This window comes from Chrysemys picta, chromosome 3 (genome assembly GCF_011386835.1).
Source record: "Chrysemys picta bellii isolate R12L10 chromosome 3, ASM1138683v2, whole genome shotgun sequence".
NCBI lineage: Eukaryota > Metazoa > Chordata > Testudines > Emydidae > Chrysemys > Chrysemys picta.
In genome coordinates, this window is record NC_088793.1 from 175,979,795 (window position 1) to 176,123,973 (window position 144,179).

Sequence of the window (144,179 nt, forward strand, 5' to 3'; positions counted from 1 at the left end):
TGATTAGGGCTTCTAGGCTGTACTGTAATACCATTAATACTCCTTAAAAATGGAGTTTGCCATACATTATTGCTGCAGAAAAGTCCATATAGTTTTGGGCTGCATACTCAGAAGCATCACATCACAGAGCTGGAAGGTAATAAGCACTCTGCACTGTGATGTCATCACACCTGGAGCAGTGCATTCAATGCTGGGCACCTCACTACTAGAAGCATTTTGACAAGTCAAGGGAATCCAGCAATTCGAATGTTCAGGGGCTAAAGGGACTACCTTATGATAAATGTTAAAGGAGAAACTGTCCCTCCTGTAGTTTAGCTAAGCCATGAGTAAAGTGTGGACCTGAGAACCAGAGCTATGTGGAGGATAGAAATTCCATTTCATTAAGGATTTCAATGTTTGTCTTCATTCTGATTAGGAACAAAACATGTATGTGACGTTGTACTCTATATGATTTTATGAAAGTATGCTGATGGGTGTGAATATAATGTGACTAAAATATGCAAAAGGTCTCTTGTAAAGTGTCATTACAAAGTTTATAATCTACTGAGTGTGGTCATCCTATTTGTATAAATGTATCACTCTTGTATCTGAAACTAGAAATATGAAACTCTGAGGTCCTATTGTAGTTATGCAAAGTGTGGGCCATTAATGGTGGTTTGGAACCTTAATGGCTCCCATTAGCCAGGATGATTGACTATAGATGGCTCTGTTTTACTTGTAAGTCTTCCTGTATACCTGTGTGTTGGCAAGTGGGTAATGAAGTCTTACAGTGACATGTGATCATGTCACCTGAACGGGAATCCATCTTTAACCTGGTGTTTTTCCTTGAGAAGAAGGGGTGGGAACCCAGAGGGACAAAGGATTCCCGCCTTATGCAAAAGATAAATAAGTGGGTGGAAAAGAACAAAGGGAAGAGCCATCATGAGAAATCCCCCAGCTACCACTTGAGCTGGAACAAGGGCTGTACCAGGGGAAAGGATTGTGCCCAGACTAGGAAGGCGTCCAGTCTATGAAAGAAACTTATTGGAACATCTCTGAGGGTGAGATTTTATCTGTATTCAGTTTTATTACTGTACTAGGCTTAGATTTGCGTGTTTTATTTTATTTTGCTTGGTAATTCACTTTGTTCTGTCTGCTGTTACTTGGAACCACTTAAATCCTACTTTCTGTATTTAATAAAATCACTTTTTACTTATTAATTAACCCAGAGTATGTATAAATACCTGGGGAATGCAAACAGCTGTGCATACCTCTCTATCAGTATTATAGAGGGCAAAAAAATTATGAGTTTACGCTGTATAAGCTTTATACAGGGTAAAACGGATTTATTTGGGGTTTGGACCCCATTGAGAGTTGGGCATCTGAGTGTTAAAGACAGGAACACTTCTTAAGTTGCTTTCAGTTAAGTCTGCAGCTTTGGGGCATGTGGTTCAGATCCTGAGTCTGTGTTGGAGCAGACTGGCGTGTCTGGCTCAGCAAGACAGGGTGCTGGAGTCCCAAGCTGGCAGGGAAAGCAGGGGCAGAAGTAGTCTCGGCACATCAGTTGGCAGCCCCAAGGGGGTTTCTGTGATCCAACCCGTCACAATGTAAATTTCCAAAATTCTCCACAAAAGAAAGTTCTGGGTGGTGGAATCATTTTGGGTTGATTGAAATGTTTCATTTTTGGAAAATCAAGATGTTTCATTTTGATTTCTCATTTTTAATTTTATATTATTTTATAAATGATTTAAAATGAAATGTCATTTCAAAATGAAAAATTGAAGCATTTCATTCCAGAAAATTCAAAACAGAGCATTTCAACATTGTCAATATTTTTGCTCTCAGTTTTCCACCAAAATTAAAATTTGGCAAAATTGACACCAAGCATTTTGACTTCAGTAGAACTCCATTGTCTAACAGAAAATGGTTCCATAAAGATTTTCCACCCAGCTCTACAATTATTAAATCTCACAGGAGTGGATCCAAAGCCCATTAAAGTCAATGGAAAGACTCCCACTGACTTTAGATCAGGACCATCAATCAGCACCAAGGAGGGAAAGGAAATTATTTAGGGTGGTAAATAGGGTATCACTAGAAGTAATGGGATAAAATTAATAAAGAGAAAATTTAAGATGGGTATCAGGAAGCCTTCCTCACACTGCACCCTTCTGGTTGTGAAATAGTCATCCCTGAGGAGTGAAAGCCCCATTGCTTGGAACCTTCAAAGTAGAGTGGAAAGAGAACTAGAAACAACACCGTCAAGACCAAGCATGCTCTGGCAGTGTGATGGCTTCCGTAAATGACCTAATATGTTTCATCATCTCTGAACCTGATTTTAGGTATCCTAGGTATTTAAACAGAAACTGTTACTATGGTGTGCCGTGATACTGAAGTATGCTATGAAAACATAGTTGGCGCAGCAAACACAGTCCAAAGCATATAAACGGTGAGAGAACTGGTTCTTCTAAATAGTGGAAAACATATTGGGATGGAGTAGATTTTAATATCCAAAAAAATCACTTCTGCAGCTATTTTATGGTCTGAACATCTCTGCACATTAGCAGTACATCAATATTTCCTTTATATTTAGCAAGAAATTAAAATAATTTTCTGAATTACGCAATCTTGGTCAGAATAACAGGATGGTAATTGTCTGATTCCTAATTTGTAATTCGTAAATACAAACAGTTTTTGCACCATTTATGACAATAGGAAATCCTTCTGATTGAATTCTAGACCTGTGTTTGGTCCAGAGCTTGTAATTACCGTACTGCCTTCTGGCATTTGCACAAGGCAAGGAGGGCTTTGTTTGACTGTAGGAGGTTCATTTGACTGTGAGGAAAACTATAATATGTTCTAAACATTCTACATGGACAATACTGCTTTTTTGATTGCTTGATTCATAAATGATGTAACTCCTTTTGCAAGCTTAAGTGTGCTTTAGCGAATAATAAACTATGGCCCAAATCCTGCGAACACATGCATGTGCTTAACTTTAAGCAGGTTAGTAGTTCAAATGACTAAAATGGGAATTACTCCTGTGAACAAAATTAAGCACACACACAAGCTTTTGCAGGATCAGGATCAGGATTGGTATACACATATAAGGCAGTACCTGAGCCTGCATTCCTCAAATACACCTCTACCCCGATATAACGCGACCCGATATAACATGAATTTGGATATAACGCGGTAAAGCACCACTCTGGGGGGGGGGGGGGGGGAGGGGAGGGCTGCGCACTTTGGTAGATCAAAGCAAGTTCAATATAACACGGTTTCACCTATAATGCAGTAAGATTTTTTGGCTCCCGAGGACAGCGTTATATCGGGGTAGAGGTGTATTCAGGATATGTAACCCAAATGAGACTGAAGCAATGCTTACAGAGTAGGGGAAGCAACTGTCAGAAATTATGACAATTACACAAAGCACCCTAGGCTGATGGCATATATGTAGGCCATTTGTTACTCAGGTTCAAAACCTGGGGTCTGGTTGAAATGCCCAGCTCCTCCTGGATATCTAGCTAATAGCTGTTGCTAAGTGCACTTTCTTTTTTTTTTTTTTGGCACGCTCAATAAAAAAGTTATGGGCTTTTCTCTTGGATTTGAACCCCACCATGATCACCCAGGTCATTGTCACACCTAATCTAATCTATCTAGGAACTATCACTATGAAGTGCGTGGTGCTTCTCAAAAGTTAAAAGTTACAAGGTCAGTTTACTACAATGTACGACACATGGAGTGACTTCCAGAATTCATCCTGGAACTTTGGCTAGTGTGCAATGCGACTGCCCACTTATTATACAACACTTCCCTGAAGGAGAAGATTGTACCTGTGCTTTGAGATCTGCAGTGGTTACCAAATGAATTCTGGGTAAAGTTTAAGGGGTTGGCTTTGACTTTCAAAGGCCTAAACAATATGGGTTCAAGTTACCTGAGGAACCATCTCTTTCCCTACGTGAGTGACACTATGGCAGGTTCTGTCAGCTCAGACATTCAAGATGACAGTCCCGGGTTGAAAAAGGGTGGGAATGGTAACAGACTGCTCTAGAATATGCTTCCATACTTCTGGGTCTGCCAAAGCCTGGATTTAATTCCTTCAGAATGTGCTGTGAGGCTCATTTGCTATCCTAGGCTAGGTCTACACTACCCGCCTGAATCGGTGGGTAGAAATCGATCTCTCGGGGATCGAATTATCGCGTCTCGTCGGGACGCGACAATCGATCCCCGAATCAACGCGCTTACTCCACCAGCGGAGGTAGGAGTAAGCGCCGTCGACGGGAAGCCGCGGAGGTCGATTTTGCCGCCGTCCTCACAGCGGGGTAACTCGGCTCTGATACGTCTAATTCAGCTATGCTATTCGCATAGCTGAATTTGCGTATCTTAAATCAACCCCCTCCCCCCCGTAGTGAAGACCTGCCCTTAGTCTCTTTTATCGGGGGGGATGGGGCTGACATAAGGATGGGGTGGAGAGCAGGTAGTTTTGGATGATAAGGCAGGCTATTTGTGCTTTGTGATACAATAAGTGGTATGTTTTATCATGATTGTGTGGTGCTCAGGGATTTGGGAATAAGTCTTAAAATAAATAAATAAAATAAAAAGTAGACTTAGAAGGACTATATTTCTTATCAGTAAATGTTGATTTCACTGTACACACACAAACCAGCAAAAAAATATTTCCTTCGATAATAATTGAAATTTACACATAGGCAAAGTAAGAAAAATGCTACTTGAGTACTTCTTAGAGTTTGATGAAGGATATTTAGTGTGTATACTTTGACATGTGACACTAACAATTTGTGGTTTAATAGTTATAAAGCTTTAACTTTTTGAATCTCAACATCTGCTGTCATTAAATAATGATTGTCTAACCCCCACATAATTTCCTTCAACTGTGAAAATTTAAACTAATAAAAAAAGAAAAAAAAATTAAACCTTATAATTTTGCACAATTGTGAAAATATAATTTGATAAAAATTGAAAAAATGCTTAAAAATAAACATTGATATCAATTGAAATTATTAAAAAATAAAAATTGATTCTGCCAAGCCTAAATAAAAGGTAACTGAGTTTCACTATCACTGAATTCACTATCAGTGTGGTCTCCTGCATTTAAGGAATCTGCAGTTTAAAAAATTGAGTAGGGGGTGAACTCTGAGCACCAATGGGAGTTTTGTGGCACCTTTAAGACTAACAGAAGTATTGGAGCATAAGCTTTCGTGGGTGAATGCCCACTTCATCAGACGCAAGTGATGAAGTGGGCATTCACCCACGAAAGCTTATGCTCCAATACTTCTGTTAGTCTTAAAGGTGCCACAGGACCCGCTGTTGCTTTTTACAGATTCAGACTAACATGGCTACCCCTCTGATACTTGACACAATGGGAGTTTTGTCATTGACTTTAATGGAGCCAGGGTTTCACCCATAATCTCTTATACCAGGGGTCGGCAACCTTTGGCACATGGCTCGCCAGGGTAAGCACCCTGCCGGGCCTGGCCGGTTTGTTTACCTGCTGCATCCGCAGGTTGGGCAGGATCGTGGCTCCCACTGCCCGCAGTTCGCCGCTCCAGGCCAATGAGGGCTGCGGGAAGCGGCACGGGCCGAGGGATGTGCTGGCCGCGGCTTCCCACGGTCCCCATTGGTCAGGAACGGCGAACCGCGGCCAGTGGGAGCCACGATCTGCCCAACCTGCAGACGCAGCAGGTAAACAAACTGGCCAGGCCCGCCAGGGTGCTTACCCTGGTGAGCCGCATGCCAAAGGTTGCCGACCCTGTCTTATACAATATATTTTATCATTAGTTCTTGCCAAGCTAATGTGAGGGTGTTGGCCAACAAGATACTACCTGGGAACTCAATAAATCCCAGGGCCCTGCTAAGTATTAAGTACTTGGCAGCTCAGCACTGCATCCAGACTTCTCAATGATGGTTTAAAACTTGAGGCAAAGTTAGCAGCACCCCCTAGCTTGGATGGCATTGCTTGTTGTTTGAAGACCCAACATGTGTGGTTGTTTGGATATATGGATTATTGTGGTTTAATTTAATAGCTATGAAAGGCCTGGTTTCTTCAGCACTGGATATATATTAGAGATGGGTTCATACAGAGGCAAATCTGTATTTAGGACTGAATTTCATGACTCAGACATATACACATGTCCCGAATGTATGCACATGACGCAGTCATGAAATTCAGACCCAAGAACAGATTTGCTTCTGTTCGAGGACATCTCTAATATATATCCAGTGCTGAAAAAAACATTCCTTTTCTGACTGATTCTTTTCACAGTGGTGTTCGCAGGTCAGCCCCATTTCAACCTGACACCATTTTGTTTTTAAAAGTTTTCTTCTTATCCATAGAGGATAAGTTTTCATTTTGTGGAGGGAAGGGAGAAAAGATCCCAACAACTCTTCACAACAGGAAAATTAATTGGTGTTAATTTCTAACCTGTCAAAAACACACTCACTGGGAAGGAGGCTCTCTCAATACGAAAGTAATTTTTCAAAATCTACCCCTTTCGGATAAAGGATGAAGGATTTTGCTTTCTGTGTGTGTGTGTGGCGGGAAAGAGAGAAAATGAGACATTATAATCTCATGTTCTATAGAGATGAAGTTTTAATGTGCTTGTTTGATATAGGTGCATGTATATGTATGTACATCATCATCTCTATCCATCTGGCTAATCCATCTAGTTTAAAACTCCCTCTTTCAGACAGACAGCTCATCTACGAGACGATCAGCTCCCAAATCAGCGGGCATGTGACGATGGTTTTATTGGAGGAAGGGATTCCCCTTTTTCTTTTCCTTTCCAGAAGGAAGCCCTGGGCGCACTTGCAAAGCCCTGAACGTTTCTAAGAGCTGCTGGCTCTTTGGAGAGGAGCCCTGAGTTGCTCTTTAGCAATTTGGCTTCGCTCCTCCTTTCCCCTCCGAATCAAGCTAGTCTGAGATTGCAGGGTTTCCGAAGTGGTGGCTGAAGCCGGGACAAGTTGGGGGAGGGGGCGGGAAGGAAAGTGGCCGAACACTTGCTTTGGGGAGCTCTGTCCTGGCCCCTCTCTCGGGGGCGTTTGTCCTTGCAGCCTGGGGGCGAGCTCGCACCTGGGTGGCCGCCTGGGCTAGAGGAGAAAAGTGCCGTGCTTTGTACTGGTTTTCCTGCTCAAAGTTCCTGTTTTCTCAGAGCTGCAAGTCTTATGATCCATTGTGTCATCGCGCTCAGCTGGCAGGGGCGAGAGGAAGGAAAATCCCTCCGAGCCAAATTTGGCCCTGCCCGGGGGAGAAATGCCATCTCCGGCGAGCTGCGGCGCCTGCTAAGCGACCCGCAGCCGGGGGCGGCGAAGATGCGGAATCGCCCTTCGGAGCTCAGCTGAACCCTTGACAATGACGACTGGCCCCGAACCATGGCCAATGGGACCGGGACGGTCATGCTGAAATGCGTGGTGGTGGGGGACGGGGCCGTGGGCAAAACTTGCCTGCTGATGAGCTACGCCAACGACGCGTTTCCAGAGGAGTATGTGCCCACCGTGTTTGACCACTATGCAGGTGAGGGGCGCTCGGGATCGGTAGTAAACGTGGGGGCTTAGAAGTGCTGAGTAAGAGGCTTCTCCTCTGCAACAGAAGAACTTTAGCGGAACTTTGCCATTTTCCAACACTGAGCCTCCTGCCTTGACCTTCTTCACAGAGTCTGGTTTTAACCCTTCTGTGCCGGTCCTGCCTGCCTGCCCACTTCCATCTCCCCTTGGAAAGGATCCTCCAGATGAAAGTACATACAAAGGAGCCTGGCCCAGTATGCTTTAACTGCTGGGGGGCGGTGCCGGCGCATAGAAATGTCTGAACAAGACCAAAAAATTAAAAAGTGCCTGGAAAGGTTTTAAACAGGACTGCCACTGGCTCTGGGTGCTTGACATGAAACGACATAAATATTAAACCCATTCTTTCTGCATCTCCAAGTGCATTGCAGATGTGTTCTTGTACTAGCTTTTTTTTAGACCTCTTTTTTTTTTAATGTTGAGTTTGTTTGTATAACTGAAAACACTTTTCTGCCTTTGTGTCAGAAGGTTGCTTTGTATGCCCCTTAGCAACATGATTAGCGACATCTTTATTTTTTCCTCTTTTACAGTCACTGTTACGGTTGGGGGGAAGCAGTATCTGCTGGGGCTGTATGACACTGCAGGACAGGTGAGTACTTTCAGATCCAGCCAAAACGCTAATCCAACACCTGGAGGTTTTTTATTATTCCAGCCTGAAGTGTTTTCCAAAGCTTAGTTATTTTCATGGTTGTGTACACATTGATTAATTCAGGGGTGTTTGTTTATGTTGGACTGTCTCGCTACACTGATTTGTAATAATCACCTGCTTCCATCAAGTTCCATGTGTTGCCATGTTTTTAAAACCAATGATAAAAACAGGATGTTGGGTTTAAAAAAAATAATTAATCAAACTCTTATTCCAGTCAGCTGTGATAGACTTTATTTTTAGTTTTAAATGGCCAGGTCCTCTTGAGTTCTCTGTCTAGTCCCTTATTGGTGACTGAAGTACATGACTGTAGGGTTCTGATTGGTGGCTAATGGCATCATCTAATATTATGGGAAGGCATTTTGTCTGGTTCGGTTTGTTACAGGATTGCAACACGTCACTTGAATTCCTGAAATCATCATTCTGAGTCCAAACAATTGCAATGACTTTTGTAGCCTGTCTAGATTTGAAACCCTCTTTTGATTAATATTCTGAATGGCTTTATGCAGTGTGAGATCTGTTTCTCTTCCTTTTCAAGCACACCTCATCTGACAGAAACCCAGATTATTGCAGTCTCTCTTGATCATGCTTAATTAGGAAAATTTAAATAACTAAAAGTTTTTTGCAATTTATAAAAAAGACTGCCTCATTTTAAGTGTTCTCACTCTCCGCTACCTCCATTTGTAATTATTTGGTGCCCAAACAGCACAAACTGAATAATTTGTGCTAGCAAGCCTCCAAATACAAATCCTATGGTGAAAGATGCTTTGTCCATCTTTAGATTTTAAAACTGCTTACAGCAAACAAAACCTGCTTGAAGTGCAGGGGATCCCTGGTATTATTGTATTGATATTTGTGGCATCTGTTAAGATGTCAAGAAAAGATTTCAATAACTATTGAGTTTACATTAAAAACACCTACTTTCTCCAAATCTGCAGACGAAGAAACTGTTACAAGTTAAATGACATGGAGCTGCTTGGGGGGCTTATCTAAACAAAATAATTCATAAAGGTTGACATTGCAATGTCTTGAGCCTCTCACAAGGAGGCACTCTGCATACTGCAGGATTGAGGCCAAATTTCTTTTTTAAATGGTCCAAAATTCCCAACCGTAAGGGACATGACGACTGTGGTTTTTCATTCAAATATATGTAAGGTTTTTTTTTCCCTGTTAAGATAATCTAGTCTGATCTGCATAGTACAGACCATAGACTTCATCCTGTGATTTCTATATATAGCCCAACAACTAGTGTTTGAACTAGAGTCTATGTTTCAGACAGACATCCATCTTAAGCAAAGTAAACAACATTCAAAGTAAACAAGCAAAGTAATGGGCAGCAGGTTTAAAACAAATAAAAGGAAATTCTTCTTCACACAGCGCACAGTCAACCTGTGGAACTCCTTGCCTGAGGAGGTTGTGAAGGCTAGGACTATAACAGGGTTTAAAAGAGAACCTCCATGAATTTATCTAGTTAAGTCCATTAATGGCTATTAGCCAGGATGGGTAAGGAATGGTGTCCCTAGCCTCTGTTTGTCAGAGGGTGAAGATGGATGTCAGGAGAGAGATCACTTGATCATTGCCTGTTAGGTTCACTCCCTCTGGGGCACCTGGCATTGGCTACTGTCGGGAGACAGGATACTGGGTGGATGGACCTTTGGTCTGACCCAGTATGACCATTCTTATGTTCTTATTCACCCAGTTATATATAATATGCTTTAAATGGGCATGAAATGAATTGCAAAATTCCTACTAGCAGAGGCAACAGAAATAAGTATTTGAACTGGCCTCATTTCCAGCTAGGCAAAAGTCATATCTATATCTGAAGGATGTTTGGTTGGTTGGTTTGTTTTTAAACCAGAAAGTCATGTTTCATGACTAGGGCCCTACCAAATTCATGGCCATGAAAAATGCCTCACAGACTGTGAAATCTGGTCTTTTGTGTGGCTTTAACCTATACTATACAGACCAGTCCTGACCCAAAAGGGAGTTGCAGGGTTGTTGCAAGGTTATTTTAGGGGGGTGGGGTTTGATGGTATTGCCACCCTTACTTCTGCCCTGCCTTCAGAGCTGGGTAGCCGGAGAGTGGCAGCTGTTGGCCAGGTGCCCAGCTCTGAAGGCAGCGCCCCACCAGCAGCCGTGCAGAAATAAGGGTGGCAATATCATACCGTGTCACCCTTACTTCTGTGCTGCTGCTTTCAGAGCTGGGTGGCTGGACAGTGGCGGCTGCTGACTTAGGACCCAGCTCTGCAGGCAGCAGTGCAGAAGTAAGCATTGCAATACCGTACCATGCCATCTTAACTTCTGCGCTGCTGCTGGTGACAGCTCTGTCTTCAGAGCTGGGCTCCCGGCCATCAGCCACCACTCTGTGGCTGCCCAGCTCTGAAGGCAGCACCGCTGCCAGCAGCAACACAAAAGTAAGGGCAGCAGTACCGCAACCCTACCTACAAGTACTTTGCAGGCCCTCCCCCCCACAACTCCTTTTTGGGTCAGGGCCCCTACAATTACACTGTGAAATTTCAGATTTAAATATCTGAAATCATGAAATTTATTATTTTTAAAATCCTATGACCATGAAATTGACCAAAATGGACTGTGAATTTGGTAGGGCCCTATTCGTGACTATGATGTCATTGATGTAAATACAGGCAAGTAGTGCACAAATAAGAGTCATTTAATGTTTCCTCTATCATAGTCCTATTATCCAACATTCAACTGTTCTGTAAATGTTTTGTTGTCAGACTGGAATTAGGCCTCTCCTATAATGCCAAAACTCTAATATATGAAACATTTAAAAAATACGTTCAAGAAAATAGGGCATTTGATTTAATAAAACATTTATTAACATTCTAAAACCTATTTAAAGTACAGTACAGAAAATGTAGGACTACTGGTTTTAAACAGAACTTAGTGTTAGGTGGCATCTGAAATCACTCTGTCTCAGTTTGTTACTGTTTTGGGGGGTTAACAGAGTGCATACAGCTTTGTCTCAGTCTTGCAGTATTCTGTATGTTTATGTATTGCAAGCATACCAGTATAGAAGCTGGGCACCCTATGTTCTCCTGTGTAACTAGTGGGATGCACCAGTTAATACATAGCAGTCAGATAAACTCAGTTACTCCTGATTTATCTCAGGAAAAGCTGGTTAGTGTTAGGTGTCCAGACCTTGGAGTATTAAGTCAAAGAAACTCTGTTAAGATTTTTAGTCCTCAAAATTTAAACTTTAAAACTGTTATTATCTGATGGACCAGATCCTGCAGCCTTTACTCAAGCACGGTTACTCACTTGATTTAAGGTCAGTGAATCTGGCCCTAGCTTTTTAAGTGTACCAGCCCATTTAAAAAAAGTAGTGTCTGCAGTATCTTTGTAAGGTGTCTAACAATGGGTGAAAAGAGGAAATTGTGTTTGGTTCCCCTCCCTTACCAGATCACATGCAGCTCCCCCCTCCCCCATCTCCCCTTTGTGATGAGAGCTCAGCTGCCTTTATATCCCTACCCCCCACGCTCTTGTTCCTCCACTTCCATGGAATGTGCCCACCAGGTCCAGGATCCGCACAAGGGAGGGGAAGAAGAGAAAGTGGGCTGGGGACAGGGATGTGTCCTCCCGCTGCTCCTCTGAAGATTGTGAGGAAATGGTCATAAAGCCTAGGTGTGTGAGATCCTTTCTGCAGGGTCCCCTGTGTGGTTGGGCGTCCCCTTTAAAGGGTTGGAGAGGGATCCCCAGGGGCAGTTATAACTAGGGGGAGTACCTGATAGCTGTGCTAGGAGGTGCTGGTGGCCAGGCCTACAGCATTACCAGGGATCTCTGCATGGGTAGTAGCCCTGGCCTCCTATGGCTTCCCCAAGGACACTTGAATGGGTTTCTGTGATTTTTTTTTTTTTTTTCAAGGGTGGGGTGGTAGGAAGAGCAGCAAATCCTTCCTCCATCAGAAAAAATCAGAGAGGAACTGCATGAGGGGAACTTTGTAGAGGCTTCTCCTCCTCTGTGCTCCCCTCCCAGTCAACCCAGCCTGGTGTGTTTATACTGTCTGCTGGCTCATCAGAAGCAGTTATCTGGCAAGCCCTTCTTCCCAGAGTTATGATGTCATCTGGGATTATGCTGGTGCATGAAGATACAGATGCTTTGCTACAATGAGTTGCTGTATAAAGTGGAGGTTTTTAAGCCAAAATAGTCATTTTTATTTCAATTCCTTGAAAACAGTAGTGGCAGTGTGACGAGGTCAGTGTTTGCCAAATGGAACAAGAGAAATGGGGTAGGGCAGCAGTTCTCAACCAGGGGTATGGGGCCCCTTGTGGGGCTGTGAGCAGGTTTCAGGGGGTCCACCAAAATAAAGCAGAGAGCAGGGCCAAAATTAGACTCACTGGGGCCTAGGGCAGAAAGCCAAAGCCTAAACCCCCCCTTCCTGGGCTGAAGCCAAAGTAGGGTGTTTAATCACACAAACCCAAACACCCTTGCCCTGCCCCTTCCCTGAGGCCCCACCCTGCTCACTCCATTCCCCCTCCCTCTGTCACTTGCTTTCTCCCACCCTCACTCACTTTCACTGGGATAGGGCAGCGGGTTGGGGTGCGGGAGGGGGTGTGGGACCGAGTGGTTCGGAGTGTGGGTGGGGACTCCGGGCTGAACCTGGGGCAGGGGGTTGGGGTGCAAGCTGTGGGAGGGAGTTTGGGTGCAGGATGGGGCTCTGGGCTGGGGCAGGGGGTTGGGGTGCAGGCTCTGGCCGTGAGGCGCTTACCTCGGGCGGCTCCTGGTCGGCGGTGCAGCAGGGCTAAGGCAGGCTGCCTGCTCTGGCCCCAGGGTGCTCCCAGAAGCGGCTGGCATGTCCCTGTGGCCCTTGGGGGGAGCAGGGGACTCCACGCACTACCTGTGCCCACAAGCGCTGCCACTGCAGCTCCCATTGGCTGCAGTTCCCAGAAGCCTGAGCAACTTAGCTTTGCAGGGCCCCTTGTGGTGTGGCTCTTGGCAACTGCTCTGTTGCTACGCCCTAACACCAGGCCTGGCTTTTAATCTACTGAAAAATAGTTGTTGTGGCATGTGTGGGCTGTGGAATGTTTATAGCATGGTGGGGTGTGGGGGCGGCGCTCAGAAGGAAAAGTTAAGAACCTCTGGAGTAGGGGGACAGAAACGCTTCTAAAACAATATTCTTAAAATAGAAAATAAAAATATTTAAAGCATTATAGATACTGCTTCTGGGTGTCTCCTCCACGTCAGTGTAATAGCAGGCGGCTTCCTAAATACGTCTGCTGCTGACTGCTAATTTAACAATATACTTCACAGCCCGATCCTCAGTGGCTGTACATAAGAGTAGCTCCATTGAAGCTTTGCTGATTTACACCAGCAGAGGATCGACCCTTACATTCTGACTTAGTGATGCAGGTGATTTCCTCACCCTCCCCCTCCAAATTGGTTCGCTATGAAATACCGTGTCAGCCCTATAACACCTATCGTCTCAGAGCTTTGTCACGTACGTGGCCCTCCCTTTACCATAGTAGTTATCCATATAACACCCCTGTAGATGGGGATTTAGTATTTACCTATTATACAGATGGGATACTGGGGCACAGAGAGACTAGGTGACTTGCCCAAAGAAGTCTGTGGCAGATCAAGGAACTGAACTGGGGTCTCTTGTTAGTGCCCTAACCACTGGGCCCTCCTCCCTTTCCTGATGTCCTCACTCTCTGTAGGCCTGAAATTCTGACCTCTCTTGTCACCCAAGTGTCTCTTTACTTATTCCCACACTTATCCACCTGTGAGAGGCTTTTGTTCAGTGGAAGGTTCGGTACGCTTCCAAGTTATTGAGTGTGCTGTGAAGAAGCCAGTTGGAAACAAATAATAGGTTTCTTAATCACCACAAACTACTACAGATCACTTAATCCCTCAGACCTAGGTTGAAGTAAAATGGTTTGAAAGACTAATTCTGATATCTTCATAAAAATATGAGAGGATAAAAGTTACGTTGGTCCGAGATTGTGAATATACAGAACAAAAAGACTGGTTAGGATCTCACACACACAAACTTCTTTCTATACACAGACAGACATTTCTCTGTAGGTGATGCGTGCACCCACCCACCCATCAGGCTTTCCTCTGACTGAAAATATTTAGGGCCTAGTTCAGCAGAAAATAGCCAGTACAGCTGCTGGACAGTAGAAGCTCTAGTAGCCTGTTTAGTTCTGCAGCTGTTCTAGCTCCTAGGCCAGGAGGAGAGTGATAACTATGCCTCTCCAGTGGCCATGCCATGCCAGATAAGGCATTCCACAGCCAGTTCCTCTCAGAGGCGCAGTCTGTTGCTCCACCCAGCCCTGTTGCTGTGTATAGGAATTCAATGAAGCTGAGGAGAATTATTTTTGACCGTCTGAGTTTCCTATCAGGCCCTCAGGATTTGTAGCAATGTCACCCATTTTTAAGTTGCCTAGATTTCCTCCCTCATCTTTATTTTCCCTCGCTTTCTAGCAACCTCTCCCTTTGAGAGGATATGCCAGTGTACAATGGACAAGTAACAGTGTGCTGCAGTGGTGGTTATTAGGGGACCACTGTTTTTCAGGGTGGCTGGATTTCATCTAGAGCAGGGGTCGGCAACCTTTCAGAAGTGGTGTGCTGAGTTTTCATTTATTCACTCTAATTTAAGGTTTCGCGTGCCAGTAATACATTTTAATGTTTTTAGAAGGTCTCTTTCTATAAGTCTATAATATATAACTAAACTAGTGTTGTATGTAAAGTAAATAAGGTTTTTAAAATGTTTAAGAAGCTTCATTTAAGATTAAATTAAAATGCAGAGCCCCCCGGACCGGTGGCCAGGGCCCGGGCAATGTGAGTGCCACTGAAAATCAGCTCGCGTGCTGCCTTCGGCACAAGTGCCATAGGTTAGGGTTACTATATTTCCACAATCAAAAAAGAGGACACTGGGGGGGGGGGGGGGGGAGGGGGCAGGGAAGCCCCCCCCACCACCACCCTGTCCCCATCCACTCCCTCCCACTTCCTACCCCCTGACTGCCCCCCTCAGAATCCCCCCCGCTTCTTGTCCCCTGACTGCCCCCTGCTGAGAACCCCCCACCCCTAGGACCCTACCTGTCCCCTGACTGCCCCGACCCTTATCCACTCGCATGGGTGGCAGGGTTGTAGACATTTTGTTGGTGCCCAGAACACCCCCCCCCCCACCTGCCTAAGGCTCTGGGAGGGAGATTGGGTGGGGGGAGGAGGTCTGGGGTGCAGGTCCTGGGCTGGGGATTAGGGTGCAGGAGGGGTGCAGGCTCCGGGCTGGGGCAGGGGGTGGGTGTGCAGGAGGGGGCGAGGGGTGCAGGCTCTGGGATGGAGTTTGGGGGTGGGAGGCAGTGCAAAGGGAGGGGGTGCAGGCTTTGGGAGGGAGCTTGAGGGCAGGAGGGGGTGTGTAGGAAGGGGGAGGGGGTTTGGGAGGGAGTTTGGGGATAGGAGGGGATGCAGGGGTGGGGGCTGTGGGTCTGAGGATGAGGGGTTCATGATGCAGGAGGAGGCTCAGGGCTGGGGCAGAGGATTAGGGGGCTGGGGCTGAGGGGTTTGGGGCGTTGGGGCTCAGGGCTAGGGTGGAAGGGCAGAGTAAGGGCAGCCTGTCTTCCCATTAGTGGATGGGGGATGCTAGGACCCGGGGGCAGCAGACAGCAGTTGCTGTTGGCTCTGGCAGTACAAGCAGGCGGGGGAAGGGGTGGAGGGGGGGTGGCAGGTGGAGGCCGGGGACCCATACAAAACTCCCCCGCTCCCTGACTGCTCCCCCCCTCCCGACTCCCCTTACCATTCTGGCTCCACGTGTTTGCAAAACACGCTGCCCAGTGGGTCGGTTTGTGTGTTACACAGGGCTGCAGACAGAGGGAGGGGGGGAGCAGGGGAGGGCTCTGGCTGCTGGAGGCCAATGGGAGTGGGTCAATCGGCCCAGCTGCCCAATCAGCAGCCGCACTCTGCATGGAAGGGAGGGAGGGAGGCGAGGGAGAAAAAAAACCCGGACATTTTAACCTTGTTACCAATTCCTCACGGACGGCTATTTAGAGATGCAAAAGCCGGACATGTCCGGGGAAATACGGACGTATGGTAACCCTACCATAGGTTGACTATGAGGTTAATGTTACTGCCTAGGGTTACCATTCGTCCGGATTCCCCCGGACATGTCCGGCTTTTTGAGCTAAAAATAGCATCCGGGGGGAATTTGTAAATGTCCGGACCCCCCCCACACACACACACCCACCCCCCATGCAGAGCGCGCGCGGCTAACAGGGCAGCCGGCCGGATGGTGCCACTTGCATGGGGCTCCGACAGCCAGAGAGAGCCCATCCTCCGCCTCCCCTGCTGCAGAAATCCCTCCCTCCCTCCCTCCCTGCATTCGCAGATCGCCTCCGGCAGTCTGGAGCTCCTTCCCCGCTCCTCAGCGTGCCGGGACCAACGGCTCCGGCTGTTCCTGAGCAAGCTCACAGAGACACTAGGCGAAGGCCAACAACAAGAGAGCCAGGTGGTCGGAGAAGGGGCAGAGAGGTTTTGGAGGGGGCAGTCAAGAGACGGGGGGGGGGGGGGGGGTCGGGAGTTCAGGGGGAGGGCTTTCTGGGGGTGGGGGTGTGGATAAGGTTTTGGGCAGTCAGGGTACAGGTAGGGGGTAGGGTCCTGGGGGGCAGTTGGGGGGGATCTTAGGAGGGGGCAGTTAGGGGACAAGGAACAGGGAGGCTTAGGTAGGGGGTGGGGTTCTGGAGGGCAGTTAGGAGCAGGGGTCCCAGGAGGGGGCAGTCAGGGGACAAGGAGAGGGGGGGGGTGTTTGGGAGTTCTGGGGGGGAGCTGTCAGGGGGCAGGAGTGGGGAGAGGGATCGGAGCAGTCAGGGGACAGGGAGCAGAGGGGTTTAGATGGGTTGGGAGTTCTGGGGGGGGCTGTCAGGGGGTGGAGAGTGGTTGGATGGGGCGTGGGAGTCCCAGGGGTCTGTCTGCGGGTGAGGGTGTAGATAAGGGTTGGGGCAGTCAGGGTACAGGTAGGGGGTAGAGTCCTAGGGGGCCAGTTAGGATGGGGGGAGGGTCTCAGGAGGGGGCAGTCAGGGGACAAGGAGCGGGGGGAGGGTTGGAGGTTCTGAGGGGGAAAGTGGGAGGGGCAGGGGCGGGGCTCCTCCCGTCCTCTTTTTTGCTTGCTGAAATATGGTAACCCTATTACTGCCTCCACGTTTCCTTGCTGAGACTCAGCCTCTTTTCAGAACACAGGCTGCCCCTTCCTTTTGAGTAAGGACCATGTTGTGAGTCCAAGGCTGTAAAGCTCTGAGCTCCTCTTCAGCTCCCACTGAAACCGACAGAAGTTGAAGGTATTGAGCACTTCGTTTACCCAGTTTAGATAATGATGGGGATTTGTATTCCAGTAGCACCCAGCAGCCTCAGTCAGGATCTGAGCACTATTGGACTAGCTAATACTTAAGTGCATACTTAAATCTGGGTATTCTCACTCAAAGGCACTTATATTTTGTCTTAATGTAGGCCCTGATATTGGAAATCCTTTTCTTTCTTGAGGTCAATTTAACTAAGGTGCTAAAAGTTAAGCACGTGTATAAGTGTTTGCAAGACTGGGGCCTAAATTAAGACCAGGCACAAAAACAAGTGAGTAACTAAGAAGCTGGGGGCATGCATGAGGGAGAATGAGGGTGACGGAAAGGCATGGTTACATTGACAAGCTGCATACACAATTTGCAGAATGAGATTTGTTGTTGTTGCTATATATAAACTGAGAGATAGTAGTGATATCTGTAATCCCTGCTGGCCACCTCTCTAGCCATTATCTGATGATCCAGTTCAGCCATCTTTTCTCTTTTCACCATGGTACTGACTTGATTACGCAACACATCTTTTCTGGCTAGTTACAGGGATGTGTGTTGAGATATGGCTTTCCTCCCTTACAGCCCATTTACTCTTAGTTGGCCCTGAAATGGCGTCTTGGGTCAAATGCAGCCCTGGAGCATGCAAGTGCAAATCCATCGAACACTGGGCCCATAACAGTTAACAGCTTGCATCTCAATTACTGTAAAACTTGAAAAAACTGGCTATTTTAGTAGATAAAAAATAAATTATAGCAATTATCACTTCTCCCTTTCTAGTTAGGCTAGTTGCAGCTGGGAAGTTACGTGCCCACTGTTGGGTGCCCACTGCCCCATGTGTATTTCAGCACCTCAGTCTGTGTAGAGTCCAGGACATGCTCCCTTGAGCGGTTGGTGTATGCCTGGGGATTATGTCCCTAGCCAGAACGTATGGAGCTCTCCAGCAGCAACTAGCCTGTGGAAATGGGTGTGTGCAGATGACATTAAAATGAAAATGTTCCTAATATGCTGTGTGCAATTTAAGCCATACAGTATCTACAGGGCAACAGACGAATGTCAAACATAATTTTGTTAATTCTTTTATCAGACTGAGAATTATAGGGAAGAGTTGTTAATGCAAACCAGATTTCCTCAGTAACAGTAAAGGGAACACTTAAAAACTACGGGTTGATTTTTAAAAATGTTTTTTGAAGAATAATTCTTGTGCAGCGCTTTCCATTTAATCAGTTCAAAAGGATTCATAAACATCAATTAAACAAGTTTCCCAGCACCCTTGTGAGGTAGAGAAGTATCACTATCCCCAGTATATAGATGGGGGGGGGGGGGGGGGGGAAACTGAGGATCAGAGATACTAACGCCTACATTTTCAAAAGTGCCTATTAAACTTGGGTGGTAAATTTGAGACACCTAAAGCATTTCCCACCCCCCAGTTTATGTTAAGAGGTAACAGTTCCTTTTGAAAATCAGGCCCTGGGTACCTTAAATTGGGTACCAAAAGGTAATGGATGCTTTTGGAAGCTACAGACCTAAGTGATTTGACCAAAGTCACAAAGTCAGTGGCAGATCTTAGTAAAGACCTCAGAGCCAATTAACCCAGTGTGAGAGGCCCTTCTGTAAAATCTCTTAACACTAAAGAATACAGATGAAATGTTTGAAACATATTTCTGGAATCTCTACTGATTGAGAGACCCTACTACTAAACAGACTATAGTTAGTGTGAAATACAGTAAAAAAATCCACATTTTAGATTACTAGTAACTAGGTGTCCTTGAATTTGAGACCAACATCCATATGAACTCCATTCTTTATTATCACATCTAGGTTTTTGTGACACCTATCTAATATTCTGTGCACCTCTCATAAATTAAAGAGACAATATTGAAAATAAACAGTAATTATTGATCTGCCAATAAAACATTTCCACCTGTTTGGTTTTTTTTTGTTTTTCTGCATTGATTTTAACTTGTCACATCTGCACTCATTCGATAAAGGAAAATATCAAATAGAGGGGCCAATCTCATCCCTCTTTCCTCTTTGAGTTAAGGTGATTTAATTAAGTCTAGAAATTCTGATAGAGATTATACCAAACTTTGAGAATTTCAGGCAGGTTTGACTCTCCTGATCTGAATCTATGCTTACTTTGGTTCTAAAATAAGAAGGGACCCATTTTCTGGAGCCAACTTTGAACCCCAGCCTAAACCTAATCTGGACCTGAATACATCTTTTTCAGTTTGTCTACTTTCCATAGTTAAATACCTTAGATCACATTACTTGTCTTCTTAGTATCTATATTAGGGGCTAACCCAAAACTATTTGATGTTAATAGGAGTCTTTCCATTGACTTCTATGGCCTTTCCATCAGGTCCTATATCAAGAGCATACTAACAAAATGACGGTCAATTTAATTTGACAAAATATTAATTTCCAATCCTAAACATTCAAAAATCATGAGTCAGTTCCACCCCTCCCCCAATCCATGACACTTTTGGGGGGAAAAATCCACTCTGAAGTTCTTTTCATTTGTCTTCTGATTTGAGTCTTTTGGGTTAATGTTTTCAAGTTTTTCTTCACACCCATAAGGGCTAGAAACTCACCTTCTCCTTTAAATTAAAGCTGTGATTCTTATGTAATCACAGGCCCAGCTGCTGGGGCTTTAAGAAAAACACTAGGTTTCATGAGACTCGCAATAAAAATCACAGGAGTTAGCAACACATATGAATATTACCATTCCTAGAATACATGCTTTTGAACAGAGCCTCCAGACTTATTTTTTCTAACTAAAAAACCAAACCCACCATCACCGCTTCTTTTTATAATCTTATTGAGAAACTGGAAAGAATGGGAGAGCAGTAAAAAGAAAAGTCCATTTCATATTAGTTTGGAATTGAATAACCTGTTTATGAAAAATGCTTTTGAATACCAAAGTAACACTTATAAAAGAGTTATGGAAAGATTGTCATTTGACTCATGTAGCTACTACAGTAATAATTCTTCTTTAATGTTCTATACTGCATCATTCTGTGGCAGTAAATGCAGTAATTCCTCTTGCAATAGCCAGCACTTGGTGGTTTGCATATAACAAAACACTATTTATTCTCCAGAGCAAAGGCACATTTATCAGCATCATAGGTGAACATAGTGCTTTATAGACAAAACAAAGACAGAATCCTGCCTCAAGCAGCTTGCAATCTAAATTAGACATAGCAAGGGCCAGAGATAAGAGTGAATGCTGAGTGATCATCAGTGTTGCTGAGTGTTAAGTATGCATCTTGCTAGTTCCTCTTGGGTATTGCTTTTCATTGAAATTTGGATACAATGTCTGGAGTGAATGCTTGGGTGGAGCTCAGAGGTGACACAGGCTGCCTTTATTAGTAATTTAACACAGAGGTAGAGACTGTGCATAAACAGTGAGAGATTTGCTAACAGAATAGTGGAAACCCGGGATAGGATTTTCAGATGTACTCAATGTTAAGCTAGTTCTGCTTCTACTGAAGTCCATGAACTCTTGAAGGTAGGCTGATGCTGAACACGCTTGAGAAACCACACCCTCCAGCACATTGTGCAGAAGAATTCCAGAAAACACATCCCCTTTAATTCATGAAAGTTTTTCATAGTGATGTATTCTAAAATGTGCATGAGGTCACATCAGTGCTTCAGAGGTGCCAGGGCTCAGCTGCATCAGTTCTGAATGTTTAAAAAAAAAAAAATTGCTTGCTCCCCGGCACATCTTTCATTACAAATAAAACACTGGGTGGCACTGGTCTCTTACAACTTTAGTGTCATTCTAGATCTGCTGATGCGCAACTATGACAGGAATGAATCGTAAGAAGTCTGTATAAAGACTTAGGTCCATTTACCTTATAAGAACAGTTTTTAAATTACTTAGTGTTGGAACAATCACTTTTGTCTTTATTTGTAATAGGTCCTTTCCCTGTTAAGGTCTATTAGATCATTGAGTCCATTGTCCGGCATGTGTAGGATATAGTACCCAAACAGAGGACGTGTCCAATATTAGACAATACACTACCCCAGCACACTTCCCCCCCCCCCCATTCCCTCTAGAAAAGGCTACTTGCCTCCAGGCCCTACTACAAATTGTAACGAGTGCTGGTACAGTAGAAGGAGTTGTCAGAGTTGTCTGCAGTGCACCCAATCTCCCAGGAGAAAACAACTGAGCTGAAAGTTAGCATCCTGTTATTCTCAGAGTGTAGCATTTTTGCCATATTGTTGAACTACTGGGTGAATGTCAAGTATTTAAATTTAAGTCCAAGGGAGTAATGGTTGCTAGTGTGAGGTTCTTACAGGGGGATGTCACAGAACTCAGTGGGATCCTACTGCTTTTCCTTTCTTGAAAAAAAATCTTTGCTTGGTTGTTGAATGAATTTATCTAGCATTAACCTAGAGTTACCAAGTTTGGTTGGATGTATTCCTAGAGGTTTCATCACATGACTGTCTTTCTTTAATTAAAGATTACTCTTTGATTCCTGGAGACTCCTGGACAATCCTGGAGGGTTGGCAACCCTGCATTGACCCAATGCATGCTTCCCCCTCCCCCAGCTTGTCTCAGGTTGGTGCCAGTCTTGTTAGGCTGCAGGCTCAAACATAACATGTGAACCACTGAGGCTAACAGCTTGTTTTAGGAAGCTGCAGACTAATTCACTCTGTGCTGGTGTAAATTGTCCCCCACCATCATAGTACTGGAGAGTCTTAGTATACGTTTGACACTTAGAAGTAGTCCCACACATGAAGTACTTGCTTGGTGTTAGCCAGCCATGATGTAGAACATCTATAGAAGCATTAAACTGATCTCCTCTCTTAGCTGTCCACTTTAGGTTGAACAGTATCATTAAGATTTGCTCCATCATTTCCAGCTCTCAAATAATATAGAGCTATTTGCATGAGTCTCGATCCTCAAGTGGTGAGTATGGCCATAGCTCTTCTGGGCCAGATCCTCATGGATTTCACTTTGGTCTTGCATTGTGTTACAGGCTACAACACAACATTTAAAAAAAAAAATCTGTCACTGTGGATTTTTATGATTCTGTTGTTAGTGACTGTCTATAATTAACACTGGTGGAAATACATGCCATATAAGTGACATTCACATGAAATTGTATATTAAGGACCAAATCCCGAGTCCAGCACCAGTCAGGCTGGGCAGAAGTAATCCTCCCTCATGCTCTGACAGCAGTGCTGTAGATGCTCTATGAAAGCTGCTTCACACCAAAGTAGACTTTGGTGGCCCTTCTGTGTCTCCCCACATGAGGAAGGACTGGAAAATCCATGCAGGAACAGAATGTCTGGCTCCCTCCACCCCCACTGAGAAGGAAGCTCAGGCAGAGTGGAGGTCTATGCCATTCATAGAGGGCAAGCCTCCACCCCAGCATTCATTTCCCCTCCTTGCCCAGGAGAGTCACACCAGTTTCACTGCCAGGGGACCTCCTCTGTAGTCAGGAAGGTGGCTGGACTTGACCCAAAAGCTTAAATTTACCTCCCGCAACAATCTTTCATTCTATTCACAGTCCAAATAAACAAGGTTTGTTCTGGGGACTATCATGGAGGTTGGGAATAGAATCCACTTCTGAACATGAGGGTTAGGGTAGGGGCAGTTCTGCAAACCACTCTAACAACCTATAGACTGGTATAGCAGTCAGGGCCGGCTCCAGGCACCAGCCCACCAAGCTTGTGCTTGGGGCGGCACCTGGAGGGGGACGGTGCGGCGCTCCGGCCCCCGGGGAGAGCGGGGCCACAGCCGGGCTCGCCGCCCTCCCCCCGGCGCTCTGGCCACCCTCCCCCCCGGCTGCCGCCCTCCTCCCAGGGCTCCGGCCACCCTCCTCCCCCGCGCCCTCCCCCCGGCCGCCGGGGGGAGAGCAGAACCCCCACCGGGGCTCACTGCCCTCCTCCCAGGGCTCCAGCCGCCCTCCCCCCGGGGGGGGGGGGGGGGGGGGCTTTTTTGCCTGGGGCGGCAAAAAAGCCAGAGCCGGCCCTGATAGCAGCTGTGACCCTTGCCTTTGTGGAGATGTGTGGTTACTGGGGCTGCATAATGGTGAATGCAGGGAGCAGCCCCCATCCCTGCAGCCCATCCCAGTTCTTTTTGTGGTGAGCCATGCACAGCAGCTGCAGAGGTCAGCCACACCCCATATAGAGGGGAGCAAAGTGTTCCTGGGTTCCTGATTCATGGCCATCCCACCCACTCATATGCTATGCAGCACCATGGCTCTTCCACTGCACTGGGGAGTCTTCTGTTGTCACTGGTGGTGATGGGTAAATTTCACCCAATGTGATTATTATAAATGCCATTGGTCTCTTCCAGTTGTTAAATACATTGAAACTAAGCTTAACAGGCTTCTGTATAAAGGACAAATATCCAGCTGGAAAAAGCAGCTACTCAGGCATGTAAGCAATCCCACTCTTACAGATGCTTCAGAATAAAATTGTATCAAAAATCATAATTCAACTAGGCTTTTTCAATGTATAATTCATACCTGCTCTGAACAATTCTGCTCATCCCACTTTGGAGGTGGATTTGGGTATACTTATTTCCTTCTATAATACAGTAAGAGAGCACTTCTCTTGTGCTCTCAGTGTCTTTGCCATAAATTAAAAATACATGACTGCCATAAATTGGCAGCCTCTCGCCTTCCCTGTGAATCTAATATTAACAGACCACAATCTGGGCAAACAGATCACTTGCTCCATAAACGCAACCAGAAACCTGTGAAAATAGATGGGATTTGCTGTGTGCTCTTTTCCCCAAACACTTGTCGTGGGTCAACAGAACTTGTTTTGCCTGTATAGAAAATAAAGTTTGAAGATTTCAGGAAGTAGGAAAACTAAATGCAGCAGCCAGCACCATGGGGCCATGTGCCAAATTGGTGCCTCTGAACACGGCTATAATAGGAATAACACAGGCTATCGTCAGGGCAAATTCTGCTTTTATTTAGGGCCAGATTGGGACCTGCCTAGTTAGTTCAATATTTGGCTGCTCTCCCTCTGGCAGTGCCTCCTGTGGCAGCGTCTCCCCATTCCACACAGGTGGGTGCGGGAGTAGGTAGAGCCAAGGCTGAACAAGATCAGATGAGCCTATGCACCTGGTCAAGTAATTTGTGCTAGGTATAGAGCTATCACAGACTACTTCCCCCTCCTCTCCAGAACAAGTGGGGAACTAGAAACCAGATTGTGACTGGCTGAAACACAGTCTTGTTCACACTGATCCTTGTTCAGAGTTTGTAGCAAAACTGCAATTTAGCCCTTAATTCTGGGTAACTAGGTTTGAAGCCAGTGGAACTATCCTGGTGTAACTCTCAGTCCAATTTAGCTGTCAGGTGTGCACAACAGACACTAGAGATAGTACAGTCCACTTGCTTATTGTTGAACAGATCTAAAAATATCACACCAGCCCTTTTTAAATGGAAATACTCTTATCCAGGAAGAAAACTATCGGTGGTGTAATCTTTCCTTAACTCTTCAAGGATAGCTTTGAAACGAACTCTGAAATGATAAAAGTAAAGCAAAGTGACTCAGACCAAGTGAGGATTTATAGACTGTCATTACCAGGTACTACTAGAGAAATGGATTATAATTTAGATTTGTAGCAGGGACTTCTCTTCAGAAGCCAGCTCTTGCAAGTGTGCGTGCTTCACTGATACCCTTTGAGCAGCAGTAACAGTTACCCTTCACTGGATGAAGGTTGGATTCCTCCAGCAGCTTTGCCTGATATCTATTTTTGGTTTGCCTTCTAAAAACAGATGGTTCTGATTGAGCCTCCTCTTATGATAGCTGTTATAAGCCATGAAAGCAACAGATGATTACTAACAGATCACAAAACCAGAGTTGTCAAGTTGAAATTTTTTTCCACAGTGATGCAAGTTTTACGCTCTTAGAAAACTTCTATTCCACATTTTACATATTCCCGTGGTATAAGAAGTAGTCAAAGTAGACCCTGCATTAATGTTATATAATATATGATAGGAGATATTAGATTCCTCCCCTAGACTGCAATACAGTCAGGCCTCGATTTACACTGTGGTTATGTTCTTTAAAAACCACCATGCAAATAGAAATCATGTAAAAAGATACCACGAGTCTATGGGAAATAAGGTTTTAGGTTCTAGGCTCACAAAATGACTTCCCTAATTTACACAATACAGTACTACAGGTTTTATTAAATTTTTTTAATGAAATTTAAATTTACTACAGTACAGGTACTAATCTTTACTGATGTTGAGGATGAACTTGATACAGTATCAGCATTATCATCATATTGTTGAAGTCAGAACTCTGCGTGTTCATCTGGGAGGTCCGGGGAGTGTGGAGCAGTGGGGTGGGCCCTGACTTCAGGTGGATGGGCAATGATGGGGGAGGGGAAGCAGGAAGGATCAGGGCCTCCTCCAGCCAGCCTTGCGAGGGGCCATGGACACTCTGGCAAGGGGTTGGAGCGCGGAGGCTTGCACCACTCCGCCCACCCCCCAATGCTTCTGCCAGAAAGTGGGGTCGGGGACTTGCCCCACTCTGCCTGGCGTTCCTGCCAGGGAGTGGGGTTGGGGCGCGGAGGCTGGCCCACTCCCCAGCAGGAGCGCTGGGCAGGCAGAGTGGGGCAAGTCCCCCTGCCCCAGTCCCACTTCCTGGCAGGAGCGCTGGGTGTGGCAAGCCCCCGTGCCTGGGGCTGGGAGGCCACTTGCCGGAGTTTCTGTGGCCCCCGGCAAGGCCGGCTGGAGGGGGTGAGGGGACGCACCCCATCCCTCCTGCCCCATCCTTCCTGCCTTCCCTCCCCTCCCCCACCCCCATCGTTGCTCACCCACCCACCTGAAGTCGGGGCCCGCCCAAGTGTTGGGTCCTGGCTATGCCACTGATTTGTGCATCTTGGTGACGGCGCTGCACCGTGTAAAAGTGAATCCCTACCATGTACAAAAATAAAGGGTTATAATTAATTGACCATGCGTAACTGAAACTGTGCAAAAATACCCATGTAACTTCAGGCCTGACTGTATAGGGGAAGTGTAAGGGTGCGCACTCACCTCTCCTGAGCACCTCCTGTCAGGTGAATGCAAACCTGCTGTCTCTCTCTCTGCTCATGGCGCCCCCTGTTGGCAGCTGCCCTCGTCATATGGATCATCCGTGGCGCAGCCTTCCAGCTAAGTCATACATATCCCAAACACATGCAGGAACCCCTTCTGGGGTAAAAGGATCAACAGGGCCTTTCCCTGTGCCCTTGGTAATGTCTGCAGCCCTGTCTCTGGGCTCAGTTCTCAGCCCCTTCTGGGCTTGCTTAAAGTCCATGTTTGCCTTTGTATAGCACACTCCCCCCGGGGCTTCCTCTCTGGAGACTCTTTAAGTCCTGCCCTTCACTTGGGCCTCTAAATAAGCCTAATCCCCTTCTTGGGGCTTAGGCCACTCCCCCAGTGGCCAGTGGGGGGGAGGGAAGGGAGAGGATCTAGCTCCACCCACTACTCTGGGTCCTAACCCAGGGACCCTATAAATAGCAGCCACATGCTGCTTTCTTTAATAATTATGGCTGCTATTCCCTGGGCCGCTTCCCATGTAGCCCCTTTCTCCTTGCCTTTACCTCAGGGCTGAAGTTCTTCCTGTTCAGGCCCAGCAGCGCCTTTTAACTGAGCCTGCTGTGCTCTGATTGGCTGCTTCCCTGTGACCTGTCTAGGCAGGCCTGGAGGACCCACCTTTACTGCTCCTTTTCTGGGGTGGGGTATGGTAGGACTGCAAGACCTCCAGCAGGGGTACTCAAAGGGCCTGGTACATCCTGTCACAGGAAGGTATTAGCTTTTTATTTTCAGTGCCAAAAGAGATGCAGTAGATTGGATTAAGCCATAATCGCTATTAGGCCTGTGCCTAAGGTCCTAGTTTCTGGAGTCATGTGATTACATCAGAATGTCAGCTTTCATTTAAAGTAAAGTTTCTATCCCTCATCGTTGTGAAGAAAAGCTTGAAAAAGTGACCTAAATATAATCAGCTCAGTGACATCTGAGGGTAGGTCTACGCTTACCTCCGGGTCCGGCGGTAAGCAATTGATCTTCTGGGATCGATCCCGGAAGTGCTCGCCATCTACGCCGGTACTCCAGCTCGGCGAGAGGAGTACGCGGCATCGACGGGGGAGCCTGCCTGCCGCGTCTGGACCCGCGGTAAGTTCGAACTAAGGTACTTCGAATTCTGAATCTGCAGACAGCCTGAGACAGTAGCTCTGAGAGGTGTGAACTATTCCATGCATCTCAGTGGAGGTGTTAAGTGCAAGACTGCTAAAGCAGAGCAATCTGCATGGGACATAAGGAGATGAGTGCAGCAGGCCAGACTCACCTGCTAAGCAGATAAACCCTGGTTGTTGGGGAAAAGTACTGGGGGATGGGGCTTCCGGGGACTGCTGCTAACACCTCTTCTGGTCACAAAGGGAGGGGGACCTCTGATGGCACACCTGAGGAGAAGTGGGCATTGTTCCCTTGCCTCTTTAGAAGGAGAGTGGGGCCCATTGCCACCACCACTCCAAGTTGAGGGCTGGGGCCATGGCACAGGGGGAGCCATAGGGGCCCAATGTCTTGGTGTGCCTCAGGCCCCAGATTCTCAGTCCAGCCATGTAGCAGGTACTAGGAAACACAATTTACTGCAGTCTTAGAGGGCTGTCCAGAGGTCCAGGGCTGTTAGAGGTTTTAATTTGTCTAATAAAAAAACTTCCATTAAGTATAACCTGATGTTAAAGAAAATGTGTACTTCTATTGCTCCTTTTTTCAAAGGACCTCCGAGCATTTCACAAACCCTGATGCATTAAGCCTTACAACCCTCCCTGAGGCATCCTAATTTTACAGGTGGACAAATTGAAATACAGAGTGGATAGTAACTTGCTCCAAGTTGCACAGCGAGTTGGTGACAGAGGTGGAACAGAACTTGCATTTCCTGACTCTGTCCTCTTGTTTTAACCCACAGAGCACCCGTCCCATCTCACATCTGTCGAGTCAGGCAAAATCTCAATTTAAAATCAACTTTACACAGTGTTAACAGAACTCCCCTGAAATCAAGCACTGCAGTCTATGATTAGTCTGAGCTGACACTTGAAATATACTACTCTGCTGCAGAATTGCAAGCCAATCCCTCACATTAAAAGCTTTTGGATAATAAAGGGAAGGGCAAGCTGTAGACTGGAGAAATAATCAAGTTTTGGATGAGTTAAAACAAATTCATCCAAAATGTGAATGCAGCGACACTCTGCTTCAGTGCTCCACCACAGGGGGGCACACAATGTCAGATGTGCAGGTAGAGTAATTGCCAGCTACCATAAAGAAAAGGAGACCAGACCAAAAGAAGAGCTACCCCATACAGCAGCAGAGAAAATGAACTACTTCAAGTAATGGTCCCTATTGTATTCCACTGTGGGCTTACACATGCACCCGGAGTCAAAGAATTTGAAAGTCGTGTCCATTGGTCTGCGCATGTGCCCTGGATCACCTCATGTCTCTGACTGAAGTGATAAAGGGTGGGGTGGACCGACCATGTCTTCAGTTCCTTCTCACCCCGCATGGGTTGGGTCAGAATCTTTAGCATCCTCAGGTCTCATGTCATTCTGCAAAACCATATTAATCCAGTTGCAAATAGTTCATAATTTTAATAGGATACGTCCCTGCTAGGTTGAGCGCTTATATGGGCAACTGCACGGCACAAGGAACGTGGTCATCTCGAGAGTCTAGAATGCATATCAATATACTGGAATTATGTGCCGTAAGAAAGGTATGTGAATCTTTTCTTCCATTCATCTGCTCTCACCATGTCCTGATACAGTCAGACAACTACAACTGTCTTCTACACCAAGAAGCAAGGGGGAGTGAGGTCTGCCTCCCTGTGTGCAGAGGCAGTCACACCAGTTCCAGAGACTGTCAGCAGTCAGATCACCCTATCTGCAGCCTACCTTCCAGGGACGCAGAATGTGCTCGAATACTTCTGCAGACACTTCACGACTGACCACAAGTGGGAAGCTCACAACACGATGCTGCATGACATTTTCACACAGTGGGGAACCCCAACCAGAGAGCTCTTCGCTTCCTAGGCCAACAAGAAGTGCACAACATATTGCTCCAGAGGAGCCTTATATTACTGCTCCCAGGGCAACGCTCTCCTTCTTTCCCGGCCAGACCAGTTCAACTTCCCTCCACTGCTGCTACTACCACAAGTTCTATGCAAAATATGGCAGGACAGGGCTACAATCATCCTGATCTTCCCTTTGTGGCCCAGACAGTTCTGGTTCCCCAACCTCCTGTGCGTGTCACCTTGGCCATTGATTACCCTCCCAATTGATTACCCTCCCAATATTTCCTGAGCTCTTGGTCCCGTGCAACAGCAGCATCAAACACCCCAAATCCATGACCGCTCTACCTCGGGGTGTGGTATTTGGATGGGCGGCATCCCTAGAACGTGCATGCTCCTCAGCTGTATGAGACAGCCCCTCTAAGAGCAGAAAGGACTCAACTAGAAAAAGTTACCTAGCTAAAGGAAAACGCTTCTCATCCTGGGCACAACAAAGAGGAGTTCTACCAGAAAGTACAGCTATCCTGGAAGACATCGGGTCTATCCCTCTGGCCCTTTGCGAGTCCACTTAGTGACAGTCAGTGCATTCCATCCACCTCCTCTGGGCTACTCCATCTTCACACACCCACTAACCAATTGATTCTGGTATAAGACTCAGCTGCTGATGCCTCCTTTGGGAGGGTAGTTCTCCGCTCAACCCTACTGTCCTCATCCTTGCACCCTCCTCCTACTTAGGTACTGTTTGTCAATCACCCACAGTAGAATACAGTAGAGACCATCACTCAAAGAAGAAGTTACTTATCTATAACTGCAGTTTCTTCAAGATATGTGGTCTTTGCCTGATTCTACTACCTGCCTGTCTTCCCTTCTGCTTTGGATATTCTCTGATTGGCAGTGGAGAAGGAATTGCAGAGGTGGTTGGTCCGCCCCACCCTTTATCACCTTGGTCGTAGGCATGAGGCGAGCCAGGGCGCATACGTGGACCAACGGGGGAAGGGATAGCTCAGTGGTTTGAGCATTGGCCTGCTAAACCCAGGGTTGTGAGTTCAGTCCTTGAGGGGGCCACTTAGGGATCTGGGGCAAAATCAGTACTTGGTCCTGCTAGTGAAGGTAGGGGGCTGGATTCGATGACCTTTCGGGGTCCCTTCCAGTTCTATGATAAGTATATCTCCATATACACCTCTACCCCGATATAAGGCGACCCGATATAACACGAATTCGGCTATAACGTGGTAAAGCAGTGCTCCGGGGGCGGGGCTGCGCACTCAGCAGCTCAAAGCAAGTTTGATGTAGCGCAGTTTCACCTATAACATGGTATGGTTTTTTGGCTCCCGAGGACAGCGTTATATCGGGGTAGAGGTGTATATAGACACTACTTTCAAATTCTCCAACTCCAGGCACAGGGTGTGCATGCGTAATTCCACAGTGGAATACAGATAGGGACCGCACATCTCAAAGAACCTCCAGTTACAGGTAAATAACCTCCTCTTTCCTGGAATGCATTTAAAAACAACTGCAGGGGTATTTTGAATAAAGAACTATGCATACACAAATCTGTCAGCATCAATAAACATGTCTATAGTTGAGTTGCTGAGACAGACTATTAGCAACAGTTCCTTATATCCTTGTCTTTTTATTCCTTTCACTTCCTATTGGCAGCCACTTTCTTTGGTTACCAGAGTGACACCCAGCAAGTGATGGTCAGTGTCTTCCTGCAATTAACAACATAAAATACTTTGTACTAATCTAGTGTCTTCCACTGGAGGCGTTCAAAGCACTTTGCAGACATTAAACAAATACGATGCAATGGTATTGGCTTAGTTTAAAATAATTATTATTCTTATTTTCTTATCCTGTTTCTCCATTTGTATTTGGCTGCTTTGGCAGATGACAAATAGATTTTTTTTTTTTTTTTAAAGCTCATAATACAACTCTCTCCACTTTGAATGTTAGGCAATTGTACTGCACCATGTTGGTCCTTGGTCACCTTCTTTCTCCTCGTATCTTTGTTTCTTAAAATATTCCAGTCAAATTCTTCAAATGTTTTTAATGCCTAAATCTACCCACTGCCTCCCCCAAATTAGAATGAAAGTTTTAATTGAGAGAGTGTGAGTGCATGCACTCTAACTGGAATTTATGTTGACTTCTGACTAGTATAGTTAGATTTTGCCATTGCACTTAATTTTGGAATAAAGTTAATTTCTCTCCTGTACACTGATGAATTCAAGTAATAAAAATATACTGTGGCACACTGATTTTTTCCATGATTCTCAAATGGTCAGTGTTTAGAGTGACAGTATTTCTAGCTGATCCCATGGAATTCAGCCATTATTTAGGCCCGAATACAGGAATTTTCTCCCCCAGATTTCCCACCGTTGCTGACATGGGTTTAGCTCAGTCGGTGCTAGCAATGTTGGGGATCATAGTGTAGATGGGAACCTGGCTGCTGACAACATTTTAAGCACCATGTCATCTTACCTTGCTTAGAGCTGGTCTAATTGACAAAGTGTTGAAACTGGTGGAAGCAGCTGGCCATCTGTTTCCATTTGGGCTACCCATGTTGCTAATACTGGTGGAGCTGAACCAGTGTTAGCAACAGTGGGATATTTTTGAAGAATTTCCATAGCATAGACAAGGCTCTAATATGAGAGACATGACAACATTATGACTGTTTCAAGTGGAATATGGTGTGTGTGTATATATAGACTCAAATTCCCTGCTGATGTAAGTGGGCAGAACTTCATTGAAGTCAATGGAGCTGATACTATGTACTTTAGCAGGCAATTTGATTGTGATGCATAAAATATCCAAACAAATGGTATTTGTCTTTAGTTTAACACCTTAATTATACAGGATGGACTGAGACACGTAGGCCTCACTGTTGTAGAAGAAGCAGAGTATAAAGTTATATAAATGGATGCAGAGAGCAGAAAGGAGAAGTTTGTCTGCATAGGTACCAAAGGAACAGTAGTAGTGCTCATTTCTAAAACAACTGCTAGCCAGCTTTTCAGAAGGAATGCAAGGTACCAAGATGTATCTAACTGTAAAAGGAATAGTGTCTAAGACAAAAAAAAGTTAGTCTAAACTTTCATGCACACTGCAAGTTTTCCAACAAAGTATGCAAATGTAAGACAACTTTGCAACTGGAAAATAATTAGTGTTCATTGTTTGGAAGTAGATCTCTAGAATTTAGACTGATTGAGAGGCACTTTAAGGTCATTGAACTAATTTAATTTTTTTTGAGTGATGGTGTGTGTTTATCATGCTAACAGCTAATGAAATATTTTATTGCCCTTTGTTTAAGATACATTCTCATGTGTTAATGTTAGGTTGAGCCGGAGTAAAGTGACTTCTTGCTGACAGAAGAAGGTGACTGATTTGTAATTTAAAAAAAACAATTTTTTACAGGTTTTCAGTAGTCTGATTTTCTTATGTACTAGCTTGAAGATCCTACACTCCAGGGACCAGTCTAATTTGTAGTTGTGAAGTTTCTTTTTAGGATTTTGATCTCCACCCAGTAAATGTGGTTGCTTCCCTGAATAGGCTCTGACTGCATATAGTAGTAGAGGTAGAGAGGTAAAATGTATGCTTATAAGGAAATGGGAGATTGTAAAAAAGGGACATTAACTTCAGTTACATCTCTCCCTCAAAATTTTGTATCTACTAAAGTTACAAGTAAATTACTAGAACTGAAAGAAGTGTATTAGGAAGAATATTATCTATATTTTCATTTTGTTTAATCCCTACATTTGGCAACATTTTGGGCACAGTCAGTTTACATGCATGGAAATAGTGGGAGTTAGTTTCTCTTCTGCCCTTATAATCAAACATCAAGAGGGGAGAGAAATATCCCTTATACACCTTTCATGTATAAGGAGGGGAGGGTGGAAAGTGTATCAGGGCATTCTGTTTAAAGTGGGCTCTATCAGAAACTGAAGGAGGTTTTACATAATTCATGGTAACAGTGCCTTTTTATTCTCTGTTCCTAGTAATTTCAAATATTTGGGGCTTGATTTTTCATAGACTGTGGCCTGAGAGCTGCATCTATTTTTGTACACATGTGCATGTTTTCTATTGCACATTCATTTACTGCAGTTGTGTACTGCAGTGGGAGAGATTGGCATGCTCACAAAAAGTCCCTGACTTGAAAATGCATTGGCCCACCAACCAGGGGCATAGGAGAGGTTCGGGGTGTGGGCTCCGGCCCGGCACAGCTTACCTTGAGCAGCTCTCATTGCCTTGAGCAGCTTCCGTTCCCAGCCAATGGGAGCTTTGGTGGAGGTACCTGCGGGGGAGGGGGCAGCGAACACAGCCCTCTGTCTCCCCTTCCCCATGGGCTGCAGGGACATGGTGGCGGCCGCTTCCAGGAGCAGCGCTGGGCCAGGGCAGGCAGGGAGCCTGCCTTAGTCCTGCAGTGCCACAGGGGTGGCAATCCCGCAGGCCGTAGTTTGCCCGCCCCTGCCTTTAGCTGTTCATTTCCAGACTTCTGAGGGAGACAGGGTTGGTAGAACTATTCTGTGGAAATTCTCACATTCTCTGGGATTCCATTGACACGCTTTCAATTGTAACTATTTGCTAATTAAGTTTTGCATTTACACGTAAATATGTACAATCTGGCAGTTACGGTTGCCAGGGAAAAAACTATAGCTGAATTTCCCAAAGTGTAGATAGTGTTGAATTACATCAGGCTGTTTTTATTTAATGAATAAACCGATCTAATATTTGTGGGATGTAATTCAGATGGGAATTTGTATCAAGAAGCTTGCAGCAGACTGGTTAGCCCTGCCTTGGTGCTCACTGTAGAGGGGAGGGGACCAAAATCCTTCCCTGTGCAATGTGGGCATAATGCCAGTCCTCGGTGCAAAGGCTCTGAGGCTAGTGATATACATTAAACTCTCTAAAATAGGAATGGCACCAGCATAGCCTGCTCTCTTCAATGCCATCCAGCAGAACAAGCCTAGTGTGCCTGTGCACCTTCCCAATATGGCCAAGTGGCTTTGATGCTGTGGCTCCAAAAAACTAACACCTCAGTGATTTGTCCATCCACCCTGAGAATTCCTTCGAAGGAGCATCAGTGCTTTTGGGTGGTCTTTTCCTTTAGAAAATGTCAGTACTCTTCAATGCCAAATCTTCCCTGGTGTTTGGTGGGTGCACTGGGCTAAAGGAGAGTGTGGATAAAGGAGCTCTGATCCCACTCTGTCCCCCAGGACAAGATCATCAGTAATAGGACACAATTTCCTGCTGCCACTTTAAAATGCTAGGAGAGGGCTCAGGTACCATTCACACCTGAGATCCAAGAGGGAGTGGTTTCTTGGTTAGGTGGATAGTCAGAAGCAGCACTATGGATTTCTCTGATTTGCCTCACCCATTTTGTTTTGTATAGGCAGAATGGTTGTGGAATCAGCATGTGTCTGCTTATTTCCCCTCAGCATGCCAGGGCAAAAGCTAGTTCTTAGGTTGCAGATAGGCAAAGAACGTTGCTTTAAAGAAGTTTAGCTTTCCATAATTATCATATTGCATAGGTAACAGTGTAACTACTGGTAGCAACATTGCCAGGGTTTTCACGTGCTTTCATGTATATGTTTACGTCCTGTGTGTGGATTTTAATCTAAAACCACGTTAATTGACTGGGGGTACCACTAAAACAGCCAAGTAAACTGAGCCTGTTTAAATGAGTTTTGAGATATTTGAGCACGGTCCCTGAATGTAACTGTTACAATGAACAAAATATGAGCTTCAGTTCAGGATTGCCGATAACAACATTTTTCTTCCTCAGGAAGACTACGATCGTCTGAGACCGTTATCTTATCCTATGACAGATGTCTTCCTTATCTGCTTCTCAGTGGTAAATCCAGCCTCATTTCAAAATGTGAAGGAGGAATGGGTACCAGAGCTAAAGGAATATGCACCTAATGTACCCTTTTTATTAGTAGGAACCCAGGTATGTCTGGTTTTATTTTGCTTGTTTTATTTAAATAATCCAGATCATCTAACGTGTGTGCTTTCTTTGGGCCCAAGGCCCCTGCAGCAGGATCCAAATAACTCCTTCTCTGACTTCAACTGGAAGAGTTAGACCTAGCCTACACCTATAACTTAAGTAGACCTAGCTACGTTACTCAGGGCTGTGAAATATTTCATGCCCTGAGCACTGTAATTAAGACATAAGTACATGAGAATGGTCTGACCCAGTTTGGCCAATGGTGGTCCTAGCCCAGTATCCTGTCTTTTGACAGTGGCTGGTATCAGATGCTCCAGAAGGAATGAACAGCACAGGGCAAGTATTGAGTGATTCATCCCATTATCCAGTTCCAGCTTCTGGCAGTCAGAAGTTTGGGGATACCCAGAGCATCGGGTTGCGTCCCTGACGGTCTTGGCTAATAGCCATTGATGGACCTATCCCTCCATGAACTTATCTATCGTATATGCTCGTTCATAAGCTGAATTTTTTTAGTAAAAAAGGGAAGCACCAGAGACGGGGGTTGGCTTATGAACGGGTGTAGCGAGGGAGAGGTGGGACACAGCCCCTCCCCCCAACAGAAGGAGCAAGGAGAGGCAGCACAGCCAGGAGAGACAGAAGGGAAGAGGTGGGGCCAGAGTCTCTCCGCTTCTGGCCACGCTGCTCTCCCCCCAGCCTCCAAAGCAGCTGCCGCTCTGGGGCTGGCAGGCTGCAACCGTGCCGCTCAGCCCCGCCCCCCAGAGCAGGCTGCGGCCGTGCCGCTTGGGCGCCTGAGCACGCTGCGGCCGTGCCGCCCGGCCCAGCCCGCTGGAACATGCTGCGGCTGCACCACCCCGTCTGGCCCGCTGGAACATGCTCCGACTGCGCTGCCCAGCCTGCTGGAGCAGCTCCAGCCAGGTTACAGACATCCTCTCCTGGCCCTCCCCAGATAAGGTGGGAAGGGGAGAGTGTGGGGGTCCCGGGCTAGGGGTGGGGTCATGTGGGGGGTGGTCATAGGGGTTACTCCGACTCCCAGCTTCTCCTCTCCCACCCCCCAAATTTCCCCACCAGTTGCTGTCCCGGCCTGTCAGGGTAAGAGGCTGGAGCGCCAGGACACTTTGTTTACTTAGCTTTACCTCCGTGCCTGCGGACACTCGATGTAAACAAACCATCTCGGCCCACCAGCGGCTTATCCTGATGGTCTGGGAGCCAAAGTTTGCTGATCCCTGAATTATAGGGTCGGCTTATGAACGGGTTATAAACATTTTCCATTTTTACTTACCCACCCTGGGGGGGGGTCAGCTTATAAACGAAATGGCTTATGATCCAGTATATATGGTAATTCTTTTTTGAACCCAGTATTACTTTTGACCTTCACAACATCCCCTGGTAATGAGTTCCACAGGTTGACTGTGCATTGTGTGAAGTAGTAGTTTTGTTAATTTTATAGGGTGACCCCTGGTTTTCGTATTATGTGAAGGAATAAATAACACTTTTCTATTCACCTTTTTTATCCACACCATTCATGATTTTATAGACCTCTATCATATCCCCCTTAGTTGTCTCTTTTCGAAGCTGAACAGTCTTATGGAAGATGTTTCATACCCTGAATCAGTTTTGTTGTCCTTCTGTCCTTTTTCAAATTCTAGTACTGTATATCATTTTTGAGATGGGGTGACCAGAACTCCACCCAGTATTCAAGGTGTGGTTGTAGATTTATGTAGTGGCATTATGCTATTTTCTTTCAGACCTTCCCTCTTATTAGGCAACCTAACCCCCAATGTAGATGCAGGTAAGTTCAATGGAAAGATTCTCCCACTGACCTAGGTACTGCCTTTCAGAGAGGTGGATTAATTACGTCAATGATGTAGGAAGCATCTATACTATGCTGCTGTAGTGTAGACATGATCTTGCTCATATCCAATAGTAGAATACAAGTGACCCTGTTTTCCTAAGTATTCCTGAGTGAATAACTGATTCTTCAGTTTGTTGGCCATACTGAAAAAATTAAAACTACATTTTGGGTAGACCTAAAATGAATTTTTTTCTAAATTTTTGGTGAACTGAAGAGTCAAAGAAAATTGTTTCAAGGTCATACAAAATGTTTAGTTTGAGATTTTAAAATCTTTAAAAAAATAAATCAAGTAAATTTCAAAACAAATTTGTTTAGATTGTATACACCTCATTTAGAAAATGTCAAAACAAAATGTTTCAAATTTATGGGAATATTTTTAGGTCCCCCCCCCCCCCCCCCATTAAATCAATATGGTGAATTCCCCATGAATTTGCAAAATGTTTCCATCAACCTACATCTGCATTTTTCAGTGAAAAGTTTTGGCCAAAAAGTGTGTCACAGCTCCAGCGTTACCTTCATTCTATTAAAACAAAATGCATCATGTTACACAAGCAGTTGAGGCTATTGAGCAGGGATCTGGGTTTACAAGCATTACTCTTCCAGGTAATTCACTGAAATCAATAGGATTACTAGTCCCAGAATGCACTGCAGGATTGGGCCCCACATTAGTAGCATAAGCCTGTGCCACAACTAATAGTCCTATCCAGTACCCATTGAAACAAATGGAGAGACTTTTCTCTTGATTTCAACGGACATTGGATTTATAGGGAACCAGGGCATAGGCAGTCTGGCTTAGCGGTCATGGCTGTGCTGGTGTCCACATATCAAGGATGGCCATGAGGCAGTAGTTAGAGAACAAGGATCAGCGTAGTCACTAGACCTGGTATCAACAGGCAGGAGTCAGGCTCAGAGTCAGGCTGGGGTTGGAGGCCAGAGATCAGAAAACAAGGTGAGGTCTGGAGTCACAGCATGCCAGAAGTCTGCATGATTATCTAGACAACTTCTTGGGGCACCCTCCAGGGTTAAATAGTGAGCAAGAACCAATCAGAAGGCCACAGTGTGCTGTCACTCTGGACCCTGTGGGCAGTACTTCCTGAGGTGCCTAATCGCCATAGTGCCCCTTGGATATGGCACTGCATGGTCTCTCAGTAGACTGTCAGATGACCTAGGGTCCACAGTCCCAGGTTCTAGTCCCATGGATTGTGGTCTAAGCAGAAGCAGCTCAAGTTTTCCCCAGTGTGTACTGGATTAATCCTGCCCCTCCTGTGTTCATTGGTGATTCTGGAGTGTCACACTGAAGTTAAGGAAAAAGAGCTGAGAATAAATAACCCACCTACCCTTCCTTTGGATACGCAGATATTGGGGACCTGATCTACATCTTCATGTGGTTTTTGGATCAGGCCCTAGAACTGAGGACGTGTTATGGCTCAATGATTTCTATTTGACATGTGTGTAATCATCATGCAATATTATTACCATCTTTCCGACTAGATTGATCTTCGTGATGATCCAAAAACTTTAGCAAGATTGAATGATCTGAAGGAGAAGCCTATATCTATGGAGCAGGGACAGAAGTTAGCAAAAGAGGTAAATCAGACACTCAGGGGGAAATAAACCTGCTCCTACCCAACTTATTCTTGATTGCATTCTTTTCTCCTTATGTGCTATTTTCATACTTATTTCACCAGTCTAGATAACCAGCCTCACTTAGATGTTTCCCTTTTAATAACAGTGTAAATCTTTTCAATACAGAAGTCAATAATGATTGAGTCTGATAATTAATTCAAATGGGGGATGTACCTGTAGGCTGTTAATCATTACAAAACAAACTTTTTTTAAAATGTCAGGAAGATGCTAGGCATTTTTATTTATAGCCCATTTTCAGAAACGAATCTACAAGTTGGCAACAATTTTTTTTTCTTCCTGTTCTTTAGCTGAAGGGTTTAGGACTGTACAGTCAACCCAAAACAAGCTGCTTGTAACATGCTTTCTTCAGAAGCAGAATCTAAAGAAATTAATTCCAAAACTATCATCAAAAGACAAAGAAAAGGAATAATTTGCTTTACAGGACATGGAACATATTGGGATGATTTTTCTAGGTTAAACAAGACTTTGGGGTGTTTCTATAAAAACAAAAAAACCTCAAGAGCTAACGAATAGATCTGAATATATACCTATGTAGCTATTAAATTTTTTTTTTTTTTTTTTTTGACAGATAGGAGCCTGCTGCTATGTGGAGTGTTCAGCTTTAACACAGAAAGGACTGAAGACTGTTTTTGACGAAGCTATAATAGCCATTTTAACTCCAAAGAAACACACAGTGAAAAAAAGAATAGGATCAAGATGCATAAACTGCTGTTTGATCACGTGAGATACATTTGACAATGGCCAGGCCTACTGTGAATTTCTATCAAACGTAAATGATACAGTTCATAAGTACACAGAACTTGTTATAGATCATAGAAGTTTGTAAGCTAAACTTAGGAATCTAACCTCTGAAATCAGTGAAATTCAGAGGAACAAAACCAAGCAAATCAACAAAACTCTCGTAAGAAGCAGCCACCATCTTTTACAAATACTTTATTTGGACTGGAAGATACAATCAATCTCTCAGGGGTTAAAAAGGGTAGAGCCGGCAACAACAGCATATAAATAATGCCAAGTGGAGATGCTTGGCCCAAAAACACGTTGAAAATATTTCAATAGTCTCTTGCTGTGATCACATAAAAATTTCTGCCCAGTCTGTGTGGAATCTGCACAAAGAAATACCTTCTCTCTCTGCCCCAGTTATCTGCTCTTGTATGTAAGCTGCTTCCGATTCCAGTATATCCACAGAGGTGCAATAATGAGGCCAGCCACATAGCCAAAGGTAGCTCCGAGAGAACAGGAAATGGGCCATATCTGAGGGCAGAAAACATACAGTAAAAACCGAGAAACAAGGAAAATATTGTTTGAGCACAAGTTCAGTGTAATCGAAATACTGAAAGGCGGTACAACCTTTTTCTCTTTAAAGCTTGACGTGCTTTCCTAAAGAATGCGAAAAGTATAACAATCATACATGCATTTATCATGAACACTAAGTGTTGTACAGTTAACTAATATGCATTAAAATGTAACCAGCCTTTTGCCTACTGCAGGCTTAGTGTGATACTCACAAAAGCATCTGAGAAACTTAAGTATTTGTGTTACCTGAAGTTTGGGCCAGATTTATTGAAAAAGTATTCTTCAATTTTTCTGCACCCCTTTTGAGACTTAAAAAAAAAAAAAAACCTGCATATTTTACAACATACACTTGTACCTTTTGCCTTCTTTCTCCCCATGGACCTTCTAAGCTGTTGGATAAGTGTGCAGAAAAGAATGAAGAATACCAAATGAGCCTACATACCAAGATGGGGACAGGGTTTGGTTGACTACACATACCAGCATGGACTTTAAAAGCAGGCAGGGGAATTTCATAGTTCCTTCCTACTGCTAGTCAAAGGGGAAGTATGGATGCTGACTGCATATTTTACACACAGTTCAGCAATCAAAAAGCAGGCCCAGTTAAATGCAGGCCCCACTGAGATTTACTGCTTAGAAATTCATTTCATTTCATTTCCTTCTACAAGGACAGAATTGGCTCAATATGGTCAACTCATTCTCACACTGCCTCCAGTAATGGGGCAAGTACTAGAGTGGATTTTTTTTTTTCCATAGTTGAACCTGGGGGGAGAGGGAGAAATCAAAAAAGTATTTAAATTAAAGCCCTAATCTAGCCTAGGACGTGGTAGTTAGAGAGTAATTACCACCCAGTAACATCCCATCAAATGAAGAGCCTCACTATGTTGGTGACAAAAGATAAATTTTAATTCCTATTGTTCTTATGATTCCTCCATCTTTTGCCAGGACAACCCTTACTATGTCTGCAGAACAATTATCTCCATTTTGAGGCAAGTATACAATGTACTATTCTTTTCCTGTCTTCAAGGTGGAGGAGAAAACTGGGCATCAGAAACTATCACTTTCTAGCTTTTTCGCTCCAGGTCTTGGCTTGTGCTTCATGAGCAGCAAAGAGTGTGCTTGCTCTTTACGGTACTCATCTTCCTTCTGAAGTCAGCTTTTTCCTAGCTTTGATTCTGTCCATAACATCCTTCAGGTTTGGGGAAGCATATTTCCCTCCTATCCTCTGATCCTGAGAAGTTTAACTCGAATAAGTACTTTGGTCCTCTGCTGTTTCACCTTCCTTATTGTGTGCAGTTTTGTAAGCATTATTTGGAGGTCTTTAGGAGTGTAGCAAAGATGACTGACTATAAATGAGGTGCCTTAGGTACTCTTTATTGACCTTGATTCACTTTCCATTCATGGCCCCTGTTTCTATTAGGTAATTTTGTTCAACAGTGTCATAACTGCTGCCTCTTTTAAACCAAAGATTTGGTCATTTTCATTCATTAAGAACGGCACAGCATCTCTTTTGTATAAAGTCTTGATGTCGTCACACAATAAGGTATTACATACATTTAAAAATAGTGTAGTGTGTTTTGTGGCCTTGGGTAAGATCATGCTTCAGTTGATGCTTTGCATTTCCATTATCAGGTTGAAATCAGAATTGTACAGGTCATTATACATGTTTACAAAGCAAAAATCTCTGCAATGATATAACAAATGTTACCTTCTGTATGAAAGTGCCTCTTGCAGTACCACTAATGGTAAGAAGAAACCATTTGTATTTCAGCCAAGTCAAATACCTCACAATGGCTTGATTAACTTGGCAGTTTTCTCTGTGTCCAGTTCACTAACTCTAAGTGATCAGTGACCCTTTATTAAAAATCTTAGCTACATTAGGTGAATTCAAGTATGTAGGTCCTCATCTGCTTGTCACAAGTACATGTTGTTCCTCATGGCTTTTGGAATCTTTCATATTTCCCCTTGTGAATCAATATCCCTCACAATCTACAGCAACTCTTTTTTTGCCCCATCCATGCTCTTACTGGGTCAATCAACTGCTGTTATGACTTAAGGAATTGTGGGGGATAGTTATAGCTTCTCCTGGTCCAATTGTAAACTACATCAAACCTGGTGTAAAGCTCAACATTAAAAACCCTCCTGCATTCTCAATCATTGTCCAACACTTCATAACTTTATTTTTTTAAATACTGCCATCACTTTCTTCCTAACTTCAAAAGCATTCTTCCTTGCTTCCTTTTAAATCTGTGCTAGTATACTGAAGAAGGTTATAGACCATGCCATCAAAATTCAATCCAGAGATCTTTGACAGACCTCTGCAATCCTCCCTTGGATTTTAGACAGACAGACACACTCTTACTTTTCCCAGCAACTAAGTGGAAGGGGACAAAAAGAGACAAGGAATGCCACAATTCCAGTGGCACAGAAGGAAAGGATATTGGGCCAGATGCTCGGCCTGACTACAGTCCCTTTGCACTGCTCTGATGGCACAAAGGAGCTGTAAAGCCAGTTTTACTTGGCCTCCCGTGGATTCCCCAAACATAGGGGGGAAATCCGCAGCATGTACAGACTGAGCCTAGCTATGTTGTGCTCATCTTCCTCATAGCCTCCAGGGTAAGGAGTGAAATGGGGGTTGAGAATATTGTCCGAGCCCTTCTGCACTGTTCTGACCCTTGTCTGCTGGAATGACCCTTGAAGCTGACTTGCAGCCAGGTGGAATTTACAGGAGCCCAAAGGCTCTTCTAGGTTGAATTAGCTGCTGGCTGGCCCCAGGACTGAGAAACTGCAGAGATGACAAAGTGGCCTCTGCCCCCCTGGACTACTGTGGTAACTGGAGCCACAAAACAATCACAGTGCAACTTCCTCCAATTGTGACGTGTCATGGCATAAGACTCACAAAAACACTCATGACACAACACACACAGCAACTGTAACTTCATTGATTCCATAAGGGCTCTCCTGATCTTCAAGGCTGAGTATCACTGCTCTCGATTGTTTCCTGGACTCTCATTCCCATAGGTTTGAATCATTTTCTGCTTTGCCTTTTTTAATCAAATTAATTTTCTTGGTCAGGCTGGATTCTCCCTGGTTTCTACATTTGCTCTCTGTATTTGAGTTGGCTTCCCTTCACTTCCCCATACCATGTATCAACTATCTCATTCGGGACATGACAAAAGAGAATCTAAGCAGTAAATACTTCTGTCTAGTTAAATAAAAGATTTTGTTCTACTTTTAAAATGTATGGAAGTATTAAGATCATGCAGATTGCAGTCCCCTCTCAAAGCTCATTCTAGTCCTCAGAGAATTGTAGAGGACTGTACACAATTTAGTTTATTTTCTACTCTCTGCCCAACATGAGTTAGGGGCTGCAGAGAAAGGTGCCTATCTACACACCCTCACTGGTTCCCACATGAAAGTTGGGTCAGGAACACATAAATAGGAAGGTAGGCTGCATCCTCACTTCAGGTCAGAGAGAGGGGAAAGTTTCTGGTTGTGAGACAGGGAAAGCTATGACTTCCTTCAGACAACTATCACAAATTGTCCTGCTTCTGAGATGCCAGAATATACATCAATCAGCATCCCCACAAAACCCATGAAAGCAGCCAGTTTCCATACGGTATACATGTGAAAAATGGCCAATTCTAAGGTGTGTGTAATTATGAATCTGAATTGAACAGCTGCTTGGAAAAAAAAATCTAGCATCCACTCACCAATTATTGCACAAAGACACTATTTTAAGGGAGGGAGCATGGTGTCTGGATTCTATTCCTAGCCTGGCCACTGACTTGTTCTGTGACTTCGGGCAAGTAACTTCTCTGTGCCTCTACTTTACCATCTGTAAAAAACAGATAGTACTTGACTTAAGAAACCCCCATGAGAAGGCATTATAGAAATGCAAGGTTACTATCTGATAGATTCATTGTTAAGATGAAAACCTACTACTAAGCATATTGCAGACTGGATTGTATGGTATGGTCGCATTGCAGAGCACTGGCCCCGAGGGACTGTTAGCAGCCCATATATGGCTGCTCTGACTTATACTGGACATCTGGCCCTGCACTCAGAAGCCTCAGGATTTGGGGAGAGCAAAGGTAAATACTGCTCCCCTCATGCACCTACTTGCACTGCATGCTCGTTGTCTGCAGCTGGGGATTTGGCCTAAAATCGCACAAAGGGTAAAAATGTTATGTTGGTTAGTAACTTCTCTTACTTGTATTAGGTCTTCTACAAAAACATGCAAGCATTCAGATTTTGAGCCAGGGTCCAGTCCAGTATGGTGCTGGGCACTTGTCAACTCCCACTGCCTTCAATGAGAGAGGAGGGTGCCCAGTATTGCACAGGGAAGGCTTAGCAGGTTGTAGTATTACGTCAAAGTAAGTAGCACTGCAAAACCATATAACTGGACAATAAAATTGGAACGCATCATGACTACATGATTATTTTGCCCTTTGTTAACATGTAACTCTCATCACAAGGAATGGGAGTTGCATATAGGCAATGCTAGCAGCAACACTTACAGTTAAAGTTGCTCAATGTAGTGTATATAAAGTGGGCAGCTACCTACTAGGAAAACAGGGATTTATTTTTAAAGATGCAAATAGCAGATACAGTGATCTACTGTAAGTGGTACTTACAATTTTTAATACATTAAGCCTATTCTTTAGACATTGTATAAGGGCACTTCTTTGATTCCTGAACTATAACTTTAATTTTTTGTGCATACTATTTTACAAGATCCAGTCTAGAGCAGTCAATTAGGAAGTTATGTAAGTAATATGATTACACAGGTTTCAGTTAGAAATTGACTAAATAAATGTGCACAGTGATTTTTTTCCCCTTGCACCTAAGATGCCTTACAGGCTTATATGTTTAACTTGTAATGTTATTTCAATATATGCTTTAACTTTTTTTTTTTTTTTTTTTTTTGGCGGGGGGAGGAGGGCTTGCATGCATTTCTTCACTAAACCACGTGTCCGGTCACATGCTATATGTACAGCACACGATGAGTGGTGAAGAGAGAACTTTTTATTTGGCAGTGATGGCTATTAAACGTTGTTTTTAATTCATAGAAATTTAATGGGCTCTGCAAGTTCTCCATTTCCCATTATTAAAAACTGATGTTAATTAAGAAAATATAACCATTAAAAAACAAATCCACCCCCATTAAAGGAAAATAAGGTCCGCACCTCCTACTGCATTTCAAAGTACATTTGGGTCCTGCTTTTCACTTTTTCTATCCAACATCCTTTTAAAACAGTCTTTACACTAGGTAGTAAACCCAGAAGTAAACACAATAAAGAAACCCTTTGAGCTCAGCAGTATTGCGCTAAGAATTAGAGCAGCGGTACTCAGACTTCAGTGGTTCAGGAGTCAAATTAGTGATTATCCAAAAGAGCCACAGTAGTGTGAATTCATTGTTTCATTTATTATTTTTATACACACATATATTTATTCTCTCAGAAAAATGACTGACCAAGCATTATTATTTTATCAACTACAATTGGCTAACGTATTAAAAGTATCCTGATTGGTTAATAATTAAACAACAATGTTAATATCATGCACTGCAAAGAGCTGAAAGAGACTCATTAAAGAGCCACTTGCAGCTCACGAGCCTCAGTCTGAGTATCACTGAATTAGAGTATGCCTAAAGTTTGTGGTCCAGTTTTAACGCTACTTAATTGATTGCCTCAACTTGAGTTAACAAACAGCTTTATTTGAGATGCTCCACAGAGGTTTGTTCCAGGGGGCATCTAGGCTAGTATTTACAGTCAAGTTAGTTAAATCAAGCTTGATGGCAATCAATTCACTTGAATAAAAGCAGCATCACAAACTCTAGATGGACCCAAAAGTCATACTGTATAAACAGGAACCATGAGGGTCTCTTCATTCCTTTCTGGTGTTTCTATGATAGAAGTAACCATAGTAAGGGCAGGTCTGCACTAAGGGGTTAAGTTGACCTAAGTTACATAGTTCCAGCTACGTTATTCACATAGATGGAGTCGACGTAGCTTAGGTCGACTTACTGCGGTGTCTATACTGCGCTGAGTCAATGGGAGACATTCTCCCGTCAACTTAACTTACTCTTTTCATTCGGGTGGACGTACCCTAAGTGAAATATCTGTTTCAAGATCCTCTATTAGCTGCCAACAGTGATGAAGTCAACTTAGATAAAGACTACACTAAGTAAAACCAGGTATGTACGTTAACTCAGGAACAGACCTGATAGTTTAACAGTTTGGTGTTGAAAAATATAATAAAACCAAGACTGTCACATTCAAAATCCAATCTCTGTCAGGATATGTCTATGCTTAGGCCTAGTCTACACAATAAAGTTATGTTGACTCAGCTGTTTTGCTCAGGGGTGTGAAAAATCCACCCCTCTGAACAACATAGTTAAGCCAAGCTAGCTCCAGCCTCTCAGGGAAGGTGGATTACGTACACTGATGGAAGAAACTCTCCCGTCAGCATAGGTAACGTCTACGCTGTAGTGTTTCAAGTGTAGATAAGCCATATAAACACTACAGCTGCGCCACTGTAGCACTTCAGTATAGACACTCCACTAGTGATGGGAAGGGTTCTCCTGTCACTATAGTTAACCCACCTCCCCAAAAAGCAGTAAATTATGTCGACAGAACTGAGCTAGCACTGCCTACAAGGGGGGTTAAGTTGACATAGCTACGTCTCTCAGAGAGACACAGCTGTGCTGGTCTAAGTTTTTTTTTTTTTTTTTTTTGGTGTGTAAACCAGCCCTCAGTGAAGTATGTGTTGCTGGGACTATTAGTTGTATGGCATTTAGAACATGCCTGTGGTGTTGGTCTGTAGCCACACCACCCTGTGCTACAACTGTTGGGTCTCAAGCTCTTGGCTCAGTAAGCTCTCTAAGCAACACCTAGATGCAGCAAAAAGTCATGCTGATGCTTGAAGTGGAACTCTTTCCTTTGAATCAGTACTGAATCTATGGTCTATGGTGTTAAAGGGCACTGTGCTCCTCTAGACGCCATCTTTCCAGTGAAACATAAAACAGAGGGCCTATCATCTAGGGTGTCCTTCTAATAACGAATAACTTGAAATGCAGCAAATTTTGAAAGAAAATTAAAAATGGCTTTGGGTATGAAATCTTTTTCCTGCCAATTTTTATTATAATCCCATTTTTAATGTTTTCTCTCCCTCACTCCTGTTGCTGTGCAAGACTACATAAACTGACTATACCTAAAGTGCTGTCAAAGACAAAGTAAATAAACTGAAAAATACTGAAGTAATTTTGTCTCTAGGTTTAAGTATTACTTGTAACAGGTACAAAAAAATCCAGACACCAGTGAGATTTTTAAGCTGACTGTATTCTTTTAAAGATCTCACAGCACTTTTTGTTAGACTAGAAATGTTAACTCAATGTCTGGGCAAATTCCAACTACAATAATTATTTTGCCTATTTAAATTCTACCTGTTCCAACAGTCTGCACTATCCATCACCATATTTGACTTTTGTGTAGAGCTTCTCTGTGCTAACAGCTATCACATTCCACCTCAGTGGTGATACGTCCATAGTGGGTAAAAACATTTCCCCTACCTATCGCAGTAGGGTTTTGTGAAGCTCACAGTAATTAACTAGTGTTTGTAATATGCCTTGAAATCCTGGGATGGAAAGAATTGTGTGTATCCTGATACTGTCAACAAACTGTAGAAAAGGAAGTTCTTTCCTATTGACTAGAGCTATCACTACATTACCATCTTGTATCATGGGGTTAGAGGCAACTAGATTTTGCATACACAATTCTTTGAATCTTTTCAAAACTTAGGGTAGCTTTACTTAAAGGAATACAATTCTCAGAAAAAACACCACCATATAAATCTTAATTCAGTTAAAAAAAAATCTTGTGACATATGTCAAACACTTATTCTACTATTCTGGTAATCTTGTGTGCTGAAAGATTTATCTTGGGAAACATATTGCAGATATCTTTGGATTTTACAGAAATGAAATTTACAAAATAAAGGTCTGATATGCAATCCTTACATCTATGGAAATTTTGCCTCAATTAGGACTGCAAGATTGGGCCCTACACCCATCAAACATTGTAAGCCTATAACCTTGCTATTTACACACTTACAAGAAGATTCCAATATTTTCAAATAAATGTAAGGCACCAAATCACACAAATTTGGTTAAATTTCATATTTCTGATTAACAGAGGGTCTAATAGAAAGACACTTAATCATTAGGATCTCAATTGTGATTTTCCACCATGTATTTTGTGTCTAGTGGGAATGCTTTACATTTTGAAACATTGTTCAGACAGTGAAAGAATGTTGACATTATTTTTAATACTATATTTTGTTCCTGTTAGTGATGCTGATGATTAAATTGTTTAGAATATAATGTTGTATGCTTTTAAAAATGCATTTTCATGTATTTTTTCATATATAGACAGGCCCACTAGTCTGCATAGCCCCTTGTATGCAATACTTTTTCAAAATTTAAATCTGAAAAATAAAATGGAGATTTTTGGAGACACTTGTATTTTTTTTTAATTTAAAAATCTTGGTATTGCTGTCTAGATGACAAGTGGTGCATGGAAAGGAGGTAATTTGTTTGTCTAAGACCAGTGATGTGTCCAGCTTTCTGGACTTTTGAGAATACAAATCTTTCCTATTTGAATCCAGAGTTTGTGAAAGTTTGTAGTATTTAAAAAGTTAGTTAATTCTGGTGAAATACTAAAAAAAAAAAAAAATCCAATCTTGATTTAATTGTTCAGTCATGGACTTCCTTTGTGACTTGAGGCAAATCACTTAGCTTTTCTATGCTTCAGTTCCCCATCTGTAAAATGGGGATACTTACTTCATAGGGGTGTTGTAAGGATAAATACACTCAAAAATTATGAAGGACTTTTGAGATCTACTGATGAAAAGCCCTATAAGAAATATGCATTATTCTTTATTTATTTATTAAATCTTAACCACTGAACAGGTAAGACATAAAAATAGTGGCACTATAAACTTCCTCCACATAGCCACTGGCAACACATCTGAAGGAAACCTCTCTGGCCAATCATTCCTCAGCCTTTCAACTGAGATTGCTGATGAGGGTGCCAATGTTGATGTGGACAGGTGTCCACAAAGAATTAGATTAACAACTCGCTTAACATAGTCACTTTAAAAATTACTTTTAAAGAAAGGATCTCAGGAAGATGGAAGTGGTGTTTCAGTGGCAGCATGAGCATCCCTGTGTTGACTGCAGAAGCATACCCATTCACATGACAGAGAGAAAACTAAGGCTTGGTCTACACTAAACCCCCAAATCTAACTAAGGTACGCAACTTCAGCTACGTGAATAATGTAGCTGAAGTCGACGTACCTTAGTTCGAACTTACCGCCGTCCAGACCCGGCAGGCAGGCTCCCCCGTCGACTCCGCGTACTCCTCGCGGCGAGCAGGATTACCGGAGTCGACGGGGAGCACTGCTGAGTTCGATTTATCGCGTCCAGACTCGACGTGATAAATCGAACCCAGAAGTTCGATTGCCTGCCGCCGAACCAGCGCGGTAAGTATAGACAAGCCCTAAGAGTACTCAAATAAGTACACTGGAATCTTCTATTTAAACAATGCAAATGAAGAGAGAAGGAAAAAGATGGCAGTAACTGCCCATTCATACTGACAACTTGACTTGGGGCCACTTCTGTAGGAAAATGCCTGATGGGAACTTCAGAAGTAGATCTGGAGAGGACTTATTCTGGCTCTCAAGTCCAGATAGTCTAGAAGAGGAACTTGGACTTGGTGAAGTATTTGCTAAATCCTGAGCTAATGGAAATACACATCTATCAATTATACAAAGCTTATTTTGATATGTACATCTGCTTATGTTTAACAGCTCTAACTTCACTAGATACCATTTAATACTTATCCTAAATCAGAGCAGTACATTTACAAACTTGTTGAACTTTAGAGACTGTAGCTGATTTGAGGTTACCTCATCCCAGGACTGTCACAGAGCCAAAGATCAGCACTTAAATTCAGCTTGCGATGCCTCTCCTCAACCATGATTAAACATGTTTTACTATTAATGTACTATTGGCCCTGCCTACAACATCCATTAAAGAAAGACTGGTCAGAATCCTACTCTATGACCACAATTCTGTAAGCCATTTTATAACACAGACAAACCTTAGCTAAACTAGCTAATGGAAATCTGTTAGCACCTTTTTGCAACAACCAAGTTTAAATGCAGTTCACTGGAAAAGTACTAACAGTGTTTCAAATCTTGCTGTGGACAAGCCAAATAAGTAATGTTTCTGATTAAATTTAGTTCATTCTTAGGGTTAAAGTGAGCAGAATTTAATGAATTTTTGTATAAGCGTCACAGTATGGCAATTTTTACAGGAGTGTTTCACTACCAATAATTTCAAAGCAAATAAAGGTCACAGGTTTATATGTATGTTTGGATCTTTGGTTTTCTTTTTTATATAACTAACCCTAATGATCGCAATTTAATAAAGCTGAAGTACACAGTCTAGATGTGTACATTAGTTGAGGAAGAGGTTTTCAGCATCAACTTACCATTGAAAACAGATTGATATCTAGTATGATGCATCTTTATAAGGAAAATGATTTATTTAGCTGATTTAATTTTATTACCACTTATTTCATAGCTCATGTCACATTATAAATAGCCATCTCTACAGAAAATACTCTTTGCTGAAGACTGCAATTTTTTAAGTTTTTGTACGGGTAAAGAGTTGTTTTGCCTACATTTGTGGGTTTCATAGCTTAACTTTCGTTTGTATGTAAGTCTGAGAAGTTAACAAATTGATACTAGGGAATAGGCTGTGGCCCTCTGCTGTTGGCACACAATTCTGAGCTATTTTCAAAGCACTGGTTTCCAACACCCCTATAAATTCAACCTTTGCACATCTGATTACTACACAGTTGCATCAGAAACTACTACAACATAGTTTAGGAGAGACCTATGTATTTTAACCATGGCCCTGAATTATGCTAAAGCCTCTAATAAGTGTAAAGCCCATGCAAATCCTTACTCATAACAACAAGAATTTAAATATAGCTAATCTCTTACACTGTGGCCAAGGAGCTCCAATAGCACAGAGGTAATATGAAATTGTCTTAGTAATTAAAGGAAGTTTACCATAGAAAGAAATCCAAGTCTGATAAATTACAAGAAGTTGCCCTAATTCCAGCCACATTAGACCTCATCCACTATCCAAAACAACCAACTCTCCCACTTTACTTAGCTTGAGAAGGGAAAAACAGATGACTTTTGCAATATGGCCTTGAAGGGTAACAAATAATGGCTCTGGTGAAGAATTAGGGAAGTTACAATGAATGCTCCTCAAATCTGGAAGACACTTTGCTTCCAACCCCCTTCTGCTTAAACTATGGGGCTTTTCGCTTGAGTAACAGAGCTGGTATCAAACTGGGAGAGAGGTGATCCCCAACATCTTAAATTATACCTGGAAACAAACTGGACGCTTGTGTTCTGAATGGAGCACAGGTGTAATATTGTTCAGAAAGTACTGAAACAGAATCCGATGGAACCGAAAGATACATAGGTTATCTTCATTAATAGACCATTGAACATCATGTGAAAAATACAAGGCATCCCTTAATTGGCCTATTATATAGATTCTAGGTGAGGGTGGATCAGCATCCTGGAAATGAGGAGAGTCACCATCTTTGCTTTAACATTCAAACCCAGGTTTGCTGTATAGCAGTGCATGTGCTATCATTTTAATGCTAATCATACTTTAACTATAAATCACTCACATAATTTGTGTAAATCTCTCATAGTTAAAAGATGTCCAAGTTTGCTTTTTATAGAAACCCAGTCCATTAACAAAATTTAAGGTTTGGTAATAAGAGAGCCCAAAGTAAACTATACAGGTAATGACTATATGAGCAGCTCATTAATGCTGTAAACATGTGGCAACATACAAATGAAAAGATTGAGCGAACATAAGATAATTCTGGAAGTAGTGCTGCTTATGGTGTTATCAGAGGCACACTTCATTTATCTGTACAATTTAGTGAATAAAAGCAGAAATGTTGTAGGCTTACTTTGAGTGGTGACATTACTTTTGGCTTGAGTCAACAAGTACAAGTAAAAGATTTCCACCTGCTGCACCATAATCTAGACTCTGCCACACTGAGCCTCAGCCTATTCTGAGGAGCAATTCTGATAGAAATTTCCGGTTGTCTTCTCATTCCAGTCTGGAAGGATCATCATTTTACATAGATCCAATCATCAGTATTACAGGAATACTTAAGCTTTCAACAGCTGGAGAGCTACTTCATCACTGCAGTTATGAAGACACACCAGACTGTCCTGGCAGTGTGTTGTGATGTTGCATCAGGATTGTGTCAATATGTGACAACACTGCATCAAGGTGATTTAACACTGGCATTCCAATACAACATCACAATCCTGTGTCAATGCCTCTTCTCTTCCCACCTCTGTACTCTCAGGTGAAGACAGAGAGTGAAGGGTCCCTCCTCTTTCATAGCTACAGGGAAAGGAGATCTCATCACTTTCTCTCGCTTCCCATGTGACTAGTGGCAGCACTGGGAATACTCCTGTAAGGAATGCTCTTACTGTTGGTGCCCAGGAATGTCTATCAGACCTAAAGATTCCATGAGGGCCTTGAAGAACCATATATAACTCAAGTAGCTGAGCAGTAAATCTGTGTTCTATTGCAGAGGTTCTCAAATTAGAGGGCACAATGTGTTTGGGGGAGGGAGGGATGAAAAGCTTTAAGGGAACCCCCCCCTCCCCCCCCAAAAAAAACCATGTACTGTGCGCATTTTACCCATAGCACTGACTAACAAAGCTGATTCCTCCAGCCATACGAGGTCCTCAGGTGGCACTGTGTATTTGACTCTAGATGGTGCTGTGCATATTGATGGATTTCTGTTAAGCTTGCATCGTATTATACAAAGTCGTTGCTGTCTGTACATTAATCCATTTGCTACAATGTGGTGTGTACATTTAATTGTAAGAATCGACCACAATCACAGTTTTGCTTTGCTCTTATTGCAATGGATTGTTGGCTCTGTTTGAATCAATGCCTTACATATTCTAATAGTTAGTGAGCTGCATGTTGATTTGTTTTTATCGATATATGTACTTGTGTGGTGAGGGGGCATAAACTACTACAGACACAAAGAAGGGGGGTGCGATCACATAAGTTTGAGAACCACTGCTCTATTGGGTGGGAGGAAGGAAAAGACCAATGTTAATGCTGTTCCTTGAATCAGCTCTCTGGGAATGCTAACAGTCCAACTCCAATACATCACCTCCATGGGACATCTCAGCTTGACCGGACTGGGGGCAATGTTTCCATTACAAACACCACAAAAGTTTGGCCAGGACACCTTTTTCATCTCTTATAATTTAGTGACCAGGTATTTTTGAAGTCCCTGTTCATATTATCTCTCAATTGATATTTGTCAAGTTCTACAAGTCAAGCCCAGGTTAATAAAAACCAGCCTATAAAGACTGGTTTCTACCCCACTGACAGTATCATTTTTGTGTTTGACTATATTTATGGAGATAAATACAAATATACAAGCTGTTTTGTATTAAAAAGGTTTCTTTCACTTTCCCCTATAAAGTGGACCATAAAGAACATTAGCATTTAAAAATGTTGTCCCCCACAAGCAGTCTCCTATCTATGGCCTACAGGATTGATAAGCTGCCTGCCCTATGGTTACTCCATAAGCTCCCCAGAAAGAGATGATTAAAAAGGATACTCAAGTACTTTAAGCGCAAAATTTCAGTGAGATTTTCACCCCTGCTGAAGCTGCCATATGCTGGGTAAAGGGGCCAGAGTGACAAAGGAGCTCTGAAAACCCTAGATATGGGCATGGGAGAATTCCCCTAGCACAGGAAAGGAGGAAGATAGCCTCAGGTTGTCTTTTGTGGACTCCCTCCCAAGCTCCAGTATAAGGCACATACCAGAGGTGAGGGTAGGAGGGGGAAGTGAGTGTCAGGGACAAGGAGGTGTGCAGCCACAGTGCATAGCGCTGCAGAGGTTCTGCACAGTACTGCTGCCCAAAGACATCCAGTGACAAGCTACTGTAACTTCGAAAACTGCAGATATTCAGTGTCACAGTCTCAGGATAATTGCACCTGTATCCCCCCCCACACACACACACTTCCTGTGGTCCATTCCAGGAGTGCCCAGTCAGGTCTCAGATCTCCAGTCATCACCTGTCTCTGGGCAGGGACCCTTGTCCCATTCCTTGTGACAGGGGCGGGGAGGAGGGGAGGGCAAGACTGCAAGGCTCCCTGCATTACACTGTGATATCCCTGGCAAGCCAGTCTGCCTAAAGGCCAGCACCTGTGCTTGGCTTTCTCTCTCTGAGGGCTATGAACAGTGCATTACTAGCAGTTACTAGTTACCACCAAGTTCTTTCCAAGCAAGCGCATTTATTCTCAAGGTAAAAGCATTGGAGAGAAAACATATAAAAAACAAGCAGATTTAAACAAAAACTAAACATACCAGAATCACTTGTCATACTTATGGGACTCTAGTAGGCCAAAGTAAGGGGCTCCTTTGGATAGAAAGACCTGTCTGTTAGCTGTATCAGAAAGGAGGCCCTAAGTCAGTTTAAATGCAGCCTTTTTATATCTAAAGCCCTTTCTTTTTCTGTTAGTCTCTGGAAAACCCACTTTGAACAAGTATATGCAAGCCTCCCAAGGGATGGTACCTCTAGAGGTATTTACAACCTGAGTGATTCACTTTAATCATCCCCCACTGGTTTTAGTTCCTGGAGGAGCTAAAAGCAACCATTATCCCCCTCCCCTGAGCTGCATACAATGCCTGGCCCACAGTAATACAGAGATTATTTATTACCTTAATACAATATGTTCTCCGAAAGATGCTGCATGCAGACGCAATATCTGTCACACTCAGCATCTCTGAATAGCTGGCAACACCTGTTTAGATGCCTGAATATAGATTCAGAAGCCCAACTTTAGCCACTCACGTTTGAAAATTCTGACCCAAGTCTATATTAGTCACACACACAAAAAGTTGCCAGGATACTGCCAAACTTGGGTCTCCCACATGTCAACATTTGGAGCTGTATAATCAAGAATTACATTTATTTACATTATCTGTCTTATCTAATTAATATGTGTGTCTTGTTCATCAGAATCTATTCATTTTTTATATCTCAGCTCATACTATTGGTATATAAGATACAGACATATTACACAACTTATGAGAAGTTGTATATATAATTTATTAGTGAAGTCTTCAAGACATACATTATCTAATGTAAGGTCTTTATTCTGACCTAGATCTTGTGCAATACTGTATTAATAAAGTATTTTTCAAGTATACAACAATTTTCATCCCACAGGAGACCAAAGTACATTGTTAGGGTCAGATTCTCTGTTGCACTCCATCTTGCAAACTTGATTAGACCAGTGCTGATTTGGTAGCAATATACACTCTTTGCATGGGTGTAAACAACAAAGATCAGGGAAATGTAAAAATCTGTCCCTACACATACAACATGCAAACACAGTGAAATGCAGTTTTCTCTAGGGTGGAGAGCTGTATCCACATCGATTGGTGCCCATTGTGACAGATATGGCAATTTCCTGCAATATCTTTGAGAGAGCTAAATGAATTAAGTTTAAATAGCTTTGGAGTCCATAGTATTATAAATGCCGAGTTTTTATACTGTTGTGGGATTGTATGTAACTTCTGTAGAAGGGAGACGTGGCCAATGTAAACCCTGGGAAGTGTTATGAATTTCAAAAGATTATTTTAAACAATGTACCAGACAAGAACGAACTTCTGGGACAAAAAGTTAAACAGCATTTCCCAGGAAATCTCTAGGCAAATGTGCATGCTAATGTACCCCCCTCGAGTAATGCTTTGCCCTGAGGAGGGGACCTTTGTCTGCTGATCATCTGTTATATGAGAACAAGCTCAAAGGCTCAAACTGCATAAAGGAAAGAATGAATGATTCACAGAGTGCTTATTCTGAGCTAACAGTTGCAATGAACTCGTAACCACAGAAAAACGCCTTAATAGAGTTTGAAGAAGGCTTGATCACGTGCCAGAACCCTTGCTGGAGTTGGGGGTGATCTCTGGTAAGTTTAGCAGCCTGCATGTAGGTTCTTTTATTGTTTTCAATATGTTTTCTCTGTAATGCTTTCACCTTAAGAGTAAATGTGCTTGCTTAGAAAGAACTATGTGGTAACTTTCAGTTGTGGGCAATTATGCTGCTTATTGCCTCTGAAGAGAAAGCAAAGCAGGCCTGCTTAGGCACTCTGTATTGCTGGGAAACTTAGTGTAGGCAGGGAACTATGCAGCCTGGAAAAACCCTGGTCAGGAGGATGAGAGACACACGGGTCTCTAGGCTGGGGTGGATTCTGACCTAGGGCACTGGGACATGACTTTTAGAAAATGACAGGGGAATGTTAATTAACGTCAAAGCAAGGAAAGCAAAATCCCCATACTTACTCCTGCAAAGTGCCAAGCATTCTCAACCTCCACTAAAGTCAGCAGGAGATGAGGATGCCCTGCACAAGGCACACTTTACAGGATTGAGCCCATTGATTTTAAGGTCTCATCAAAGAAACCACGTAATTGATACACTAAATGATGCTGCCAAGCACCTACCCTCAAGAGGAGGGAAGGGTGAAACATGCTCCAAGGTTTAGAATATGTAGCTGCAAGGAGTTAAGTCAAACTTTATTCTTAAGCTACTAAACCACGCATCTGCTATTCTGATTTCTTGGGATATTTAAAACATTTTAATAAAGATGTAATTATACTGATCTAAAAAAAAGACTTCTGACACAAAGGTAACCTGCTCAGCTCCTGCTGGGAAAAACCCTCGAACAGGAGTATAAATCACCAGGCTTCTGAGGATGAGAGAGACTTGGCGTGCTGGCAGCGCTACAAATTTCTGGAAGAGGAGACTTCTGAACTCCATCTGATCAATAGCATTATAGGGTTGGCAAATATTGATGGATTTATTGTAAACAGTTAGCACCTCACTAAGATGGAACGCAGCAGTGTTTTCTTTCTAATTACACCAATAGCTATTATTAAGAATCATATCAGAGCATTTACATATTTAGGTAACAGTAGAGAGATTATTTCCGCACGTCAATTAAAGTCAAATGGAACAGTGCAGACTGCTGAATTTACAGATTTTTCTGCAGTGCCAGCTTCCCATTTTTTTATTGTGCAACAAAGTAGCTGCTACTTGCCAGTGTTTCCTTTGAAATCATAAGGTAAATTTTCAGCAGAGGTATTTGGCCACACAAACTACACAAATCAATATTAAGCCAATAGCAATTTTAAATGCATTTCGTTAAGTGCTTTAATGGAAGGTGCAGGGAAGCTGAAACACTTGGAAAGCAACTCTCTTCCCCTCCCCATAAACAATAAAAGCAATGCTTTCTATCCACAAACTGAACATGGATACACTCCCTGTCATATGTCATGTTGCTCTTCTCTTCCTGCTTGTGTAGCTCCTCAATATCAAACTCTGAATATTAGCTTTCGGTGATATTTTCTTCAAGCATCTACTGATAATATCAGCACATGCACACAAAACACTTCAAAACCAACTGAAAGAGCAGTAAAAACGCTGCATGATACATGTATACTGGAAAAGAGATATTTATTATACAGTTCTTAAATGGGATTTGGCTACATTACATAAGCAGCTTCATGCTAGCACCTCTAATACACTTTTACCGTCTCCCTGCTTTTTGTTCATCTCTCACACTGCAACAAACAAATGTGTATACACTTATAATAAAAGGTATGAAGACTAACCTGCCAAGGCCGATCCCAATCCAGAGGAATAGGAAATGCTCCAAGCCATGCTCCCACTATGCTACACATCGTGGTAATCTGTAGACTGTTATCCCAGATGGACATAGCTCTGTAAGATTAGCACATATTACAAGATTTTAACAGCACAAAAGTCATCCTTTCACATCCTTTAGACTGACTGATCTGATCTCTGCCACGCTCTGCAAGTCAAACAGCAGATATTAAAAAAAAAAATACAATTGACATTTTATATATAATACACAGATTTACTGGGTGGAGGTGGTTATAGGGGTATATGTCTACCACACCCCACTCACTGTAGCAACCTTTCCCCCACCCCTTGCATCTTCCATTTTTTTCCCAAGGGGGTTTGTTAGTAAGGAGCATGTATCACTTTCCCCTTTCCCGGCCTTAACCACACATCATACATAGAGGGGCAGAATGCAATATCTCCATACCACTTCCAGGCCCTGACAACATGAGAGTTACATTTCAGGCACCAAATCTGGGCTCCAGCATGCAAAACTAACTTAAGTTTTATACGCTGTACTTAAAAATATAAAACTGCTATAATGTTATGATTAAGAATTCTACTAGTGCTACTACTACATTCAACTCCAATCCCTATGGAAATATGAGAGACAAACATTCAACCCACTAGCAGATTTTACCAAATACTATACCTTTAGTCTTCTGATGGAAGCATAACATGATGAAATATAGAAGTTATTTAATAAAACTTTATGGACCTAAAGCAAGTTTTATTTTTGCCAAAGGATACTTAATTATTCCTTTTGGCAATAACAAACAGGTTACTTGGATTTTTGCCTTCAGACTGAAGAATATCATTATAGGTAGGCTGAAGATGTGGAACAGAGATTTGTATTAGGTTTTGGCTAGGATTCAGATTTTGGATTTGAAGCTGATGAAGCTAAATGTCCAGTGAACTGTTATTGAGATATTTCCACTATCTTGAGCCAAATCCAAACCAGAACTGTGGTAGACCCTAGACCAGCTGATGCTATGGTATGCACAATATTCTCTGTCTATGCTGAGTCCCCAGTTGTGTTTAACACTGTGTTAGTTACCACAACTCCCCAGGGTTCTAATATGATGTACTTTCCCAGTACACATAGGTCTAAGTCTCTTTAGCAGCCTCATATATTTCAGCCTTTTGTTAACATATTAAAGATAGATACCTCCTCTGCAGTTGTCATCACTGAAATTAGGAAAGGCCAGTTGCATTTGAAAGCTGTGATGAAAAAGCCTCCATGTGTCAAAAATTAATGTTATTTTAACCTTTTGAGCCAGTGACCCATAAGGTTAGCCATGACCAGCTGACACAATGTTAAACACAACAGTCCCAGTGTGCATTGTTTCACACCATGTTAATTACCATGACTCCTCAGGATTGTTGTCTAACATGATATAATTTCCCAGGGTAGAAAAGCCATTAGGGAGATTATTTTTAACCCAAACTCAGACAGAAGAAGAAAGAAGTGGAGCAGATTTTGTATGGCGTCTATAAGAGAATACACAAGGGACTTTTCACAACAGCAACCTTTTTCCCTTTGTAAGTGTAGGTCTTTCTAGCATGCAACTTCCAATGACACTGGAGGATTCAGGCTACTACCATTGTATCACATCAATGGGCATGCTAACAGGGAGGGGAAATTCAGTTAGCCAGTTCTGCCTCCAGTTATAAGAGCCGCAACAATTGGTAAGAACTAGATGGAGGTATTTCTAAGCAAAGGATATTTTCTATCATAGAATCACAGAAGTGTAGGACTGGAAGGGACCTCAGCAGGTCATCTAGTCCAGTCCTCTGCCCTCAAGTCAAGAGTAAGTAATAACCAGACCATTCCTGACAGGTGTTTGTCTAACCTGTTCTTAAAAACCTCCAATGATGGAGATTCCACAACCTGCTGTCCCTAGGCAATTTGTTCCAGTGCTTAATTACCCTGACAGGAAGCTTTTCCTAATGTCCAACCTAAACCTCCCTTTCTGCAATTTAAGCCCATTGCTTCTAATTCTATCATCAGAGTTAAGTAAAACAAATTTTCAATGGCTTCCTTGTAACAATCTTTTATGTACTTGAAAACTGTTACCATGTCCCCTCTCAGTCTTCTTCTCCAGACTAAACAAACAATTTTTTTCAATCTTTCCTCATAGGTCATGTTTTCAAGACCTTTACTCATTTTTGTTGCGCTCCTCTGGACTTCCTCCAATTTGTCCATATCTTTCATGAAATGTGACACCCATAACTGGACACAATACTACAGTTAAAGCCTTATCCGTGCAGAGTGGAGTGAAAGAATTATTTCTCGTACCTAGCTTACAACACTGCTGCTAATACATCCCAGAATGATTTTTTTTTAAACAAGTGTTACATTGTTGACTCATATTTAATTTGAGATCCAGTATGACCCCCCGATTCCTTTCCTCAGTACTCCTTCCTAGGCAGTCATTTCCCATTTTGTATGTGTGCAATTGATTGTTCCTTCCTAAGTGGAGTACTTTGTATTTGTCTTTATGGAATTTCAGCCTATTTACTTCAGATCATTTCTCCAGTTTGCCCAGATCATTTTGAATTTTAATCCTATCCTCCAAAGCACTTGCAACCCCTCACAGCTTGGTATCATATGCAAACTTTATAAGTGTACTTTCTCTGTCAGTGGTCCCCAAACTTTTCAGGGTTGCACCCCCCACTTACCCAGTCCATGCCTCCCACCCAGCTGGGGCCATGAATAGGGCCACAGCTTGGGAGCGGGGCAGGGACAGGGATAAGGGGGGCCAAGGCTGGAGCCACAGCTGGGGGTGGGAGCAGAGCCCCGGACAGGGGGCGAAGCTAGCAGTCAGGGCCCCGGAGCTGGCAACCGGGGCCAGGGCCAGGGCCAGGAGAAGAACTGGGTGGTGTTCCCTCCCTGCCCCGGGCCTTGGCCACACACCCCTAACATACCTCCATGCCCCCCTAGGAGGACGCATCCCACAGTTTGGGGACCTCTGCTCTATGCCATTATCTAAATCATCAATGAAGATATTGAACAGAAAATGACCCAGGATCAATCACTGCAGGACTCCACTTGATATGCCTTTCCAGCTTGACTGTGAACCACTGATAATTACTCCCTGGGAACAGTTTTCCAATCAGTTATGCACCCATCTTACACCAGCTCCACCTTGGTTATATTTCGTTAGGCTATTTCTACACTACAGCCTATGTCGGCAAAAATGTATTTTGCTCAGGGGTGTGAATATTCCACCCCCGAAGGACATAAATTACACCAACATAAACGTTCATGTGCACAGTGGTGTTTTCTGTATGCTGACAGGAGAGGTCACTCCCGTCAGCATGGAGCATCTTCACCAGATGCGCTGCATGAACGCAGCTGTATTGGTACAGCTGCACCACTGTACATGTAGACATGACCTTAATTTGTTTATGAGAAGATCATGAAAGACAGTATCAAAAACCTTACTAAAGTCAAGATATACCACATCTACCACTTCCCCCCTATCCACAAGGCTTGTTAGTCTATCAAAGAAAGCAATTAGGTTGGACTGACATGATTTGCTCTTGACAAATCCATGTTGACTGTTACTTATCACCTTATTATCTTCTGGATGTTTGCAAATTGATGCTTGATTATTTGCTCCATTATCTTTCCATGTACTGAAGTTAAGATGACCGGTCTGTAATTCCCCAGGTTGTCCTTACGCCCCTTTTTATAGATTGGCACTATATTTGCCCTCTTCCAGTACTCTGTAATCTCTTCCATTTTCCATGAGTTTTCGAAGATAATCGCTAATGGCTCATATCTCCTCTGTCAGCTCCTAGCATGTATTTCATCAGGCCTTGCCAACTTGAAAACATCTAACTTGTCTATCTAATTTTTAATTTGTTCTTTCCCTATTTTAGCCTCAAATCTTATGGAGTTCACTATGTTAGATGTTCAATCGGTATGACTTTTTTGGTGAAAAACAAACAAAAAAAAGCATTTAGCACTTTTCTGTTGTCTTTCTTCCCTCACTGAATAATGGGCCTGCCCTGTCTTTGGTCTTCCCCTTGCTTCTAATGTATTTGTAGAATGTTTTCTTATTACCTTTTATGTCTCTAGATAGTTTAATCTCATTTTGTGTTTTAGCCTTTCTAATTTTGTCCCTACATACTCGTGTAGTTTTTTTTTATTTTCATCCTTCGTAATTTGATCTAGTTTTAGGATTCTTTTTTGAGTTTCAGATAATTGAAGATCTCCTAATTAAGCCAGAGTTGCCTCTTGCCATAATTCCTATCTTTCCTACGCAGTGGGATAGTTTGCTCTTGTGCCCTTATTAATGTCTCTTGGAAAAAATGCCAACTCTCTCTAACTGTTTTTCCCCTTAGGCTTTGCTTCCAATGGGATCTTGCCTACCAACTCCCTACATTTGCTAAAGTCTGCCTTCTTGAAATCAATTGTCTTTATTCTGCTGTTTCCCCTCCTACCATTCCTTAGAATAATAAATTCTATAATTTCATGATCACTTTTACCAAGCTGCCTTCCACTTTCAAATTCTCAATCAGTGCCTTCCTATTTGTCAAATTCAAATCTAGAACAGCCTCTCCCCTAGTTGCTTTCTCCACCTTCTGAAATAAAAAATTTTCTCCAATGCATTCCAAGAACTTGTTGGATAATATGTGCCTTGCTGTATTATTTTTCTCAACAGATGTCTGGGTAGTTGAAGTCCCCCATCACCACCAAGTTCTGTGCTTTTGATGGTTTTATTAGTTGTGTAAAAAGATGTATCAAACCCTTTGATACAGTTGGGACTGTATGAACCCACTTCTTTCACTGATTGTTCCATAAGGGCACTGCTGCCATACCTGTGAAAGTACCCCATGCCTTGAAATAAAAGCCCTTGGGTTTTCCTGGGCAGTCTCCAAATCAAAAGGAAAAACATCTTAGCATCTTCTTCATAAAACGGGAAAAGACTAAATAATCCTGGGGAGAATCACCTTTCTCCACCTTCCCAATGGAAAAATACTTTGCTTCAGAGGAATCTCATTTTTTATATTTAAGTAATAGTCCTGTTTCTCAGCAATACATCCACCATCCCAGGCAAGTTTTCATCATATGCCAAATCAGTTTTGGTGGTGGAAGTGTCAATGCTACTAATGTATGCATGTACACTGGTTATGCTGAAACCATCAGTGTTCAGGTAATCTAAAACTGCGTAAGTGATTCCAAAGCATAGATCTGACATTGACTCTCAAAAACTCCATGCTAACAAGGGCTCCAACAAATGTCCATGTTAGGACATTGCTTTGGAGCATTAAGATCAGTGAAAAGACCATCACACATTAAGGAAACAAATTTCTCAAGAGATAGCATCACACCTATGAATGCAGTATGTCTTGCTGCATCTGAGGATCCATTATGTAGCTTATCTGTGACAGCATGTCTGGGAAAGGAATAGCCAGAAACCACAGGCAGCTGTTTGTAAGAGCTGACAGCAAAGTCAGCTGCAAAATGAGGAGTTGTCTGGTTCCCTTTTGGCACTGGCAGAAGATGATGCCTTTGTGGTGATGACTAGGAAAATAGACTGTGTCTGAAAACTTGCTAGCCAACAAATTTTTTTAAACATGACTTTGCACCTACTGTAGACACAGTTTAACACCTTGACAAATGTGTTCACTGGTCATGGTTGATCCTAAGGGGAAAACATGATCTATTTTCCTTGTCTACATGTACCCTCTGACGAGCCAGGTTGAACATCACTGGTTGGGTTCTTGCTCAAGGGAGAAAACCTCACCACAGTCTGGTACCAATCACATTAGGTCTAGCAGGACACTTTATACAGGATTGGATATAAAGCTATACAGTCTCCTCTGTGGGACTTGCATGATTGTAGGTAGCATTGGTGCAGGGTTCTGACACCTAGTATGGGGTCTTACCTTGGTTCCTTTTAAAACAAAGCTTCTGAGGCTTTCCAGGCTGGCTTCATGGCAATCTTAACAGACCAATTGGAGAAGGCCAGGGAGACTTTGAGGAGTACGCTCTAGGACTGAGTGGCACACACGTTACATTTGTGAACATATATCATGTGCTGGCCAGTCATGGTCCCTTCTCGGGCATAAAGCACAGTAGTCACGTCAGTAGATGGTGCACCGATGCCAATAACCAAAATTTCCAAGGCAGCATGAAGAGAGACATGGAAGTGACCACAAGTGCTCCAGTAATGCACGATTGCCCAAGGACTCTGTCCAGAGATATATGTCACTCTGGAGAATGCACGGCACGTGAGCCCAAAGGCCTAGGTATGCTGATGATGCAAATGACCCTCCATAAGGTGCTCCGGAGGGAACAGATGAAAGAGGCAAAAAATCCCCAAGGTGTGTTGACAATGCCACTGAATGTCCATAAATTGTTTGAGAAATTGAAGGGCGCATATAAGCCCCACAAGAATAAACATCAGGAATATCCCCAAACTCTACCAGCTAATCAATTAAAAAAATGTTGGGTTTTGGTTGCTATGATGTTCATTTTTTAACAGAACACACCAGTGAGACAAAAGGATGGATTTAATCAGCCATTGTGGTCCCATATGAGCTCCTTCACCAGTCAGAGAATCGAACTGATCACCAGAGGCAACGTAAGTACCTCAGTAAGCAGCATGCCCCTCTGGGTAGCACAGCTTAGACTTTTTACTTTAGGCAGTTCCCACCATGCCTGTGCTCTGGCACACCCTCTGTTGGGTTTCTATCTGTTAAGATGGAATCTTTCATATTCCACTGCAATTTTCCTTTAGCATTCTGCAGTTCTCATCTGCCATATAAATTGCCTAATGAACTTCAACAAGACACAAAAAGGATCACAGCTAAGTAATTCTAATAGAAAAAAAAAGATTAGTATTTTTAATATCTTAGAATTTTAGTCTAATCAAGATTCTTATGTAATTGCTATAATAATACTGCCTCAACAGGCCTCCCAGTGAGGAATCATCAGGGGCTCTTGCTTTCAGGAACTGGAACCAGATGGGTCTAGAATGAGCTCTGCTGGAATTAATTTTTGTTTACTTCTTACTTGCTGAATTTTTATTAAAAAGTTGTTTGGTTTCTTTCTGTCCCATTGAGAAAATAGTTACTTAGGAAAACATGCCAAAAACAAAAAGACCGAAGTGACAAATTGTAGTAATTCAATCAACCTATGCCAACAAAGACAAAGGACTTGGTACCATTACTTCATGTATCTCACCATATGGGACATGTGAATGATCCCACTTTTCACAAGTTGCAGGATATCAACAAGCCTAACAACAATAAAAGGCTGGATATTTCACAAAACACTATTCCCTTAACAGACCACAATTTTGAGACTTATCTGGGGATAAGAAGATTTTGCTGCTCAAAGCATCATTGAGGGCTCTGATCTCCTATTGTTACTAATTAGTTCATATGCAAGAGCACAATTCCCCATATAGTAATGCTTCATAAAAAATACACAAACATTAACAAACCCTGAAAGGGCTCCTAGGACTGCAATTCAATTGGACTGGATATTTTCCTCAGATTACCTTAGCTTGGAATATGGTTTAGTTTGGCAAAGTTAAAGTAGGCTAACTACTGCAGTGATTATGGTTTGTTTGTTTTTTCTTTTAATTTGTGTAAGAAATCACACGTAAAGCTGCAACAAAGTACTCCACTCTGTTGGGGATTAATTTTATGAGTGAAATGGAATTTTAAATTTTAAAAAAAGGTTGCCATGTGACTATTTCAAAGCAAACTTCCATTAATTAAAGAATACCATGACAAGGTGAATGGATCCTGCACATTGCCAGTCAAACCAAGGGCTGAAGCCAGCCTGAGGCACATAGAGATCCCACAGCTGTCTCTTATTAGGACTGCCAACATTCCTTTAAGAAACACCTACTGGTTTATTAGGGCTAATTGCCAACAGACACCTGAAGCCCTTAAAGGGTGGAGATAGAAACCTAGACAGGAGCAGATAGGGAAAGATGGTGTAAGGCCATGCTTGATCACTGGTTTTGCCCCTTAATGAAGGCCCACAATAGCCTCTAACCTGTGGGAAACTTAGGCTGAAGGATACATTTGGTGCATGTGAAGGAATAAAACAAGTTGCAGAGTCTCCTTTTCTTCACAACCAGCTGCTACCGTGACTGGAACATCACACGTATAATGAACTGAGGTCCTGGGTTCACATAATTAGGATTCAGATGGTTTGGCATTTGGCTCCAAAATTCTGAAGTTAGTCTTTTAACACAACTGTCTGAGGCACTATGAGCCTACTGAATAGCACCAAGACTGTTACCACCTGGGAAGACAGATTATTAAAAAGACAGCAAGAATTTTGCTTAACTTATACAGCTTATGTAGATCTCAGCACATGAAGCAACTTTTAAGGATTCATGGTCTGTTGTTTCCTATCATACAAATAGATTGCTGCTACAAAAAAATATGTTGTGGATTTGTCTTAGCAGGCCTGGGGCAGGACTTCATACTATTGATACCTGTTAGGGAAGGATATATTCAGGAAGAAATGCCTGTAAGTATGTTTTTGCCCCTTAAATATATTCAAAAAGTTATTGTCATCAAAAGGCAGACAAGAGTCTGGATAGCTGAAACAACTGAATGACAGTCTAGCACATGTTTCTAGAATTATGATTCTGTGATGTCAGAACACTTGCTATAGAAAAAATTAGTGTTAACGGTTTTCAACTATAAATCTTTTTCCTTTATAATCCTCTGCTTTCACATACAATTCTCTGATCCATTCACCTTTCAGGCTGAATGTTTCTTGCCCATTCTCTAACCAAAGGGGGTTTATTGTATTTTTTTCTCCTTTCTTAAAGAACAAAAGGGTTTTTTGTAAATTTGAGGGACTGTGTTCTTGTAAAAGAACAAACCTATCTACACTTCTTTGGACAAGGATGGAGTACACAAGTCTGCAACTCTGCTTAAACACAGTGTTGTAAATACTAGTGGTTTTGTAAGGTTTGAAAAAGTTCTTTCAGTTAATTAATCCTGAAAAGTGTTTACTGAGTGTATATACTGAAAATATTTCTTATATTTAAGTCTGTGAATTCAAATGAGTGATGTCTGCAAGTTCAACTACGTAAGTGAGCATTTGGTTGTTAATTTATAAAATAGTGCCTATTACACATCTGTGGGTGCATAGAAACAAAGAAAAACTAGCTGGTAGTCTAATATTAATACAAGCCTTCAGAAAAATACACCGCATAACCTCCTGCTCAGGAGAAAAGGTGACCTTCAGAGCATGCCCTGAAAACCAATAATTTGGGTTATGTCAGACCCACATGGGGAAAAATTACAAAATGTAGGCTCCTCCTCTGCAAGAGAATATCAAATACTGCCTATCTTAATTTTCAGGTTTTATATTTATGCCCATCACCACAGTCTCTAAACCAGAGCACACAAGTGATCTTGGCAGTCATGAAAGTGATTAAGGTGTTTTCTCAGGCAGTTTGGACTCCTACTGTTCAAGGCCTTACTGATCAATATTCATATTTTGTACTGCACCTAGAAGCAAACAGGGAGACAATACAGTTGTTTGAGAAGAGTTGTAATGTGCTTCCCACATCTAATCCACTAAACAGACTTGCTGCCATGTTCTGAACCAGATGTAGCATCTGAGTGTTCAACTGTAACTTTCAGAACACATTCTAATCAAGTCACAAATGCATACATAACTGTGATCAGATCAACATCAGATAGACTATAAGCGATCACAATTATCATCTGAAACCTGCACAGGAGATTATGCTGTGGCCAACCCAGTTTGCAAGAGCAGCTGGCAATCTGGACATATTCCTAAATTATGAGCCTCCTTGACAAAGGTTGAAGGAACCTCCTCACATCATAAGGGCAAACACTCTCCTGGGTAGATGCTTTTCTTCTCTACCAAGAATATCCTCTGCCTTATCAGTATTGCTTCGGGGAACTTACAAGATCCATTGGCAAAGAAAATTGCTAGAGAGTCTTCCCTACCCCGCCTCTAGCATCCCTGTAGGTACCAAGGGCAAAATCTAATCCATAAATTCCACATGCTAAACAACGCTGGATTCGCTCTTCGTTTAACTTAAAGAAAATCAAATACAATTAAATACAAAAGATCTGTTTTCAATAGTATGACTTCCTAGTTGAAATAACAAATTTTTAGAAATGAAAAGACTAAAGGTTAAAAATTCATGTTAATGCTTCATGATGCACATACGTTCTATCATCACTAATTTGTCTTAAGTGTGTACATCCTGTTTGTTTACCCCATGCAACAAACTATATGCAACACTAATTTTGCATTTCTTGACATTTTGTGGAACATCTTACATTGCATTTACATAGTAGTTTGCATTTAACAGAATTATATTAGCACTTTCTTGACATGAGTTTGCACAGGGAGTCTCCTAGCAATAATGATTAGTCAGAGTGTCCCTGGACTGCCAACTCAATTTCATATATAGTCTCTTCGTTTTCTGGTTTATTGATATTTGATTTTCTTAAAAGCTTTATAAGGATTTTCTTGTTCAAATGAGAAAGCATTGCCAAATCTAGTCAGGATGTACCAAGAATGAGGTAACTCAAGGGTTGGAGGAAAGGCAGACATAGTAGGATTGCTGTAATTTGGTGGAAGGAGCTACACCAGGGGTCGGCAACCTTTCAGAAGTGGTGTGCCAAGTCTTTTATTCACTCTAATTTAAGGTTTTGCATGCCAATAATACATTTTAACCTTTTTAGAAGGTCTCTTTGTATAAGTCTATAATATATAACTAAACTATTATTGTATGTAAAGTAAATAAGGTTTTAAAAATGTTTAAGAAGCTTCATTTAAAATTAAATTAAAATACAGAGCCCCCTGGACTGGTGGCCAGGACCCGGGCAGTGTTTGTGCCACTGAAAATCAGCTCGCGTGCCGCCGTCGGCATGCGTGCCATAGGTTGCCTACCCCTGAGCTACACTGTTTATTTATCCACTGAAATTTGACTTCCATTTCAAGATAGTATTTTGCTTTAGACATCCGGTATTACCTGACCACACTGAAAAAGCTATTTTTTGAGAAATTATTATTGAATGAGCACCTTTTAGCCAGAAATATTTTTCCTAATGGCAGCTTATTGAACAACTTAATATTTATGAACAGTTTTCCTATGCTAAACTAAGTTATTTTTGGCTCAGTAATAATACTCTAAACAAGGAGTTTACCATTTGTGTAGTGTTGGGTTTGATGACTGTATACGGTGATAGATTCTGAAACAATCCTCTCTTGAAGGTAATTCTTTAAGATGTGGTATGGGTAAGGTGAAAATTCTTCTCCTACTTCCCAAGGATATCAAAAATGACACTTGGTGAATGTATGAAAGAAGCCAAGATAAAAGAGAACAGTAATGCTCTCTACAAGCATTAGTCAAAAAAATTAAGATTCTTTTTCTTAAAGGAAAGATTTTGTCAAGGTTGACAGATCAAAGACTGCATCACAAATGCTCCTGTGCTGTGTCTAGGTTATATAACATACTTTGACTAACTCCAGCCCTCATTTCAAGGAATCTAGACTCTTTGGCCCCAATCCTGCAAACACTTACAAATGCACATAAACTTTACTGATGTGATTGATTTCAAGACTACTCACATGCAAAAAGTTAAGCGTGTGTTTGTAAGATCAATATAATATAGACTATAACATATTTACAATGCAAGCCTGACATTTGTTGGAGAGGAGAGAAACTCTATTTTTTTCCAACATTAATGGTGTCCTTTTTAATTTAGGAATATAGAATATTATGCTTATTAGCCTTCTTTTTTAGTGTTAAGATTAAGATAATTGTAGCTAGCACAAAGAATCGGAATTGTAGGACTGGAAGGGACCTGAAGAGGTCATCTAGTCCAGTCCTCTGCACTCATGGCAGGACTAAGTATTATCTAGACCAGGGGTGGGCAAACTTTTTGGGCTGAGGGCCACATCTGGGTGGGGAAATTGCAGGGCCGGGGTAGGGGGTTGGGGTGCGGGAGGGAGTGCAGTGTGCAGGAAGGGGTTCAGGGCAAGGGATTGGGGCAGAGGAGGGGTGTGGGGTGCAGAGGTTGGGGTGCAGAGTGCAGGAGGGGGCTCAGGGCAGGGGTTGGGGTGCAGGAGGGGTGTGGGGTGCAGCACGGGCTCAGGGCAGGGAGTTGGGGTGCAGGAGGGATGCACAATGCAGGCAGGGGGCTTAAGGCAGGGAGTTTGGAGGCGGGGTACAGGAGGGGTTCGGGCTCTGGGGTGGTCCCGGGGGGAGGAGGGGCAGAGAGCTCCGCGTGCGCTGCCCTTCCCGTGCCTCCATGTACCTCCCCCGAAGCTCCCATTGGCCGCGGTTCCCCGTTCCCAGCCAATGGGAGCTGCGGGGGACAGTGCCTGGAGGCAAGGGCCCGGGGGCCGCAGGGACGTCGGGTTGGCTGCTGCTGAGAGTGGTGCAGGGCCTGCAGCGCCACGGGGGGCAATCCCTGAGGGGCCCGATCCAGCCCGCGGGCCATAGTTTGCCCACCCCTGATCTAGACCATCCATTACAGATGTTTGTCCAACCTGCTCTTAAAAATCTCCATGATGGAGATTTCACAACCATCCTGAGCAATTTATTCCAGGGCTTAACCACTGGATAGTTAGGAAGTTTTTCCTAATGTCCAACCTAAACTGCCCTTGCTGCAATTTAAGCCCATTTCTCCAGTTTGTTCAGATCATTTAGAATTTTAAATTCTATCCTCCAAAGCACTTGCAACCCCTCCCAGCTTGGTATCATCCACAAACTTAAGTGTACTCTCTATGCCATTAGCTAAATCACTGAAGATACAGAACAGAACCAAACCCAGAACACATGTATGATAAGAGACTAAATCACTTATTAAAAAAAAAAATACACTGGGCCAAATGCAGTTGTGGTGTAAGTAGGAAGAGTTCCAGTGCAGTCAATGGAGAAGCACTCACTTGTGCCCGGGCTGAGTTTTCTACCATTGTGACACTTCTCTGCAAAGAAGAAAGTTAATATTCCATCTGCATTCATAATCATTTTAATAAACACAAATTATTTTTAATAAACAGGCAAATTACCTGTCAATGCAAAGTATTCACATTTAAAGCTTAACATACTACTACTACTACTACTACTAAAATTTGGCTCTCTCATTAGACAACTTTAGATATAAAACACACTTCATTATTCATTTCCTAAAACATATATACAGTGCACTTTAGTTTGTTTTCATTTACTAAATGGTAACAATTGTGTGATGTTGCAATCCATGTGTTTTATGGAAATATGCTTATGAGTGCTTACCACCTGAGGTGTCTGCCGGAACTAACAAGGACTGTACCGGGGGAAGGATTGGGCCCAGATTAGGAAGGAGTCTAGTCTGTGAAAAAAACTTATTGGAACATCTCTGAAGGTGAGATATTACCTGTAATCAGTTTCTTAATGTATTAGGCTTAGACTTGTGTGTTTTTGTTTTTACTTTGTTCTGTCTGTTATTACTTGAAACCACTCAAATCCTATTTTTTATACTTAATAAAATCACTTTTGTTTATTAGTAAACCCAGAGTAAGTGATTAATACCTGGGGGAGCAAATAGCTATGCATATCTTTCTATCAAGGATATAGAGGGCAAACAATACAAACTTACCCTGTATAAGCTTTATACAAAGCAAAACTGATTTATTTGGGGTTTGGATCCCATTGGGGCCTGGGTGCTGGAGACAGGTAACCTGCTGAGCTGTTTTTAGTTAAAGTCTGCAGCTTTGGGGGCATGGCCCAGACCCTGGGTCTGGGTTGCAGCAGGCTAGTGTGTCTGGCTCAACAAGGCAGGGTTCTGGAAGTCCCAAGCTGGGAGGGAAACTGGGCTCAGAGGTAATTTCAGCACATCAGGTGACAGTCCCAAGGGGATCCCTGTGACCGAACCTGTCACAAACTGTATAACTAAAAGATGTTTAAATGATCATTTGGAACCTAAACAGCTATTTCAGTTAAAAAACACTAAACTAAGAGCTACTTCATTGTCAAGAATAGTAATTAAAATCAACTCAAATCCCATGCATGCTTTTGTACATACACTCAAAATTATATTACATATCAAAACTCCATATTAAAAGAAAATTCAGGTTACAAAGTAAAGCATTCAAATGTTAAGAAATGCCAGAATTAAGATTGCTTGTGCAACCTTAATCTGCCCCTCTTGTGCATAAGCATTATGATACAATCTTTAATTACATGATCATGTATTTTTTCCACAAGATTCCTGCCATCAGTACACAGGATGGAAGGCACTCATGGAATGAATTATGGTTATGTAGTGAATGAGATTGTTTGTAGGATCCTTGCCTCATTTTCTGCAGAAGCGGGGAGGTAAGTAGAGAACTGCAGTAAGAGGGAAGATGATCTTCTGCTTAAGGCAGGTGAACACCCTACTGGGACCTCAGTTCTATCCCTGACTCTGCGACACAGATACCATGTGATGCTCAGCAAGTCGCTTAAAACTAAAATTGACAAGTGGACAGTAAGTGCATGTTCCCCAATTTCTGGTTACCCAACTTGAGACACCGGGGCATAACCTGCTGAAGTGCTGAGCACTTGCAAAGGCATCTGAAGTCAACAGGAGTTATGTATTGCAGCACCTCTGGCTGTAAAGCAGTGTGGTCTGAAGAAATGAGCACAAGGTTGGGAATCAGGAGATCTTGAGTTCCAAGTCTGGCTCTGCCACTCTGTTATCTTGAAGTGGAAACAAATTCACTAATGTCTGTGAGACACTCAGATATCAGGGTGATGAGTGCTTTAGAAAAGACCATAAGGAATGAATAATTCTGTATTCATTGCTGGCTTTGGATGGTGTGCAGTAAGGCAGGCAGGGGCCAATAACTGAATAAAGATTTTGAATAGCAGCCTCATTCCCTGAGGATCTTTTATCCTATGCACTGAATGAGTAGTCAGGGTCCTGGGGAGGACATAGTATACAATCACACAGTGCAATCTCCATTCTTAGAGGTTTTTAAGGCCCAGCTTGACAAAACCTTGGCTGGGATGATTTAGTTGGGAATTGGTCCTGCTTTGAGCAGAGGGCTGGACTAGATGACCTCCTGAGGTCTCTTCCAACCCTAATCTTCTATGATACAGACAAGGGGCAGAGTTAAGGTTGCATAGGCAATCTATAGTCTGGCATTTCCTAACTTTTTTCAATGTTTGACTCTACAGCCTAAATAATGTATTTTAACGAGGTTTCTGTATGCAATTTCCTCATTTTAAAAGGAAAAATAAATACAAATTCTATTATGTGCAACAGTAACAACCTCACATCATCAGTAGGGTTCAATTCCTGGACCTGCAGCACAGTTGAGCTAGAGACTAACTACATCAGCTGGCAGCATAAGAAAGCTCCAGTGGCTTATTTCCCACCCACCATGATAATCGCTATGTGCTGGAGTCTAGGGCAACTTGACCCAGTTCCCTCACCCAGACGGTGGGGTAAGCTTTTTCCCCATGTAGTGCCCCCAGAGAGGGATGGGCCACTGTGGCCATGAGCTGGGTGGGTCAGGAGTAGGGGCTAACAGGATGAGTCTGGCCCAGCTCTCTCCCTGCAATTCTGGGTGAGGCTGTCTGCTCCCATGGACTTTTCATAGGCAGGGGATCCCACCTTAGAGTAGAATGTTCATGTGCAATTCTAGTTTTGGCATGTTCTAATGTAGCACTTCTGCATAAAAGACACTTTAAAGTCTCAAGAACATATGACACCATATAACTGAATAATTAAGTTACATCTTACAGGAAACTAAATACTTCGGTTTTCAGAATCAACACCAAATAAAATCACTCTCTCTCAATTCATTTTCTATAGCACAGTATCAGATGTTAATGCAACTAATGCCAGCTAGGGATTTTCAACATGATCAGTCAGACTAGTGGCTTGAAACAAAGACTCAAACAGGAGCAGTAAAAATCAGCAATTGCTAGCTGATTTCTAAAGTCTTTTACTCAGGCTGCTATTTTAGCCAACAATTACTGAAAAGCCTTTTAAATAGCAGTTTCCCCACCTCCTTTCATGCTGATAAACTGTAAAAAGGTCTTCTTTCCCACTATCAGCTTGTGACAGCATATGATAGCATGCGATTAGTTTAGTGACATTAGCTGCAATACTAGCTGTCACACTACACACAGAGTCCAGAAGCAACTGGCTTAGGCAACCCATTCTTTGGATGCAGAATTAGAGAAAACTGGAGCTCAGATTAGGGTTTACTTAAAATTTGGCACAGGATGACATGAAGTAAAATACAGTAACTTATTTACATACACCTCTACCCCGATATAACGTGACCTGATATAACACGAATTCGGATATAACGCGGTAAAGCAGCGCTCCGAGCGGGCGGGGCTGCACGCTCCGGCAGATCAAAGCAAGTTCGCTATAACGCGGTTTCACCTATAACGCGGTAAGATTTTTTGACTCCTGAGGACAGCGTTATATCGGGGTAGAGGTGTATCTCAAAGAGATCCCATGCATATGTATACTATAAATATTGTGCTAACACTGAAGTGTTCCAACTCTTAAAGTATCAATTTATGTTCAATTTTAAATCAAATCCTAGAAGGCTAAACTAACAAAAGTTGTTTTTACACAATTTTAAACTGTAGATTTGACACTTACAATCCAAGGTCACATTTTTATTTGAGAACATTATGTCCACAATTCTTCTCTGTGCACTACACAATGGAAAATTCTGCACAATGGAAAATTCTGCAGCAATTTTTGATTATTTTATAATACACAGATCTGATCTATGTGGCTTCAAAAATTATGTAAGTCATTACAAAAGGGCAAACATTCTTTTAAAAGGAGAGACATTAAATTAAAAACTGATGTCATAATAACTTAATTCACAAGTGATCTTGCAAAGTGGTGAATGCCTCTGCAAGCGATACTAATGGGAACTGAGGGTGCCCAGCACTCAAAGAAACATTACAAATCTTGCAGGATCAGGTTCAACTATGTAAGAAGTAAGGGGTTGACTCATCTGTAACTATACCAATAGGATATAAAGGGTTACATGTGACAAGTAGTCCACTTGAAAAGGCCTTTCAGCCCTATGGTGGGGCATATTGAACATGATGTTACAATAGTTATGTGAAAAGATATTCACATCTGGATCTTTGTTTTAGGAGAAAGATTTATACGATTTGAAGAGAAACCAGAGTATACACTAAAATGGTGGAAAGATTTCACAAAGCTCCAAAGTGAATAATTTGGCAATATGAATGCATAACACAACTCTAACCCTTTTCAGGATAGATATTTGTATTCATTAAGCTAGGCTTTAATAGCTTTCTAATTTCAAGCTTTTTTTTGTCATTGCAATAGAATATTAATTATAGCATTTTCATTACAAACACATGCACCTTCTACAGAGCTTGGTTTATTGATTTTTAAAAAACACACAGGTGGATGAGGGTTACAAAAATAAGATCACAGTTATTGAGCCTGATCCAATGAACTCAATGAAAAGATTACCGCTCCCTGTTCTAAAATACATTCCTACTATGTACAAAATTCTCTCCCTTTCCCCTCCCCCACAACTCAACATACTAAAACTTAAGGCAAACTTTTTTGCCTTTAAAAAAAAAAAAGGAGGGAGTCCTTCCCCACTCCATTCTCCCTCACCATCAAATCACCCACTCCTCACTCCACATGGTAAACCCAATAAATCAATCTGGGAACACAATGCACGCACAATCAGCCCCTCCCTCAGCTCATGTCCCCCTGACTTCCACCTCACTCCTGCGAGCATGGTTCCAGTTAATAAATTAAAAACTAAGCAATTAATTTCCAGAAAGGAAAATCATTGAGATACTAGATGACTACAAGATTACTACAGTAGTTCTTTGCAATGGATTTGCACCCAGTAGATAATGAGTCAAATCAGCTGCATTATGTTGAATGAAACATGTATTTTACTTTAAAAAGTTGTGACACTGAAAAAGAGATATGAAGGGAGTGTGGTCTCTCCAAGTGGAAATGCCAAGACAAGACAAGCCTGCCTCCTAAAGCATAGTACAGCCATACAAATAATTATGTTCAAAACAACATTAAAAAGCTAAACTGAATCCTAGAAAAGAATGGAACTGAGTTCAAGCTGAAATCTAACCTAGTAGAACTGAGGAAATCATTGTAGAATGCGTGATATGAACTCACCTACCATTTGGCGAGCTAAAACCACCCAGCACAATGGGGTGGATTGACAATATTTTAGTACTTAGCCTTACTTTATTTTGACTAAAAATACTCAATAACTTTTATTAAATCTTTCAGAGGTTTAATTTCTGTTTCCCTCTACTCTTTAGAGTGAAAGGAGAAAATGCCCTATGCAACTGACCTGTAAAGTATGATTAATGACTACCAAAGCCCATGCACAGCTTATATGCTAATATAAAGGTCATTACATGTAACTATTACACACAGTATGCTTAATTTTGATCTTCTCTACACTTGTATAAATCAGACGTAACTCCACTTAAGTCACTAGTGATTCACTTAAACGTAAAAACAAGTGTGATCAGACTCTAACCTTATAGACCTATAGTATGATATACATAATAAAAAAAGAATTACTACTATCGTGTTTGCAGTTTTTAAACATCAATGTCTCCAACTTCTAATTGAAGTTATTGGTTATTATTGGGTCTTATTATGGTGTCGCTAGAGTAGATATGGGACTGAGAAGGCAACGGGGTTTGTTACAGGGATTGCTTCCTGGGTTAGTGTTTCTGTGGTGTGGTGTGTAGTTGCTCGTGAGTATTTGTCTGTAAGTGAGGATTGGCCTGCCTCCCAAGGCCTGTGAGGGTGGGAGATCATTTTCCAGGATAGATTGTAGATCGTTGCGTGATGGCCAGTGGTATTCTGTTATTTTCCTTGTTTTGCCTATCCTGTAGTAGGGGACTTCTGGGTACACATCTCGCTCTGTCAATCTGTTTCCTCACTTCCCCACGTGGGTATTGTAGTTTTAAGAATGCTTGATAGAGCTCTTGTTGGTGTTTGTCTGTCTGAGGGATTGGAGCAAAACCCCAACTTCCACACAAACTTCCACGTGATTGAACTTTACAAAATCAAGACAAGCCATTTACAATTTACTTCTCTACAGAGGAAAAAGAAAGGACAGTAAACTATCTAAACTCCTACATGCCACAGGGGGCTACAACAGTGGTACCGTTAACTCACCCAACAATATTGTTAATCTAGCCAACCACAAACTTAGCCTGGCAGAGGAGTCTGTCTTATCTCAGGGACTCTCTGCCCCACCACCCCCACGAACATGATACAGTTCTGCGGTGATCTGGAAGCCTACTTTCGCCGTCTCCGACTCAAGGAATATTTTCAACACACCACTGAACAGAGCACTGACCTACAGGAGCCCTCCTACCAACACTAGAAGAAGAACTCTGCGTGGACTCCTCCTGATGGTCAAAATGATAGACTGGACTTCTACATAGAGTGCTTCCGCAGATGTGCACTGGCTGAAATAGTGAACAAACAGCATCACTTGCCTCATAACCTCAGCTGTACAGAACGCAACGCCATTCACAGCCTCAGAAACAACTCTGACATTGTAATCAAAGGAGCTGACAAAGGAGGTGCTGTAGTCATAATGAACAGATCGGATTATGAACAGGAGGTTGCCAGGCAACACTCCAACACCACATTCTACAGGCCACTATCCTCTGATCCCACTGAGGAGTACCAAAAGAAACTACACCATCTGCTCATGAAACTCTCTGCTACTGCATGGGAACAAATCTACACGGACACATCCCTAGAGCCCCGGCCAAAGGGTATTCTATCTGCTACCCAAGATCCATAAACCTGGAAATTCTGGACGCCCCATCATCTCAGGCATTGGCACTCTTACAGCAGGATTATCTGGCTATTTGGACTCTCTCCTCAGACCCTAAGCTACCAGCACTCCTAGCTATGTTTGAGACACCACTGACTTCCTGAGGAAACTACAATGCATTGGTGATCTTCCTGAAAACACCATCCTGGCCACCATGGATGTAGAAGCTCTTTACACCAATATTCCACACGAGGATGGACTACAAGGTGTCAGGAACAGTATTCCTGATGAGGCCACAGCACGCCTGGTGGCTGAGCTTTGTGACTTTGTCCTCACCCACAACAATTTCAGATTTGGGGACAACTTATACCTTCAAGTCAGCTGTACTGCTATGGGTACCCGTATGGCCCCACAGTATGCCAACATTTTTATGACTGACTTAGAACAGCACTTCTTCAGCTCTTGTCCCCTAGTACCCCTCCTCTACTTACACTACATTGATAACATCTTCATCATATGGACACATGGGAAGAAGGCCCTTGAAGAATTCCACCTGAATTTCAACAATTTCCACCCCATCATCAACCTCAGCCTGAAACAGTCCACATAAGAGATCCACTTCCTGGACACTACAGTGCAAATAAGTGATGGTCATATAAACACCACCCTATACCGGAAACCTACTGACCACTATACTTACCTATATGCCTCCAGCTTCCATCCAGGACACATCACATGATCCATTGTCTACAGCCTAGCTATAAGATACAACCGCATTTGCTCCAATCCCTCAGACAGAGGCAAACATTTACAAGATCTCTATCAAGCATTCTTAAAACTATAATACCCACCTGGGGAAGTGAGGAAACAGATTGACAGAGCGAGACAGGTACCCAGAAGTCACCTACTACAGGATAGGCAAAACAAGGAAAATAACAGAATACCACTGGCCATCTCGTAAAGCCCCCAGTTAAAACCTCTCCAGTGCATCATCAACGATCTACAACCTATCCTGGAAAACGATCTCCCACCCTCACAGGCCTTGGGAGGCAGGCCAATCCTGACTTACAGACAAATACTCACGAGCAACTACACACCACACCACAGAAACACTAACCCAGGAAGCAATACCTGTAACAAACCCCGTTGCCTTCTCAGTCCCATATCTACTATAGCGACACCATAATAAGACCCAACCACACCAGCCACACCATCAGAGGCTCATTCACCTGCACATCTACTAATGTGATATATGCCATCATGTGCAGGCAATGCTCCTCTGCCATGAACATTAGCCAAACTGGACAGTCTCTACGTAAAAGGATAAATGGACACAAATCAGATATTAGGAATGGTAACATACGAAAGCCAGTAGGAGAACACTTCAATCTCCCTGGACATTCAATAACAGATTTAAAAGTAGCCATTCTTCAACAAAAAAACTTCAAAAACAGACTTCAAAAACAAACTGCAGAGCTACGATTCGTTTGCAAACTTAACACCATCAATTTGGGCTTGACTAGAGACTGGGAGTGGCTGGCTCACTACAGAAGCAATTTTCCCTCTCTTGGTGTTGACACCTCCTCATCAATTATTGGGAGTATACCACATGCACCCTGACTGAATTGGCCTTCAACATTGGTTCTCCACTTGTAAGGTAACTCCCTTCTCTTCATGTGCCAATATATATTTATGTCTGAATCTGTAATTCTCACTCCATGCATCTGAAGAAGTGGGTTTTTTACCCACGAAAGCTTATGCCCAAATAAACCTTAGTCTTCAAGGTGCCACCGGACTCCTCGTTGTTTTTATTGCAATCATATCTGTTTATATTGTAAGGAGGAAAATGAAAACTTACCCATTTTTACTGAATACCCTTATCCATGCTTGGATGTTTGGTCCCAGCATACACAAGCAGTGTAAAGTAGTAAATGTAGATAGGAGTACTGCAAACAGAAATGTCTCAAGCACTGACCTATAAAAGGAGGGATATAACAAAATTAACTAAAAAAGATTAAGAGCAATGAGTCTAAAGTTTAAAAAAAAAATGCCAGCTCCATTAGAAAATGTGCACACCTTCTTAAAACTAATCTAGCAAGAGAAGTTTCTTCTGTTCAGCCTTTAGGAATAAAGGGAAAGGAATACAATATCCCCAGATAGCCCCATAAACAAACTAAAAAATGTAGTAAATGATCTTAAATATTTGGGTCCTGTACAACTTTAACAAACACACTGGTAATTTGTACGGATAGTCACTTTTGAACTAAAGTATCCACTGATTTTTTTACTTTCCCAAACCTTTCATCTTTCTAGTTTGACTGTGGAAGCAGATAACGAGCTTTACCTGCATGATGATGTCATTACTCAGCATCTCAATGCCACTTCCAAACAGCAGCCATGACAGATGCAAAGCAGGTTTCCCCCTATAACTTACATCCCAAATGCTAATATGATAGGAAAAGACAGCAGAACCTCAGAGTTACGAACTGACGAGTCAACCACACACCTCATTTGGAACCGGAAGTATGCAATCAGCAGCAGAAAAGACCCCCCCTCCCTAAAAAAAGGCAAAATACAGTACTGTACTGTGTTTAACATAAACTACTAAAAAAATAAAGGGAACGTTAACAAAAAAAAGTTGACACGGTAAAGAAACTGTTTCTTTGCTTGTTTCGTTTAAATTAAAATGGTTAAAAGCTGCCCTTTTCTTCTGCATAGTAAAGCTTCAAAGCTGTATTAAGTCAGTGTTCAGTTGTAAACTTTTGAAAGAACAACCATAATGTTTTGTTCAGACTTATGAACATTTCAGAGTTAAGAACAACCTCCATTCCCGAGGTATTTGTAACTTTGAGGTTCTACTGTACTGCAACTTTCCCATGCCGTTTTTTTTATTTTTTTTTAATCATTTTTCCATGTAGATTATAAAACAGAATGAGCATATACTAAAAGGCAAGTGGTCAGCCGTCTGTTTTTAATTCCTACTAGTGCTTGCCTCAAAATGTATACAGACAATGGGTGAGGTCCTGCCTCTATTGAAATCAATGGGAATTTTGCCATTAACTTCGTTTGGGTCAGAATTTAATCCAAAGCCTTTTAACCAATATTTGTAAGGAGCTTTACAGCTTTTAGGTGAAGATAGGGTTTTCAGACTTACTCTATTAGTGGTGCTCCGTAAAGAACGATAATTCCGTGAAACAGTATACATGATATGAAGAAGAATACACAGCATTTTAGAAATTTGGTTACCTAAAAAAAATAACACTAAAATATCAGGATAATGCTCTATAAATAGTACATTAAGCAATATATATTCTTCATTTTATCAACAGTGTTCCACTATGCCTGCCTTGGAAACATGTCAATGAAGTTATTACACTGGGCTACGGTTGAAACTAATCATTTAATATACAAGTTTTCCTGTGTTTAATGTTTTAAAGCACTATCAGCTTAAAAAAATAAAATCACACTTCAGTTTGAAAATGTGTTTTACCTACTGTAGTACTATTACAAATAACACCTACAATGACTATAACTGAGAAGGAAAACATGGAGAAAAAAAAAGTTTCCCAGTTTGTTTCCCGTGCACCTTTGTGTTGTATGCTTCTTTTATTGGAATGCATCTTCCACAAAGTACCAAGGAAGATTAAAAAATAAACAAAATATTTTAAAAACTGGCAGAGAGACTCAGAGACATCATAGTATATAAAACTATATTTGACTCCAACTACATTTTAAAACTGACTAGATTTCAAGAGGACAGTGCCACTTTCAGAAATGGGTATCTAACTTTCTACAATCCTGTAATAGGGGTTTCTCAAACTTCATTGGACTGCGACCCCCTCCTGACAATAAAAACTACAGGACTCATTTCAAAAGGTAATACACACTTACTCAGCGCATTTACAAAGGCCAAGATTTGACAACAAAGCACTTGAATGTATTTTGTCCTTTCACTTTCCTAGCTGATTCCTTCAGTAAAAAGATAGTCAATCCTCCCTCAAAGCTACTAGCATTAAGCTAACTATACGAAGTCTTACCTTGTGAGCAAATGAAATTCTCTTAGAAGATGGATTTGGTTTAAGTATTATATACAAGATTATATTTACAGTAGTTACACAAATAGAACAGATGCACAACCAGATAAGGTGTGTTCCCAAAACTGAGAAGTTCTCCAAGAAGAGAGGTGGAACAATAGTTGTTAGGATAATGGACAAAACAGAGACAATGTGGGCAGACAGCAGTCTCTTTATTTCTGTATCTTTCATGGTGTTCTATCTTGAATATCCACCTACAATAAAGCAAACAACATTATTGTAGTTAATTATTGAAAACTTTAAGAGGGAGGAAAAATATTTTTCCTGGTTAGAATGTATAGCAAGATAAATTATGTGCTGTTCTAAAACAGAAAACTCAGTTTAGGAGCAATCATTATGTTTCATTCCAAAAAAGTTTCAGAATAAAAAACCAGCAATAAAATACTTTAAAATTGGTTACCCAATGGTTCAAAAGCTGGCTGAACTGAATACTCACACAGCCTAGATGATGCTGATTCACTGCTGATTAATTTGATTTTGAGACAACTAATAGAAACATTTTAGATTTTTTTATATATAAACATTACTCTGAACTCTGAAGTGTTTGCAACAACACTGTGATATACTGGTTCCCATGTTGAGCACAAAGAGAAAATACATACAAACAAAATGAAACTCAGCATTTTCATTCTCCATGTGAACAAAAGCACACAGAGTAAACAAAAAGTAAACAAACAGCACAAAAAACAAAAAGCAGATTTGAAAAAATATTTGCTTTCATAATTTACAGTGTTAAAACATGGGGCCATGGAAAAATATATATAAATTATAAATTGATGGAAACCCTTTAAAGAGCAGATGCAATTTTCAACCTTAACTATCCACTTCTAGTCAACCTAAATTTGTAACTGTTTGAGAGGCAGGGCATTCAAATAACTAAGATTTAACCTTTACTACATACAACCACAAAGAAACTCAAGAAGCTAACTCTTCAGCCCACCCTCTCCTGATTTTCTCAGATATATGGGGAATCCTGGTTTTGTTTGCCAAGACAAAACAATTACTCAGTCTTGTAAGATACACTGGGGAGGGGAAGGGTTCCTGCTTAATATTATTCTTTATAACCTGTAATTGGCAACGGATTGTGATAATGTTTCCTGCTACAACATCTGACGCAAGGGCCCTGCTGATGTTTGCATCTCCAGGCAGTGACAGTCTGCACCGCAGGCTTTGTGCCATCAGACAATTTGCAGAGGAGCAAAATGCCATGACCTGCCTTCGTCTTAGCCTATGTGCAACGTGCCTCAGCCGGCACGTGACCAGGATTCATCCCCGAATTTGGTCAGCAGCGGGAGGAGCAGCCTACGGAAGAAAGGAGTCAGGTGGGGGAGCAGCAGGAGAAGCAGCCTGCCGGGGGAGGGAGACCAGTGGGGGAGCTACCTAGCAGGGGCCGGCGGGGAGAGGCAGCGGGAGGAGAAGGCGGCGGGGAGAGGCAGTGGGGGGAGCAGCGGGAGGAGAAGGCCGGTGGAGGTAAGGCCGTCTTCTTCTTACCTGAGTCTCACCCAGGAGGCAGTGGGCGGGACGACGCGACGCCGAACGTGAGGTCAGAGACCACGGGGCTCACCTGCCCCTTCGCTCTAGTCTCTGCGTAGGTGGCCGCGCGGCGCGCGTTGCTCAATGCCGTGGAAACAAGGGCTGAGATTGACAAGTGGTGGCGACCAATCAGGCTAACTTGCTATGTGATTGGGGCAAACCAGGAGGCTGGGTCCAGGGGGCAGGGCGAGGCGGAGGCCGGAAGCGGAAGCGGATAGCGGCGGTTTGTTTACGTTTTTACAGCTGCTGTCTCCCTGCGGCTGCCCGGCAGCGGAGCCTGGCGCGCGGTTCGGCCTCAGCATGGTCTGCGAGAAGTGTGAGTCCCCGCAGGCGCCGGGCCCTGGGGCAGCCCCGTCCTCTGAACAGGGGATAGGCCCGCGGGGGCAGGTCTCCCTTCCGGGCTGGGCCTCATCTCCCCGGCTGGTAGGTGGGGCCCGAGACGGGCATAGCTCTGGGCTGAACTGCCCCGGGTTGTGTGGAGCACCTGTTCCTTGGCGCCCCTTCGAGGTTCGCGCCACTGCCTCTCCCCGCTCTCGCCTTATGTCCTGATCCTGTGTCATTGCTTCTGTGCGTGAACAGGCCTCTCTCGCGAAGGGAACCTATAGAGGCCAAGCACAGCCCGGCTCCTGACAGGGAGCTTGCTGAGCACTGGCTCCAGAAATACATAGTTAATGACATTTGTAGTAATCAGCAGCATTTGCTTAGAGGCCTTAATGAAAACTAGGTCTCGTTTCCCCCCCCCCCCCCCCCCGATGTATGGTCTGTTATAGGTGAGAAGAAACTTGGCACTGTGATTACACCTGACACATGGAAGGATGGAGCAAGAAACACTACAGGTACTGTATTGAAAGTGTTACTTAATTGAGGAAGAATTTATGTTATTACACAAAGAGATGTCAGTAGATAAGCTGGTCTCCCACTTCTGGGGGGGAGGGATAGCTCAGTGGTTTGAGCATTGGCCTGCTAAACTCAGGGTTGTAAATTCAATCCTTGAGGGGGCCACTGAGGGATCTGGGGCAAAAATCAGTACTTGGTCCTGCTAGTGAAGGCAGGGGGCTGCACTCGATGACCTTTCCAAGGTCCCTTCCAGTTCTAGGAGATATTCTATCTCCACTAATTTAAAATTTTAATTTAAATTAAAAAAAAAATTAAGTCAGATTCTTTCCCCTGATAATTCAGTCTATTGGGAATATAACTACTTTGATTTTCGGTGGTGCTGTATGTGTTTCTACTATATTGCAATACGAAATAATGATGTGTGTCAACATGGACTAAGAGGTCCTGTCATCTCACATCTTAATCCTTGGGGTACCCTATATTCATTTTTTTCTGCCCATTTATTTGCTTTAGTCCACTCACCCTCAACATTTTACTTTGCACCCACCTTCAGGCTAATAGTCATGGTCAGTATTTCACTTCGTTATTCTTGGTTATTTATAAGTATTAAACACATTTTATTTTATATTGAACTATTACGTATTTAGCAGCTAAATGGAACCTGAACACCAAACTAACAAACAGTAGATTTAAAATGGGGTATTGGAGTGTAATTAAATATGACTGCTCATCCTTTTGGGAGGAAGAGAGAAAGGAGAGGACTGCCTGGTGGTTAAGGCACAGAAGTGGGAGTCAGAAACCCTTGGTTCCATTTCCAGCTCTGTCACAGACTTTCTGTCTAATATTGGGCAAGTAACTAAGACTCAATTGTGCAGTGAGCTCTGTGCAGTGCTATAGTCCACCCACCTGTGGCTTTACATACCAATTCTTTGAAGTCAATAGGAAAAGGAACCAGACCTTTTCCCATTTTTTCCTCCTTGACCAAAACCTGTATCAAATTAACTGTACAATGGAAATGAGAATTCATATATTGAGACCAAATTATGGTTTGTAGAGATTCTCAAATGGAAGTTTCTGTAAATGTACAAAATATTGAGTATGCATCCTCTAAGACAGAGGTGGGCAAACTATGGCCCGTGGGACCCTCCTGCCCGGCCCTGGAGCTCATGGCCCAGGAGGCTAGTCGCCAGCCCCTCTGCCGCTGTTCCCTCTCCCCCGCAGTCTCAGCGCATCGCACCACTGGCGCAATGCTCTGGGCGGCCGGGCAGCACAGCTGCAGAGCCCAGCCTGACCCGGTGCTCTGTGCTGCGCGGTGGCGTGGCTGGTTCCAGCCGGGCGGCACACCTGTAGTGCCGCCAGCCACCAGTGCTCCAGGCAGCGCGGTAAGGGGCAGGGAGCAGGGGGGGTTGGATAGGGAGCAGGGGAGTTTGGGGTGTGGATAGCGGTCAGGGCGGTCAGAGGGCAGGGAACAGGGGGGTTGAATGGGGGCAGGGCTTCTGGGGGGCAGTCAGGAAGGAGGGGGGTTGGATGGGGTGGCGGGGGGCAGTCGGGACAGAGAGCGGGGGGGTTGGATGGGGTCGGGGCGGTCAGAGGGTGGGGAATGGGGGGTTGAATGGGGGCAGGGGGTGCTGGGTGCAGTCAGGAAGGAGCCCCCCTCCTTCCTGGATGGGGTGGGGGCGGCAGTCAGAGGTGGGTGTTCCGGGGACAGGAAGAGGGGTGGTGGATGGGGCAGGAGTCCCAGGGGGCCATTAGGGAACAGGGGGTGGGGTTGGATGGGGCAGGAGTCCCGGGATGGGGGGGCCTTCAGGGGGCGAGAAGAAGGGGGGGGATAGGGGGCAGGGGCCGGGCCACGCCTGGCTATTTGGGGAGGCACAGCTTCCCTAACCGGCTCTCCATACAATTTCCAAAACCCGATGCGGCCTTCAGGCCAAAAAGTTTGCCCACCCCTGCTCTAAGATTTATGTTTTACTACACTGTCTGCAGGCAAGCTGATTGAACTGAGTCTTACGTTAGTCACAACTGTTAGTCATGTCCTGTAGATAACTTTTCATTGTTTATAATATATTGCACCTCTGCTACATTTAGTGTATAGTAGTAGTAATATGACTAAGTAATATGAGAACTCAATGTGTGTTCTATTGGATTTTCAAGACTTATGACGTTCCTGGGCTCTTGTTTTGAATGAACTTTTCCCCCTTATTTGATCAAGTCTGGGGGGGCATATGGGTGTGTCTTTTTTTTTTATTTATTAAATAAGCTTTTTACAAATGACTTTGATATTAGTCAGTACATTGGTTTATCTTTCCTCTATAAAGAAAGTGGCGGACGAAAACTAAATGAAAATAAGGCACTGACTTCAAAGAAGGCAAGGTTAGTATTGCAATTTTAACTTTACTCACATAACAATAAAGGTCTCTTAAAGTTTGTTCTGGGGCCAAAACTTGTTTCATGTATTTCTGAGTAGTTTTTAAAAGTGATATACAATTCTCTTTCTTATGATGCTATAAATATTTGTAAACAAACATATGCATCTTCAGACTCGTCTTGTATTGCTCTGTTCTAAGGAGAACATAGCAGTACAAATGCCCAAACTTTGCAATGCTTAAGTCCGCCCTAAATTTTCATATATCTGCATAGTTGTGCACTAATGTCTTCTTTTAGATTTGGAGAGGAAGGGTTTGATATTGTTTAAGAATTGGGAGATCTGGGTTCTGTTATAGCAAGGGTGGGCAAACTTTTTGGCCCGAGGACCACATCAGGGAATAGAAATTGTATGGTGGGTCATGAATGCTCACAAAATTGGGGTTGGGGTGTGCAAGGGGGTGTGGGCTCTGGGGTGGGACTAGGGATGAGGAGTTTGGGGTGTAGGAGGGTGCTCTGGGCTGGGACCGAGGGGTTTGGAGGGTGAGAGGGGGATCAGGGCTGGGGCAGGGGGTTGGGGCATGGGGAGAGGCTCAGGGGGTGCAGGCTCCAAGCGGCGTTTACCTCAAACGGCTCCCGGAAGCAGTGGCATGTCCCTTCTCCGGCTCCTACGTGGAGGCGCGGCCAGGCGGCTGTGCACGCTGACCCATCCGCAGGCACTACCCCTGCAGCTCCCATTGGAGCGCATAGCAGCCGGAGAGGGGCCATGCCGCAGCTTCTGGCAGCTGCGTGGTGCGGCCCATGACCCTGCGCCTCAGCCAAAGCTGGGTCAAGCCGCGTGGTCCGGCCCAGCGCCCTGGCTGGAGCAGAGCCGAACCATGTGGTGCGGCTCGCGGGCCGGCTTAAAACAGCTCATGGGCCGTAGTTTGTCCAACCCTGTGTTATTGCGTCTGACGACTTTCTGTGAGACCATGAGTCACTGAGAAACCGCTGAGTGCCTCTTTATCCACTTGTAAAATAGTGTGATAGTTGTTGGCCTCACAGGAGTTTTGAGGCTTAATTCACTATTTGCAAAGTGCTTAGAGACCATTAGATGAAAGGTGTGGAGGTGCAAAATATTCTATCATTAATAGTTTACAAATAAAGACTTGCATTTAATCAGCTTTGTCGACACACTGCAGGAGTGTGCAGTGGGCCATATTATTAGCTTCCATATGCCATATTTGGCCTTAGGACTCTTTGAATGTCTCTCTCCTCAGCCATAGTCTTTCTACATTGTCTGTTCATAGTCACTCTAAGTTCAATGATTTTGCAGTTATCATGATGAGGCAGATGGGAGTATTTTCTCCTATGACTTTTACATGAACGTCTAATGTGTGGAATATTTTATTTTTTCATCCTAGATTTGATCCTTATGGGAAGAACAAATTTTCAATATGCCGGATTTGTAAGAGTTCTGTTCATCAGCCAGGGTCTCACTACTGCCAGGGATGTGCTTATAAAAAAGGTGAGATTTATGTAGTTTGACTTTTCCTTCCCCAGCCAGCTTGAATTTAGTGCACAAATGGAACTCCACTTGTTTTAATTTTAGGCATCAGAAATAGTAGAGCTGAAGAACAATTCAAACTTACCTTGGTAGGTTTATGGAAAACTGTTATTGAAGGTTGCTGTTGCTGAGCAACTTCATGATCTCTCTTAATATAAAATAATGTGATTGTGTTTGAAATTTATTTAGAGATTCATAGATTCTAAGGCCAAGAAGGGACCATAATGATCATCTAGTTTGACTTCCTGTATAATGCAGGTCATAAACTTCCACCCCAAAATTCCCCAGAGCATATATGCAGTCCTAATTTAAAAATTCCCAGTCAAGGAGGATCCACCATGACCATTGTTAAAGTGTACCAATGGTTAATTAACCTTACTGTTAGAAATGTACACCTTATTTCCAGTCTGAATTTGTCCAGCTTCAATTTCCAACCATTGCTGCAGTTTTCCCATATAGTCTCAAATTTTACTTAACTTCTTTTGGCGTAAGACTATTAAATATAATCTTTAGGTGCCTGTAGCATACAAGCCTCACAAGGCCTCAGGAAGAGAGGGGAACCCAGTTTGTGAGAGAATTGAGTGATGGTGGTTCTTGAAGAGCAGATGTCAATGGCTGTCTTTATGGCTGACTCTGACTTCCCATGAACCCAGTTGCAATTTGTGGCAATCAGATGGAGCAACCATATGCCACAATCAGTAGAATAATGCAAATTTTATTGAAGGAGACTTATTGGCCCAGTTATACAAGTACTTGGTCCATTGTAAATGAAACTTGCACTAAGCTGAAACTGAGAAGTAAAAGTTAAAGATCAAATCTGCAGCACAAAGAAGCAGACTATTGTAATGCATCCATTATGGTATATACATAGTTTTTCCATACCGTTGAGCTGGGCACACACAGGGGTCAGTTGATGCTCCATTCCTGACTCTAAACTTCCTAGCTCTTATTGGTTTACAGCAGACCTTTAATTATATTAAAGGCTGTCAAGTAATCGCAGTTTTGCCAGTGATTAACGCAAAACAAATATACTAGATTTAAAAAAAGTCATGATTAATCACAGTTTTAATCACACTGTTAAGCAATAATAGAATACCAATTTAAATATATGATAAATATTTTTAGATATTTTCTACATTTTCAAATATATTGATTTCAATTACAACACAGAATATAAAGTGTACAGTGCTCACTCTATATTATTTTGTATTACAATTATTTGCAAAAAAGATAAACCAAAAGTAGTATGTTTCAATTCACCCGATACAAATACTGTAGTGCAATCTTTTTATTGTGAAAGTGCAGAATTTGTAGTGGATATTCACCCCTTCTTGTCAACTGTTGGGAATGGGCCAAATCGAATTGGCCTCGTTAGCACTGACCCCCCCACTAGGTAAGGCAACTCCCATCTTTTCACTGTATATTTATACCTGCTTACTGTATTTTCCACTCCGTGCATCTGATGAAGTGGGTTATATCCCAGGAAAGCTTATGCCCAAATAAATTTGTTAGTTTCTAAGGTGCCACAAGGACTCCTCGTAGTTTTTACTAAGACAAACGAATTTGTTTACATTTATGGGAGTTAATGCTGCCTGCTTCTTTCTTACAATGTCCTTTGAAAGTGAGAACAGGTGTTTGCATGACACTGTTGTAGCTGGCGTTGCAAGGTATTTACATGCCAGATATGCTAAACATTGGTATGACCCTTCATGCTTCGACTTGTAGGCACTACAATACTTGTATGAGGTGAATTGCAAAATACTATTTCTTTTATATCTTTTTTTACAGTGCAAATATTTGTAATAAATAATGTAAAGTGAGCACTGTACATTTTGTATTCTGTGTTGTACTTTAAATCAATATATTTGAAAATGGAGAGAAACCACCAAAAATATTTATAATAAATTTAAATTGGTTTTCTATTATTTTCTAACAGTGCAATTAAAACTGCGATTAATCACGACTATTTTTAATCTCATGATTAATTGCAATTATTTTTAATTGTTTGACAGCCCTAATTATATTAGTTATATATGTTAATATTTTAAATGTTAGTGATTTATCCATAGTGTAGCTGTATCATTGAGAAATGAACTCCTTTAGCAGACATAATATCACTACTGCATGATTTGCCATTTCTTATAAAAATCAAGAGAGTACACAAACAACTTGAGAATGAGAGCTCATTCTACTCATCTGTCAACTTTTCCTGTTTGACAACTTTTTGGAAGAGACACTCTTTATAAAGACTTACAGCCACGAAAATCGTTGAAAAGAAATTTACCAAAAAAAGACTCTTAATATGACTTGAACACCTTATTTTTCATTTTTAGGCATCTGCTCAATGTGTGGGAAAAAAGTCTTGGATACCAAGAACTACAAACAAACATCTGTCTAATTATGTTAAGTGAGGATTTTATGCACTTGTTTCTGAAAATCTTTGTACAGTTTAACTTCTAATCTAAAATAGCTTGTGAATATTATTAGAGAGTAATATGTGTCTGAAGAAAAAACTGAAAGACACATTTGACCAGAAGTCCAAGAGATCTGAGTTTTATTATTTTAGCACTGAACTTACTGATGTTTAAAAATAATGGTTTTACACATATTGATATAGTACTGAATTGCAATGAGATGGCTACTTAGTGTTCAGATCGAAACTACCACCATCATATCTCAGATTCTCAGACTTTGTATTCCTGCTAGTCCGCTGTTTTGACTCGACCGCTCACATAATAATGTAAACATTTTGTAAATGCTTAAAATATGAGATCATGTCAACTCATTAAAGTTGTTGTTTCTGTTCAGTTTTCATTTACTTTATTTTCTGATAACTTTATGTATGTGTAACTTTCCACATTCAAAAATGAATGGTTACAATTTTGCCCTGCACTGAGGAATGTTGCTGTGTAGGTATAAACAACACTTCATTCTTGTTGAGACTTCTCATTGGTTTATTAACTGGAGTAATGTTGGTCAAATTACAACAAATGATATGAATGCTAAATAAAAAATAAACCCAACACATTACTACCGGTAATTTAAATTAATAACTGCCAATTTACTTTAATTAATGTTACCTTTGCAGCTGAGGTTAGATAGCAGAATGCTTTAGAATATCTTATCAAGTCTCTTCTTTGAGATTAGTTATTACATCCATTTTGCACAGGGATGTCTATTTGCTCAAGACAATAAAATGTATCTTAATGCTAGTCCCATGATAGTCTTCATGTCCTACTGTAGCTGGAGTGTGGTCTTAAACAGCTATTTTGGAACTAAGGTTCTTGAATGCTGTGCTACTATAAATGCTTCAATAGAACTATGAAAAGTGACCTTCACAAACTGAGTAGGAGGGACTGAAGCTGTACGTCCACTTTCCTGGGAAGGAGAGTGCTTATTTGAGAGAGAGAATCTAGAAATGGTATGTTTGTAAACGTGAGCACACAGGTCCGAACTTTGGCTGGTGCTCTTCCTTATTATAGTATTCTTACTGGTCTGTGGCTAATCATAGAAGATTAGGGTTGGAAGCGACCTCATGAAGTCATCTAGTCCAAATCCCTGCTCAAAGCAGGACCCACCCCAACTAAATCATCCCAGCCAAGGCTTTGTCAAGCCGGGCCATAAAAACCTCTAAGGATGGAGATTCCACCACCTCCCTAGGTAACCCATTCCAGTGCTTAACCACCCTCCTAGTGAAATAGTTTTTCCTAATATCCAACCTAGACCTCCTCCACTGCAAGTTGAGACCATTACTCCTTGTTCTGTCATCTGCCACCACTGAGAACAGCCTAGCTCCATCCACTTTGGAACCCCCCTTCAGGTAGTTGAAGGCTGCTATCAAATCCCCCCTCACTCTTCTCTTTTGCTGACTAAATAAGCCCAGATCCCTCAGTCTCTCCTCATAAGTAGTGTGCCCCACCTGCCTAATCATTTTCGTTGCCCTCTGCCAGACTCGCTCCAATTTGTCCACATCCTTTCTGTAGTGGGGGGCACAAAACTCGACCCAATACTCCAGATGTGGCTGAATAGAGGGGAATAATCACTTCCCTTGATCTGCTGGCAATGTTCCTACTAATGCAGCCCAATATGCCATTAGCTTTCTTGGCAACAAGGGCACACTGTTGACTCATATTCAGCTTCTTATCCATTGTAATCCCAAGGTCCTTTTCTGCAGAATTGCTGCTTAGCCAGTCAGTCCCCAGCCTGTAGCAGTGCTTGGGATTCTCCATCTTGTGCAAGAAATATTAATAAAAGTGCTACAACTATCGTGAGCTAAAGGACTGTTAACTATTTGTAGCAGCCTAAATCAGGAGAATGCTCTTCCAAAGCTACCAGGACTTGTAGGGGTTTTAAGTCTTTAGAATCTTCCTTTCTGCGCCCACTGAAGTATCACTTAAGCACGGATGGTATCATATGTGCCATCTACAGCTACAAAAGGATTTATTTTTGTTTCCTTATATGTAATATGTGACTATTTTAAACCTATATTTTTCTAAGGGTCTGTGTATGGGTTCCACCTTCTGCTCCTGGAAACCCTGGCTGGTAAGCCTTCCTTGTGAATTAAGCAGCACACGTAGTCCACCAGGATATCTCCACCAACCATCTTTATTATTGTTTATATTCTAGGTACATCCCAGCAGCTATATGGAGTCTCTTTCTATTCCTTGGTTCAGCCTTTTATACTGCTTGCTTTCTTCTCAGCGCTATCCAGCTGGTGAGATAATTACCTCATTAACTCATCAAGCTTCATACAGGTGCAAGTGATCCCTTCCAAACCCAAACTACCTCAGTCACTCCTACTCTAACTACACCCAGTGCCAGGAGTGTTCTAAGTGGCTGGCTTCCAGTGGCCTCAAATTATGGCGGCTAACATCACCCCATCACAGGGTCCCTCCCCTTGCTACCACTATCCCTTTTTGCCTGATTTGCAACTCCCTTCAGCTATCACTCAGATGTTTTCATTCTGTGAATAGCTGTACTTAATTTAATTTTTCTCTTGCTGTCACAACTATTACTGAAACAACTTCATGACTCCCCCAAGAAATACTGCTAACTGTTGGTGGTGATATTTCCTGATGGGAGGTGGAGAAAACTGAGCTATGAAGAAAACATTAGGTGTGGCAAGCCATTCTGTTTGCAGCCTTTCTTCTCCAACCTGCCCTGCTGCAGCAGAGCTAGATGCAGGTTTTGTCGGGTGCTGTATTGACATAAGCCCCTGCTGGCTGTCAGTATTCAGTATAGAACAATAGCAGGGGAAGGGTTTGGCAACCAGGCCAGGGATTAAAGAACTTCTAATGAGGGGGATAGGGAACAAGGGAAATGAAAATGTTAGCTTTTGGGATGGAATATGACAGGAGTGTAGATCATATGTCTTGACAGTGACCTCAAGTAAGTCTTTTGTGGTGGGGGGTGGTTTCCCCACAGGAGTAGACCCCCTGTGCAGCTACACACTTGGATAATGGAGAGGGCTGGCCCAGTGCTTCAGAGTGGTGAACACCTAATGTTTTCTTCATAGCTCAGTTTTTTCCACCTCCCATCAGGAAATATCACTACCAACAGTTAGCAGTATTTCTTGGGTGAGTCATGAAGTTGTTTCAGTAATAGTTGTGACAGCAAGAGAAAAATTAAACTAACATGACAGTATTAAAACTTCTGTTTGCCTTGTTTGCACAGAACTGATGTGTCATCAAAAACTGATGGGGAAATGACTGGTATTCACAAGAATACCAGTCACATCGGCACAGTAATTTCTTTAAATGCCCTAATTTCTTCCTTTGCCTCTGCCAAGCCATGCCTTGACTTTCTTTGGAGGCAGTCTTGGATCTTCCATCTCCCTGTTTTAGGGAGAGCCTGGTAAAAGCATGGTTATTAAATTCAGGAGATATATGTACACACATACAGAGAGCATGAACAGGTGGGAGTTGTCTTACCAACTCTGAGAGGCCAATTAAGTAAGAGAAAAAAAACTTTTGAAGTGATAATCAAGATAGCCCAGCACAGACAGTTTGATAAGAAGTGTGAGAATACTTACAAGGGGAGATAGATTCAATGTTTGTAATGGCTCAGCCATTCCCAGTCCTTATTCAATCCTGAGTTGATTGTGTCTAGTTTGCATATCAATTCCAGCTCAGCAGTCTCTCATTGGAGTCTGTTTTTGAAGTTTTTCTGTTGTAAGATAGCCACCCGCAGGTCTGACATTGAATGGCCAGACAGGTTAAAGTGTTCTCCCACTGGTTTTTGAGTATTACGATTCCTGATGTCAGATTTGTGTCCATTAATTCTTTTGTGTAGAGACTGTCCGGTTTGGCCAATGTACATGGCAGAGGGGCATTGCTGGCACATGATGGCATATATCACATTGGTAGATGTGCAGGTGAACGAGCCCCTGATGGTATGGCTGATGTGATTAGGTCCTATGATGATGTCACTTGACTAGATATGTGGACAGAGTTGGCATCGGGCTTTGTTACAAGGATAGGTTCCTGGGTCAGTTGTTTTGTTCAGTGATGTGTGGTTGCTGGTGAGTATTTGCTTTAGGTTGGGGGGTTGTCTGTAAGTGAGGACAGGTCTGTCTCCCAAGATCTGTGAGAGTAAAGGATCATCTTTCAGGATAGGTTGTAGATCTCTGATGATGCACTGGAGAGGTTTTAGTTGGGGGCTGAAGGTGACAGCTAGTGGTGTTCTGTTATTTTCTTTGTTGGGCCTGTCTTGTAGGAGGTGACTTCTGGGTACTCGTCTGGCTCTGTCAATCTGTTTTTTCACTTCAGCAGGTGGGTATTGTAGTTTTAAGAATGCTTGATAGAGATCTTGTAGGTGCTTGTCTCTATCTGAGGGATTGGAGCAAATGTGGTTATATCTTAGAGCTTGTCTGTAGACAATGGATCGTGTGGTGTGTCCTGGATGGAAGCTGGAGGCATGTAGGTAAGTGTAGCGGTCAGTAGGTTTCCAGTATAGGGTGGTATTTATGTGACCATCGTTTATTAGCACAGTAGTGTCCAGGAAATGGACCGCTTGTGTGGATTGATCTAGGCTGAGGTTGATGGTGGGATGGAAATTATTGAAATCATGGTGGAATTCCTCAAGGGCTTCTTTTCCATGGGTCCAGATGATGAAGATGTCATCAATGTAGCGCAAGTAGAGTAGGGGCGTTAGGGGACGAGAGCTAAGGAAGCATTGTTCTAAGTCAGCCATAAAAATGTTGGCATACTGTGGGGCCATGCGGGTACCCATATCAGTGCCTGACTTGAAGGTATATATTATCCCCAAATGTGAAATAGTTGTGGGTGAGGACAAAGTCACAAAGTTCAGCCACCAGGTTAGCTGTGACATTATCGGGGATACTGTTCCTGATAGCTTGTAGTCCATCTTTATGTGGAATATTGGTGTAGGGGGCTTCTACGTCCATAGTGGCCAGGATGGTGTTTTCTGGAAGATCACCGATGGATTGTAGTTTCCTCAGGAAGTCAATGATGCCAACTCTGTCCACATATCTATTCAAGTGACATCATCATAGGACCAAATCACATCAGCCATACCATCAGTGGCTCGTTCACCTGCACATCTACCAATGTGATATATGCCATCATGTGCCAGCAATGCCCCTCTGCCATGTACATTGGCCAAACCGGACAGTCTCTACGCAAAAGAATTAATGGACACAAATCTGACATCAGGAATCATAATACTCAAAAACCAGTGGGAGAACACTTTAACCTGTCTGGCCATTCAATGTCAGACCTGCGGGTGGCTATCTTACAACAGAAAAACTTCAAAAACAGACTCCAATGAGAGACTGCTGAGCTGGAATTGATATGCAAACTAGACACAATCAACTCAGGATTGAATAAGGACTGGGAATGGCTGAGCCATTACAAACATTGAATCTATCTCCCCTTGTAAGTATTCTCACACTTCTTATCAAACTGTCTGTACTGGGCTATCTTGATTATCACTTCAAAAGTTTTTTTTCTCTTACTTAATTGGCCTCTCAGAGTTGGTAAGACAACTCCCACCTGTTCATGCTCTCTGTATGTGTGTATATATATCTCCTCAATATTTATTCCACTCTATATGCATCCGAAGAAGTGGGCTGTAGTCCACGAAAGCTTATGTTCTAATAAATTTGTTAGTCTCTAAGGTGCCACAAGTACTCCTGGTTTTTTTTGCGGATACAGACTAACACGGCTGCTACTCTCTGAAACCTGTCATTAAATTCAGTGGAGCTCTGCTGATTTACACCAGAAGAAAATAGGGCCCAATGGAAGAACAGTGTAAAATCAAGTCCATTAAGACACCTACGATGCATCTTTTTAATTGGGTAACACTCAAAGTGCCTCCCATTTCATACCCTAGTCAAAAGCTTCACCCATTTAAAAGTTCAGACTAAGAGGAGATAAGGAAACACCTCTTTCTTTGTAACCAACTCTAGCACATAAGTCTCTAACTTGAAAAAAAATCTTGTACTGTATGTCAGGAAATGTATGTTTTCTCTGCTCACTGTTAGAGCAGAAGCTAAAGTGGCATATTCTGAAAACTAGGATGCGATGCAGTATCTGCCCTACATAGGTGAATGAAGGGTTAACAGGAGTCTGATATCTCAGCCCACTTTGCTGCACCTAGAGGATTTGTCAGGTTTGATTTGTTGTTAGATCCAGCTGGAGGGGAGGTGGGTCTTCACAAAAGAAATCAGTGAATGCTACAGGTGAAATCCAAGAAAGAGACCCAGTAAAGAGGATTTCCTTCTCTGGGGAAAGCTGATGGAAGAAGGCTATAAGGATGGAATCCCTATGAAGGCCCTGGAAAGGGGGCAAGGATAAGAGAGACAGTCGTGAGGGTTTTTGTTCCACTCAAGAGAGAGCAGGCGTTGGCAGGACCTATCGAGAAGCCAAAGACCTGTGAACTAGAGGAAAGACTAGAATGAGTGGAGAAGCCCCATGGGGGACTCAGAGATAGGAAGTGGCCCAGGGATACAGTAGTGCATCTGAAAGCAGACCTAGCTGTTTAATATAGGGTCCCTGGGTCCAGAGGAGAGGATGAAACTAGGTTCCCCTATCAGTCCTGAGGAAGGGGCATACAAGGACTATTGAGCCCAGAGTGAGACTGAGGATAGCACCTCAAGGATGGGCTGAGGAATAGCCCAAAAAGGGGCAGCAGGATCTCTTGGGTTGTTTTTTTGACTTTTAGATGTGCTTTTCTTACTCCAGGAGGGTGGGATTAAAATGTGACCTGGCCAGAAGGCTGAGGTGTGAGAAGAAAACTCTAAACGACTGGAGTGACTGTCAGCAGGGGGTATTAGAGTGGGAAAAGCTACTACACCTGCCCAGCTATGTGGAGGCACATGCTGCGGTGAGTCAACTCTTTCACATCGCATAAATGGGAATCTTTTACTTTGATGAGATAAAATCAATTATGTTAAGAGACATTACGCTCCTACAGCAAGAGGAGATTATAGGATGCTCATTTCCAGTTTTCTGTCTGAAAACAGATTGTTCAGTTAGTCTGTTCGGGCTCACATGCCTGTTACTGGCTGTACCTTTTCCAGTTCTAGTAATATAATTCTTATTTTCTGTGTTCTCCCCATGTTAAAAGGTATTTCTATATTATTGCTATATTCCTCAATGTGTCCTGTTCAGTGTGCTGATGAGATCTGATTACACATATGATTCCTCAGTGTTAGGAGTTGGACTTGCAAACCGAGTAATTCTAATCACATGAAAGAATTAAACTGGATTTATACTGTGTTGTGACGCATGGCTAGAAAGTGTTAAAACATCCTGCAAAATAAATAACCCTCAAAAGACATGTAGGGAGATGATGTTTGTGTTTTTGTATATTTATATATGTATGAGTAGGATCAACAATGTCATCAGCGGTCCCTGTCTGTGCTGTATTCTGATAATTCAGAGGTCAAAAGAATATCCTATCCTTTAAATGAATTGTAAACACGGGGTAGCTCAATATTCATCTCTCTTTGAAATGTACTGTGAATGGGTGGAGGAACAAGCAAATGGCCTTATGTTCATTCTATAGCTAAGTACGGGTGATGGACCTCCTTCAAAGTCATGTTAATTACCTTTTGAACTCCAACTTGTCAAAAGACATGAAATTGTATAAAAGATCTTTGGGTCCTGATTCTGTCATCTCAGATCTGCTTAGGCTTCATCAGGGGAAGTTTGAGTCGCAAGACTGAGGTCCCAGTTATGCTGGTATGCCCTGAATATGAGATTTGGACATTGGACTATAACCTATGAACGATTTATGAAAGAACTCTTTGCAACCACAAAGCTCACCATCTATCCTATGAATCTGAACCTCAATGAATTGAACTCATGTCTGTATGTATATTGATCTTTTAACCATACTCTCTCTCTCTCTCTCTCTCGTTTTTTAATAAAATTTAGTTTAGTTAATAAGAATTGGCTGTAGCGTGTATTTGGGTAAGATCTGAAACATTCATTAACCTGGGAGGTAATGTGTCCGATCCTTTGGGATTGGTAGAACCTTTTCTTTTATATGATGAAATAAGATTTTCAGAAATCATCATATTTGACTTAGGTACCTGGATGGAAGCCTGAGGCTGGATCACTTTAAGGGAACTGTGTTCCCTGGACTTCTGAGTAACCAGTGAGGTAATAAAGAAGCTGTTTTATGCTGGCTTGGTAAATATAAGTATTGAAATATCGACTAGCTTTTTGGGGATTGTCTGCCCCATTCTTTGCAGTTCACCCTAATTGAGTGACCACAGCTGGCTCCCTACAAGGACCCCGGTCACATGTGTATTTGCACAAATTAGCTTTACGCTAATAAAGAAGCACTTCAAAAATTATTGCAAAAACCAGTTTGTACATATTAAGTTAAACACTACAGTTTGGTGTACTCTGGTATTTATAAACCAGTCTGCAAGGCAATGGTAGGATTTCCCATGTGTAGAAATGTGATTCCCACCTTTTTTCTTTCAATTGGATCAGAATGTGTGACGTATGTTTCCAAATTAGCCTGCTCCACAGGTGTTTTGATTTCCAACTAGATTGGGACTTAAGTTGATGGACTCAACTCCTGGATTCTGTGGATATGTACTAAATGGGTGTTTTTCATTACACTATATAAATACCCTCTTTTGTCTTCCTAATATTTACCCATCTTTACTTCCAAAATGTGATTGTCCATAGCTTTTTGCTCAGTCATACAAAGTGAATGTTTTTTGCATTCTGTAAATGCTGGTGTTGAATGTACTTAAGATTTCTTTTGCTACCCACTTAAGAATCACTATGATTATTCTTATTTTTAAAGTGTTTTACTGTGTTTGTATCTGTTTTATGACTATATCTCTAAACATACCGACATCCGAACAATATGCTGCTGTGTGGGTAATACACATCTCAGGATAAGTAGAGGGTATTCCTCTTTTGTACTGCATGTATGCAATGCTGTATTGCACTAAATAACTGGTGCTTGCATGGCAGCTTTTATTTGAGGTTCTCAAAGTTCTTTAGCCTCAACAGCCTTTTGAGATAGATACGGTCTTTTACAAATGGGAAACTGAAGCACAGACAGGTCACACAGGGTCAAAGCTAGGAACAAAATCCAGGAGTCCTGAGCTCCACTCCCCTTCTCTAACCACTTGAGCACACTGCCTTTAACCATCGTGTGGCCCAGTGCCTTCGTTTACTGGAGAAGGTTTCGTATCTTCAGTGTCATTTCAGTTTTGTTCAATCTTTGTTGTGCTGGTTTGACGTATTGAGGAGTGTGGGGATTCTTTTCAAAGCCAATCTTTCCTGCTATTTGCTCCACTCCTGATTCTCCTCCATTTCCTCGTTGCACCCACCCACTCCATTCCCTTTTACCAGCCTTTGTTCTTCCCCCTACTCCACCTTTCTCATTTTACCAATATCTACTCCTTATAATAGCCCCACCCTTGATCCCGTTGATTTTGCCAATGTTCTACACATTTCTTCCTTATCTATTTTAGAGATTTACACAATGGCCTACCACTGTAGTATCTGAGTACTTTCTACGTAAAATCAGTAGCAAAGTTCCTAATAGACTTCATGGTGTGTCTGGCACTTCCCCTTCTCAGCATGAAAACTCTGCTGTGGGTAGGATTTTTTAATATTTGTTTTGTTGGTAGAGGTTTGGGGAAGGGGTCTGTGTTGTGAATGCCTTTCTTATAGTGGAAAGGCATTTTTGAAGATAAAGGTTTTGTGGCATTTCCTAACAATGGTCCGACTCTGTAGTAGCCTAATCTTTTGAAGTTAGAGTGCTTGCCTTTTTCCCCAGCTCTCATGTCTTTATCCCCCTTCATTTTTTTCCCATCCCTATTCTTTGGCCTGAACTTTATTGCAAAACTCTCCTATTGCATCCACCCTTCATTTGAGCCCAAAAATCTAACTAATCACACCCTCACTATTCTGACTTTGATCTTCTGATGTAGTGCGTTTTGAACTTCCTCTGTTTCACTGAAATGTGTCCATTTCCGTAAGTGGATCTTCATAGAGTGTTCTATCTACAGACCCCCACATTGACAGGTTTGTTCACAGAAGTGACTAGCTTCTTGGTATTCCAAACGTCGACTTTCCAATTTCTCTTAAAAACATAATTCTTGTGCAAAGAACTTAAGGAGATGCAGCTGTTTATTAGTAAATGGAAAAACTGACAGTGATGTGTGATAAATCCACTTTATGATCAACCAGTGCTTTGTTCTGAATAGTATCTATTCATTATCTACTTATAACTGTAAGCTCCTCAGGGCAAGGCCATGTCTCCTGTATGTGCCACACAGCAGCTAGGGCACAGTCAACAAATAATAATGTAAATTAGGAGTCCCTAGGATCAAGGAGAAAAAGGTCCCAAGCATCAAGGAGAGATGCACTAACTCCATGTAGGCAATGAAGAGGTTAAAGATCATGAAACCATTCAATACAAACAGTTTTTGAATATTAAGATTCTTTTTTTCTTAGCATATTGTGCAATGGAGAATAAAAACACCGGTAATGGGATTTTGCTGTTTGTTTTTAATGTACTCTTTCCAGAGATGATCAGCCTACCATATAATTCCCTAAGGTTATATAAGAGAATTGTATTGACAGATTTAGTGGGATTAGTGCTTTCTCCAGTGCTGCTGAATTTCTATATGGTTTCTGCTACTTGTGTACTCCATGATCACTTGATAGAGCTACTTTTGAGCAAAGTGTAAATCATGGCTTAATAGAGATTAGTGGGAGAAAAGAAAGGATAAGCTTTAATGCAAGACGTGTTGCTCTGCACACATCAGTTAACCAAATGATACCCTAATAGAAAATGTTAATGGAAGTGTCCTTACTCAATCCACAGTGCGTTCTAGTTCCTTCTCATGCATGTCAGCTGCAAGCCATGACCATTCTTTCATCCCAAAGGGGCTCAAAGCACTTCACAGACTAGATGAAGGAATCACTTCCCCTGCCTCTGAACTGTTCTGTGGCAGGACAGCATGCTACATAATAATAAGACAGAAAATAACCTATTGCCGTTATATAAATGCATGGTATAACTACATCTTGAATACTGTGTGCAGATATGGTCGATCCATCTCTAAAAAGATGTATTGGAATTGGAAAAGGTTCAGAAAAGGGCAACAAAAATTATTAGGGGTATGGAACAGCTTCTGTATGAGGAGAGATTAATAAGATTGGGACTTTTCAGCTTGGAAAAGAGATGACTAAGGGGGGATATGATGGAGGCCTATAAAATCATGACTAAGGCTAAGTCATGGGTATTTTTAGTAAAAGTCATGAACAGGTCACGGACAATTAAAAAAGAAAGTCACAGCCCTGTGACCTGTCCACGACTTTTACTAAAAATACCTGTGACTAAATCTTACCTGCTGGGAGGGGGGTACTCCTGAAGACTGCTGCTGGGGGGGGAAGGGGGAGCCCAGGGCCCCACTGCAGCTAGGGATGGCCTGGGGCCCCCTAATACAGGGTGGGGGGACAGCCCAGGGCCCTGCCGCCACTCCAAGCAGGGGGGTGGCCCGGGAGCCGCCACCACTCCAGGTGGGAGTGGTGGCCCAGGGGCCTCACTGCTGCCGCTCCAGGTGGTCCTGAGATCAGCCACACCAGCACTGCAAAATTCACAGACAGCGGTGGCTCCAGGCACCAGCGCAGCAAGTGCGTGCCTGGGGCAGAAAGCCGTGGGGGGCGCCCTGCCGGTCGCTGTGAGTGCGGCAGTCAGGCAGCCTTCGGCAGCATGCCTGCGGGAGGTCTGCTGGTCCTGTGGATTTGGCGGCAATTCGGCAGCGGGTACGCCGAAGCCGCGAGACTGGCGGACATGCCGCCGAAGCCGCGGGACCGGGGACCTCCCGCAGGCATGTGTGCCGTGCTTGGAGCGGCAAAAAAGTTAGAGCCGCCCCTCTTCACAGAGGTCACGGAAAGTCATGGAAGCTGGGACCTCCGTGAATGATTCACAGCCTTAATCATGACTGGTATGGAGGAAGTAAAAAAAGGAATTGTTATTTACTCCTCATAACACAAGAACTAGGGGTCACCAAATGAAATGAATAGGCAAATTAAAATTAAACAAACAAAAGGAAATATTTCTTCACAATGCACAGTCAATCTGTGGAACTCCACAGCAAACTTGCAGGTATTACTAATGTTTCAAACCTTTGTATTGCAACTGGATCACTTAAGTGATAACAGTTCTAAGTTTATTCTGATACAAGGTTCTAATACTGTAGTCTTGTGAGGGTAGAAGTTTATTTAATAAAAACCATTTACAATAGGCTGTGTTTTTGTCACCAAGACTATTTCTGGGTGACTTCAGTGTCTGCATGAAGGCTCTTCTATGTTGGCTCAGCATTTTATATTCTCCATGGCAATGTTTTAGTTTGGGACCCAACCTCCACTGATGAGAACACTTAGAATCTGATTTTTGGGGATGGGATCAGAACTGGAGTGTCATCAGCTGCCCTGGACTTAAGTCAGGGTTTTTCTTCACTTCTGTAAGGTTGTTTTTTTTGTTTTTGTTTTTTGTTTTTTGCCAGAGATGGGCCTGTTTCCTTGATTTACTTTTGGAGACTGACAAACCAGTGAGGATTCAGATTTTTGGGGGATGTTACTGTTCAGTCATTGGGTCTAGGGCTGTTGTGCGATTAAAAAGAATAATAGAATCCCATTTATTTAAATATTTTTGGATGTTTTCTACATTTTCAAATATATTGATTTCAATTACAACACACAATACAAAGTGCACAGTGCTTACTTTATATTATTTTTATTACAAATATATGCACTGTAAAAATGATAAACAAAAGAAATGGTATTTTTCAATTCACCTAATACAAGTACTGTAGTGCAATCTCTTTATCATGAAAGTTGAACTTACAAATGTAGAATTATGTACAAAAATAACTGCATTAAAAAAAAATGTAAAATTTTAAAGCTTGCAAGTCCACTCAGTCCTACTTCTCGTTCAGCCAATCGCTCAGACAAACAAGTTTGTTTATCTCCTGTAAATGTAATGCTGCCCTCTTCTTCTTTGTCACCAGAAAGTGAGAACAGACATTTGGTGTAATCCATTAGGCACATGAATAGGCATGTATCAAAGGGGTAGCCGTGTTAGTCTGGATCTGTGAAAGCAGCAGTGAATCCTGTGGCACCTTATAGACTAACAGATGTATAGGAGCATGAGCTTTCGTGGATGAATACCCACTTCTTCGGATGCATGAATAGGCATGTGAGCCTTAGTGTGCCTAACTGGAGAAGCTAGGACTCTTTCAAATAACATTTTAATTTGATTTCCCACATGGGGCTGGTGGATGCCATGCACTCTGTTGGGGTAATCCTTGAACATCTATCTTTATTCTTGATACTTGGTATCACCTTGTCCTTTTACTATAAACCAGGGGTGGCCAAACCGTGGCTCATGAGCCACATGTGGCTCTTTTACAGTTATAGTGCAGCTTGCAGGCCCTCCCGTGGGGGGAGCCCCCCCTCTCCCCAGCCTATCAGACTGGCAGAGGGGTCTGGAGCTTCAGCCCTGAGCCCCACCACCCTGCTGCAAGGCAGAAGCCCCGAGCCCTGGCAGACACGCCTAGCTCTTGAACTTCTTAAGATTATCGTATGCAGCTTGGAGGACCAGTAAGTTTGGCTACCCCCGCTATAAACCAGTGCAGTGCTGTGATTGATATGACAGTGTTTGTCAAACCCCCGTTAAATTAACGAGCTACAGTGTATTGTCTCTCTAAAGGCGCAACTAACTTCTGGGAGTGTTCCAGGAAAGGGCTGAACACTGCAAGTAGACATCTCTGGGAAGCTCGGGTGTTAGGGTTCACTGTTTGTTACCTACAAGGCAAGGTTTGGACTGACAGAGTCCTGCAGAGTTTGCTGGCTAGGCAGATAAGTTACTGTGTCAGGGAACTGTCACATGCTGAGGCTGAGAGAGTAATATAGTAACACAATTCTGGGAATCTCAGCAGATTGTCACGTTGGCAGATGAGTTTGGGCAAATTCAGAACTGGGAGGGAGTTGGGGTCACTCTTCAAAACGTAACTGGGCAGTGGAAGCTAGCCTGTGACCTGCATGCTTGTTTACAAGCTTTTGATGTCAAAACTGTGAGCCACAGTAACATAGCATTGAAGGCAGCCAGAGTCACAGGGCAGGCAATGATACAACCCCTTACTGGTCTGGGTTGAACCCTAAAGCATTACAGTATCAGACTCTGGCCCTACCTGGTTATCTTTTTATTCATCTAAATAATAAATAGAATAAAAAACAAGGACCATTGCTAATTACTCTCCTGTCTCAAACCTCTATTTTTATGGAACTTTATTGAGAAAGTGGTGGTAGGGCAGCTGCAACACTTGGCTTCCACCAGTTTCCTAAATCATTGTTTTCTACAGTATGGGACGTTCCCCCATAGGGTATACAGTATAGATCTCTCAGCTATTCGCCAGAGTCTCAGCTTTTATCTTTGTTTAAAGTTAATCTGCAGTTGTTACAGTTGCAGAGAAAGTCCTCAAAATACAAAGTGAGTGTTACCATTCAGCGATGTGTGCCCGAGTTTGCAGAGAGCATGAAACAATAGCTCTGAGGTGTAATTGCCCCGTTCTTCCAATGCATGCTAGCTCAGATAGGATGATAAAATGTCAATATAGCCAGGGCCGGCTTCAGGCACCAGCTTGGCAAGCTGGTGCTTGGGGCGGCCACTCCGGACAGGGGCGGCAGGTCCAGCTATTCGGCGGCAATTCGGCGGACGGTCCCTCACTCCCGCTAGGAGCGAAGGACCTTCTGCCAAATTGCCGCCGCAGATCGCGATCGCGGCTTTTATTTATTTATTTATTTATTTTTATTTTTGTGACTGCTTGGGGCGGCCAAAACCCTGGAGCCGGCCCTGAATATAGCTAACTATATCAGTTCTCATCAAAACACATTAGCAAATGCTGATTATAGATCTCCTTTCTTAAGTGTGGTGCACACTCCCCTAGGAATGTATGAAGGGCTAGTTGGGGGAGCAAATGTGGAAGATGTATAAATTGACATGGATAGATCTCTAATGACACATGTCAGGGCTGCAAGGGGTGTGATTGAAAGAGAGCTCAGATTTCCAAAGTTTGGAAGACGCTGTCGTAAATCCCTAACAGTCTGCTTTAAGAGGTGGGTATGGAACAGAGACAATTTCTTGTTGAAGACAAATTATCTTCTGGTGATGGATAGAGCTAGAAAAAGTGTCCATTTTGCTTTCATTCAGTTTGTCAGCAGCCTGTGATGTCACCCATCATGAGATATTTTTAACTCATTGCAGTGCTTTAGTAGGGTGGCCGTTTTTCAAGCTGGTTCACGCCTTCCCCTCAGAGAGATCACAGACACTGCTGTTGGACAACTGCTCACTCTCCCCAAGAGCAGCATCCTACACCACCTTTCCTATTCAATGTGTATGTGTACCTCACATGCATTCAGTGTGGTGTTTGGCTCTAATGACGGCTCGGCCACATAGAGAAGGTCTCAGCCTGCCTCATGAAATACCAGAGATGAGGCTTTTATCTCAGGCTGCAGTAGCTCATACTTTAAGATGCAGAGGTCCCAGGTTTGATGACTACTGCTGATGGTGTGTGGCATTACAAGTGGTAGTCTGTATGGGGAATTGTGGTGGGTGAACCTCTGAAGCCCACTTTCCCCATAGATGAGGCCACCATAAGGGGTATTGTGAGAGAGGCTTCACTCTTGTCACATTGCTTATGGTTAAGGCTACGGCTACGTTTATGTCACAGAGGTCATGGAAGTCACAGAATCCATGACATCTGCTTCAGCCAGGGCCGGCTCCAGGCACCAGGCACCCAAGCACATGCTTGGGGCGGCACCTGGTAAGGGGCGGCGGGGGGAGCGCGGCGCGGCATTCCGCCGGGGGGGGGGCGCTCCGGTGGCACGGCGCTGGGGGGGGCAGGCTCCGGTTGCACGGGGCTCGGCGAGGGGGCAGCGCGGGCGTGGCACTGGAAGGGGGTTCCGGCGGCGCTCGGCGGGGGCAGGCTCCGGCGGCACGGCGCTCGGCGGGGGGGGGGGCAGCGCGGGGCTCGGCGCTCGGGGGGGGGTTCCGGTGCGCGGGGCTCGGCGAGGGGGCAGTGCGGGCGTGGCACTGGAAGGGGGTTCCGGTGGCGCTTGGCAGGGGGCGGGCTCCGGCGGCACGGCGCTCGGCGGGGGGGGCGTCGCGGGGCGCAGCGCTCGGCGCAGGGGGGGGTGGGCTCCGGCGCTGGGCGGGGGGGCGGCGCGGCGCTCGGCTGGGGCGGCGCAGCGCTTTTTTTTGCTGCTTGGGGCAGCAAAAAAGCTAGAGCCGGCCCTGGCTTCAGCCCCAGTGGCTGTGCTGGCAGGGTTCCAGCAACAGGCGACAGTATCCTGAGGGGGACCTCCTCAGGGTTGCAGCGCCAAGCGACAGCCTGACAGGGAGTGGGGGGAGAAAAGTGAGTGCCTTAGGCGAGCTGCTGAGGGTGTCCCATTTTCTCCCTGGGAGATATGGTCACCCTGCAGCTTCCAGCTGCTGTGGGCAGAAGGGGAACCCCACAGCTCCCAGCCACCACGGTGGCAGGGGAAACCATGGAGCTGCAGCAGCAAAAATCACAGAAGATCATGGCTTCCTTGAATTTTTGTTCATTGCCCGTGACTTTTACTAAAAATCACCATGACAAAAATCTTAGCCTTATAGTACTCCACTTTGCTTCTTTTAATCAAATCCAAATTTTTCATTATCACTGCTTTCTCAGCAGCTGGGTGAGAAACACGTGTTAACACTGGGCTTTGACTAAAGACAGTGATAGCTGCATAGAAAAGAAGTAGACAACTCAGCATTATGGTAGATGTAGTGTATATTAATCTTTTTTAAAAATGTTACATACGTTATAAAATTGAGAACATTTTTTGGCTATTGAGCTCAGGTTAAAAACCAAAACCAAACATACTAATGTTATAAAGTACATAAAATCATTTAAAAACCCCTGTGTTAGTTACCCACTTCATTTTGATCTCTAGAAAGATTAGATGAAGGTGATGGCCTTCAAAACCATGGAATTGGGGGCCGGTGTATTTAAAGGGGGGGGTAATCATTAGGCTTCTGTATTTATGAAAATATTTAGAAAGTATCAGATCATTTGAAATGTATACCCCCAATACTGCAGGATCATTTGGATCTGAATTTATGGGTTACCCATATTTTAGCATAAATACCACACACTGCTGGATTTGAGGTGTTTGCTGTTTTTTTTTTTCTTTTTAATTTCCATCCTACATTACCATGTGCGCTAGCTGTATTTTGTTTCCTATTTTTCTGTTCTATTTGTAACGTAAAATCAGGGCTCAAATTGAGGGAGTAGAGCATAACAACAGTAACACTCAGCACTGACTATTTTCATCTTCAGAGCACTGCAAACATTAATTTATCCTCACAACACCACTGCAAGGTAGCATTCAATCCATTTTACAGAAAGGGAACCTGAGGCACAGTGACTTGTCCAAGGCTACAAAGGAAGTTAGCATCCTCCTTTGGGATTAAAACTCATGGAAAATTCATGGCTCCTAGACTGCTAGATAAACACGTCTCTGCTTTCTGTTAATGCAAAATAACTAGGGCCATCAAACTATTTTTAAAAAATCATGATTAATCACGAGATTTAAAAAATTGCAATTAATCGCAGTTTTAATCGCACCGTTAAACAATAGAATACCATTTATTTAAATAAATTTGGATATTTTCAAATATATTGATTTCAATTACTAAACAGAATAAAGTGTATAGTGCTCACCTTTTTATTACAAATATTTGCACTGTAAAAAAGAAACAAAAGCAATCATTTTTCAATTCACCTTTTACAAGTACTGTAGTGCAATTTTTTTATCATGGAAGTGCATTACTGGGTGGAAAATTACAAGTAGGACCCCGTAAATGTAAACAAACTTGTTTGTCTTAGTGATTGGCTGAACAAGAAGTAGGACTGCGTGGACTTTGTTTTATTTTTGAATGCAGTTATGTAACACAAATGTAGAATTGTTTTTAAGTTGCACTTCCATGATAAAGAGATTGCACTACAGTACTTGTATGAGGAATTGAAAAATGATTTCTTTTGTTTATCATTATTACAGTGCAAATATTTAATCAAAAATAACAGTGAGCACTGTACACTTTGTATTCTGTTGTACTTGAAATCAATATATTTGAAAATGTAGAAAAACATCCAAAAATATTTATAATAATTTGAAATTGATATTTTATTGTTTAACAGTGCAATTAATCACAATTAATTTTTAATTGAGTTAATTTGTTCTGAGTTAAATCGCTAGAGTTAACGGTGATTGACAGCCCTAAAAATAACAAGTCTGATATGTGAGAATAGAGAGAGTAGATGGAGGAGATCATATCTCTTACTGGACCATCTTCTGTTGGTGAGAGAGGCAAGATTTCGAGCTTGCACAGTTCTGCCCAGACCTGAAGAAAAACTCTGTGTAAGCTCAAAAGCTTGTCTCTCTCACCAACAGAAGATGGTCCAGTAAAAGATATGGCCTCCCCACCTTGTCTCGCTAACTTCCTGATCCAACACAGCTACAACGACATGTGAGAATAGGACACATAAGAAGAGTTTGCCCCAACAATCCCCATGTAACAAAGCAAAAGGCTAATAAAATATACCTAAAATATAACTATGTGCCAAAAGATTTTTTAAAAATGCATTAATGCAATTTCCACAAAACATTCGTATATATGTTTTAGCACCACTATTGAACACTAAGTTATGCAGCTCTTATTGATATAACACCTTCTTCTCTAAGACTGTTCAACATTTACTTTTGAATAGAGTGAGCTGCAAAATGTTTGTCTCTATTGAACATTTCATTTATAAAACCAATACTTATCCGTCTAATTTACTGCTCACATTTACTCAGACACATACTGCTTTTAATGCACATTCCCAAGCTGATTTGGCATGAGGATAGTATGATATCATTACAGTACATTTAGGATATACACAGATGTATCTCAAAATACATTTGCTTGAAAAATACAGTATCTGTAGGGCCCTTTTTGGTTTTTATTTTATTTAATTTTTTCCGGGAATTTATCGGTCTTTTACTACAACAACAAAAACAGATGAAAATTGGTGCAAAAAACCTTATTTTTTTCTGGGTAAATATCAGGGTTTATTTTGATGGATATTCATTTTCTTCCCATTTTAGTGTGTCAAATTTTTAAACTTATCTGCTAACAGCTTGAAATGTTTGGGGTGGACATGAGATTCATCAGTATGTTCACATGCACATGCACTTCAGAGCTTGCATGCGTGCCTGTTTGTTTATTGTGTGTATCTTCTAAACTAATACATAGCCTTACTTCAACAGGCAACTTTACATATACATACAGACTAATGTATTATCGTAATACATATATCTCATGCAATGGATTGTATTTTCCTAATAAAACCAGGGTTGGTTTTTTATATATAATATAATACTATATTATATAAATAATTTGAATGATACAAAAGTAGGGTGAAAATCAGAAAACAAATACTTGCTGTAAAACCTGGGATTTTTTTGGTAAAAATCTGCTTAAACTGAAAACGAAGGGGCTTAAGTGTCTGTAAAATGATATTATTCCAACACTGAAAAGTAGATATTAAAAATCAAGCACCAGTCTGATGGGAGACAAAGCATTTAAAGAAAACAAGCCTTTATTTAAAACTCTGTTATGGCCATATTCTGCTAACCCTACTCAGGTTGAGTAGTAATGCCTCACTCCACGAGTGGTCCCATTGAAATGAAAGGAACTAACTGCACAGTAAGGGTAGCAGAAAATGGCCCTCTAGTGTTCTATATTTATGATCTCCAGGAGCTACATCTTTGTTCTGACTGGTTTAAGTAATGCTATGAGGCTTACTATCAAAACAAATGTCAGTTCCATTGCAGGGTTAATAACAAGCCTTTATAAGAATTCAGCTCTCCAGCATTATACATACACTGCAGTTTAAAAAGAGCTGATCTTTTATCCGTGCATGGGGATCTGAAAAACTACTCAATCCCAGAGACAATTCTTGACTCAGATTATGGTATCAAAAATTGTATCATGACCTTAAGGAACAATCCTAGTACCATATCATCTCCTGCTTTTTCTTCAGAAGGGATCAAAGCAAGGTTTAGAGTGAGCTGAACTGGGACTTAGCCATAAACAACAGATCTTTGTGGTGGGTGAGAGGTATTGGGATATTATGCAGCACTAATGGGTCACTAAGATCTAATGAAACACTATTGTGTGGCACATCCATGGGTACTGTCTGCCTCCCATTCATATCCCTAATGGTGGCTGTGGGGATCAGCCAGGCCTTGGGCTCTCTACTACTCCATGCTACACCCAGCTGGCTATGGCCCCCAAAGGCCATTCACCAGATAGGAGTTGGTGAGCACAGTGGTCGTGCCCCTTCCCATCTGGCAATACTTCTGGCCACAAGGGTAGGGCGCATGAGAGAAGAGGATAGTGTAGGATCAGATTACAACAGTTCCATGCCTCCCAGACATCCCCTTACACCAGATGAATCCCCAGTTGGGGAGATCTGCTGGCTTTCTGCCCCCTTTGTCTAATACAAGGAACACAAAGGGGCTGAAGATTGAGTCATAAAGGCCACAGGATTTTGGTGCTTAATTTCACCTTCCTGTGGCGGCTTGTTTTTTGTTTGTTTGTTTGGGTTTTTTTTTTTTTTTTTTTTTTTTGAGGGGGTGGTGGCTTGTTTTAGCTCCCATCTAGCAACACCTTTCCATAGCACTCTACGGTTAGCACTGGGAAACAGCTAATCTCTTTTCAGTTCAGTAATTGTGATTTAGGCACATTAATTCTCTCCCACATATTTTATGACATTACAAGGCATTAGTGAGAACCAAGCTGTCACACAGCTATTTCTAAACACAGACTCTACAAACAGTCCTGCATCACACACAGTAATTAGTTTCTGGCAATTGGTTTTACTGTTAGAGCCAACAAACAGTGAGTGGGAAGCTGTTTCCATTTAATTCTTGATCAGTGTAAGAAATTCCTCTCTGGTTTTTGGATCTTCTCGCAAGACTCCGAGCATGGTGCTGGTGACAGTCCTGCTGTTCATTTTCTGAACCCCTCGCATAACCATGCACATGTGCCTACAAGGTAATTAGTTAAATAGCCAACCTTAGTTCAATATGTTAATAACCAGCACACTGGGATAACTGGATCTAATTACCATTATGATAATCAGCAATACACTGTGTGACAAGTAGTGGCTTTGATTAATTAAAGCATGTCCAAATATTATTGGGAGCCACCAGTTCACTCAGAACTATTGATAGGAGAATCATTCTTGAATTCTATTTTCTTTAAATGTTGTAGTATTTCAAAACAACAGTTAGTGAGGGGGGGTTGTTTGCTTACAACCATACTTAGTGACTGAAGTTGAAATAAATGATTAAATATTGACCGGAAGCTTAATCAGATCGTGTTTGAACTATTCTGTCTACGTTCACCAATTTTGCCCTGCAGAACAGCACAAACCAGGCCAATAAAGGTCTGTGTACCCTGTAATTAAACACCCATGGCCAGCCTGTGTGAACTGACTCAGACTCATGGGACTAGGGCTACGGGGCTCTAAAATTGCAGTGTAGATGTTCAGGCTTGGGGACCCCATGAGGAGGGAGGGTCCCAGAGCTTGTGCTCCAGTCCAAGCCGAAATGTCTACTCTGCCATTAAACAGCCCCTTAGCTCAAGCCCCTCAAGCCTGAGTCAGCTGACATGGGCCAGTCACAGGTGTTTAACTGCAGGGTAGACATAGCCTAAATGTATTGGTGCCAGATGTGACTGGTCCACATGTTAGAATACACTTGGACAATTTTTGGGGTAAGCCTGAAAAAACTACCAAGACTTGTACCAATTTGAGCACACAAAGTGACACACAGTGGAATATGTGCCAAAATCTCTATACCCTACTTTTATACCCTAAATTGTCACTTCAATCTAAGTTACCCATACATACCCTGCAGCATTTGTTGGAGTGTGTGAGAAAGGATGATGTTGACAGAGGTCACCATTTCTGATCAGCTAGTATCTGAAGTACTGTAATATTTCTCTATACTTAGAAGTTATCTATCCAGGTACTTAAATGGCCCCATCATCGTGGCATCTGAATACCTCACAGTTATTAGTGAAGGCATCCTGATGTGCCCAGTGAAGAGCAGTGATATCAGGATCCTCATTTTACAGATGGGGAACTGAGCTAGAGAGATTAAATGACTTGTCTAAGGTCCTACAGGAAGTCTGTGGTAGGAACTGAAACGCAACTCTCTCAAGTCTGTTTAGGTAACAATGACATTTCAGATAGTGTGGTAACTGTTCTTAGAGGTTGACTTTAATGGGACTAACACTAATGAATTACTTACGATGCTTCTACAATCACAGCCACTCCGGCAGGTTTCAGAGCCTCAGTAATTGCCAAAGCGATCTGTCTGGTAAGTCGCTCTTGAACTGGAAAGAGAACAGTATGATTTTTCTATATGTAATTGCCACTCTTGGTACTCCTTGCAAACTCTTAAAGAAAATACATTCCTAATGTGCTCTAAATACAGTCCATCAAATTCTCCCACTAGCTAACTAAAATAAAATGAGCCCCTGTGCTAGAAATGGTTTTTTTAAATTATTTTTTCAATGTGAATTTAGTGCTTGTAAAAAGTGCTGGAATGACAACTTTGGAGCCCTGAAATCTGTTCTTTATCCAGTGAGCAAATATTTATCCACCTTGATTGCCCGCAGGATTTTTAATAGTTAACAAAACCGCCCTCACTCCCTGTGAAATACATTATCCAAAGTCAGTTTTCCGCACACTGCAGAGACTGCTGTCCTCCTTGGCTACTTATCAGAGGTGGCCTATGCACCGAGTACACTTCCTCATTCTTTCAGAAAAAGGGCCCCCAACACATTTCTTATTTCATATGCATAACTTCCCCATTATACCGGCCCAGCTGTTGAATTGTAAATACCAAGGTTCTGGACTTAGGAATAGACGCCTCAAGCTTCCAATAAAGTCAATATACTGTTGACGTGTAGGATCAGGCTGCTTTAGTTTGATGTTTTCTGCTTGGTCCCTTGACAGCTTTAACAAATATGCCTCACTGATTATGGTCCCAGTTCAGGAGAGTACTTAGGTCTATGTCTTACTTTAAATACGTTTACTTCAACAGAACTAGTGCCATAATTAAAATTAGGCATACACTTAAGTACTTTCTTCAGTTGGGCATCATCTAGCTGAAATATAGTTCAGCAGAACAGAGAGATATTGTAGAAAGGATACACACCTTGCAGTCTTCGACTAAAGATTTCAACAATTCTGGGGGGGGAAAATGTAAGAATAATAAATATTTCCTCCTGATTTAAACACAATTTCAGTTGAGCTTAATAGACTTTCTGGGTATCACAGGTGTTAAAGTAGGATGTTATCTTGGCTATTTAGAAGGCTAAATATAATGTAGTATAAGTGATTTTACATTACAGTATGTAATGTGATTTACATATAGCTGATATTCAGTCCATTTTATAATACCTTATATATTGAGTATTAATATATTCTACTTTGTACCACTTATTTTAACCAAAGTACCTTATATATGGATTTAGAATCCCTTATAGAAAGCATTTTTTTTTAAATTAAGTACTGCCTCAAAAAGATCTTATTTAATCACATTATAATCTATTTTCAATCTGTGGATTATCAGCCTTTGTGTCACATTTGTAAAGCAGCCTCTGATCGATCATTAACATGCTGGTGCTCAGAATGCAGAAGACACGATCATAGATTATAACAGGGCTACTACTAGACACTTAATTATAGTCTGCCTATTGACATCAGAACTTTTAAGATGTATAGGCCGTCAACTTTTACTTAACAAACTCAGCCTGTTAAGTAGAAAAGTGAATTTCATTTATAAAAAAATGTTCCTATACAAAAAGAGGCAGATATCTGAAAAATGCAGGCAACCCTGATATATAAAACAAATAAATTAAACCCAAAAGCTAAGGCAGCACCACTTGCAGCAGCTGCCAATAAACACAAAACTGCCAGCCATTGGTTCTTAGCTGAACTATTCACACAAATCCTTAGCCACGGTTAAGCCCTTCCTTCCTGAGAAGCAATGCCGAAGCACTGCAGCATGCCCACAAGGCTGTTTCAGTCCCAAGTGGAGAGGCAGTGCCAAAACTGACAGCCCCTCAAAGAGAACGTTCTCCCACTAGCCCCCTTCTATTAGCAGTGATGAGGAGTGCTCTGTATGCACAGATTGCGGGGTCTCAGTGGTTGGGGGGCATTACAAATTCAGCACAATTGTGGGATAAAAGGCTTATATCAGCCACAAACGCTTATGCAGTTTCTCTTATGGTAAGTTATCCTTAAAAATCACAGTGAGGAAATCCAAATTTTCTATTGAGAAGGGTCCTTCTCAGCTCACCTTCATAATCCTGGTTACTGGCTTACATGAACAGTGGAAAATCCTGCCCCCTGGAGTGAGAGGGGACCCCACACCACTGTGAAAGGGCGATCAGAATGCCATACAGGAGTTCCACATCCCTCTGCACGCTTCAGCAGCTCCACAGTAGACTCCATGCACTCCAGTGTACAGGGCAAGTGGGAACAGGGGATCTGCTACTGCAGAGCCACCAGCCCAAAGGAACACCAGGGCTTACTGCAGCCCTAAAGCTTCAGTAGTGCCTCTGGAGCAAAAACCTTTGTTGCTATCATACATCTCAGGGGAAGTATTCCTGTCTCTTTCTCTCTGCAGAGCATCCCAGTACATGGCATCCTCACTTGGGCTGTGCACTGAGAACAGGATTTGGCCCTTACACCTTCACTATAGCATTGCATAGATGCACTTACCTTGCAAGCTTGCTTAGTCCAACCACTTTCTTTACAGGTAAGTATCCAATATGTACCTGCAAATATGAACAGGAGTCTAAGTGCTGAATGATTACTACACACCTGATTGTGCAGGAAAGTTGAAGGTCTGAATAAACTCAGGGCTCTGAGGTGCCATGTACAATGCACAGTCATGACTGTGTCTGTGAGGAGCCCTAGCCTAGTCAATGGGTCTCCACATTCATAGCAGTCTGCCCACTCCAGTGGAAATTGCAGGATCAGGGCTCCCAGAACCTAAACCTGCCCATTTCAGGCCTGATCTTTCCTCTAGTGATGTCAATGGGAGTTTCAGTGCTGCTTTTAATGGAAGCAGGACTGGATCCTTAATGCAGACAAAGTGCCCTGTGATGTCAGACCTGCACCATGTAGTAGATGGAAAAGGTGCATCTGTATAGATCATTGGCTCTCAAACTTTTTTACCGGTGACCCCTTTCACATAGCAAGCCTCTGAGTGTGACCCCCCTTATAAGTTAAAACACTTTTTATATATTTAACACCATTATAAATGCTGGAGGCAAAGTGGGGTTTGGGGTTGAGGTTGACAGCTTGCGACCCCCCCATGTAATAACCTCGCAACCCCCTGAGGGGTCCCAACCCCCAGTTTGAGAACCCCTGGTTTAGATGCTGTGTAGCTTATGGGCATATGTAGAACAAGTAGATTTATTGGTAAGGAAGAAGACAGTCGTTCATGTTGTTGTACATTCCAAACAGTTTGAGCTCTCAAGAATTATCAGTCTTCATGGAAAAAGTGTCAGAGAGAGGCATGAGAAGGGAAAGCAGCAAGTAGGAGAGGAGGTTTATTGAGAGAGAGTGAAACCAGAGAAAGGAAAGAAGGAGATTGTTACAGGAAAAAAAGCAATGTGGAAGGGAGGGAGATGGAGCTGGGAAGAGGCAGGAGTAAGATACATGGAACTATTTATTTATTTAATTTCATTCTAGCAGGCCCCTGCATTGGGAGCTTTGGTTGTACAATGATTGCACTCAGCATCCCAAACTGGCAATCACTTTTAAGGAGTTTAAGTTGTGTTTGGAAGAGACTTCAGGAAAAATTTCCCTGTGTATACTCAGACAAGCTTAATCCCATATATCTATGCAGGCAATGCCCCCCCTCACAAATCAGCTTCAGTGGATATTTAATGTGTAAGGGGCAGGAATCCTAGTTTTCCATGATTAAAAAATCCAAAATTCTCCAATTTAAAAAAAAAAAAAAAAATCTGTTTTTCCACAATTAAAATGAAATGCTGCACTTTAGTTTCCCTAGCTACAATATATATAGGTACCAGCTGAACACAATGTTTTACTGATATATTTACAATTTTAAAGCAAGTTCCAAGCCTACCAGCGCCATCAATCATAATAAAATCATCCAGTCATAGTATATTGTTTCTTTATTGTTGTTGATGGCCCTGCTGTTTTAACCTCTTCTTTTCATTGTTTGTTTAGTGCTTTCCATGTGTTCTACAATTGTCTGCCTTTGAACATAATCTACAGCCTTGCTGCATACAGTACAGAACAGCACCTCACCACGAACGTGAAATTTGTCCTTGCCAAACTTAGTGATATGGGCTTTAGGGATGATTTTTAAAGCTTTTTGGCATTTTTTCATACGTTTAATTACTCACAGCTGGAGGCTGAAGTGAACTCAATAATAATGGGGGATTTCAACTATCCCCATATTGATTAGGTACATGTCACCTCAGGATGGGATGCAGAGATAAAGTTTCTTGACACCTTAAATGACTGCTTCTTGGAGCAGCTAATCCTGGAACCTACGAGAGGAGAGGAAATTCTTGATTTAGTCCCAAGTAGAGCTCAGCAGCTGGTCCAAAAGGTGAATATAGCTAGACTTCCTGGTAATGGGATCATAATAAAATTAAATTTAACATCCCCATGGTGGGGAAAAATAGAAATGAAAAGGTACAATGCCAAATGTGAAATCCCTGCAAGCTGCATGGAAACTTTTTAAAGACACCATAATAGAGGCTCAACTTAAATGTATACTCCAAATTAAAAAAAACATAGTAAGAGAACCAAAAGTACCACTGTGGCTAAAAAACAAAAGTAAAAGAAGCGGTGAGAGACAAAAAGGCATCCTTTAAAAAGTGGAAGTTAAATCCTAGTGAGGAAAATAGAAAGGAGCATACACTGGCAAATGAAGTATAAAAATATAATGAGGACGGCCAAAAAAGAATTTGAAGAACAGCTAGCCAAAGACTCAAGAAGTAATAGAAATTTTTTTGTTAATTACATCAGAAGCAGGAAACCTGCTAAACACCCAGTGGGGCCACTGGACGATCAAGATGCTAAAGGAACATTCAAGGATGATCAGGCCGTTGCAGAGAAACTAAATGACTTCTTTGCATCAGTCTTCACGGCTGAGGATGTGAGGGAGATTCCCTAACCTGAGCCATTCTTTTTAGGTGACAAATCTGAGGAACTATCCCAGATTGAGGTGTCATTAGAGGAAGTTTTGGAACAAACTGATAAACTAAACAGTAACAGGCAACAAAGAGTCCTGTGGCACCTTATAGACTAACAGATATATTGGAGCATAAGCTTTCGTGGGTGAATACCCACTTCGTCAGACGCATGACAGTAAACAGTAATAAGTCACCAGGACCAGATGGTATTCACCCAAGAATTCGGAAGGAACTCAAATGTGAAATTGCAGAACTACTAACTGTAGTCTGTAACCTATCATTTAAATCAGCTTCTGTACCAAATGACTGGAGGATAGCTAATGTGATGCCAATTTTTAAAAAGGGCTCCAGAGGTGATCCCTGCAATTGCAGACCAGTAAGCCTGACTTCGGTGCTGGGCAAACTGGTTGAAACTATAGTAAAGAATAAAATTGCCATAGAGACATAGATTAACATAATTCATTGAGGAAGAGTCAACATGGTTTTTGTAAAGAGAAATAATGCCTCACCAATCTACTAGAATTCTTTGCGTGTTGACCCCCTCATGTGGGCAAAGAGCATCCAGTGGACATAGTGTACTTAGATTTTCAGAAAGCCTTTGACAAGGTCCCTCACCAAAGGCTCTTGAGCAAAGTAAGTGGTCATGGGATAAAAGGGAAGGTCCTCTTATGGATTGGTAACTGGTTAAAAGATAGGAGACAAATGGTAGGAATAAATGGTCAGTTTTCAGAATGGAGAGAGGTAAATAGTACTGTCCCTCAGGGATCTGTACTGGGACAAATACTATTCAACATATTCATAAATGATCTGGAAAAAGGGGATAAACAGTGAAGTGGCAAAATTTGCAGCTGATATAAAACTATTCACGATAGTTAAGTCCCAGGCAGACTGCAAAGAGCTACAAAACGATCTCTCAAAACTAGGTGACTGGGCAAGAAAATGGCAGATGAAATTCAATGTTGATAAATGCAAAGTAATGCACATTGGAAAAGATAATCCCAGATTATATATATGTATATAAAATGAGGGGGTCTAAATTAGCTGTTACAACTCAAGAAAGATCTTGGAATCATTGTGGATAGTTCTCTGAGAACATCCACTCAATGTGCAGCAACAGTCAAAAAAGCAAACAAAATGTTGGGAATCATTAAGAAAAGGATAGATAATAAGACAGAAAATATCATATTGCCTCTATATAAATCCATGGTACTCCCACATTTTGAATACTGCATGCAGATGTGGTCGCCCTATCTCAAAAAAGATACATTGGAATTGGAAAAGGTTCAGAAAAGGGGCAACAAAAATAATTAGGAGTATGGAATGTCTTCCATATGAGGAGAGATCAATAAGACTGGTACTTTTCACCTTGGAAAAGAGACGACGGGGGTGGGGGTGTGTGAATATAATAGAGGTCTATAAAATCATGACTGGTGTAGAGAAAGTAAATAAAGAAGTGTTAGTTACTCCTTCTCATAACACAAGAACTAGGGGTCACCAAATTAAATTAACAGGCAGCAGGAAGGAAGTATTTTTTCACACAACTCTCAGTAAACCTGTTGTGAAGGCCAAGACTACAATAGGGTTAAAAAAAAAAAAAAAAAGGAACTAGGTAAGTTCAGGGAGGATAGGTCCATCAATGGCTATTAGCCAGGATGGGAAGGCCTGGTGTCCCTTGCCTGTTTGCCAAAAGCTGGGAATGGGCAACGGGATGGATCACTTGATTATCTGTTCTGTTCATTCCCTCTGGGGCACCTGGAATTGGCCACAGTCAGAAGACAGAATAGTGGGCTAAATTGACCTTTGGTCTGACCCAGTATGGCCATTCTTATGTTAAATTTGAGATGCATTAAAATATGAACCCCTTTATGCCGCTGAGTAACTTATATGCGCCAGAAGCAGTTTATTGGAGATGTTTAGCTATGTAGATTTAAAATGCATTCAAAAATCAACCACAAGAGGGGCAGGTTACGTGCACTGAAAAAGTGAAACTGCTACTTTCAGTAAAATTTTGTTAATAGTTAATACATTTTTAGTTTTCCACAAAATGTAAAAACTAAAGATTCTCTGTAAAAATGCATATTCCATGTTTTTCTGCAACAAATGGATTTCTAGGATCCCTGCTAAGGAGCCTCTCCAAGGGTAATCAATTTCCTATGACCATATTGTAGAAAATATGGCTCTTCTTTCCTGACGCTAATATGCTTCATACTGCAGATGCAGTTAGTCCACAAAATAAATCCTCTACTTATCACCTCAAAATGCCCACATCATAGTTGGCATGTTTTAAAACTCTTCCTAAGAATGACTATTCTGGATTCTACAGGACTACACTGGCTATGAGCAACAACCCACACCTTTTCAAAACACATTTTATTTCCCTTTATTCAGTAGAACACCCAAGACCTCTGAATGACAAAAATTTGCTATAAGCCAGATGGATAACTACCTTGCCAAAGAAGGGTACCAAGTGGTGCTCACAAAGGGAAAACATATCAATATCCTTAACGATCACCATTTCATTATGGTCTTCATCAAAGATTGCATCATTGAGTATATCTGAAAGGACAAGATGAGCAGTTAATGAAAGATTCTACACAGGATTCTATCCTAAATAGCGTTATGCATGTACTGCAATTGATACATACTTTCCTAAGCACAAAACAAAATCTGATGTGAGAGAGAAAAGCACAACCCCAAACCTTTTAAAAATAGTTTTAATATGGACATATTCTTAGCTGAAATGCAATGGTTGTATAGAACTGAAAGCATATTTTAGAAAATCAGTTCTAAGTACAGGTGGAATCCTACACTCAACTCGCACACCCCATCTTACATGCATATAAGTAACTTTATACACAGGTGTCATCCAGTGGGCTTCAGCCCTGCCAAGCAGTGCTAAACTTCTTTTTATGCAGTTCTTACTTTTGGGGGCCTACTGAATGGTCCCAACTCCCAGTCACAGGTAGGGAGAAGGGAGCACTGATCACAGTGCATGCCTATAAATAGAAAGAGGACAGCACCCACTGTTTAGGTGTACATTAGCTTATTTCCTAATAAACTAGTATAGAATGTTATCTGTTTGGAGAAGATGAGTCCCTAGTACACAAATTCTTTATCAAATCTGTACTTCAGAAGCTGCAAAGCCTTATTTGTTTATGTTCATTTGAAAGAGAAAAGTCTAAACACTGAAGATGAGAAAAATTTGTCATCACAGAGACCAGCTCCTATTGTGGATACTAAGATACAGAATAGAGAACCAGAAAAATACAAAATGGGGGGAAATGTAACTAATATACATGTCAACAGTGGAAAAAGAAAAGTTTAGGATAAAAATCCCTGAAAGGTAAAACTGCAATTGATTCTTACTCCTGGATATAAGTGTTTGCATAACTTCACTTCTGCGAATAGTAACATTAAACTTATTTGCACACCCCCAAAAAATGTTTGCAGCCGCAGGGCCTCATTTTACAAAATTAAGGTAATAAAGATACTATTTAAGTTTAAATTTTATTGGTATACCTCCAGGAATAATTCATACACAACCATTGAGCCTGCTGCCACTTGCTGTCCCCCTCCCTCTTTTTTAACTGATGCTCAAGCTGAAATTCTTGTTTCTTTTTATTTGTATGGCAGTAGTGCAAAGGAGCCCCAGTCCTGGACCAGGACCCCGTTGTGCTAGGCGCGGTACAAACATAACACAAAATGGCAAATTAGTATTCTATGAGTAATATACCTGATTCTGCTCAGATTCATTTATTTGAAAATTACTTCCCCCTTCTTCCCCCCCGAATGCCACTTATACATATGAACACCATCCTGAAGCTGGAGAGTAAAATGGAGAAAATTCCCTGTTTTTAATTCCCACATTTCACTGATAGTATATTTCATACAGTCAAGTTTATGAGATTGGGAAGGGTTTTGAAGGTTTACAGAGGTGAAGGCTGTTAAATGCAAGAACTGAAACCCACAGAACACCTTCCAGGAATGTCAGGTTTCAGAGTAGCAGCCGTGTTAGTCTGTATCCGCATCCGAAGAAGTGGGCTGTAGTTCACGAAAGCTTATGCTCTAATAAATTTGTTAGTCTCTAAGGTGCCACAAGTACTCCTGTTCTTCTTTTTCCAGGAATGTGAGAATCTGCCCCCTTAATGAAGTGAAAAATGAAGTGTGATTATAGCACAAGCTTTGGAGCTTACACAGAGCTCTTCTTCAGGTCTGGGAAACTTATTCACAGTGTCAGCTAAATACAAGGTGGAAGAGATTGTTCAGGATAAGTAGTTTAAATGTATTTCAAGGGGCCAGTCAAGGTGAAGTGGTCCATTAACCCTCCAGTTGAGGGAAGCACCTGGGGGAGGAAGGGGTTATTAGTGGGTTACAGATTGCTGTAATAAGCCATAAATCCAGTGTCTCTAGTCCCTGACTTTTAGTGTCTAGCAGAGTTATGAATTTAAGCTACCAGGCTCCTTTTTTGAAAGTGTTGTGCAGGTTTTATTTGAGGATGAGGGATCAGATATAGACACACTGGATTTGTGGCTTATTACAACAACCTGTAACCCACTACTCTCCCCCCCCCCCCCAGCTGCCTTTTCCCCTCCCTTTCCCCCCCTATGACTGGCCACTTCACCTTGAATGATCCCTTGAAAGATGTGTTAACTTTTACCCTAACCACCTTCCTCTGTTCCACCTTGTGCTTAGCTCTGACCCACTGAGGCAGTTTCCCAGGCCTGAAGGAGCGCTTGGTGTAGATGAAAAACTGGTCTCTCTCACCATCAGCCCTGGGTCCAATTCAAGCTATACCCCCATCCTCCTTGTCTCTGGCAGAGGGGTGGAAGACAATGAAGCAGCAGCTGGGAGGAGAGGCTCCAGCTGAGGGACTTTGGTCTCCATGAACATGGAGGCAGAGACCAGGGGCGCTTGCACTTTCCCCTCCATAGAACCATAGAAGATCAGGGTTGGAAGAGACCTCAGGAGGTCATCTAGTCCAACCCCCACAACCTTCACAGGCAGGCGTCGGCAAAGCGCATCCCCGCGGCCAGCAGGACTCACCCTCGATGGTTTCTTGGTAGCCTTTCGTGAGAAACTGCATGGCTTTGGCAGCCCTCCTGGGTGTCTGGAGCAGCCCCTGCCTGGCAGGGTTCTCGCCCAGCCCCTCCAGGATGCTCAGGTAGGCGTCCTCCAAGGCAGGCAGCTCGGCGCCCTCGGCCGCCTCCTCCCGGCTGCGCTTCTCCGGGCGATACTGCACCAGGGCCCGGCGCATCTCGGCCGACAACAGCTCGCTGTAGCCATTGCAGCAGGGGCGCGGCATGTCCCCGCCGCGGGGGCGCGGCAGCTCCTCGCCGGCCGCTTGGCACGCCATGCTGCGGGGCAAGCCGCGGGGAGACACCGTGCTGTGCCTGGGGCTGCGGGCCTCTATTTATCCCCGCTGCCTCTCCACGGCTATTTCCCCCGCTCAGCAGGAGACGTCCTCGGGGCTGTCAGCTGGGCAGGCTCCTCTGAGCGGCCATTGTCCCCGGCTGCCCCTGTGCCCGGCGGGCAGAGCCCATCTGACCTGCCGGCAGTAATCAGAGGACACGGGTGCTCGTCACGCTCCACGCTCCTAATGCGCCTGCTTTCCAGGGCCCCAGGACCGTAACCCAGCCGTGAACTGGTACATATCCGCCCTGCTCCTTCCCTCCCGCTTGGGGGTGCTTTCCTGGGGCGCTTTCCTGGCCGAGGGGGCAGCAAAGCAGGAGAATAAAGCTGGTTCCTTATCCCCAGCTCCTGATTTGTGGTTCCCAGGTCCTTATTGCACGGTCCAAACTAGTTACAGTACATCAGCATGGGATCTTATACAATCACATTCCAGTGGTAAACATTTAAATGACGAGCCAATTCGGTATTCATTCAGTAATCAAGGAGTTGGGGTGTGTCTGACTGTAAGTATAATGTGTCATTCAGGTCACCCCAAGTGACCCCTTCCCCACAACCATCAGATTTTGCTGAAGGAGCTGGGACATGCTACTCCATGACCCAAAGCTTGGTTCCTGCACAATATGCTGCCCAGGGCTGCCCAGAGGAATCAGGGGGTCTGGGGCAAAGCAATTTCGGGGGAGCAGACATAAAAAAGGGCGCCACCCACTGCGGCGCTTGTACTTACCGGATGGCGCTCCGAGTCTTCCGCGGCAGTTCGGCGGCGGGTCCTTCACTCGTTCCGGGTCTTCGGCGGCACATATAATAGCCCCACCTCCTTTCCTTTTTAATTCCAAAATTCTATCATAGAAATGCCAGCCCTCAGTATGACCAAGTTTGTGGAAACGTACAAAATATGTATTGTATGTTATCCCAGCATCTTTGGATCTACAATGACACCACCTTTGTTTTAATAAACTCTACTGTTTATACAAATAATTTTGGTGACTTCTATTGAACTAATCAATATTTGAAACATTACGTTAAATATGAATGCTATATTCAAGTTACATGGAAAAGTGCTACAGAGAAGGCAGATAAAGTATTTTTCTGGGATAGAGGCATTTCATATTTGTCTGAATAGTCAGCAAATGGTATTTGAAAAAATTCCAGTCACTATTTTGAGATGCATCCACCAAAATGTACCTTGTTTCCTTTCAACTTACTATCATGCACAGAAATCGCTGATGGAAATAGCCACGGGTGAAATTTTTGAATTTTTCTATGATCAGACTTTACTGCAACTGGAATGAGTAAGATGCATGGCTCACCACTGATGAAATGACGTGTATTTACCTGACATAATCCATTGCATTTGTTCACTTGGAGTCTGAAATTGTAAAATAAAAAGTTACTATTCAGTATAATAAAAAAAAATTGAGCAATTAACTGAGCAATTGTTACTCTTGTCGGTGCTGCCCATTAGTAATATCCCCAGGGACAGAAGTATGTGCAGTGGAGTGTCTTCTTTTGGCTGGGTTTTACATAGATATAGTTAAATAATAAAGAATCAGTTGCTATGTGTTTGTTAGAGAAGTCAAGGCCAAAGAAATGAGCCTTGCAGGTGGTGAGGTTTGTGATGATGCCTTAGTTCCTGAAGGAGGTCATTCCACAGTCTGGGACCAGTCGTCCCCCCTTCACCCCTCCCCAAAAAAAAGTTTGTCTCCCATACAGATAAGCTTTGCCCTTTGTGACATTCCCCCCTGGTGTTATCTGGACCGGTGGTCTGCTAGGTCACTCCAATCCTTGACTCTGGGAGCCAGCCTTACCCTGCTCTGCTGGGTAACCCCCACTCCTGGGCTGTTCACGCACAGCCTCTGGCATGTAAGCTGCTTCATCTTGCAGTGTCCGGTTATGCCCACTGGATGCTGCAAGCTTATATGAGTTCGTCAATTTAACAAAGAAATTGATGTGTACCAGGCTTGTTATCCCAAGGGGAGCCTCTGACATGCTTTAAACCAAACACACTGCTTCAGGTAGAATAAACAAACAAATTTATTAACTACAAAGATAGATTTTAAGTGATTATAAGTCAAAGCACAACAAGTCAGATTTGGTCAAATGAAATAAAAGCAATACGCATTCTAAGCTGATCTTAACACTTTCAATGCCCTTACAAACTTAGATGCTTCTCATCACAGGCTGGCTGGTTGCTCTTCAGCCAGGCTCTCCCCTTTGATCAGCGCTTCAGTCGCTTGGTGTGGTGCCTGTAGATGTAGGTGGAAGAGAGAGAGAGAGCACGGCAAAGGTCTCTCCCTTTTATCATGTCCTTTCTTCCCTCTTGGCTTTGCCCCCGCCCTTCAGAGTCAGGTGAGCATTACCTCATCACAGTTCCAAACTGACGAAAGGAAGGGGGGTGACTCACTCGAGAGTCTAAGAGATTCTTTTGTTGCTGCCTAGGCCAGTGCCCTTTGTTCCTGTGAGGCTGGGCTGGGTTTGTCCCATACCTGCCCTGATGAGGTGTGAACTGCCTCTCTGCTCTTGGAGAGTTTTTCCCTGGGCTTATTTTAAGCCGTGAGGATACATTTTCAGCCTCATAACTACATACGTGAAATGATAACCTATAACATTACTGTAACAATGATGCTCAGTGCATCATGAGCCTTCCGAAGACACCTGACATGACAAACTTTGCACTGGATACCACACAATCATTTTACAAGGATGAACATGGGCGTGCTAGGTGTTCCCCCGAGGTACAGAGTGTCACACCCTAAAACTGCCTAATCCTGGAGTTACATCTCATATCTTCGCTCCAGGGACAGAGCACATCATGCTGTTGTTCCTGTGTCCCTTGCTGAATTCTCTGTCAGCTCTTCTTAATATGTAGTTGCCAATGATGGTTGTTTGCATTCTCAGGATGGTTGAAGAACCTCTCTTGGTTGTTGCTTTTTTCATACCGCAAAGAGACTCATCAGGTATGTCCTGTGTAGCTTTCTGGTCCATTCCTCCAGTGACAGGTTCTTCTGTAGTTCTGAGTATCTGAAAATGTTGTGACACTTCCAGTTCAGTTGAATGCATCCTTGCTTTCTTTCTCCATGTTGCGGGGTGAGTACACTCCGTCCCCCTCTTGGGTGGGGCAAAGGCATTGCAGCCCCATGGCTAAGTCCACCTTACCACCCTTAACCTCAGGGCAGCCTGGCCTAGTGGCTGGAGCCAATATAGCTACCCTCTCCCTCAGGGCTGTGTGGCCTAATGGCCAGAGTCAATAGAGCTACTTGCTACCTCAAGGCTGTGTGGCCTAATGGCCAGAGACAGTATAAGTGCCCTCTCCCTCAGGGCTGTGTGGCCCAATGGCCAGAGTCAATATGGTTGCCCTTCTTCACAGGGCCATGTGCCCTCGCAGCCAGAGTCAATATGGTTGCCCCTCCTCACAGGGCTGTGTGGCCTACAGCCCCACTGGGGAGGTGGGCTGCCACCCAGGAATGGGCAGTGGCAGCCAGGATAGGGAGACCCAGGCCCTCCCTATTCCACCAGATCCCAGCCCAGGGCCCTGTCAGTGGCGAGTGTACTCACTACTTGGTAAGCAGGGATCCAACCAAAACACAGTGACTTATTGCTGAGTTTTACAACCAGATCAGTGTAGTGCCCCCCTGGGCTACTTTGTACCCGGTCTCCCAATGCAGTGGTCTGGGAGTCTCCAGGGTCTCCAGTTTCCTCAGCCTGTGTAGCTCCTGGTAACTCCGATCTCTCTTGTGCATCCTTAAGTACCCAGGTATCTGCCTGGGTGTTGGTGCCTTGGGCTTCAGCAGCTCCCAAGCTGGAGTCGGCAATGTGTCTCCTTCCTTCTGGGCAGTCTGCTCTGACTGAACTGAGCTGCTCTCTTTTATACTGATGCTCCGGTTGAAGCATGACCAGCAGGGGTGAGGGGGCAAGGCTTCTTCAGCCCACAGTGCAGGGTTAACCCTTCTCTGTTCAGTGAGGGATAAGTACCATCACACCCCTCTTGGTCACAAATTGTGCTCTTCTTTGGTTTCTACTCTCTCCAATTCCCTTATTGCCAATCCTTCCCCTTATGCTGTCTGTGACAATGGTTTCCAAAACTGGTTGCCCAAGAAGTCTTCATTTTCTTGGATGCTGCATCATATTACAACTTATGCTTTCAGATCACTTATCTTCTCTTCCACTATGGTCACCAGCTTGCATATCATACACCAGAAATCTATTCTATCTTCTGGCAGAAAGGAAAAGGTTGCACAATCAAGGCATATCACAGCAGTTGTTCTCTCCCTCTCCACATCTGCTACCTGGTCATACCTAAAACAGGAATCACACTCCCTATCTAAACCACACCAAAATTCACCCAGATTGCCACTCCAGTTTACCTGATGTGACAGAGAACCCCAATCACGGATGGTGCTGCTGCATAGAAAAGGCTGCAGGCTCAGCTGGAAGCTGTTAACCACTTTTCTTTTGGGAGTTACAAGCAGCTGGGTGGTAATTACTAGGCCATTGATACAACTGGCAGTAATTGGGAGGATATAAGCATGAGAAACGGAAGCAGATGGGGAAGGAGCTTTGAAGATGAGCAGCATGAAGGAGAAAAGCTGTGTGGAAAGCCGCTGTGGCAATATGCCTGTGTCATGTTCTAGTGGCAAAAGAATTGTGGAATAAAAGTGCATGTGGTGAAAGGGAAAGAGCCTGGGCATGTTTATGACTGTGAGACAAGGGACACTGGCTAAGCAGTGCGGCACACTGGGTAGCTGAAGAAGCACCCTGTGACACCTGGCAACTGACTTATATACTTAGGGCTGGTCTACACTGGGAGCTTACATCTGCGTAGCTACATCGCTCAGGAGTGTGAAAAATCCACACCCTCTCAGTGACATAGTTAAGTCAACCCAAACCCCAGTGTAGTCAGCAGTAGGTCGACAGAAGAATTCTTCCATTAACCTAACTACTACCTCTGGAGGAGGTGGATTATCTATGCTGATGGGAGAACTGATCCCCTCAGCATGGGTAGTGTCTACACTGAAGTGCTGCAGTGGTGCCGCTGTAACGTTTCAAGTGTAGACTAGCCTTAAGTCTCAGTGTTCAGTTCCCACCCTTGCAAACAGGGAGGGAATAACCACTCAGAGACTTAAAACACTGATTCTGTTCAAAGCCCCAAGGGTCTCAGTGTCAAGGCCTTCTCTGAGACACAGACAGACCTGTCTCACCTGGCCAGTTCAGGGGCCCATAGCCCAGCCACACAACCCTCATGGAGAACAAATAACCTATAGAACAAAGAAAACACTCACCAGGTCCCTCTGCCCACAAGCATAAAATCCACAGCTTCATCCTCTGACCCTCCCACTGTGACATTCTGTGCCACAGAGTAACACTCTGCACCCCATATTCACCACAGTGATATAATTATGACATGTTTTGTACAAAGGATGCTTTGTGAGGTATCATTTAAAAAGTTTTAATCTGTTGAACATTAATATTCTATGAAGTTGTAGGTGCTAGCATTGTATATGAAGTTATGAAGTTTTGATATGTATGTGCCACTGAAACATGTTGTGAGGTTGGAAACACTCACAATAAAGAGGCCAAACAACGTTGATGGCCCATTGAGGAGAATACAAACACACAAGGATTACCCCAGGAACTGTGTACAATGGAAACCTCTCAGAGATAGCACATACCCAAGGGAGACTGTTTGACTAATGTCACAGCAAAAGATTTTTCCAGCAAGTTGGAAGAAGATATAAAAGGGGGAAGTGGCATCGTGACTGGGCCTCACTCCCCTACAACAACACACCTGAAAACTCCGTAGGAAAAAAGATTGAACTGGGGAGGTGCTGGTCCCAGGCAGGAAGAAAGGATTGCTGCCTGTGTATGTAACAGCTGTAACTTGCTTGTACTACCTAACAGGGTAAGACACTCCTTGATTCAAATCCTGTCTAGTGTATAAGATTTAGACTGCAGTTTTGTTTATTTCTTAGGTAATCTTCCTTAATCTGTACACTATTACTTATAATCACTTAAAATCTATCTTTCTGTAGTTAATAAATCTGTTCTATATTTGTACCAAAAACAGTGTGTTGTTTAAAATGCTAAAGGGAAATCTGTTCAGGAGCAAGGGTTGGTGCATTGTCCTCTCCTCACTGAGGGAGAGGTGGGCTGGGTAATTACTTTACACTGGTCAGGATTTTGACCAAGGTAGGATAGGGGTGCAAGGCTAGGGAGCTGTGGGGGAATAGGTTAGAGCCTCTATTGTTGATTCATGAGTAACTCAGCTGGGTGTGGCCGCTGCTTGTGAATGCTGGTGTGAGTGCCAGCGTGGAGAGCCTTGCAGCTTGTCACAGTGCCACAGTGTGAGAGTGAGCCCAGGCTGGTGAGACAGGACTCAATAGTACCCCAGTTTCAGGTTGCATCCTGGGAATATTCATCACCCCCCCCCCCATTTGCAGCTCCTGTTACCTTGCTAAAGGGTGCACGTGTGTTTGGGGGTGGGGAAGGGCTGGTGACATGAACCACAATTTTTTGCGAAGAAAAAGTTTCAAGTAAGGGATTTCCATGCCTCAGCTACATCAGGACAATTTAATAGTCGTGGGGACATGTCACCTGAAGTAACCTGATACTTATATTGTTACATAGAGACAGTCAAAATCCACTTCCATATTCAATCACTATTTATAATACAGAAGAGGGGTGAGGGCATGACGTGTGGCAGTGTATTGCTCAAGAATGAAACTTTGGGTCAGTAAGTGGCATATCCCAGCTCCTTCACAGCAGTCTGATGCTCACAGGGATGTCACTTGGGATGACCTGAGACATATTTTATTCCAAAACCCAGCTTCCTATTCAAGCCCTATGTATGAAAATGGGGTTGTGAGGGGCAGAGGTGCATTTTGCAGCCTATTGCCAGGAACAAAGCCTTAGGTTGGCAAGTGGCATGTCCCACCTCCTTCACAGTAGTTGCAGAGATGTTTCACTTGGGTGACCCAAAACTTATTTTGTCACTTACAGTTGGTCAAAATCCAGCTCCTCATTTGATTATTTAATTATTTAATTAAGTAATTAGTAATTTACATTTTTATCACATTGATTTGATTACATTTCTAAAAATTTAATCTTACATTGATATATTTGTATATAGTTTTGGCCTTTGAAAAGGAACTGGGAACCACAAATAAGGAGCTGATATCATGAATAAAGAACTGGGAATAAGGAACAAACTTCAACCTCTTTAGCAACAGAAACTTCTTGAACAGGGCATAGTCTCTCTTTTATCAGGATAAACCCATGAAAGGGAGGATATTTCCTTTCATTGATTTACTGCTTTATCAGATGGACCTTTTAGAGAAGATAAACTGTGACTTTAATTTAGCAGGGTTTGTCCAGCTTTTCAACAGCTGTATTGTTCATACCAACAGTAACTAATCATTGATGTAAGAGTGATTCACTTGTCAGATTGATCAGGGTATCATTGCACATCTAGGATTGTTTTAATTTGCACATTTGTATTTTACTTTGTTTTATTCTTAAATCAGTTTAGTATCTTTTTAAAATGAAGTTCACTGCTAGTCTATTTTTATGGCTAAAGGGCCAGCTGGTATAAATCACCATAGCTCCTCTGAAATCAATGGAGCTATGAAGTTTTACATCAGTTAAACATCTGACCCAACCAGTAGATAATTTGGGTGCTCTTTCTGATTTTGTCATTCACCAAACATTTGGCAATATTGGTTAATAAGTAAAATATTGGCTTTAAAAAATCAGAAATATACCTCTTTGAATGCATTGCCCTTGAAAAAGTTCCTAGATTCAGTGTAGATTAACACAACATATAGTATACATCAGAAGTGTTTCTTTGGTGGCTATCTGCACGAGGGACATTTACTAGAAGGTTTGTCAGGTGAAATGAAAAGCTCTTTCAGTGGCAAAGTTAGAGTTTGCAATGGGTGGGGTCACTATGTAAATAAGTAACCCATGCAAATGTTGTTATAAATTAGCTTCATTTTTATGAATGACTTGCACAATATCGAATGTGTTGCACAGCAATCAGTTTTGAGATCCTAGCAGTTTTGCAAAGTAGCCACTTGTATTTTCTATCAGTTTGTAAGTGTCTTGGGTCAATTCTCAATGCTAAACCTCAAAGCTAGTGCCTTCAGATGGGCCTCAGCCACTGTAAGACATCAGTAACCTTTCATGTAAACCCAAGTTTTGTTCTGTTCTATGCAGGTTCTAATACCATTCTCATCACCATAGTATCGGAGCACCTTCCAACAGTGCATTGAGTGGTTGGCTAACATCTGTCATATGTGGTTTCTCTCTGACTTGGGGAGAACTGTGTGCGCAATGGAATGATTTGCTTTGGTTTTATTTTGTTTTTAGAAGAGGAAAAAGTATGAGGAAAGTGGAATATGTGGATATTGTAAAAAAATACTGGTTCATGCTGAGGCAGAGTTTCTGTAATGTTATTAGGAATGGACTCCTTTTGTTGCCAATATCTCTTTCTCTGCTGGTACCTAAAACAGTTTTGATGTTTATCATTAGGTAAATATGGCAAGTAGTGGCTAACTAACTGATCGAGTTCACTGTAATTTGCTGAAATATTTAGGCAGCAAACCCATAAAACAGAGGCACTTTTTTTTTAAACTGTAAGCTCTAACTTAGTCATTTAGCTACATGAGGAAATCTTCCAGAAATAGAATAAATAGTGCAGTTCTGTGATTTTGATGAACAGGATGTGATGATACATTCTATCAGTGTTGTTATCACTTGACAAAACCATAGGCTAATGTCACTTTGCATTTCTTTACTTTTGTAGAGTTTGTTGAATAAGTCCCCATTTTGATATCAGGCTTGAAAGATCTGATCCATTGTTTTAGTATAGCTGTTGGCTGCAAATAAATCTGTAGCAGTGCCCTGTTGTCTACTCTCTCTCAGAAACTGCTTCAAGAATCTGAGTATTATTATAAATTCTATGTCCCGTAAAGCATGCATCTCCTAGTGTATTCCAACCTTTCATGTGGAGCTGGTCAGACCAGGAGGGAACAATACAAAATGTTTCCCCCGCAATACCCTTTTGTTTGTTTGTTTTTTCAATTGAAATCTGAAGGAAAAATGTTGACATTTTGAATTTCAAAAAAAGTTAGCCTGCTCTGTAACTGGTTGGAAAAATGAAGAAAAAAGTTTAATGACACTTCCCGCCCTGCCTTCTCTTTCCAAATTCTATTTTTTTGGGGGGCGGGGGGGGGGGGGGGAAAGGGTGGTCAAAATTCAAAATTTTGATTAAATGTTTTGATGAGCTCTATCTGCATATCCTCCAAAATAGCCGAAACTCATGGATACAAGTATGGAAAATGACAGCATCATGTTGATCATCCCACTGAACGTCAGTAAATATGTGGAACCATTCACTTGCTGTACCATCAGAAGCACTCTTGACATGACGTTCCAGACAGGGTATTCTTTTGGCTGAGATGAATGCTGTTGTGGTTGCAATTTTACCCCATAGGTTATGAATGGAAGGAATCTCACTCTCTGTACTGACCACAGAGTTTACACAGTGATTTAAATAATGGTTCTGTTCAAAGCCCTCCCCCCAAAAATATTGTGCAGCTGGGTCTTCCTGTGTTGAGAGCCTGAACTACAGCAAAACATCCACTGAATGTACAAGCCACCAAAATCCAAACCCAGATGTCTGAGATCATGCTATATGGTTCCAAGCTCAGTCATTATTTTTTCTGCTCTGCCTCGTCCAACCATACCAATGATTTCTGTAAACTGAAGAAAGCTCCCTCTGATAATATTTTTGTGCAAGAACCTTAAGCAAAGGGTCATTTGTTCCTTTTCCCCATTGTCCATGGTTTTAATAGCAGTCACTCTCAAACAGTCAATTGCTGAAAGTGTTTCTTAAGCATATCTATTATTTCTTGACTAATATGCTAATACTATATAATTTTGAATAACTTTGCTTATTGACTGCACATATTTGGAACCATATTTTAGGTGGTTTCTGAACTATTTGTCACCAGTGTGAAAAAATACATGCAAAATCCTTCATTCTGAGTTGGGTTATTCCCTAAGGCAGGACTGTTATCTCTGTGACAACATAACAGTGCCACACAGACTCCAACACCTTGTTGCCACTATTGAAATGCCTATTTAAGTATTTATGCACAGTGCAGTAGCTTCAACAGCAGAGACTGAGAGCAATCTACCCCAGCATACCCATAGCCCAATGGCTAGGGAACATTCCTGACAGGGCAGGGGAGAGACCCATATTCAAATCCCTTTGCTGCAGTGGGGGCACTTAACCCCAATTTCACACATCATAGGTGTGTGCTCTAACTACTGGGATAAAAATCTTGCTCCAGTGTTGTTTTGTGTGGGCCCGGATCTGGTAGGAGGCTTCTGAGAACACCTACCTGATTGGGCCCTGCAAGCAAGATAGGCTGTGGAATGTAGGGTTACCATATTTCAGCAAGAAAAAAAGAGGACGGGAGGAGCCCCGCCCTAGCCCCGCCCCTGCCCCTCCCACTTCCCGCCCCCCCAGAACCCCCAACCCTCCCCCCGTTCCTTGTCCCCTGACTGCCCCCTCCTGGGACCCCTGCCCCTAACTGCCCCCCAGGACTCCACTCCCTATCTAAGCCTCCCTGCCTCTTGTCCCCTGACTGCCCCAACCCTTATCCACACCCCCACCCCCAGACAGACCCCTGGGACTCCCACGCCCCATCCAACCACTCCCCACCCCCTGACAGCCCCCCCCCCGAACTCCCAACCCATCTAAACCCCTCTGCTCCCTGTCCCCTGACTGCTCCGATCCATCTCCCCACCCCTGCCACCTGACAGCCCCCCCCAGAACTCCCAAACACTCCCCCCCTGCTCCTTGTCCCCTGACTGCCCCCTCCTGGGACCCCTGCTCCTAACTGCCCTCCAGAACCCCACCCCCTACCTAAGACTCCCTGTTCCTTGTCCCCTAACTGCCCCCTCCTAAGACCCCCCCCAACTGCCCCCCAGGACCCTACCCCCTACCTGTACCCTGACTGCCCAAAACTTTCTCCACTCCCCCCAAAAACCCCCCCCCCGTTTCTTGACCTCCACCTCCAGAACCTTCCTGCCCCCTGACCTCCTTACCCTGCTGCTCAGAACAGAGTGTTGGGCTCTGTGCAGCCGAGCCGGACACGTGGCTGAGCTCCCCTGCACAACAAAACCTGGTCCCTGGCCCTGCACAACAAAACCCGGTCTGGCCCTGCACAGTGCTGCCGGACTGGGCTGCAAGGGAGCTGCTGGCTCAGAATGCAGGGCGGATCCGGCTCCTCTACAGCTGCTCTTGAGTCCAGCCCGGGACTTCCCTGCAGCCCTCCCAGCCACTCGCTCTGCTAATCCCGGACATTGTGAGTGCTTTACAAATTCCCCCTGGACGCTATTTTTAGCACACAAAAGGAGGACATGTCCGGGGAAATCCGGACGAATGGTAACCCTAGTGGAATGCCTAGTTTGAGAGTCCCAGTGGGGCTTGGGTGGGAGCTAGGAGCCCAGGAGTCTAAAGTGAGGTGGCTGTGCACATGCCCAGTGGCAGATTTTTAGGTGCCTAGTGGACTTTACCAGCAGAAATTTAGGCTCCCTAGGGACTTTAGGTTCCTAGAGAGTGAGACCAAAGCTGAGCTGGGATTTTGAGTATCCAAATTTTAGATTTAGTCACTTAAAGTGGCAGTTAGATCCCAAGTTGATGGTAAAACATCTGGCTGAAATGAATAACTACAAGACTGCAAAAATGAAAATTTAAGCATCTTCTGAAATCAACTGTGAACACTGACAATCTGTATACAGCATTAGTTATACTTGATTGTTCTGAAATCTCTGAAACAAACATGGATTCATAGATTACAAAGCCAGAAGGGATCATTTTGATCAACTAGTCTGACTTCCTGTATGTCACAAGCCATAGAACTTCTCCAAAACAATTCCTAGTGCATATATTTTAGAAAAACATCCAATCTTGATTAAAAAAATTGTCAGTGATGGAGACTCCGCCATGACCCTTGATAAATTGTTCTAATGGTTAATTACTCTCAAGGTTAAAAATGTACCCCCTATTTCCAGTCTGAATTTGTCTAGTTTCAACTTCCAGCAATTGGATCACATTATCCCTTTCTTGACTAGATCAAAGAGCCCCTTATTAAATATTTGTTCCCCATCTGGATACTTATGGACTGTGATCAAGTCACCCCTTAACCTTCTCTCTGTTGAGCTAAATAGATGGAACTCTTTTAGTCTATCACTGCAAGGCATGTTTTCTAATCATTTAATCATTCTCATGGCTCTTCGCTGAATCCTCTCCAATTTATCAACATCCTTCTTGAACTGTGGGCTCCAAAACTGGACACAGTATTCCAACAGCAGTTGCATCAGTGCCAAACATAGAAATAAAATAATCTCTCTGCTCCTACTTAAGATGGCCCCGGTTTATGCATCTCATGATAGTATTAGCTCTTTTAGCCACAGCATCACACAGGCAGCTCCTGTTCAGCTGATTATCCACCATGACCCCCAAATCTATTCAGATTGCTTCTTAGAATAGAGTCCCCCCATTCTATACGTATTGCCTACATTCTTTGTTGCTAGATGTATACATTTAGCCATATTAAGATGTACAGTGTTTGCTTGAACCCTGTTTACCAAGCAATCAAAGTTGTTCTGAATCAGTGACCTGTCCTTTTCATTATTTACCACTCCACCAATTTGTGTGTCATATGCAAACTATGTCAGTGAATTTGTTTTCTTCTTGGTCATTGATAAAAATGTTAAATAGTGTAAGTCCAAGAATTGATGCCTGTGTGACCTCACTGAAAACACACATTGGCTTGATGAGAATTCCCCATTTACAATCACATTTTGAAACCTATCAGTTAGCCAGCTTTTAATCCATTTAATGTGTGGCATATTAATTATATATCATTCCAGTTTTTAAATCAAAATGCAGTGCAGTACCACGTCAAATGATTTACAGAAGTCTAAGTATATTACCAAACTTGTAATCTACCAAACTTCTAATCTTATCAAAAACCAGATATCATGTTATCTTGACAGGATCTACTTTCCTTAAACCCATGTTGATTTGTATTAATTACATTACCCCCCTTTAATTCTTTATTAATCGAGTCCTGCATAAGCCACTCCATTATATTGTATGGGATTGATGTCAGACGGACACACCTATCATTACCCAGGTCATCCCATTTACTTTTTTTAAAATTAGACTTAAAATTAAGCACAATATTAGATTTCTTCCAGTCTTCTGGAACTTTCCTGGTGCTAGTGAAAATCAACATAAATAATCCAGTGAAATCCTCACTAACTTTATAAAAATTTGGCTGTCTTTAGTAGCTTCTATTTAACATCACCCAGAGATACCAGTGATATGGAAAGAGTGTTATAATCACCATATGATGAGACAATATGTTTTTTCCCCAAATTCAGAACAAAAATATTTATTGCACACTATCTTTTCTGCATTATTATTGATAATTCTACCGTTTCCATATAGTAACAGACCAAAAACATTGTCAGGATTCTTTTTGTTCCTAATAAATTTAAAAAACTCCTTCTTAGGTCTGGTCCCCACTAACCCCCCACTTCGGACTAAGGTACGCAAATTCAGCTACGTTATTAACGTAGCTGAATTTGAAGTACCTTAGTCCGAACTTACCGTGGGTCCAGACGCGGCAAGGAGGCTTCCCCGTTGATGCCGCGTACTCCTCTCGCTGAGCTGGAGTACCGGCGTCGACGGCGAGCACTTCCGGGATCGATCCCAGAACATCGATTGCCTGCCGCCGGACCCTCCGGTAAGTGTAGACGTACCCTTATTGTCCTTAACTCTGCTAGCCATAGATTTTGCCTTGTGTCCCTTTGCTTCCCTTATCAATTTTCTACAGTTCCTAACTTCTGATTTATATTCATTACTATCTATACAAGTCAGGGACAGTACTTGGTCCGGCTGTAAAGGCAGGGGACTGGACTCTATGATCTCTCTCTCATATTATATACACACACACACACACACACACACACACACACACACATACATATATACCCCTAAGTTATGAATTCTAAGACCACACCACAGCAGCCTGGTCTAGATAAAAGGTGTTAAACAGGTCTGTTCTATACAAAGGGATGTGGGTTTATTTCAGTTTACATATAAGCGGTAAACAGGGGCATCATGCTAACAAGGGGAGGAGATTACAGGAAACAGAACAATTTGCGTTTTAGCAAACACCACAGGGGAAACAGTCAGCACTGAGCTTCCTTCACCACTAAACTCCATGTTGCCTTCCTCACAGCTTGAATAAACTGTACTTTGAGGGGTAACCTTCAGACAAATCCATTTAAAAGGTTCATTGGACTGTGACAGAAAGGAACAGACTTTTCACCTAAGAAGATAAAGGAACCAATGCTTTGAGCTTCTGGAGGAGATCCTGACCAAGGGGGGAGTCAGTCATCTTGCTGGAAGACTGTGGGGGTGGGGGGGGAGAAAAAAAAAGCAATTGAGAACAAACTGGTTCTTGCTAGGTTAAGTTTCAGTCATTAGAAAGTTAGTTTCGCTTTTATTTGCTTCTAACCACTTTCCTTATACTTGAAATCACTTAAAATCCTATCTTTTGTTAATAAACTTTTATTTTTAATCTAAACCACCAATGCTGTGTTTGAGTTAAAGTGTCTATTAACTTCAGTTAAAGTGGTAAGCTGTGCATTGTGTCTCTTTAGAGTAGCAAATGGACCTTAGTATTCCTCTGAATATTGCTGGACAAGGTTGGACATTGCAGAGCACAGGGGTTTGGGATAATTCAGGACTGGGGATGTGACGACAACATCAGATGGACTATGGCATAGTCTGATTTGGGACTCTCAATCTCTCTTATGGAAGCCATGCCACTTTAAGTATTCATTGACCCAGAGAGGAAATTAAGGCCTGGTCTACACTACGAGTTTAGGTCAACTTTAGCAGTGTTAAATCGAATTAAGCCTGGACACGTCCACACGACGAAGCCCTTTCTTTCGACTTAAAGGGCCCTTTAAACCGGTTTCTTTACTCCACCTCCGACGAGGGGATTGGCGCTAAAATCGGCCTTTGCGGGTCGGATTTGGGGTAGTGTGGACGGAATTCGACGTTATTGGCCTCCGGGAGCTATCCCACAGTGCTTCATTGTGACCGCTCTGGACAGAGCTCTCAACTCAGATGCACTGACCAGGTAGACAGGAAAAGCCCCACGAACTTTTGAATTTCATTTCCTATTTGCCCAGCATAGAGAGCACAGGTGACCACACAGAGCTCATCAGCACAGGTAACCATGATGGAGTCCCAGGATCGCAAAAGAGCTCCAGCATGGACCGAACGGGAGGTACGGGATCTGCTCGCCATATGGGGAGACGAATCAGTGCCAGCTGAACTCCGTAGCAGTAAACGAAATGGCAAAATATTAGAAAAAGTCTCAAAGGCCATAAAGGACAGAGGCCATAACAGGGACACACAGCAGTGCCGCGTGAAAATTAAGGCGCTAAGGCAAGCCTACCACAAAGCCAGAGAGGCAAACGGAAGCTCTGGGGCAGAGCCGCAAACATGCCGCTTCTACGCGGAGCCGCATGCCATTCTAGGGGGTGCAGCCACCACTACCCCAACCGTGTGCTTTGACTCCATCAATGGAGAATCACGCAACAGGGAAGCGGGTTCGGGGTACGCGGAACATGATGATGATGAAGACAATGAAGATAGCTCACAGCAAGGAAGCGGAGAAACCGGTTTCCCCAACAGCCAGGATATGTTTATCACCCTGGACCTGGAACCAGTAACCCCCGAACTCACCCAAGGCATGCTCCCAGACCCTGAGGGCACACAAGGGACCTCTGGTGAGTGTACCTTTGTAAATATTACACATGGTTTAAAAGCAAGCGTGTTTAATGATTAATTTGCCCTGGCAATCGCGGCCAGTACAGCTACTGGAAAGGTCTGTTAACGTGTATGGGGATGAGGCGGAAATCCTCCAGGGACATCTCCAGAAAGCTCTCCTTCATGTACTCCCAAAGCCTTTGCAAAAGGTTTCTGGGGAAGGCTGCCTTATCCCGTCCGCCACGGTAGGACACTTTACCACGCCAGGCCAGTAGCATGTAGTCTGGAATCATTGCATAACAAAGCATGGCAGCGTATGGTCCTGGTGTTTGCTGGCATGCAGACAACATCCATTCCTTATCTCTCTTTGTTATCCTCAGGAGAGTGATATCATTTACGGTCACCTGGTTGAAATGGGGTGATTTTATTAAGGGGACATTCAGAGGTGCCCGTTCCTGCTCGGCTGAACAGAAATGTTCCCCGCTGTTAGCCACGCGATGGGGGGGAGGGGTGAAGTGATCATCCCAGAGAATTGGGTGTGGGGGGGGGGGGGGGGAGTTGGGTTTGTGCTGCATGTTAACCTGGAAACCACAGCCCCTCCTTTTACATTGCAAACCCATTTTAAATGGCCAACCCAACGGGTCCTTGGTATGGGAAATGAGGGCGCTGCTGTTTGAAACCATTCCCACACGTTATGAAGGTTAAAAAAGCCAAAAGACTGTGGCTTACCATGGCTGCCTGCAAGCCAAATTCTGTTGCCTGGCACTCCGTGAGTGATCTCTCACACCAAACCGACAGGCCCTCAATATAAGAGGAAAAATGTGACCTTGTAACGAAAGCACATGTGCTGTGTAATGTGAACAGCAAAATTTAATGTGAAAGAGTGTACCCATTGTTCTCTAAAATGTGTCTTTTTTAACCACCTCTCCCTTCTCCTCCACCAGCTGCAAATGTTTCTCCTTCACAGAGGCTAGTGAAGATTAGAAGGAGAAAACGGCGGACTAGGGATGATATGTTCTCGGAGCTCCAGATGTCCTCCCATGCTGAAAGAGCACAGGAGAATGCGAGGAGGCAGTCAATGTCAGAGTGAAAAAAAAGCACAATATGAATGAGAGGAGAGGTGGCGGGCTGAATCATGGGCTGAACAGAGCAAGTGGCGGGCTGAAGATGAGAGGTGGCGTCAGCTTGCAGACAGAAGGCAAGAGTCGATGCTCTGGCTGCTGGAGCATCAAACTGATATGCTCCAGCATATGGTTGAGCTGCAGGAAAGGCAGCAGGAGTAGAGACCGCCGCTACCGCCCCAGTGTAACCAACAGCCCTCCTCCCCAAGTCCCATTGCCTCCTCACCCAGACACCCAAGAACACGGTGGGGGGGGCCTCCGGCCACCCAGTCACTCCACCCCAGATGATTGCCCGAGCATCGGAAGGCTGGCCTTCAATAAGTGTTAAAGTTTTAAAGTTTTAAACTGCAGTGTGTCTTTTTCCTTCCCTCCTCCCCCACCCATCCCGGGCTACCTTGGCAATTATCCCCCTAGTTGTGTGATGAATTAATAAAGAATGCATGAATGAGAAGTAACAATGACTTTATTGCCTCTGCAAGTGTTGCTCGAAGCGGGGAGGGTAGGGTGGGGTGGTTGGTTTACAGGGAAGTAGAGTGAACTGAGTGGGGGGTGGAGGGTTCATCAAGGAGAAACAAACAGAAGTTTCACACTGTAGCCTGGCCAGTCACAAAACTGGTTTTCAAAGCTTCTCTGATGCGCACTGCGCCCTGCTGTACTCTTCTAACCACCCTGGTGTCTGGCTGCATGTAATCAGCAGCCAGGCGATTTGCCTCAACCTCCCACCCCACCATAAATGTCTCCCCCTTACTCTCACAGATATTGTGGAGCTCACAACAAGCAGCAATAACAATGGGGATATTGGTTTAGCTGAGGTCTATCCGAGTCAGTAAGCTGCACCAGCGCGCTTTTAAACGTCCAAATGCACATTCCACCACCATTCGGCACTTGCTCAGCCTATAGTTGAACAGATCCTGACTACTGTCAAGGCTGCCTGTGTACGCCTTCAGGAGCCATGGCATTAAGAGGTAGGCTGGGTCCCCAAGGATCACGATAGGCATTTCAACATCCCCAACGGTTATTTTCTAGTCTGGGAAGAAAGCCCCTTCCTCCAGCTTTCGAAACAGACCAGAGTGCCTGAAGATGCGAGCATCATGTACCTTTCCCAGCCATCCCACATTGATGTTGGTGAAACGTCCCTTGTGATCCACCAGGGCTTGCAGCAGCATTGAAAAGTACCCCTTGCGGTTTATGTACTCGGTGGCTTGGTGCTCCGGTGACAAGATAGGGATATGGGTTCCGTCTATGGCCCCACCACAGTTTGGGAATCCCATTGCAGCAAAGCCATCCACTATGACCTGCAAGTTTCCCAGAGTCACTACCTTTGATATCACCAGGTCTTTGATTGTCCTGGCAACTTGGATCACAGCAGCCCCCACAGTAGATTTGCCCACTCCAAATTGATTCCTGACTGACTGGTAGCTGTCTGGCATTGCAAGGTTCCACAGGACTATCGCCACTCACTTCTCAACTGTGAGGGCTGCTCTCATCCTGGTATTCTGGCGCTTCAGGGTAGGGGAAAGCAAGTCACAAAGTTCCATGTAAGTGCCCTTACGCATGCAAAAGTTTCGCAGCCACTGGGAATCGTCCCACACCTGCAACACGATGCGGTCCCAACAGTCTGTGCTTGTTTCCCGGGCCCAGAATCGGTGTTCCATGGCATGAACCTGCCCCAGTAACACCATGATTTGCACATTGCTGGGGCCTGTACCTTGTGAGAGGTCTATGTCCATGTCAATTTCCTCATCACTCTCGTCGCTGTGTTGCAATCGCCTCCTCGGCTGGTCCTGGTTTTGCTTTGGCATGTCCTGGCTCTGCATATACTCCAGGACAATGCGCGTGGTGTTCATAGTGCTCATAATTGCCGCAGTGATCTGAGCGGGCTCCATGATCCCAGTGCTATGGCGTCTGGTCTGAAAAAAGGCGCGAAACTAATGTGTGACGGAGGGGGGGAGGGGCGAGTGACGACATGGCACACAGGTACAGGGAATTAAAATCAACAAAGGTGGCTGTGCATCAGGGAGAAACACAAACAACTGTCACACAGAATGGCCCCCCCAAAGATTGAACTCAAAACCCTGGGTTTAGCAGGCCGTTGATTTCACGGAGGGAGGGGGAAGCAAATGAATATAGAACAAATCTGGTCCATCTATTTTTTACATCTTAAGCTGGCTGCAGACGGTGCAGCATGACTGATAGCCATCGGCATCTTCTGGGTGCTTGGCAGAAAATGATGTACTACGACTGATAGCCATCATCGTCAAGACGGTTCAATAGGACTGCCGGGTCTCCAGGAGACAAAATGAAGAATCAGATGCCCAGAGTGGAAAGTTTGGTTCAGTATTTCTTAGAGGAATCTGCTGAAGAAGTTTCCTGGGTGCCTCTGATTGAACTCACTGAGGAATATGACGATGATGGATATCAATCGTAATACACCATCCACTGCCAAAAGGCAAGGAGCTGCTGCTGTGTAGCAATGCAGTACCACGTCTGCCGGCATCCAGATGACATATGGTGATGGTGAGCTGAGCTGAGCGGGCTCCATGCTTGCCGTAGTATGTTGTCTGCACAGGTAACCCAGGTAAAAAGGCGCGAATCGATTGTCTGCCATTGCTCTGATGGAGGGGGAGGGGCCTGACGACATGTACTCAGAACCCCCCGCGACACTGTTTTTGCATCATCAGGCATCAACCCAGAATTCCAATGGGTGGCGGAGACTGCGGGAACTGTGAGATAGCTACCCACAGTGCAATGCTCCGGAAGTCAACGCTAGCCTCAGTACTGTGGACGTGGTCTGCCGACTTAATGCACTTAGAGCATTTTATGTGGGGACACACACAATCGACTGTATAAAACTGATATCTATAAAACCGGCTTCTATAAATTCGACCTAATTTCGTAGTGTAGACATACCCTAAGAATGACTCAAGCAGAGGGGGAATTGAACAGGGGTTTAGTACAGAAAACAAGTTGTTCACGGTTATTGTTGATATTAGTGTTGTTAGTTCTCTTTCTCGGTTATTACATGGGGGTTGGGGCCTATAACTAAAGCCCTACTTAATTTGCAATATTGCTGATCCCGTATTAGGCTTTCACAGCAATTCTGCCAGCTGCCCAAGGCTGATGCAGGAGCCCCAGGCAGTTGATGGCCAGAGCTCCTGCTGTCAGCCTTGCACATTAATAACTAATATAGTTGCAGCAAAAGGTCTGGTTATCAAAAAAAAAAAAAAAATTAGCGGGCATACCATAATACTTGAATATTTATATTGTTCCAGCAAATTTTTCTTAAAATAGGTCTTCTCTGGCTTTTCCAAATTACCACAATAAATAAAGGTCCATTATTACTTTTCTGTGATTTTCCAGGTCTTGTCTGCAGCTCAGCCAGTTATTTGTCAACCATTTTGTGATTCAAGTAGGGCCTTACCTAGGGCCTGATACAGGCTCCCAAACACACATACTACACTTGCATGTGTTTCTATTACGGACACGCACAACACAGCTGTTCTTTTCTTACCATCTCATCCTCCTGCTGCTTTGAGGAGGCCTTGCCCTGATCCTCTCTCCTTTGTTATGCTCCTAAAGTCCATCGGAAGAAACTGTTCTGGAGTCAGTTTTATTTTAAAAAACAAATGGGAAATTTTATCCACAACTTCTACTCTTGAT

At 43.0% G+C, this 144,179-nt stretch overlaps 4 protein-coding genes across 7 annotated transcripts; 2 read left to right on the forward strand and 2 right to left on the reverse strand.

Annotated features, from left to right (window-relative positions):
- Positions 1-6,800: 6,800 nt before the first annotated feature.
- On the forward strand, positions 6,801-43,487 carry RHOQ (ras homolog family member Q). Of its 2 annotated transcripts, none has more exons than XM_005296123.5 (5): positions 6,801-7,507; positions 8,085-8,143; positions 35,294-35,458; positions 38,799-38,894; positions 39,523-43,487. In XM_005296123.5, exons 1-5 carry the CDS (start codon positions 7,366-7,368, stop codon positions 39,676-39,678), a joined length of 618 nt encoding a protein of 205 aa, XP_005296180.1. In that variant the 5' UTR covers positions 6,801-7,365; the 3' UTR covers positions 39,679-43,487. The 2 variants fall into 2 exon arrangements, with proteins under 2 accessions (XP_005296180.1, XP_005296181.1); XM_005296124.5 differs by having other exon boundaries at positions 6,835-7,507; positions 39,527-40,438.
- PIGF (phosphatidylinositol glycan anchor biosynthesis class F) lies at positions 39,871-83,640 on the reverse strand. Of its 2 annotated transcripts, none has more exons than XM_005296122.5 (6): positions 83,498-83,640; positions 81,950-82,200; positions 81,067-81,158; positions 79,771-79,887; positions 58,072-58,180; positions 39,871-40,208 (listed from the first exon to the last, which is right to left on the reverse strand). In XM_005296122.5, exons 2-6 carry the CDS (start codon positions 82,175-82,177, stop codon positions 40,095-40,097), a joined length of 660 nt encoding a protein of 219 aa, XP_005296179.1. In that variant the 5' UTR covers positions 82,178-82,200; positions 83,498-83,640; the 3' UTR covers positions 39,871-40,094. The 2 variants fall into 2 exon arrangements, with proteins under 2 accessions (XP_005296179.1, XP_042711102.1); XM_042855168.2 differs by having other exon boundaries at positions 83,387-83,520.
- On the forward strand, positions 83,187-91,090 carry CRIPT (CXXC repeat containing interactor of PDZ3 domain). Of its 2 annotated transcripts, none has more exons than XM_065590694.1 (6): positions 83,187-83,328; positions 83,783-83,855; positions 84,310-84,375; positions 86,692-86,746; positions 88,141-88,244; positions 90,617-91,090. In XM_065590694.1, exons 2-6 carry the CDS (start codon positions 83,840-83,842, stop codon positions 90,679-90,681), a joined length of 306 nt encoding a protein of 101 aa, XP_065446766.1. In that variant the 5' UTR covers positions 83,187-83,328; positions 83,783-83,839; the 3' UTR covers positions 90,682-91,090. The 2 variants fall into 2 exon arrangements, with proteins under 2 accessions (XP_065446766.1, XP_005296182.1); XM_005296125.3 differs by lacking the exon at positions 83,187-83,328 and adding an exon at positions 83,409-83,476.
- Positions 91,091-107,936: 16,846 nt separating this feature from the next.
- LOC101953045 (GTP cyclohydrolase 1-like) lies at positions 107,937-123,900 on the reverse strand. The gene is made up of 6 exons (XM_005296126.5): positions 123,171-123,900; positions 120,574-120,683; positions 115,669-115,724; positions 114,098-114,129; positions 113,186-113,270; positions 107,937-111,916 (listed from the first exon to the last, which is right to left on the reverse strand). Exons 1-6 carry the CDS (start codon positions 123,478-123,480, stop codon positions 111,790-111,792), a joined length of 720 nt encoding a protein of 239 aa, XP_005296183.2. The 5' UTR covers positions 123,481-123,900; the 3' UTR covers positions 107,937-111,789.
- Positions 123,901-144,179: the final 20,279 nt, after the last annotated feature.

Coding starts and splice junctions, on each gene's coding strand:
- RHOQ (XM_005296123.5), top strand. CDS start 7,366: ATGGCCAATGGGACCGGGACGGTCATGCTGAAATGCGTGGTGGTGGGG. Junction 7,508..8,084: donor CGTGTTTGACCACTATGCAG/GTGAGGGGCGCT, acceptor CCTCTTTTACAG/TCACTGTTACGGTTGGGGGG. Junction 35,459..38,798: donor TTTTATTAGTAGGAACCCAG/GTATGTCTGGTT, acceptor CTTTCCGACTAG/ATTGATCTTCGTGATGATCC.
- PIGF (XM_005296122.5), bottom strand. CDS start 82,177: ATGAAAGATACAGAAATAAAGAGACTGCTGTCTGCCCACATTGTCTCT. Junction 58,181..79,770: donor AGGGTATTCAGTAAAAATGG/GTAAGTTTTCAT, acceptor CTAATCTTACAG/AGCTATGTCCATCTGGGATA. Junction 40,209..58,071: donor ATTGGGATCGGCCTTGGCAG/GTTAGTCTTCAT, acceptor TTCTGCCCTCAG/ATATGGCCCATTTCCTGTTC.
- CRIPT (XM_065590694.1), top strand. Junction 84,376..86,691: donor TGGAGCAAGAAACACTACAG/GTACTGTATTGA, acceptor TCCTCTATAAAG/AAAGTGGCGGACGAAAACTA. Junction 86,747..88,140: donor CTGACTTCAAAGAAGGCAAG/GTTAGTATTGCA, acceptor TTTTCATCCTAG/ATTTGATCCTTATGGGAAGA.
- LOC101953045 (XM_005296126.5), bottom strand. CDS start 123,480: ATGGCGTGCCAAGCGGCCGGCGAGGAGCTGCCGCGCCCCCGCGGCGGG. Junction 120,684..123,170: donor CTACCAAGAAACCATCGAGG/GTGAGTCCTGCT, acceptor TTGTCCTTTCAG/ATATACTCAATGATGCAATC. Junction 113,271..114,097: donor CTTTAGTCGAAGACTGCAAG/GTGTGTATCCTT, acceptor TTCTCTTTCCAG/TTCAAGAGCGACTTACCAGA.